At 43.0% G+C, this 142379-nt stretch overlaps 5 protein-coding genes, 2 long non-coding RNA genes and 2 pseudogenes across 36 annotated transcripts; 6 read left to right on the top strand and 3 right to left on the bottom strand.

Annotated features, from left to right (window-relative positions):
- Window positions 1-1102: 1102 nt before the first annotated feature.
- On the bottom strand, window positions 1103-12388 carry Zscan22 (zinc finger and SCAN domain containing 22). 8 transcript variants are annotated; one of them, NM_001290436.1, is made up of 3 exons: window positions 12206-12377; window positions 6101-6585; window positions 1103-3952 (listed from the first exon to the last, which is right to left on the bottom strand). In NM_001290436.1, exons 2-3 carry the CDS (start codon window positions 6501-6503, stop codon window positions 2865-2867), a joined length of 1491 nt encoding a protein of 496 aa, NP_001277365.1. In that variant the 5' UTR covers window positions 6504-6585; window positions 12206-12377; the 3' UTR covers window positions 1103-2864. The 8 variants fall into 8 exon arrangements, with proteins under 8 accessions (NP_001277365.1, NP_001001447.1, NP_001277367.1 ...); NM_001001447.3 differs by having other exon boundaries at window positions 12243-12377; NM_001290438.1 differs by having other exon boundaries at window positions 12309-12377.
- Window positions 12389-16763: 4375 nt separating this feature from the next.
- On the bottom strand, window positions 16764-29008 carry Zfp128 (zinc finger protein 128). The gene is made up of 4 exons (NM_153802.4): window positions 28826-29008; window positions 25417-25543; window positions 25068-25163; window positions 16764-20190 (listed from the first exon to the last, which is right to left on the bottom strand). Exons 1-4 carry the CDS (start codon window positions 28889-28891, stop codon window positions 18761-18763), a joined length of 1719 nt encoding a protein of 572 aa, NP_722497.1. The 5' UTR covers window positions 28892-29008; the 3' UTR covers window positions 16764-18760.
- Window positions 29009-36705: 7697 nt separating this feature from the next.
- On the top strand, window positions 36706-39317 carry Gm45971. The gene is made up of 3 exons (XR_001778045.1): window positions 36706-36807; window positions 37696-37752; window positions 38588-39317. It is a non-coding gene; the product is annotated as a predicted gene, 45971 (long non-coding RNA).
- A 42-nt stretch (window positions 39318-39359) lies between these two features.
- Gm31152 lies at window positions 39360-45902 on the top strand. Of its 5 annotated transcripts, none has more exons than XR_001778043.2 (3): window positions 39360-41924; window positions 43478-43541; window positions 43619-45902. It is a non-coding gene; the product is annotated as a predicted gene, 31152 (long non-coding RNA). The 5 variants fall into 5 exon arrangements; XR_001778044.2 differs by lacking the exon at window positions 39360-41924 and adding an exon at window positions 42260-42301; XR_001778042.2 differs by having other exon boundaries at window positions 43478-45902.
- Window positions 45903-59599: 13697 nt separating this feature from the next.
- On the bottom strand, window positions 59600-75425 carry Zfp110 (zinc finger protein 110). 2 transcript variants are annotated; one of them, NM_001360576.1, is made up of 8 exons: window positions 74906-75425; window positions 74659-74739; window positions 73767-73893; window positions 73002-73097; window positions 65281-65754; window positions 63290-63390; window positions 62088-62214; window positions 59600-61789 (listed from the first exon to the last, which is right to left on the bottom strand). In NM_001360576.1, exons 2-8 carry the CDS (start codon window positions 74701-74703, stop codon window positions 60261-60263), a joined length of 2499 nt encoding a protein of 832 aa, NP_001347505.1. In that variant the 5' UTR covers window positions 74704-74739; window positions 74906-75425; the 3' UTR covers window positions 59600-60260. The 2 variants fall into 2 exon arrangements, with proteins under 2 accessions (NP_001347505.1, NP_075357.4); NM_022981.5 differs by having other exon boundaries at window positions 75022-75425.
- A 15865-nt stretch (window positions 75426-91290) lies between these two features.
- Window positions 91291-106408, top strand: Zfp329 (zinc finger protein 329). Of its 6 annotated transcripts, XR_003946543.1 has the most exons (4): window positions 91291-91369; window positions 98520-100493; window positions 102213-102274; window positions 103594-104968. XR_003946543.1 is itself a non-coding variant. In XM_030242923.1 (2 exons), the coding sequence occupies exon 2, from the start codon at window positions 98591-98593 to the stop codon at window positions 100157-100159; it is 1569 nt and encodes a 522-aa protein (XP_030098783.1). In that variant the 5' UTR covers window positions 91324-91389; window positions 98520-98590; the 3' UTR covers window positions 100160-104968. The 6 variants fall into 6 exon arrangements, 4 of the variants coding, with proteins under 4 accessions (XP_030098783.1, NP_080322.2, XP_006540378.1 ...); XR_003946544.1 differs by lacking the exon at window positions 102213-102274; XM_030242923.1 differs by having other exon boundaries at window positions 91324-91389; window positions 98520-104968.
- On the top strand, window positions 98520-142096 carry Zscan18 (zinc finger and SCAN domain containing 18). 13 transcript variants are annotated; one of them, XR_003946440.1, is made up of 7 exons: window positions 98520-99380; window positions 134528-136236; window positions 136596-136745; window positions 138071-138177; window positions 138444-138522; window positions 139293-139382; window positions 140441-142096. XR_003946440.1 is itself a non-coding variant. In NM_001382523.1 (7 exons), the coding sequence occupies exons 2-7, from the start codon at window positions 134615-134617 to the stop codon at window positions 140983-140985; spliced, it is 2430 nt and encodes an 809-aa protein (NP_001369452.1). In that variant the 5' UTR covers window positions 106548-106592; window positions 134528-134614; the 3' UTR covers window positions 140986-142094. The 13 variants fall into 13 exon arrangements, 9 of the variants coding, with proteins under 9 accessions (NP_001369452.1, NP_001017955.2, NP_001369453.1 ...); NM_001382523.1 differs by lacking the exon at window positions 98520-99380 and adding an exon at window positions 106548-106592 and having other exon boundaries at window positions 134528-136073; window positions 140441-142094; XR_003946439.1 differs by lacking the exon at window positions 98520-99380 and adding an exon at window positions 129368-129614.
- On the top strand, window positions 112695-113331 carry Gm18194 (predicted gene, 18194; annotated as a pseudogene).
- Gm4247 (predicted gene 4247) lies at window positions 115199-117588 on the top strand (annotated as a pseudogene).
- Window positions 142097-142379: the final 283 nt, after the last annotated feature.

Below are 142379 nucleotides of genomic sequence, written 5' to 3'. Positions count from 1 at the left end.
CCGAGCACACTTCTTGGCGTACGCCGGGACATTACCCACTTTCCAGGCCTTTGTAACTTGCTGTTTCCCTTTCCAGTCGGCTTAAGGCATTTTCTGTCTGCTTCAATGTCCTCACCTCAAAGAGGCTGGAGGAACCTATTGCCTCCCTCCCTGAAAGTTCTAGAGCTAGTCTCAGGAACATGTCCTTCAGGTCATTTCTTTCTTAAATGTTTCTTGGCTGCTTTTCCCATAAGGGTAGCGTCTGACACTGTAGCTCCAAGTGTCCATTGAGAGACAATGAAGACACACACACATGTGCAGAAGGGACTCGCGCCTGCACAAAAAGGACAGCCGTATCCTGTCCTACATAGCCCCCATAGCCAGCCTAGGCTGAAGCTTGGGAACAGTCAGTAGGGGTGAAGATGGCCCGTGACCAGACAGGTGGGGTAGCCTTGGACTAGGCAATTTTGTGTAAACCACCAACCTATTGTGGTGCTTCTGCTCTACAGATAGACTCAAGGGCTTGATAGCAGGTTTCCTTCCGTGCTTGCCTGCAGCTAATTTTCAAGCCCTGTGTAAAAACAGCTACAGACCAGCGCCCCCTAGTGTTATCACCCTTTGTGAAAAGTTGGGTCTTCACCTTACTGCTAGAGCTCCTGTAGGTCTAAATGTATGGATTCCTCAGCCCACAGGGGCAGGTGGCATTGTATGGAACAGGCAATCTTAGGTATTGAGATTTCTCAGTCCTCCAATGTAGCCTGTGTTACAGCTCTTGGTGCTGGGTCTGACAGCCTTGGAACTAAAGGCTTCATAGCTGTTATAGAGATCAGAGCCCAGTAGGTGCCAGTGAGTCTGGCTTGACCTTCTGTGAAAAGGAGATCCGTGAGTCTGAACTTTGTGTTTACACATTGTTTCCAAACTGCCTCATGGCACAGCTGCACCACAGATACAGGAATCTGCAGCCCTACAAACTGGGGAAGGTTCTTAGTCCTATCTAAATACTCTTCATCTGGCACCTCTGGAACAGCCCTATGTTTGGCCTGCCTGCAATGTGAACCTTTGCTTGGAGGACTCCCTCCACTGGCAACACAGAAGGAAATGCAGATGTTGGAGAAGCCCAATTGGTATGCAGTCCCTGCCCATGTGGTAGGATTTTATTACTTTTTATTGAAATATTCCAATCTGCAGTTATCCTGGGGGTGGGAGTGGGGTCTGTTTGTGTAGTCAATGAGGTGAAGCCACAAGAGGAGACATGGAAGGCTCAGGAAAACAAAATGTATTAAGCTAATGGATGTAAATATAGTAGCTCACGTATATTCATGACTGAAAAGAAAACCTTGTGAAGTCAGGAGGCCCAGGAGCCAGGGGATTGTCTTTCTGAGGGAAAGGAAAGCAAAGTTAACAGGTTGAGTTTAGGACTGGCAGAGTGCTGGCATCCTCTAAATCCGTGGTACCCAGGGCTACAGGCCCTGAGGCAAGGAAGGCTCAGTATAGCAATGTTTTGTTTTGACCACTGAAGCTGGACTTACATGGGCACAGGGGCTCTTCCATAAATGTCTCTATGAAGGAAACGTGGGGTGGAGGACAGTGACTACCTAAGGGAGGTATTGGTCACACTCACCCTAGAGATATTGGGAAGGGTTAGCTGTGCACTGTGTCCACAGCATAAGATACTTTGGGAGCATTGGCCTATGCATTGTTTAAGAAGTGTAAGCACAATGACATGGTAAAGAGGTTTAAGATAGTTAATAATGGGGTACCCCAGAAGCAAGAGTGTGTCAGGCAAAATAAGGCCAGGTCAAAGTGTTTAGGGAAGCTTTTCAAGGACATCTGAGACATCATAGAGGAAAGAAGGCACACAGGTGGGGGATGTATGGCTGACATGTGGAAGGTGAAGGCTACAAGGAGTGGAAGAGGCAAGAGGAAGCCAGGTCTGGAGCAAACATAAGACAACAGACAAGGAGTGTAGTTTGCCCAACAGGCAGACCAGTACTTTGAAATCACTTTCACACACTGTGCTCAAAGACAGATGACAACATTCCTTTGACAACATTTCAGGATACCTAGAGTAATTGCTTGGACCAAAATGACATATATCCTGACATGCTTGTTTGTTGAAGAGGTGACTCACTGACAACATATTGTGTCATGGAATGATTCACTGTGATCTGGGTAGCAGAAAGAGATGCGCCAGGAAGAAAGTGGGTGGGGATGGAATGAAGGCAGGAAGAGGTGAGAAAGGAGAGCCCTGATAAAAATCCAGTGGGAGGCCCAAGGTGAGCTCACAGGAGGTGATACTGCAGGAGGGGCTAGATTAGAGATGAGCCTGCGGTGAATCCACAGGGCTGGAGCCTGAGATGTGGAAGGAAGACGTGGGAGGAGAAGACAGACACTGTGGATTAAAGCAGGGAGAACATGAGAGGGATAGCATGGAGAGGCAGCCTCCCAAGTCTGTCTTGGAGTTAGGCATAAAGTAATATTGTGGGGAAGCAGGTACGAAGGCACAGAGTGGGCCATTCTAGGCTGACCAGCAAGGAACCGGCAAGAACAGTAACTATGTGAGAACCTGAAGCTTGGGGTCTTCCTGCCTCGAGGATCTTGGGGCATCTGAGCCTGGAAAGACACCTGGCTTTACTTGCTCTGGTTCCAAGAAATAATGCAGATCATCAGTTTAGTATCTTCTCTCTGGGACCAGCCTGAGTGGGATACAGAGGGCAGTAGGAAGCTTCTAGAAGCTTCACCAATTGGTCTGAATCCGTGTTCATTAGGGGATTTCCTCTGGGACCTCAAATGTAGAGGTGTTCCCAGATAACCCCTTAGACACTGGGTAGCACAATTATCAGATTTCTTAGATGTCAATCCTCTCAGGGAGGCTGTGCTGTACTCTAAGGGGTGCTTCGAGTCACGGTGATATGGATCTTTAGGTGCACCATGAGAGCTGAGCTGCGGCTAAAAGCTTTCCCACAGTCACTGCATTTATAAGGCTTTTCACCTGTGTGAGTGCGCTGGTGCTCAATGAGGGAGGAGCTTTGTGCGAAGGCCTTCGGGCAGTCCTTACATTGATAAGGCTTCTCTCCAGAGTGGACTCTCAGGTGCCGGACCAGAGCTGAACAGTCACTGAAGGCTTTCCCACACACATCACACCTGTAGGGCTTCTCCCCGGTGTGGATGCGCTGGTGCTGTGTCAGGTGGGTGCTCTGGCTGAAGGCTTTGCCGCAAGTATCACACTCGTAGGGCCGCTCGCCTGTGTGTACTCGCTGGTGCTGCGTGAGGTGGGTGCTGCGGCTGAAGGTTTTACCACATTCCTCACATTTATAAGGCTTCTCCCCAGTATGAATCCTCAGGTGCTGTGTCAGGTGGGCAACGCGACTGAAGGCTTTACCACACTCTTTACACGCATGGGGCTTTGCTCCTGTGTGAACAACCTGGTGTTGGACAAGGTGGGTGCTCCGACTGAATACCTTCCCACACTCAGTACAGGCATAGGGCGTCTTCTGAGAGTGGCTCTTCTGGTGGGCCTCCAGAGCTGAAGTGTTCTGGAATGTTTTCAAACATTCACTATCCTTGGAGGATTTCTTCTCTGAGCAAGTATCTGGAGGCACTGTCTCATTATCAAGTAATGGGCCAAATTTCTCCTCTGAAGAAGCCTTGTCTTGGGAAGGGAAGTTGGGCCACATGTTGGAACCGTTTCCTGAGGTGTTAGACTCATGGCCAGGCTGGTCTTTGGGGGCATCCATGTGAGGCCCCAGAGCTTTTCTGAAATCCATCTCTTGGGCAGTAGACTTCATCCAGAGTGCTCCTAGGAATTCTGGCTGGCTCTCTGAGTGGCTCTCAGGTTTACAAGTGTGGGCAAGGGTAGATTTTGGCAAAACGCTTCCCATGACAGTTTCAGTCGCCATTTTTGGTGGCTCCAATTCATCTGTATTGCTCTGTTTGCAACTTGCCTCTTCACGTTCCACTCCTGGCTCCCATCCTGGAATTAAATCAAAAAGCACTCTGTTATTTTTTTCACCATGGATCACCACATAAGCCTCTTCATCTGCTTCAGGCCCAGCTCATTTACTCTGAAAGGGAAGATGTGGATCACTCTTCTCTCATGGCCTCATTTCCAAAAGGAAGTTTCCCCTTTGGGGTCTTGGGTAAGAAAAAGAATTCAGGCTTGTCCTCTTATATGACCTTAAACTGCCTCGTGATTCTGATTTTTTCCACCCTCAACCAAACCATCCATTTTGCCAAGGCTCCTGATCTGGCTAAAACGCCAAAAGGAAAAGCTTTCATGTGGACAAGATCAGAATGAAACAAGAGTGAAGGGAGCCGGTCCTTGTCAGGCACCTGTGCATCTCCTCCCTGCAGTCGCGGGTAGACCACTGGGAGTCTAGGCTCTGTCCCTTAAACGCTGCAGCTGTCTTTGGGAATAGTGGCCAAATGAGATCAGTCGAGATGCTTGTGACTGTCATTTCTCACAGCAGAATTTAGACATTGTGGAGAGTGGGTGATCTGCTTCTGAAGCTCCAAGTCACAGGAGGGAGAGGCACACCTGCACTGACCAGTTCTTCATAGGTACAAAGGGTATCTGACCATACTACATCTGGCAACATTTACAGATGAATCCTAGGGATGAGTCAGAGAAGGATGCAATAGTTATTGTTCTAGTGTACAGTTGGGCTGAGTGGACTCACAGTGCTCTAACCCCATACTTTGAGCTGCCAAGTGGTCAATCCTTAAACAACACTGCCATCATATGGACCTCAGTTTGTGCTAGTACTTGCCTGCCAGGGTTGCTGGTTTATATCAGGGTTTTGTTATGTGCTACATTCCAAGTGCAGTGTGTAACTTCCACTGACTCATTTCCATTCCAGGAGATACTCAGTGGCTCCACTGTAGATGAGAGACTGAGGTGCTGAGTCCCTGGTATAAGATCACATGATTGGCTTGGCACTGTCATGCATGCCTTTTGTCGCAGCACTTGGGAGATGGGGCCAAGAGAATCTGAGTTCAAGGCTAGCCTAGTCTACATAGCTTGTTCCAAGCCATAGTACTACACAGTAGTTCCAATCCAAGAGCTACATAGTAAGACCCCTCCTCAATAAACAAACAAACAAATCACAGGATTAGTAGATGTGCTGAGGCATTTGTTCTTATTAGTTAGCTTGCAGCCAGATTGGGACTTGCTCTGGAAGCTTCTGGTCTAGACTGTACAGTGCTTGGGTTCTTGCATCCTACCAATCTTCTCCGGGCTGGGACATAGGTGTGGGTTTCCTTGAATGACAAGTGACCATTCCAGCTCAGGGCATCTAACCCCTCCTGACCCCCAGATCCTATAGGCTAGCATAGGAAAGGCTACAAGAGTACACACACGGGGATACTTATTTCTTTCCCCACCCTCTCAAGGGATCCAGTCCTTTCTTCTGGGTCAGTATCGTACACTTCCTTGGGGGAAGTGCCCCAGGCTTACTATCAGTTCCTGGGACTTGCTGGCCAAAGGCAAACAGAAGATATGACTGGCAGTGAGGCTCACGATAGACACTGCCTGCTGTTTCCCCTTGTCAGCTCAGGTAAGAAACAAGTCAGGGACTGATGGTTTGTCTTTGCTCACCTTAGGGGGATGATCATAAGCCAGGGATGTAACTCAGCAGGCAGAGTGCTTACTTACATGCATGCATGAAAGCCCTGGGTTTGACTCCCATACCACTTAAAGCTGGGTGTAGTGGTACATCCCTGTAACCCCAGCATTTGGGAGGTGGAGGCAGAAGGATCAGGAGTTCAAGGTCATTTCAGCTATGGAGCAAATCTGAGGTAAGCCTGGGTACACAAAAGACCTTGTTTTTTAAAAAACAAATAAAACTAACGCAGAAAAATCCAAATCTAATGGAAATACAAAATGTAAGGGGGTAAGAACAAGCCAGCTCAGTGTCAAGCGCTCATTCCTTCAGTGTTGTGATGTATCTTCTGGATACTGCTATATCTAAGCCCCTTAACCTTAATCGCTTGGGATTTGGTCACTTGTAACCATGGCTAAGGTACAAACGTGATAATGAGTACCGGAGCAATCCTGAACTAGAGCTTGCCATTGTAGCCAGAGCTATCTATCAGTGACCACCTGCCTGCTGCTCCTTCTTACCTCTCCTGTCCAGCAGTTGAGTCATATCCTCCACCAGAACGGCAGCCTCCTTTCCACTCTTTGGGCACTGAGCACCCACCCAGGCCTGGATCTCAGGGGGCAGCGCACCCAGGAACTGCTCCAGCACCAGCAACTCCAGCATCTGTTCTTTGGAGGACGACTCTGGCCTCAGCCACTGGCAACATAGCTCTCGCAGTTGGGCTAGCGCCTGATGAGGGCTGGATGCCTCCTCATAGCGGAAGTGCCTGAAGCGCAATCGTGCAGCCTCAGGGTGGGCAGTAAAGCTAGGGCTGGATTCCTGGCTCGGGGAGTCGCTAGCTTCTTCCTCCTCTTTCACCTTCACCTGAAGGAAGCTATCCTGTTCCCAGAGTACTGGGCTCAGAGGGCTCTTGGGGATGGCCATTGGGCAGAAGAATTCAGTGAGTCACAGGGACGACTCAAGCCTCAGAATTGGGGCTGAAGAAACGTTAGAGCTTCATCACCATCTGAAAGAAGGGAGGGGAGGTGCGGGCTTGAGACAGCCAGGCTGGCTTCCAGTTCACTATCGTCCTGCCTCATCCCGTGCATGTACTACCATGCCTGCTTTTTTAAACGTATGTATTTGGGCCAGCGAGATGGATTACCTGGTAAAGGTGCTTGCCACCAATACACTCATTGTCACATTAGAAAAAGATGAGTATAATGACCATGTCAGCGCCCACTCAGAACAAATGAGGACACTCAGTGGTCCCATGCATTCATAATATACAACAGAGGGGAACCCACTAAGCTCCAGCAGAAAGTTTCAGATCCACGGTTACAGATGATCCTGATTAAATTTTAAAAAACGAAACAGTCATGAGCGTAGGAAGATTTGCAAGGAGGATGGGGGGCGGGGATAACTGAGGTGGGAGGAAGACTGGGTGTGTGTGTGTTACAGTAATCAGAATGCAGGGTATACATGGATGGAGTTATCAAAGAACAAGTTCAATGAAGTTAGAAGGGGAGGGGGCAATGAGATGGCTCCACAGGTAAAGGTGCAGGAACCACTTTGGTGGAAGGAAGAGAACTGACTCCGGCTTGAGTACCATATATAAAAATAAAAGTATCATCTTAGGGGCTGAGATTAAGAGATCCTGACCAAAAATAAAATAAAATAAAATAAAAATGTAAAGAAGATTGGATTATCTTACAGAGGACTCGGGTTTCATTCCCAGCACGCACATAGGGGCCCACAAGTGTCTGTAATTCCAATGTCAGGTCACCCTTTTCTGGTTTCCACAAGCACCGGGCATACGTGTGGTACACAGACACACATGTAGGCAAAACAATCGTACATATACAAACAGTATTGTAGCAGAATTTTAGCAGGACTGTTGTGTTGTATCTGGCATGAATATGGAGTGCGTGCGGCACCTAAGTTTTGAAGCAGCCTTTTGTCAGTGATTGCTATCTGAGATTTATGGAGCGAGTCTTTTAAAGGATCCTCAGAGCCTTTGCATAATTAGTCTTGAGACATGCCTGGCAAATCAGGAAGTCTAATATGGCTGTAAATTGCTTAAGGTGATGGTTCTTTCAGGATAAGCTCCAGGCTGGAGAGATGGCTCAGAGGTTAAGAGCACTGACTGCTCTTCCGAAGGTCCTGAGTTCAAATCCCGGCAACCACATGGTGGCTCACAACCATCCGTAATGAGATCTGATGCCCTCTTCTGGAGTGTCTGAAGACAGCTATAGTGTACTTAGATATAATAATAAATAAATCTTAAAAAAAGAAAAAGAAATTACTCAAGACAAGCCCTAGATCAAGTAAGTTTTGGTATGCAGAACTGATAACAGTGCCATTTAGAAACAATAAAAAGAGCTTCTAGGAGCTGCTAGCATTCAGCCCTCGAGAGGCTGGTCAATGCTGAGAAGCCTAAAATTCATCCTGCAAGGTCTTTCTTGTGAGTACACACACACACACACACACACACACACACACACACGTATATATATATATATATTCATAATCTCCCCCCCTCCCCCCGACAGCAGGGCGGAGCTGGCCAATACCTTTAATCTCAGCATGGGAGGCAGAGGCAGGTGTATCTTTGAATCCAATTCCAGTATGGTTTACAGAGTGAGTTTCAGGACAGCTAGGGTTATATACAGATACCCTGTCTCAAAAACCAAAACCTAAACCAAAGCAAACCAAAACGCAAAGAAACAAACTCAAGGGACAAGTTGTATTCCTATTTTAGGTGAAGGCAGACAGAATGAAAGGATCCTCTCCAAGTCTCCCAGCTAGGGAAGGATCAGCAGGCGAGTGAGCTGCAAACGCAAGCCAGCCCACAGCTAGCCACAAAGCCACAAAGCCATGTCTCCTGTCACTTATACAGTTCCTATTTTCTTATCTTTCGACCTGGTAATCCCACGGTGATTTATTCTGTTAGGTGTGTGTAGGTGTGTGTATATGTGTGTCTGTGTGTGTTGCTATGTAGCTAGCATGGCTTCCAGTTCACTGTCCTTCCCCTTCATCCCCAGTGCATGCCCCACCATGCCTGACTACCTTGCTTCTTTACAAATGTATGTATTTGGGCCAGCAAGATGGTTTATCATGTAAGGCACTTGCCACCAAGTCTTATGACAAACGTTTCATACCTAGGACCCGCAGAGTGGAAGGAGAAGATTGACTCTTTAAGATGTTATGCTGTGGTGTGTGTGTGTATGTGTGTGTATACATAATAAATATAAAAGTCTAAAATAAAGTGCATGTGTTTAAAGCTATACATTTTATTCCAAAAGCTCTAGTTGTATGTCATAATTTTGATAAGTTCTATCTACATTTTTATATTAGTTTTTTGAGTCAGGACCTTTTATATAGACCATGATGGCCTTATGGAAATTCTGCTACAGCCTCCTGGGTACTGGGATTATAAGCATGTACTATTATATATACCCAACTTCATTTTCATTTAGTTTAAAATATTTTCTAATTTCTGTTGTGGTTCTTTCTAATAGGGACACATAGCTATAATCTCACAACTCAGCAGGCTAAGTCAGGAAGACTGAAAGTTCAAGGCCATCCTGGGCTACAGAGCAAGACTTTTCTTTCTCAACAATACATAAATAGGCCTCTATACAAAAAGATAACTCTGCAGAGATTCTGCCCTCTACTCTGCTTTATTTCTTATTGCTCTTTACCACCTGACATATGGCACAATTATATGATTGCTTGTTTATTATCCATCTGCCCTCACTGCAGGGGCTCTTTTTTTTTTTTATAGAATAGAGTTTATTTATGGCATGGGGAGGGGAGTTAAGAAGAAAGCAGAGGGGGGGAGAGGGAGGGAGGGAGGGAGAGAGGCCGGTCATGTGCACGTGGAGAAGGGGGAGGTGAATGTGGAGAGGGGGAAGAGGATAAGGGACCAAGGGCAAGATAATCACACATGGGAGGATGAAGCAGGAGGATTTGAAGACTGTGAGCTACCTAGCAAGCCACTGCTTGTCCCACAAAAAGGAGGGGGCAGAGAGATGTACTAAGCAGGTAAAGGGGCTTCAGTTACCTTATTGTCTACACATATGTAAACGCAAGTTTTGCTTAATGAATCTTCATTGAGTATCTTCTTGGTACCCAGCTCTGCTAAGGATGCCAAGATGAGGAAGACATGGGACCCGTGTTCAATGCCTTTACTAGACTGATATGGACAGGCTGATAAAAGAACAAGTACGTTACAACGTGGGACAGGAATAGGAGAAAATAAGGACAGGCCCTGGGAACTAACTATATGCTAGGTGACCCTAGCCTCTTGTGTCTGTTAACACATGATCCTCTATGAGACAGTATTACTGTTTCCATATTAAAAGCTGGGGAGGGGGCTGGCGAGATGGCTCAGTGGTTAAGAGCGCCAACTGTTCTTCCAAAGGTCCCAAGTTCAAATCCCAGCAACCACATGGTGGCTCACAACTATCCGTAATGAAATCTGATGCCCTCTTCTGGAGTATCTGAGGACAGCTACAGTGTACTTACATACAATAAATAAATAAATCTAAGAAAAAAAAAAAGCTGGGGAACTGCATTAACCTCTAGGGTTATTTTCTGTCAGCAGGTGGAGAGCTGGTCTTGGACCTCACAAATGATGCCCTCCAGTCTTTCTTTATGGGGGATGACGTTCAGCCTTTCCAAACCGCAGAAGAACAGTAAACAACGAGTGCTGCTTGGGGCTGGTAAGAACCCACTTCACACATTCCTAGTAGGTGACAGTCAGCTAAAATGCCCTTTACAAAAAACACAGTATGGGTTGGGGAGATGGCTTGGCAAGTAAAGGTGCTTGCCGCCAAGCCTGACAACCTATCTCCAACCCCTAAGACCCGTATGGTAAAAGGACAGAACCAACTGCTTTAACTTGTCTCCTGATCTTTGTTACACATGGGCCATGGCTTCTCTGTGTGTGCACACATGTACACACATATATAATATAGGAAGAGCTTTAAAATGGTCATGTGTTTTGGCTCAATATTACACTTCATTTTAAGACTAGCTCTCCTTACATAATAGAACTTACATTCCTCTTGCCTGCTGACTTCAATTTTAGTTTGCTTCGGAATCAATCCCCATTTCTAGATAGGGAAGCTACTAACATCTGGAAAGGGACAGCACTTCCTTCAGAGACTTGGTACTTACAGTGCAGGACTTCATCACTCTGTTCCTATTATATAGCATAGCAGCAGGACCTCCCTTAGTCACCAGAACACTTAAGTATACCCCAGAAATGCCATATTGTATCTGATATTGTAGTAAATCCCAAGTACAAACTAATAGTCCAGAAAAAATTTTTAAAAAATTAGTCAAGCTAAAACCAGCAAATAAATATATATATTAATATAAATTACTACATAGTAAACACACATCTATTATATATGCATGTGTGATGTGTGTGTGTGTGTATATTTTGAGACAGGGTTGTCTTAGTTTGCACCTTCTCTTGCAGTGATAAAACATTGGTCAAAAGCAAGTTGGGGAGGAAAGGGCTTATTTTCCTCACAAATTACCAGTTTTGAAGGAAGTCAGGTTAAACTCAAGGTAGGAACCTGGTTGCAAAAACTGAAGCAGAGGTTGTGGTGGAATGCTTGCTTCCCAAGGCTTGCTCAGTCTGTTTTCTTATATAACCCAGGATCACCTACTCAGGGGTGGCACCTGGACTGGGTCCTCCCACGTCAATAATTAATCAAGAAAATGCCCCTATAGACTTGCCTACAAGTCATCTCTTGGAGGCCTTTTCTCAATGGAGGTTCCTCTTCTCAGATAACGCTAGCTTTCATCAAGTTGTATACAACCAACCCAACCAACCCAACCCAACCCAACCAGGATACAGGGGTTTACTATAAAGTCCTGGATGGCCTGGAACTTGATACATAGATGAGGCTGGCTTCGAAAAGAACATGTGCCACCATGGCTGGCTCAATTAATATACATTTTATGGTGGAATTAAAGCAGCTCAAGGGGCTGAAGAGGTGGCTCAGTGGGTGGTTAAGAGCATTCATTGGCTGCTCTTCCACAGGACCCAGGTTCAATTCCCAGCACCCACATTGCAGCTCACAACTGTTTGTAATTCCAAGATCTGGCACCCTCACACACATACTTGCAGGCAAAATTCCAATGCATATAAAATAAAAATAAGTAAATAAAGCAGCTGAAATGTTTGGCGTGGTGGCTTGGGAGGCAGAGGCAGGAAGACCATGTTAGTCAGCATCTCAACCAGACACAGAGGATTTCACTCATGGCTGAACTCGTTACAAACTCATCTTTTTTAAATTTATTTTTTATTTTATTTTATTTTTATTTTTTGGTTTTTCGAGACAGGGTTTCTCTGTGTAGCCCTAGCTGTCCTGGAACTCACTTTGTAGACCAGGCTGGCCTCGAACTCAGAAATCCGCCTGCCTCTGCCTCCGAGTGCTGGGATTAAAGGCTTGCGCTACCACGCCTGGCTACAAACCCATCTTAAAGTCCATCGAAAAGCTATTTCTGTCGGTGGCTTCATCAGTCACTCGACGAGATATCCAAGGCCACGACGCATCAGACGTAGCACAACCTGTCGGACACATACAACCGGTCGGCCAGTCCCGCTTTTGGTTTGTCAGACTTACACTCCATCAGCCGTGACACACTCTGTCCTGTACTCACAGGCCGTTAGGTTTGCCGTGGGCGTTCGCAGCCCTCACCCCTCCATGCCAGGGTTCCCGCGCTCACCGGGTCTCCAGAACTCCCAGCGGACACTTCCAAAGGCGTCCTGGTGACGCACACACATGCGCCTTCGTGCCCAGGGACCACAAGTCCCAAAGTGCCTAGTACAGGCGAATGGCCACACAGCACGTCACCTGGACTACAAGTTCCAGAAAGCACAGCGCTAATTCTTTCGGCCCTGTGGGAGTTGTAGTTCTGAATGCCTGCCGGGGGTTGGGTTGGGAAGGATGGTGACTCTAGGCTGGTGTTTCTGAGTAGAAGTTGTGGGATGTGTGGGAAGTTGGAGCATGCACGGTGCAAGTGAGTGAGGTCCATCCTCTGATGGCTCACAACCGTCTAACTCCAGTCCCAGGAGTTTTGGTACCCTCTTTTGGCCTTCATAGGCACCAGGCACACAAATGCTACACAGATATACAAGCAGGCAAAATACCCACATAGGTTATATGTATATGTATATGTATATGTATATGTATATGTATATGTATATGTATATGTATATGTATATGTATATGTATATGTATATGTATATGTATATGTATATGTATATATGTATACACACACACACATATATATATATTAAAATCACATTTATTTGGTGTGTGTGTTTGTTCATGTGTGTTTATGTGTGTTGTGGGGTACGTACCACAATGCACGTGAAGAGGTTAGGAGACAACTTTTGGAACCCTGTTCTTTCCTTTTACCAAGTGAGTTCTGCAGGTCAAACTCAGTTTTGGCAGCAAGTACTTTTACCCACTTTTCTTTCTTGCCAGCCATATTTTGCTTAATTTTTTTGGTTCTGGGGAACCTGGACCTTTACTCACATTAAGTGCAACCTCAAGCCCTAAACTACAATCCTTCCACAATCCTTCCGAAACCTTTGTCATTTTATTTGAATGTAGCCAGTCTTAGCTAACTAACACTAACTACACGAGACAGCTGGGGGTGGAGTGTGTATGTGTGTGTCTGCAGGCCATTTAAACATCACAGACAGCTTCCAGACTTTTAGACAAGGTGCCTGACTAGGAGGCCTTTACTGTTGGGATTTGCTAAATTGTCTACAAGTTTGTCTGTCTTTGAGCTCCATACAAAGTGAATGGTGCACGAGTAACAGTCTTTTTAACAGCCATACTAGCAAACTTCATAGAGAGCAGCCACAGGATGCGTGTATTGAGGGAACTGTGCAACAGAAAGATGTAAGGTGATCAGTGCTTTGAGGAGAAAATTGGCAGTACAGCAATCTCGGCCAAATTCAGTTCCTCACAGAGACTCTCAGGTGAGAAAACAATGTTTCGCTACTTCCAACGGAGGCAAGGGTATTGAGCAGGCTCCTAGTACATGAATTTGCTCTGTACTCATCCCTCCTTCCCCACCTTGTTTGCAAGCTGGGGGAAGGCAGAAGGGTCGTTGAGGAATGGCAGCACCCAGTTGTGGACACAACTGATTCTGTGAAGCAGCAGGGGAGAGGCCTGAGGTGAACGTTGGCACTGTGGAAATGTGGAATACAGGTGACTCCAGAGACTGGAAGAGAAAAGGGACAGAGCCCTTTTCAACCTTCCCTGCAGCCACCAGAGGTTAGGAATGCTGAACACTACCACTCCAAACCTCTTATGACAGATGGCCCTGTGACTCATTTTTGGCCAACAAATTATGTGGGTATATGACAGAGGTTTCTGGGAAGGCCCTTCTTTGACATATGAGAAAGGTGAATATTGGCTTGCCTACTTTCCTGTTTCTCCCAGTATTGATTACAGGCACAATGACTGAGGCTTTAGCAGTTTGCTCAGGACCATGAGAAAAAGGCAAAACCCCACAGCAGCACCTCCAACATAAGTGAGTCACTGAATATATATTTTTTAGATTTATTTATTTGTTATATGTAAGTACACTGTAGATGTCTTTAGACACACCAGAAGAGGGCATCAGATCTCATTAAGGATGGTTGTGAGCCACCATGTGGTTGCTGGGTTTTAAACTCAGGTCCTTAGGAAGAGTAGTCAGTGCTCTTAACTGCTGAGCCATCTTTCCAGCCCAGAGTCACTGAAATCTTAGCTACTGTAAACTGGGTGCTCATATGAAAGTCTGACTTTATATTACTTTTGAATATAACATACATAATTACCTTTATGCTGGTAATTAGTAATATTTGCTCTGGGCCTACTTTTTTTTCATTTAGAATATGGTTGCACATGCTATCTATCTATCTATCTATCTATCTATCTATCTATCTATCTATCTATCTATCTATCTATCTATCTGTCTATGTGACTTTGACACAGGGTTTCTCTGTGTAATCCTGGATATCTTGGAACAGGCTGGCCTCATACTTAAGAGATTTGCTGCCCCTGCCCCTGTCCCTGCTTCCTGAGTGCTGGGATTAAAGGCCTGTGTCACACTTCCTGGCTCATCTAGAAATGCTACTACTTCATAGAACTACCACAAAGTCAGCCAGCTGATGCACCTTTTCTTAGCTTTGTGAATGAAAAGCTCCCAGAGAAGATATAACAGCTGAGTTATTATGAAAAGTCAGGCTTGGCAAAGGAAATGAAAGGCCGACCTCAGAGGGAAATGTGAGTGCAGAGAAGCAAATTCTGGACACCAACAGTGTCTTGTGAGCACCCTGGAGATCAAAAAAGAAAAACAAAAATGCTGATCCAAAGTATCCTGGGAGCCAGGTGTACTCCAAAGGAGACCCCATCAGATTTCAGGTTCTTAGAAGAGAGCAAAGGTAAGGAGCTGTGATGGCAGCAGTCCTGATGCTGGACTGTTCCCTCAAAGTGGCAAGAACTGCTGTTGTTAGGATGACTGTTCAAGGTAGGCACCTGACAGGCAACTGTTCTGTACAACTAAATCAGTTGATTCCATGCTCCTGGGGCACAAGCATGTGACTACAGCTGAGCTGTGCATATTTCATAGTTAGTTTCTTTTTAGGTTAAGTTGGTTTCCTGGCTCTATGAGAAACCAGAGATAACAATAAATGTTCTTTTTGTCAGGAACTGCATGGACACAGGTTGGGAACCTCCTTCCCCCTACCTGCCTTCTTTTTTCTTAAGAGAACATGTGGAGGAAAACAATTAGATAAGGGTGAAGTTCCCTGTAAATATGAGAATGGTCGTTAGGATATCTTGCTGGGGGGGGGGGGGGTTGGTGAGTGGAGAGATGGCTCAGTGGTTAAGAGTACTGTCTGTTTCTCCAGAGGTCCTGAGTTTGATTCCCGGCAACCAAATGGTGGCTCACAACCATCTATAATGGGATCAGATGCCCTCTTCTGGTATGCTGCTCTATATGCAGAAATAACACTCATAAACATAAAGTAAATGAACCTTAAAAAAAGAGTATCTTGGGCTGGAGAGATGGCTCAGTGGTTAAGAGCACTGACTGTTCTTCTGAAGGTCCTGGGTTCAAATCGCAGCAACCACATGGTGGCTCATAACCATCTGTAATGACATCTGATGCCCTCTACTGGTGTGTCTGAAGATAGCTTCAGTGTACTTACATATAAATAATAAATATTTCAACTAACTAACTAACTAACTAACTAACTAACTAAATGTTAAAAAAAGAAAGATACCATAGTGTAAATTAAAAAAAAGTATCTTGTTTTGTATAAAGCTTTTAAAATTTATTTATTTATTTGCATTAAGAGCTGACAGGAGAGCTGGGCAGTGGTGGCACACGCCTTTAATCTCAGCACTTGGGAGGCAGAGGCAGGTGGATTTCTGAGTTTGAGACCAGCCTGGTCTACAGAGTGAGTTCCAGGACAGCCAGAGCTACACAGAGAAACCCTGTCTCGAACAAAACAAAACAAAACAAAACATCAACAACAACAAAAGGGCTGACAGGAAGGCTTTCCAATAGTCTTCCTGCAGCAACCTCATAGAACATGGAGCATGGGGGAGGAGCTTTGAGAACAATGGGAGTCATGTGATCTTCTAAATGACTTTTTGTTTCTTTTTAAATTAGGTTTTTAATATATTGCAAGCACCTTTCTTTCTTTCTTTCCTTCTTTCTTCTTTCTTTTTTTTTAAAAGATGTATTATTATACATAAGTACACTGTAGCTGTCTTCAGATGCACCAGAAGAGGGCATATCTCATTACAGATGGTTGTGAGCCACCATGTGGTTGCTGGGATTTGAACTCAGGACATTTGGAAGAACAGTCAGTGCTCTTAACCACTGAGCCATCTCGCCAGCCCCCCACTTTTTTTTTCTAAATGACTTTTTTTTTCTTTTTAAATTAGGTTTTAGTATATTGCAAGCACTTTTTTTTCTAAATGACTTTCTTTTCCTTTTTAAATTGGTTGAGTCATGTGATCTTAAGGGGCACCCCCTTAGCACAGTTCAGTGACTTGATACCAAACCGGAAATCAGTTCACCATATCAAAGTTATTTAAGTAACAAACAATAGATGAAGAAACAGCAGAACTAAAAGATTTAAGAAAGAAACCAAACACACCGTGTAGATCTTGTATAAGTTACGGAAAGATTAAAACAAATATGAAGTTTTATGAAGCAACCAGGAACATGTGGATGCTGGATATTTGATGGTGTCCGTTAGATATTAGTAATCTTTTCCCTGGAGATGTAAAAGAGTAACTTCTCCCTAAAGATCTTCTGCTCTGGTTGAGAGGAGTACAATCAATAACCCCAGTCACTGCTTTCATTCAAATTCTGGCCCAGAAGCACTGCTCAAAAACCCATGTGACAAAACCCCAAAATGATGGACTTAGTGTGATTATGCAAAAGGCTTTGTCCCCGTGGGTCAGTGTGGTTGCAGCTATATATCCTTAAAGTCTTAGCCTTTTACAAATATATTCAGAGAGATGAACAAGATGGTTTTCTGGGGTGGATGTGAAAACAATACTGGTAGGAGACCCAGTGAAAATATATCATTTGTCTTTTAGAATGTTCATTGTTAAGTGATAAAAGATTTACAGAAAGATAAAGGAATTATTCACCCTGAATATAAATATTGCAAATCAGTAATTTACTTAACACTAATATATATATATATATATATATATATATATATATATATATATGACTCTATTTGTTAAGAACAACTCAAATACAGCATTGTTTAATCAATTTACAGTTTAGAAAAGGTGAGTTATTGTATCTTTTGTACTGGGGACTGAATTTAGGGCCTTTTACATGCCAGCCTAGTGTTTTATTACTCAACCTTCTGGGTTGAGTTTGTATCAGGGCTTCTCCATGTTAATACTATTGATATTTGGGGCTAGAAAATTCTTGGAAGAGCTGCTCTGGACACTTAAGTATGTTGAGCAGTATCCAGGGCCTCCACCCAGATAGCAGTAACATCTTTTAAGTTGCAGGGACAAAAATGACTCCACATATTACCAAATGTCCTCTGAGGTCAAATTACCTCTAACAACCTTGGATATTTCAAGATAGTGGTTTTCATAGGCGCTGTGACTCCTTTAGAGGATGTTGTAGAATTCTGTGGGTCCTTCTCTGTCAGATGATGTACTGAAATGAGGACAGGAGATAAGCATGCTGCAATGACTGTCAAGTGCAGAACTGAGCTACATGTGACTTAACCTGTGTGATACATAAACTGGGTTTCTGACTTGAATTCACATAGAAACACATAGTACTTTGTGGACATTAGGAATTTAGACAGTTTCCACAATACAATAGCATTTTGATTTGTTCAAACTTTCATAAGAATTCATCACTATTCTGCAAAATCAATTTGGCATGATAAAGTCCCTTATGGTGTTTTTTTAGACAGCAGTATCCTTGAACCAGTCTTAAAGTTTCAGACCATGATCTCCTGGTAAAAATAGGTCCACATGGACATGGTAAGATAGCACATTGACATAATACACCATAAATTAACTATCCTTTACAAAGAACTCGGGGAAGGCAATAGCTGGCTGTTGGCTCAGTTAAGCCAGGAGGAACAGACAACTTGGGAGTGGGACTGGTGGCAGCCGATCTTGGAGCTAAACCAGGATTGAGCGCCACAGTTCTGGGCAAAGGTGGAAGCTTGTTTTTTTTTAAATTACACACAACAAGGGTCATATGTTATTTCCACACTATGCCAGTGCAGAGACTTTATTCCTGGTAAACTCACTGTGGGATAATGGAGAAGATATCTCAAGGTGTCTGCTGTTGCTGGGTCTAGTGGCACACAGCTATGATCCCAGACTTAGGGAGGCAAATGAAAACAGAAAAATCAGAAAATTCAAGGTCATCCTTGGATATATAGTGAGTTTGAGGCCAGCTTGGGCCACATGACACCTTGTCTCAGAAAACAAAAACAGGAGCTGAGTTTGATACGTTTGAGAACCACCAACCTCAACTGTGTGGGAGGCACCACTTCCTTAGGAAGTCAGAGGTCAATACTGATATTGTGCCATCTCTTGCCACCCATACACTGTGTGGGCATAATGTTTGTGCCTGGTAACTCAAAAGATATCTAAAGAATTATCTTCCTATCTAGATTCTCTGGTGTCAAACAGCATGGAGTTGCCCACTGAAGGTTCTTCTACCCCAATAACATGCACAGGGTTTTGCTCCTGCATAATTTCACGAAGGTCAAACAGGGCCAGGGTTCTGCTGGCTTGTCCTGCCTTTGGCTGGGCAACAGGAAGCTCCCTTGAATTTGAGTTTGTATTCTGAATGAGTCTTGAGCCCCGTCTACACGGCTGTTCTTGCCTTCTGCTACGTCCACGTAGTGGTTCTTCCTCTCTGCTGTGGGTGAGCTGATGTCGGATGAGGTGAGAACTCTGAGTGAAACACTTTCCACACTGATTACACTTAAAGGGCCTATCACTCCGTTGAGTCCTTTCACCTTGACTCAACGGTGAGTCACAGCCGAGGGGTTCTGTCCATTCGTACTTTATTAAAGCCGGCGCCTGCTCAAAGATCAGCCTCTGTCGGCACTCATAGGGTTTCTCACCAGCGTGCTTCCGCTGATGCTGGGCCAGGGAGGAACTGTGCCTGAAGCCCTTTCCACAGTGATTACACTCGTATGGCCTTTCCTCAGTGTGAGTCCGCAGGTGCAGGAAGAGGCAAGTGGTCCGGGAGAAAGATTTCCCACAAACACTGCAGGTATAAGGCTTCTCCCCAGTGTGTGTCCTCTTGTGTCGACCTAGGGATGAATTCTGATTGAAGGCCCTCCCACAGTCCTGACACTCATAGGGTTTCTCTCCAGTGTGAATTCTCCTATGGACTGTAAGGTGTGTACTGTGGCAAAAAGATTTCCCACATTCATCACACTTATAAGGCTTGTCTCCAGTGTGGATTCGCTCATGTTGAACAAGGGAGGAGTTCTGGCTGAAGGCTTTCCCACACTCTTTGCACATGTAAGGTCTTTCTCCCGTATGAATTCTCTTGTGCACTGTGAGATGTGCGTTATGGTTAAATGACTTCCCACAATCAGTACACTTATAGGGTTTATCTTGCACCTGACTTTTTGTGAGTTCTGTAATGGGCATAATTTGATCAAAGGCTTTTTGACTGCCATTGTCATCAAAGGACTGTGTTGCAGGGGAGTCTGTCCGTTGTCTAACTAAGCTTGGATTATGTTCTGAATTTTTAACTTGTGAGTCATAAGTACAGCCATACTCTCTTCCAGAAATATCTGGTAATAGATAAGTGTTTAAGCCAAGAACACAGGCTTCCACAAGTCCAAGACTTTTGTGGCTTTGACTTTGAAGTGGTATCTCTTTGGGGTCATTCAAGTTACTCTGGTCCTTCTTGAGTGCCTGCCTCTGGCCATCACTTTCCTGATCTATCCCTATCATAGAACGACAAGGAACAGCCTTTGCAAACCCATCCTTTTCTGTAATAGGGGATGGTTCCATTTTTGGGAGGCCCTGGTCCTTGAGCAATGTGTGGTCTTCAGGTTCAAGAATCCAGCCTAAAAGAAAAACAAAGAGCTCTGAGTAGTTAATGGAAAACAAGGAGAGAAGTAGGTTCCAATACCCTGGACCTTGACAACCTGCTTTGGTAACACCTGATTCTCCCCTTGACACCAACTATCCCTGCCCTCAACCACAGCTTTACAACTAGACCAAGCACTGGAAACAAAATAAAAATGTACTATTTTCTTGCAAGGACACTGTTACACTCTACCATAAACCTCGTGCCCCAAAGTAGCTGTGTTTTGTATTTTACAATATGAAGTCCTAAAGTCCAGATGTCAGCAGGGCTGGTTGTTCTTGGGAGCTCCACAGAAGAACCTATGGAAGTCAGTAGAGCAGCATCTTCAGACCTCTCTCAATAGTCTCTGCTTCTGTTGTCACATATCATTTTCTTACTGTGACCCTTTTGCTTCCTATAATTACTCTTATGATTATACAGGCCCCATCTTATAGACAGCTGGTTTTAGGGATTAGGAATTACACTTTATTGAGGACTTTATGCTTCTCTTCATTGCCCACCCTCAACATTCATGCAGGAGTCCACTGAGGGCAGAGAGTACTTGTGAGCCAACTTGTGGGTTTTGGGAACAGAACCCACGTCCTTTGCAAGAGCAGTAGGTGCTCTCATCCGCTGAGCCATCTTTTCAGCCCCACCCTGCCTAAGACTCACCCATGACACTAGCGTCCAATCAGTGCCTGGAACTGACAGGTGCTAAATATTCAAACACATCTGTCTCAGTGAATGCTGGAGGGATTCAAGGGAAAACCAAGAGCCTGGCCACAGGAGAACAGCTGAAGAAGCTGAGACTGGCTGGGCATTACACCCTTTGCTGCCTCTGAACAGCACACAGAGGGGCTTAATAAAAATGTGTCATTCCACACAAAAATGTTTTTTGAGTTTCTGCTTTTTTTTCTTCTTTTATTAGATATTTTCTTCATTTACATTTCAAATGCTAGCCCCAAAGTCCCCTATACCCTCCCCCTGCCCTGCTCCCCAACCCATTCACTCCTGCTTCCTGGCCCTGGCATTCCCCTGTACTGGGGCATATGATCTTCACAAGACCAAGGGCCTCTCCTCCCATTGATGGCCAACTATGCCATCCTCTGCAATATATGCAGCTAGAGACACAGCTGGGTGTGTGTGTGCGGGTACTGGTTAGTTCATATCGTTGATCCTCCTATAGGGTTGCAGACCCCTTTAGCTCCTTGGGTACTTTCTCTAGCTCCTTCATTAGGGGCCCTGTGTTCCATCCAATAGCTGACTGTGAGCATCCACTTCTGTATTTGCCAGGCACTGGCATAGCCTCACAAGAGACAGCTATATCAGGGTCCTGTCAGCAAAATCTGGCTGGCATATGCAATAGTGTCTGGGTTTTGTGGTTGTATATGGGATGGATCCCCAGGTGGGGCAGTCTCTGGATGGTGCTTCCTTTTGTCTCAGCTCCGAACTTTGTCTCTGTAACTCCTTCCATGGGTATTTTGTTCCCCATTCTAAGAAGGAGCGAAGTATCCACACTTTGGTCTTCGTTCTTCTTTCCATCCTGCTTACCCCTCTGCTCACCATGCAGATCACCTCTGAAGCCTGTGCTCTCCTGCTCTGCTTCCCATTCTTCCCTGCTGTCTTCCTTACTGTCCCTCCTGCCACACCCCATGCGGCTTTCTCTGGCTGGAGCGTGCATCCCCAGACATCTGCCTGCTTCAGTGTTACCTCAGAAAAGAGGCACTTCTGTGTGTCCTGGGAGCATCATCTACCCTGTTTCTCAGGCTTTTTGTTGTTGTTGTAGTTTGTTTCAACCATCACCTCCTGATAATTTCACTTCAGACACCTGACTGAAGGCTCATCTCAGTCTGTCAATCTTATTTTCTGCTACACTCCTAGCATCAAAAGCATTATTAAATGGGTGAGTCCTCAGGAATGCTTGCTGAATGGACTTCTGAGCTGATGCTATTAAAATACAGTCTCAGGGCAACCCTGGTCCAGACCAATGTTGCCAAAGGGAAGGGGCGGAGGAATGAAGAGGACCCAGAGAGGGAGATTTCAGGCCAGTACTGAGGGCTGAGCTGGTGTAACTGGGCCAGGCCAGGGGCTCTCGCCGCTCCAGTTGACCCCCTACCAGACTACTGAGCCATAGTGTTTAGAAAGTCATAGTTTCTCCAGAGTGAAACTGTGGTAAGAGGAAGCAACGGTAGGGTTGAGACTACAGTACACCAGGGAAGGTCAAGTAACTATAAGAGGGAACTGGTGAGAAACAAAGCAAGATGCAACAGGCCCACTAAACCACATGGCTGTACTGGGAGGGGGTTCGGCCTAGATAAGCACTCTTTTCCTTTAAAACAAAAGAATTACTCTCATTGAATAAAGAGCGGGCTAAACTGAATGATAGCCTCTCAAGGATAACCACATCCCAGTCATTGGACACTGTTACATGGCAAAGAGGATACTGTAAATTTAATTTAAAACATTTTTAATGGAAATTTATTTTAATTTTAATTTTTATTTATGCGTATGTATGTGAATGCACAGCATATGTGTGCAGGGGCCTGAGGTCAGAAGAGGGCATCAGATCTCCTGGAGCTACAGTTAGAGATAGCTGGAACCAAGTTCAGGTTTTTTACAAGAAGAGAAAGCACTCTTAACTGGTGAGCTACTTCGCCAGGCCCAAATTAAGACTATTAAAAGTGTGCAGTTCTCTAGGGATTCTAAACATCACCAAGAGGTTCCATGGAGGAAAGGCTGGCGAGCCAGAGTCTACGAGGAATGTGAGGCAGTGGATACAGAGCTGAGTGATGTGCTGTGCAGAAGGCCGCCCCATGAGCCATGGTACACGGCAGCCTCTCTCTGCACACCAGCAGAGACAAGGCAGTGGGGCCTCTACTGGAACTGCCAGAGCAGTCGCTTCTGAGGAACTAGTAACTCCTCTCCACTCCAACCAACTTTCACAAATGTGAGGAAACACATTGGCCAGGGTTTTGCAGGGGCTTTCCTGCACAGTGCTTGGACTTACAGGAGTTTATTACGACAACCAGTCAAATCTGTACGTTTCCCAACCACTTTGTCAGAGTAATTTGCTATGGTAGCAGTAGGGCATCTACACAAGTATTAATGCAAAGCATGTTTCCATTCTAACAGGACTCTCTGGAGGCCTTTGCTTCTAGGACATGTATGACTAACAGTCTCTGCTATAATTCTGATGCCACACCTGCTGCGCTAGCCAGTCAAGGCTCCGTTATTTTAGAACCTAGATTCAGTCATAGCATATGCTGTCAGTGAGAAGCACTCCTCCAGATGAGTCGGATTTGCTCCTGACAACAAAGCGGTTGGAAGCAGCATTGGCAACAAGCAATAAAGGAGGGAGAAATGGATCTGCTGCAGACTCACGAACCTGACAGTGAGGGTCACACCTCTTCATAGAGGTCAGTTTGTCTCTCTGCACCCCTTGAAGCATTTGGGAGGGTTGACTCCAGGCTGCTGGCTATATGTCACCAGAGCCATACCATATTCATTCCAGCTGTCAGAGTCCCAGTGTACCAGCCCATTTATTATGTATTAGACCTCTCCTTTCCACCTTCTCTAGGAAACAGTGTCAGGATAAGAGCAAGGAATCCAAGCCTGACCAAAGAGTACTGGGACCAGGGGACAGATGTGTGGCCCTGTTCCTACCTCCTCCCTTACTTCTCACCGGAACATGGAAGGGATGGCTAGAGCTATTGTAGTCAAACTGTAACCCTGAGCAGCTTAGAACCATTATCCCTAGCACATTTCTAAAATGCCAAGCTAGCACCAGTGCCAGCTAAGTCAGGGGTCCTGGGTGGGTGCTGGGAATTGAACCCTGGTCCTTGGCAAGAAAAACAAGAGCTCTTAACAATGAGCCAACCCTTCAGTCCTAGGACAAGTGTTTAATATCTAACTAGAGTCTGTTCTAGTTAGATATTAGACGAATAGAAGGGTATGAGGAACAGGTTTACAGAATCCAGCGTGCAAGAACTGAATGGAAGGCCAGGAAGAGGATGCTGGGAATGCTAATGAGAAAGGGTGTGGCCTAGAAAGTAAGATGCTGCAGAAACACAATCAAGGCAGGACTCTCACTGCTGGAGAGGAAGTGGATGGCTTTTGTGAGCAGAGGGGGGTGAGGCCCCAGTGGACCCTCCAGAAATACAAGACATCTGGCTAACCTGGCAGTCTACGAGAAGTTTGCTCACAGTTTGCTGGCCTTTGGGAGTGTTAGGGGACTTGGATTTGGGGTGGGTTCCCACCATCCTAATTGGTAAGAAAAGTTCACCTGTCTACTTTTATTTCAAGCACCAGAATCATGGTATGCGCTAGACACAGTGTCCCTAGGACAGACTCTCATCCTCCCTGGAGATCATGGTCCCTCATGTACTATCACAGCTCACTGCTGGAGGAACCGAGCACATTCTTGTCTGACTCTAGAGTCTGAAGATCTAGAAACTCATATCTGCTGCCTCTAGACCAGTGGTTCTCAACCTGGGGGTTACATATCAGATGTCCTGCATATCAGATATTTACACTACAAATCATCACAGTAGCAGAATCACAGTTATGGAGCAGCAACGGAAATAATGTTACGGTTGGGGGTCACCACAACATGAGGAACTGTATTAAAGAGTCACGGTGTTAGGAAGGCCGAGAATCACTGCTCTAGACTTTGCCTCCTAAAGCCTTTTTCCTTCACAGATTTTTCTTTGCATCTTTGGCTATAACCAAAGCTTTTAGTCTGATGCTAAGTCCCGTGAAGCTCCTAAAAGAGGAATAGGTTTGAGGGCCATGAAACCATATTCTTCCTAAGTACATCTCTAGTGGCCTCCTGGAATCACCCCCCACTAGGGGGCACCCATTTGGTGGGGTTCTTACCTGGATGGCAGGCCCCGGTGCCTCCTCTGTCTGCCACCCACAGCTCAGCACCTTGTTCCAGCTGGGAGATAACTGCAGGTTTGGGAAGATCAGGACCTGGAAATAGGAAGAGACACAGGAAGTCGGAAGCTGCTCTGGGAAAAACAAGCCCAGGCTGCAGCTCAGGCTCTTGACCATCAGGACATGTGGGTATCTCACAGTCACATGAGGGTTTTGGTCTGTGACAGAAAGGACACAAGAGTGTCCTACAGGGAATGAGGACTCAAGGTTAAGTTAGAGCTCCATGTTAGAGGCCCACCATCATGACTCAGGAAGATTCCACCACTATAGCTAGGGAAGCAGAACTTACCCACAGAGAGAAGGTGCCCAAAGGTCTCCAGCATCACATCACGATACAGAGTCCTCTGGGTAGGGTCCAGCTGCCCCCACTCCTCTTGGGTAAAGTCCACAGCCACATCTCGGAAAGTCACTGGCTCCTGAAACATTTCCAGGCAACCTCGATTAGTTGGACCATCTAACTCTGTGGTAGAGGAAACAGGCAGGCAGGGGTCTTGACAAACTGTACACTCTGACTGATGTGCCTCAGCCCTCACTGGGAGCCTACTGGAGCACTATGGGGTAGGCATGGGCTACCATGACAACATATGAGAGCACTTGGCAGGATCAACAAAGCCAGACACAGCTGACCTATGACTGATCAGACAGACTAGACATGCAGGTTTATGACATATAGAAATGGCTAGAAGGGCTGGCGAGATGGCTCAGCGGTCAGGAGCACCGACTACTCTTCCAAAGGTCCTGAGTTCAAATCCCAGCAACCACATGGTGGCTCACAACCACCTGTAAAGAGATCTGACTCCCTCTTCTGGTGTGTCTGAAGTCAGCTACAGTGTACTTATGTATAATAAAAAATAAATCTTAAAAGAAAAAGATATGACTACTAGGTTTTTTGTTTTTGAGTATGTTTATGAGTGTTTGTGTGTATGCATGTCTGTATAGAGGCCAGAAGGCAACCTCAGGTGATCAGATCTTTGTCTTCTACACATTCTTCTATTGATGACCAGGCCACATCAGCATTATTTGTTATTTGATCACCAGGTCCCATCTCTGCCCCCTCCCTCTTTTTAACCTACTATCTTCGCTCAGCTTTCAGTATCTTACCCAATGTTCAAGAGGTTCTTTCCAACCCTATACCAGTCCTTCTCAACACCTTTCCCCGATTTTCCATTTTGTGTGTGGTGCTAGGACGTCCCACATGCTAGGCAAGCACTCTTCACACTGAGCTACACCACCAGTCCCTAAAACAGTGCTTCTTAAGATGTGGGTTGCAGCCGGGCAGTGGTGGCGCATATCTTTAATCCCAGCACTTGGGAGGCAGAGGCAGGCAGATTTCTGAGTTTGAGGCCAGCCTGGTCTACAAAGTGAGTTCCAGGACAGCCAGAGCTATACAGAGAAATCATGTCTCGAAACCCCCCCCCAAAAAAAAGATGTGGGTTGCAACTCCTTTGGGGGTTGCATATCAGATATCCTGCATATCAGATATTTACATTACGATTCACAACAGTAGCAAAATTATAGTCATGAAGTAGCAACAAAATAATTTTGTGGTTGGGGGTCCCCACAGTATGACGAACTGTATTAAAGGGTCACAGCATTGAGAACCACTGCTCTGGACACTTGAATGGCTTCTTGTCACTTTTCAATAAAGGCTGATCACTCTCCCAAAGATATCCAGGTACCTGCTCCTGAAACTTATGAATATTACAATAGTAACATAGACTTTGCCGATATGATAAAGACGACAAAACAGGCACATGTCCTGAGTTATCTGGGTGGCCTCTAAATGCAACCACACATTTAGGAGATAGGCGTGAGACTTGAGAAGTTGGAAAGTAATGTGATCACCTAAGCGAGATGCTACATTGCTGCTCTAAGGCTAGATAAAAGGCCACAAGGCAAGGAGTGCCGGGGCTACAGCTCTTATAGTTGGAAAAGCAGAGAACATCCCCTAGAACTTGGTGGAAGTATGGCTCTGCTTAGTTTAGTGGTGCTCATTTCTGACTTCTCATCTCTAGACTGTGTCCCCCCCACCCTCCCCGCACCTTTTTTTTTTTTTTTAATTCTGAGAGAGGGTCCAGCCTGGCTTTGAATTTATCATCTTCCTGCCTCAGTCACTCATGTTGCTGGATTATATGCATGCGTCACCACTCTTGGCTTACAATGTACATTGTCTTTTGCCACACATTTTGTAAATACTTGCTACAGCAACCACAAGAAACTAATGTACTAGACCTCTAGGGTCTCCTTATTTGGTCCTTGCTCCTGTGGAGGCTAGTCTCCAAAATGGCCCCTTAGTAACCCCCCCTCCCCTCCCCACCCCCGATCTGCATGCAACCATGCTGACTTCTATAACTGATAGGATACTGTGGAAATGACAGCATAAAGTCTGAGCTGAGGTCACAGGTGACAACACAGCTTCTACCTTGCCATCTTCTGGATCACACCACTCTATAGGAAACTTCACTTTACACAGTGAGACCTAAGTGCTTCATAGCAAGGCCTACAAGGAGAAACACTGAGTTCTCCTGCCAACAGCATGTGAATGAACTATCTTGACAGTGGGTCTTCTAGGCTCTGATAAGTCTCAAGTAATAACTGTTGGACTGTCATTTTGAATATAACTTTAAGAGCCTAGGGTAGATCCATAAACTAAGTCACTCTTGATTTCCTACCCCATCAGAAACCATGAAGTAGTGTTTATTTCAGGTCTCACTACGTTTTGTGTGTACTACCTGAAACACGACAACAGATTGATTAAACACACCTCTTTTCCCGCCCGTCTCATCGCTTACTCCTTGACAAACTGTCAGCCTCATGACGGTTACCTGAGACTTGACTGGGGCTGGCGAATCCACCTTCACTATGGCTCATTCATATAGCTGTTGATAGGCCTCAGTTCTCAGTTCTACACTCTGGTCACATTTCATGAAAAACTGAGATGACATGAATCTGATCATTTGCAATCTAAGACTATCATAAGCTTACTTTTCACACCAAATGTAATTAACGCAAATTTCCCCCAAGCAAACCAAATACCCACCTCCTGACCTCCAGAGCATAATTTCAAAGTTGCAGAACTTATGTATGAAATGGTCTTGGCTTCTGCTAGGTGAACTACGGTGAACAGAATAAGCAATTTGTCTACAAGTGCAGACTTTGATGATCAGGAGCTAGACAAACACTGATAGCCACACCTACCAGTTTTCCCAAGGCCCAGAAGGGCGTGACCCTTACTAGTTACTTCTGTTTTCCTAACTTGGTACCTCTGCCCCGTGAAGTTATGCCTTACTTGCAAAATAGGGGTCATGGTGCGGAGGTTCCCTTAAAAGTCGGTTGATTCTGCGCCTTAGGACATGTTTTGAGGACCGTACCCGCAATGTGGTTGCTCTGTAATGCTAGCCAGTCACCTGTCATCTCCGAGAACCGTCTTTCGGGATAAATGGGAGGGCGTTGGCCAGAGTGGGATCGAACCCCTGAGCAGAGCCTGTCAGTCCTCAGGGAAATGACCACCCTCCTCCCCTCCACCCCATGGCACGCAGACAGGAGGCTGAAGCATGCACACAGAGGGAACTAGATTTGGACCCAGGCTCGGAGGCTGAGCCACAGCGCTTGTTTCTCTTGTGGAAAAAGCGCCGCGGGTTACAGGTCACTCTGTCGGGGACAGCAGGACTCGGAGTCCAATCTGTCCTTTTTGTTACCTGAAGTTGTGTTGCTTGCGGCCGCGAGGCCATTGCCACTGTTGCTGCTTTGTCCTGGTGGTCCATTCCAGGCCAACAGGTTAGCCACAGACGTCCAAGGACACCCTAATTTTAAACTCAGCCCCGTCCTGGGGACCACCCGACTGGCCTCCCGCTGGACAATGGCGGCAGCGCCAGGGACACTGAGACTACAATTCCCAGAAGGCCACGCGCCGAGACGCAGCACTTAACCAATGGAAGCTAGCGCCAGCCCAACGTTGACCAATCGGGGAAGGCCTGGCCTCTGGTCTAAGGGAGTGCAACCACTCACAGGTCTTGTTTAAGGATCAGGTCTGGGTACCAGCAGAGGTCAGCTTACATTCCGTTACCTGCGGGTGCGGGCATCACTTGGGCTTCGAGTTGCCTGGAAAATAATCCTCCCGCCCTGACGGCTGAGTTCAGGGCATATATGCATCTGCACCGTGAGTTGGGCGCGCAGCGGCAAGGTCTTGGTGTTAGAATTGGTCAATCTGACCTGCTGCTGGAATTTTTTGTTTTGTTGGTTTTTTTGTTTTGTTTTGTTTTTTGGTTTTTTGGTTTTTCGAGACAGGGTTTCTTCTCTGTATAGCCCTGGCTGTCCTGGAACTCACTTTGTAGACCAGACTGGCCTCGAACTCAGAAATCTGCCTGCCTCTGCCTCCTGAGTGCTGGGATTAAAGGCGTGCACCACCACACCCGGCTGCCCGGCAGGCAGATTTCTGATTCCTGCCCAGTCTGGTGTACAGAGTGAGTTCCAGGACAGCCAGGGCTACAAAACCCTGCCTTGAAAAGGGAAAGAAAGAAGGAAAGAGAGAAAGAGGAAAAGAGAGAAAGGAAGGAAAGAAGGAAGGAAAGAAGGAAGGAAACAATGGGCTTTTGCTAGTTTTCACTAGGTTGATGATGTAATAGAAAAAGACCAAAAATACACTATACCCTTAAAGAGACAGAGACTATCAGGTGTAGAACAGCAGGCTCTGCCCTTCCTCCACTATCCCCACTCCCCAGTACTGGATATTGAACCTAGGTCTTTATGCAAGAGTGGTAAGTGCTCTAATACAGAGCTGCAGTCCAGCAAACAGCAGGTCCTTTTATTCTCATCCTCCCTTCTCTGTCTCTCCCTCCTTTCAGCCTAGTAGTTTCCTTTGTTCTCTCCTGGCATCTTCCTCACCAGTCTGACAATGACAGTAGTGTCATAACTGGTGCTCTGGGTCTGGGCTGGGCATTTCTAGGTTCTTGGCCTCTTTTCCAAAGAATTGAATTTAAGAGCTTACAGAAAAAAAGTAAGATAATGTTATTTGAGTAAAAGTGAAATTACATATTATGTAGGTATGCTATTAAAGATTGACAATGAGTTATGGGAGTGAAGATTCTCAGTGTCCAGATTATTGCTCAGGGCTTCCTTTTATAGGGTTCAGGAGAAGGGGGTGCTGATTACTAGATATGTAGTTTGGGTGGTTCTCTACTCTGATTGATAGAGTAAGTCATATATTCGTTTTCTCTACTGTGCATGTCCTTTTTATAATGCATCTGATTTTAAACATAAGTGTGCCCTTATGTATCAGCATAAGGTAAATAGGAGGGTCTCCCTAAAAGTAACAGAGGGCACAGTTTTCCTTTCTTGTGTATGCATCTGAAACTAGGTCAGGCCAGATCAGCTTTTCCATTCTTCATACACAGACAATGCTGAGAATATACTTGAATGGAAACTGTCTAATTTGAACATTGCCAAGGACGGGAAAACTTATACTACTGTTCAGAGATGGAAGTATGGGTAGCCTGATATAGCTAGAAGTTCTGAGGTTACTAGAGGCATTGTTTGGAGAGGTGTGTGTGTGTGTGTATAGTATGTGACACTGAAGGCTCCCAAGTGTGTTACTGCAAGAGGACTGTGTCTTCATAATCTCAAATCAAATAGGGGATGGGGGTCTTAGTGTACTAAACTATCTCCTATGCTCACCTGCCTCAGTTTCAAGCAGTGCAGTGGGTTTGAATGAGATATTTCCCTGTAGTCTCAGGCATTAGAACAGTTGGGGATGATGCTCTTTGGGGTGCAACCATGCTGGAGGAAGTATGACACTGGGACCTGCCGGAATCCTTGCAGTCACCAGAGCCAGCAAAGTAATGATCCACAGGAGGCTAAAGGGTAGCTCAGGCACAACAGGACTAAGTAGTTAGTGTTGGTTCAAACTTTGGAAGTCTGACCCCAAATAGTTTATTTTAGGCATATTTAAGCACAGCACAATTTGGTGAAAACTTTGATGGTGATAAACCTGATCAGGCAGGTTGGGTTTGATGGAGCCACCAGTGTAGAGTTGCTACAGCACCAGTAAAACATGGTGATTGTTAGAAATTGGCTAACAGCCACTCAAGCTATTGGCAGCTTCTCTCAAGTTGTAGCAGCCACTGTAGAAGCTATTCAAAAACCTTTTCAAAAAGGGTCTTATTTTGAATTGGGAAATAAAAGACATTTGAAAAATGAATGCAAAAGTATTCTAGTAATCCTGCCTCTTACCTTTGTCTATGATGTTAAAAAAAAAAAAAAGGAAAACATTAGGCTAAGGAAAGTTGATCCAAATTTGGCAAGTCTTGCGTGCACCTGACTGGCCAGGAAGAACGATGCTGCAACAGGATCCTTCCACACACGTTTATTGGGAGAGCTTGATTGCAGAGTCGAAGTGACCCCAAGCCCAGAACTGGCGCTGCTTATATAGGCCTAGGAGAGGCGTTCTCTCTCACCTGATTGGTTAACTTGTCTCTCATCTGATAGGTTAACTTGTCTCTCATCTGATTGGTTAACTTGTCTCTCATCTGATTGGTTAACTTGTCTCTCATCTGATTGGTTAACTTTGGTTAATTCTCAAAACCTCATCTTGGCAAAAGAACCTTTACTGCCTATGTATGTGTGGTGGCCAGCAGTAGCCAACTGCCACTCTGCAACTGCCACTCTGCAACTGCCACTCTGTAACTGCCACTCTGCAATGGCTTCCCACAGACAAGGATAGTAAATCTTAAAGCTCTCAAGGGAGCAACACTCAACCCTAGGAATGAGGGAGAAATTGACCCAGATAACCAGGCTCAAAACTCAATATCTAGTCATTCAGGAGGATCAGCAGGATCTAATGCAGTAGGGATAAATTCCTTAGTTTTATAGATAAGATTGTTATCAGAAGATGGACATTCTATGTTGAGCTGAAAACTGTTTCTTTAGAACAGTGGTTCTCAACCCATGGGTCACAACTCCTTTGGGGTCAGATAGCCTGAACATATCACACACACACACGCACGCACACGCACACACACACATTATAATTCACAGCAGTAGAAAAATTACAGTTATGATCATTGGGAGTCAACCACAACATGAGGAACTGTATTAAAGGGCTGCAACATTAGGAAGGTTGAGAATCACAGCTTTACAGTCATTCTAGATACTAAGGCAGATCATTCAGTTATTACCATTGTCCTAGTTTGGTTTGCATTGCTGTGAAGAGACACCCAACCAAGGTAACTCTTATAAAGGACAACATTTAATTGGAGCTGGCTTACAGGTTGAGAGGTTTAGTCCATTATCATCATGGCAGGAAGTATGACAGCTTCTACGTAGACAGGAGCTGAGAGTTCTACATTTTGATCCTACTGCAACCAGGAGATACTGTCTCTTTTGCACTGGGAGGAACTTGAGCACTAAGAGTCCTCAAAGCCCACCTACACAGTGACACACTTCCTCCAACAAGGCCACCTCCTAATAATGCCACTTCCCATGGACTAAGCATATTCAAATCACCACAGTCATCAAGTGAAAAGGTCCCCACACTGGCCAATGTGTAGTGGCCCACCACTACAAGATGTTGGAGCCTTAAAGATTCTTCTTGAACTGCAGTATTTTTTCAGGACTTTTATGTAACTTGTGGTAAAGAGATATATTATTACAACAAATGCAAGCAGTACTAACTACTAACTTACTAACTTACTGCTATTATAATGTAAGAAAATATAACCCCCCTAACTGGGGTCATTGATCAAGGGCCATCCAAACAGCCTTTATAACTACAGTGGATCTCTGATGACCTACTATGAATTGATCAATGGCTCCTTCATGACGACAAATTAAAACAGACCAAACCTCTAGTACAGGAACAATTGTAACTAGGACATATAGAACCTTTCGCTAGTTTCCTTGGAGCTCCACTATTTTTGTAATTCATAAAAGGACAAAGAATAAAATTTAGCTGTCAAATGATCTGAGGTCATAAATGCTACTATGAAAGCAATGGTGGCCCTATGATTCCTCAAGGACATTGTTATACTTGACTTAAAAGACTTTTTCATTATTTTTTTTACATCCTGAGGATAAGGAACATTTTGCATTCTTTGTTCCTACTTTAAACAGTCAGCAGCCATTAACACAATATCAATGGAAAGTTTTACTACAAAGGATGAAAAATAGCCCCACTATATGTCAATATTATGTACACAAAGCATTTAAGCTGGTGCTAATTTAATTTCCAAAAGTATTGGTCATTATGTGGATGATATTCTCCCCTTTCACGTATCTAGTGAATACTTAAATCAGTGCCTAGCTTTCATGGTAAGCAAACTAAAAGAGCAAAATTTAAACACAACTTCAGGTAAAATACAAAACAATCACCTTGTTGGGCCATGGTGGCACAACTTTGATCCCAACACTTGAGACTCAGAGGTAGGCAGATCTCTGTGAGTTCAAGGCCAGTCTAGTGTACACAGTGAGTTCCATGACAGAAATCCTGCCTTGAAAAACAAAACAAAACAAAAGAAGCAACAAAAATTACCTAATGATTATTTAGGATATATTAAAAAAAAACTTAACAACAAATTTGCTATCACCTTAAACTTTCACAAACAATGTACCCCCAGTTACTTAGAAAAAAGAGCTTTGGGCTATATTAAATTAGATACATTCTTTTTTTAAAGATTTATTTATTATTACATCTAAGTACTGTATAGCTGTCTTCAGACACACCAGAAGAGGGTGTCAGACCTTATTACGGATGGTTGTGAGCCACCATGTGGTTTCTGGGATTTGAACTCAGGACCTTTGAAAGAGCAGCCAGTGCTCTTACCCGCTGAGCCATCTCTCTAGCCCCTTTGGAGACTCTTGATGTGGTGATTTGAATATGCTTGGCTCCGGGAGTGGCACTATTAAGAAGTCTAGTCTTGTTGGAGTAGGTGCGTCACTGTGGGCATGGGCTTTAAGACCCTCATCCTAGCTGCCTGGAAGCCAGTCTTCTCCTGTTTACCTTCAGAACAAGATGCTGAACTCTCAGTTCCTCCTGCACCATGTCTGTGTGGGTACTATCATGCTTCCTGCCTTGATGATAATGGACTGAACCTCTGAACCTGTAATCCATTAAATGTTGTTCTTATAAGAGTTGCCTTGGCCCTGGTGTCTATTCACAGCAGTAAAACCCTAACTAAGATACTTGGTTAAACTCCATTAAAAAACTTGAAACAGAGAAAGTTATTGGTATATTAAATAATTCTTCTGCTAAAGTGGTAGCTCATAGAATTAACTCCCTACTTCTTCATCAGCTGTGTATCTTTCCTCCTCATCACTTACAGGGATTATATATCAACAGGGTAATGGTGTTACAGAAATTTATAATGTCATAACTCGCTACACTGATCTATAACTCCTTATTTATAAGAAATCATAGATTTGATAATGATGGGCAGGGCACATCTTAAACCACTTACTGGTAAAGAGACTACAGAAATGGTTGTGCCATTAAATAAAATGCAGGTTGGTTATTTGTTCCATGATGATAATAATTGGCAGGTAGCATTAGCATGTTACTTGGGATCAATAGATAACCATTATTCTAAAAATCTCCTTTTAAGGTATTTTGAAGATACTTTAAAATACCCCATGGGTATTACCTAACATTATATCTAAAAATAGATATAATTCTGGTATTGCCTAACATTATATCTAAAAATAGATATAATTGTATTTATAGAGACTGCTTTCTATGCTTTTACAGATGTCTCTTCAAAAAAGGACAAGAAGCTTATGTTTTATATATAAATTTAATATCCTCCACCAAAAAGATTGTACTCCCTCCTGGTTGTATAGCTCAACAATCTCAACTCACTGTAGTCAGCCAGATTTTTTTTCTTTAATTTTTTCGGCACTGCTCGCTCCAGCCGTAATTATTTCATATATGTGGATACACTGTCACTGTCTTCAGACACAGCAGAAGACAGCAGCAGATGTCCATTACAGATGGTTGTGAGCTACCATGTGGCTGTTGGGAATTGAACTCAGGACCTCTGGGAGAGCAGTCGGGGCTCTTAACCGTTGAACCATCTCTCTAGCACATTCAGCCAGATTTTTTTTTTTGAGACAGGTTTCTCTGTGTAGCCCTGGCTGTCCTGGGTCTCACTCTGTAGACTAAGCTGGCCTGGAACTCAGAGATCCGCCTGCCTCTGCCTCCTGAGCGCTAGGATTATGGGCATGCACTACCACTGCCCAGCTAACCGATCAGGTTTTATTAGCTGTTTTTCAGCCACGGAATGTTTTAACTGTTTCTGCATATTGTACTCACTCAAGCTGTTCTTGTTTTAGAAACTGCAAGACTTAAACCCAACCCCACTGCTAATGCTATTTCATAATGACTTCTCTTGCTTAAGGTGTCTGTAAGACAATGACCTCAAGTTTTCATAGCTAAGTATGTTCATTCTTACTTGGCAGGTTCCTTAACATCCACCAATGCTCTAGTTATGCACTTGCCTTAAGACCTTCTTTCCAGGCCGCTCAAAAATCTCATAAACTTCACCTCTTGTTCTTTCACACCACTGCCCTCTACAGGTGGAATTAATTCTCGAGTGTTAAAATCTAACAGTCAGAATTTGGACATTTCAAATATGTTCATGTTAATACTTTTTCTAATATGATTGTTGCTTCTGCTAACAGCACTAAAACCATCTTGGGTGCCATTAGTCATTTATTATGCTCTGTTTTCTTTCTAGAGCTCATCTCACCACGGAAAACTGATAGTGGTCCTGCTTATACTAGCAAATGTTTGAAGGAATTTTCCAAATTATGGAATAGTGATCATATACAATCCACAGGGTAGAGTTATTTCATACCGACACCATCAAATACTTAAATCACAAAATTTAAAAGTAAAAATGGGGGTATAAGCAGGCACCTAAATCTTCACATACCATGCTACATTTAACTATGCTAACTTAAAATTTTTCACTTTAATTAATTAACTAGTTAATTAATTTTCATTTTATATGCATTGGTGTTTGCCTGCATGCATGTTTGTGTGAGGATGTAAGATCTTGGAGTTACAGACTTGTGAGTTGCCCTGTGGGTGCTGGGATTTGAGCCTGGCTCCTCTGGAAGAGCAGCCAGTGTCCTTAACTGCTGAGCCATCTTTCCAGCCCTGGTTTTCTTTACTTTATAAGGATAATGCTGCTTCTATCGTTCAAAAGCATTTTCCCTAAAGGAGACATAGCCTAAAGGATGTTACATTCTAAACTCATTCATGAAAAGAACCAGATGCTCTTTTAATATGAGGCTGAAGTTATGCATCTCTTTGGAGATATACAGTATGACTGAGCTCCCAGCTGGCATCAATTGCCAGTCTTGGAGTATGTCATTTTGGACACAGAATCCTCACAGGAGTCCACTTTTCTTTTATTGCTTCTAACCAAAATGTCCCGAGATACTCTCAATAAGAAACAGCCAGTAAAAAAGGAGAGGAAAGAACCATTTAGTAGCTGGGTGGTGGCGGCGCCTGCCTTTAATCCCAGTACTTGAGGCAGAGGTAGGTGGGATCTCTGAATTTGAAGCCAGCATGGACTACAGAGTGAGTTCCAGGACAGCCAGAGCTACACAGAGAAACCCTGTATTGTAAAACAACAGATCAATCAAACAAACAAACATCCAGTTGATTCTCCCGACTCCACCAAGGGTAAGAAATTATAGATGCCATAAAATACTTCTTTAAGTTTTTTAGATTTATTGTCTGTATGTTTTGCCTGCATATATATGTAATATGTGCATATATTATATGTACTAGGTGCCTGCAGAGGTCAAAAGAAGATGCCAGATCTCTTAAACTGGAGTTATGGATGGTTGTGAGCCACTACATGGGTCCTAGGAACTGAATCTAGTCTTCTACAGTAGTAACAAGTGTTGTTATTGGCTAAGCATTCTCTTCAGCCCTCATAAATTTCTGATGTTTTGAAGCATCAGAATGACCAGACAACAGATTGCCTGCCCCCAAGTCGGGGTTTCGGAGAACAGCCCCTCACTGGCTTTTGAGGTCCCCTTTATGGGGATGGGTTAGGGTTGGTAGAAAACAGCTGTTGAGATAATTGGCTGTCAGCACCTGGGCAGGAGAGTGGGGGACTCAAGCCTCAAGGCTGCCTGTGCCATAGATAAGTGCAGGAATATGTCACATGGAAGGGGACTCACCACAGGTGGTCAGGAGTTTATAGTAAGGGTGGGTACACATCATGGGGTGACAAATTCAGCATAGGTTGAAAACTATGGCTTGCAGGATACAGGAGGTTTAGGAAATTCTCCTAAGGTATGGAGACTTAATATCAATGTATGACAATGTGGTTTCCCTTTTGGTTTCTCAGTATCTGCCACCAATCCTGATGACCTGAGTGTAATCCCAGACAGAGAAGGCTGGTTATCTCATGGATTCTCTCTGTGTCTGTCTGTCTCTCTCTCTCACACACACAGAGACATATACACACATATGAATAAGTGTGATTAGTTAGCCTAAATCAGTCAGTCCTTCTCTCCCTCCCCACTTTTCCCCCTCCCTTTTTTCTTTCTTGTTTGGCAGGGTAGAGTCATCTTGCTCAGTCCCTCTGCCTGTGATTAGCATTCTTCTGTGTGACAGGTAAGAGTAGCCTCCCCGTTCTCCTATCCTATGTCAGTGGTGAGATGGTTTTAGATCCCCTCTGCCCAGGGATCTCAGCATGGGTGGGAGCTCAAAGAAGCTCCCACTGACAAGACAAGCTTGAGCAGGGCGACAGGAGAAAAGCACAGAACTGTCAGGGACAGAATCCTTGAGTTCAGATTGACAGACAGACAGTTTTTCACCTGAGATGATGGGATGTATGGCCTTGGTATGTGATAGGCGAAGTGACTATAGCTCTGGGCTCATTGATTGGGACAAGCTTCTTATGTATGCAGTGGACACGAACAGCACTCTCAAGCTCTCTAGAACATCTCAAACATATACTCGTTTCTCACATTTCTAGGTATTTGTTAGCATCATACCAAATGTCTCTCAAAGGCCATTTGCAAAATGCTTGGTTGCCAGACAGTGGTGCTATTGGGTGGTGGTGGAATCTTTAGGATATAGAAAGAGAAAGAGTCACTGGAGACATTCTCTCAGAGTGGATATTGGGACCCTGATCACTTCTCTCTCTGATAATCATGAGGTGAGCTGTTTTGCATCACCCATGTGATCCTGCAAGGCTATTCTGCCTCACGACCAATGAAGACAACCAGCCACAGACGAAAGCTTCTGAGACCAATGCTTGCTTCCTTTATTTTCTTGTGTATTTGATCACAGTAATGAACTAACCAGATAATATCATTTGAAATAATTTGTTAGCATCAGCTAAATATTGAGTGTATCATCATCATCAGTGAACAAAATGCCTTATTATCATACGAAAAGCAGTCCTTTCTTCCACACTCTGTCCAACGGTTGCTTATTTCCTCAGGAATGTTAACTATTTGTATCCCGACTGAGGTTATGTACGTGTGGAGGCCAGAGTATAACCTCAGGTGTCATTTATAAGGTACTGTGGAGCTTTTTCCTGTGTGTGAGTATGTGTGTGTGTGTGTGTGTGTGTGTGTGTGTGTGTGTGTGATGTGTGCATGGGTGTGCATGTTTGCATAGATATGGGTATGTGGGGGGGGGCACACTTGGGTATGGATTCATGTGCATGTGGAGGCCCAAGGCTGATGTCAAGAATTATCCTTGCTCTCATTTGTACTTTATTCACTGAGGCAGGGTCTCTCAGTCAAAGCCAAAACTGGCCAGAATAGCTAGTTTTATTGATTAACTTCCTTTGGGAATTATCTGTCTTTACTTCCCTAGGCTGGAATTACAGAAAGACCACCATGGCCACCAGATACTTACATGAGTTCTGGGTACCTAAAGTCTGGTCCTTACACTAGTACAACAAGTGTCACTCACTCCACTGAGTCACCTCCCCAGTCCCTTTCATGCCCCACCCCTTCCCCACTTCTTTTCTGTGACAGAATCTGTCATTGGCCTGAAACTTACTAAATAGCCAGGCTGGTTGGACAGTAATCTTCGAGAACCTGTCTCTTTCTGCCTCTCCAGCACTTATGTTACCAGCATACACCACCCCATCTAGCAGTTTTGTTGTTTTTGCTTTTTTAAAAAAGATTATTAATTTATCTTACTTCCATGAGTATACTGTAGCTATCTTCAGACACACTGGAAGAGGGCATCAGATCTTGATTACAGATGGTTATGAGCCACCATGTGGTTGCTGGGAATTGAACTGTTGTTTTTGTTTTGTTTTGTTTAAAGCACCAGTTCTGAGGACAAAAACCAGGCAAGTACTTTGGGAGGAAGAGGCAAGCATATCTGTGAATCAGAAGCCAGCCTGGTCTGGAAAGTGAGTTCCAGGACAGCTGGGGCTGTTACACAGATAAACCTGGACTTGACAAAAAAAAAATCATTCCATAATAAATATTCTCTGATTGTGAGTTCTTAGTGAATGCTTTTCATAGTTATCCTATTCACAGCTTCTCAAAACACTTTTTCCCCCCCTGTTTTTGTTTTTCTAGACGGGATTTCTTTGTGTAACCCTGGCTGTTCTGGACTCATTTTGTACACTAGGCAGGACTGGAACTCACAGAGATCCTCTTGCCTCTACCTCCCCAGGAATTAAAGGCATGTGCATGACACCTGGCTTCAAATCACTTTTCCTGCTTGTAAAAGGGAAGGTTCTGAGTTTTCTAAGAGGGATCCCTATGAATTGGCATAGGATGAGCTCAGTAATAATGTGGATTCAACATACATTCCAGGCATTTCAGATGCATGGGATCATTGTATCCTACTCTGAAAGCTACACCCTAACTATCCCATTTTTAGCAGAGGGTGTGGCAATGGAGTCCTCTATCTTTTTTTTTTTTTTTTTTTCTTCGAGACAGGGTTTCTCTGTGTAACCCTGGCTGTCCTGGAACTCACTTTGTAGACCAGGCTGGCCTCAAACTCAGAAATCCACCTGCCTCTGCCTCCCAAGTTCTGGGATTAAAGGCGTGCGCCACCACTGCCTGGCTTGGAGTCTTCTATCTTGATTAATCATAGTTTCTTGTTCATTAATTTTCTCATGTTGAACAAGGGATGTATTACAATTGAAGGTCTCCCCTAATTGTTATTTTTTTCATTCAGAAGACTTTTTTGTTGTTGTTCATTTGTTATTCAAGACAGGGTTTCTCTGTGTAGCCCTGGATGTCCTGGTGCAACTCACTCTGTAGACCAGGTTGACCTTGAACTCAGAGATCCAAATGTCTTTACCTTCTGAGTGCTGGGATTAAAGCCAGTGCACCCGCCAAGTCTTTTCTTTAGCATGAATTCTCTTATGCCTTGTCAGTTGATACTTTTAATAAAGGCCTTTTCCCAATGGTTACAGTCATAGTGTTTCTCGGCAGAGTGCATTCTTATGTGTTTATAAAAGATGACCATTTGAGATGGAAATTTCTGGTGGTGTCATGTGATGTAACGTTTTGCTGAAACAGACTCATGTGATGTTTTGCTGAAGTAAGACTGGTGAGAGGACAGGTGATGTTGGGAGAGTGTATAAATAGGACTGAGAAGACAGCGGTGGTATGCTTGCATAGCTAGCTGTGTAGTGCTTCAGTGACTGCTCATCTTCGCTGATCTTCACTTTGTTGAGAGAGGGATGGCAGAGAACTTCTCAAAGTATTCTGGCTGGTCTTGGTCTCTCCTGCTGACAACTGCTGATTTGGCAGAGGCCTGGCTGTTTCTGCTGGATCGTGTCACCACTGCTGATTGGTGTTTACTATCCTGATACTACTGAACTGACAAATGGAGATAGGAATCACCCCCAAAGAGCTAATTCTAAACAGGTCCACATCCCCTTGCCCTCTTTACTTATTTACCATCTTTTTTTTCCTACCTTTGGACAGTGGGGTGGAAGGGGGCTCAAAGCATTTGAGAACCCTTATTAAAGTAGGTTTTGAAAAGTCTAAGTGTACAACCATTACTGAAGGCTTTTCTACAGTCATAAATTAATAGTTTTTTTTTCTTCTCTAGTATGTGTTCTCTGGTGATCAATGTGGTATGACTAATGACTGAAGGCTTTAACATACACGTTATACTAATAAGGCTTATTTCCCACGTATGGCCTCTGGTGAACAATGAGATGAAACTCTGATGTACATTGAAAGTCTTCCTGCAGCTGGGCAGTGGTGGCACATACCTGTAATTCCAATACTTGGGAGGAAGAGGCAGGGGAATATATGACTTAGAGGCCTACAGTAAGAGTTCTAGAACATTCAGGGTTACACAAAGAAACTCTGTCTGGAAAAAAACAAAATAAAAAAGTCTTCCCACAACACTATACTATTGACTATACTCATAATGCTTCACTCCAGTATGTGTCTGATGATGTTCAACAAGCTGAAGTTGAAGCGGAATTTCCCACAGTTATAACATTTATATGGTTTCCCTCCAAAGTGGCTTCTTTAGTAGGAAAGAAGGTGAAAACACTTAACATAGCTTTCCCCCCACACTGAACACATGCCAATAGTTTCTCTGCAGTATGAGTTCTCTCAAGTTCAATAAGCTGAGAGGTCTCCATGAAGGCTTTACTACAGTGAGTGGTTTTATTTCATTTGTTTGTTTGTTTTTGTTTTTTGAGACGCAGTTTCTTTGTGTATCCCTGGCTGTCCTGGAACTCACTCTGTAGACCAGGCTGGCCTTGATATTACAGATATCCAACTGCTCCTGCCTCTCCAGTGCTGGGATTAAAGACATGCACCACCACGGCCTAGCCAGTGAGTATATTGTTATGACTGACTTCTTCCTTGCATGCTTTCACAAATGTCTACAGAGTTGAATGCTTCACATGAAGGACTTTCTATAATGGTTATTCCCACGTTGCTTCTATTTGTGTGTCATTTTATATGCTGCGAAGTCAGAACTTTGGCTGACTTTTTTCTTAACTTTTACTTTTTATGAGTATGGTTGTTTTGCTTGCATGTATACCTAGTGCGCTCAGAAGCCAGATGAAGACGTGTGATCTCCAGGGTCGGGAGATCTTACGGTTGTCAGCTGCCATGTGGATGCTGGGCTTTGAACCCAGGTCTTCTGTAAAAGCAGACAGTGTTCTTAATCACTGAGCCATCTCTCCAGCCCCAAAGGACTTTCTACAGTGAGCATACTTATAAGGTTTCTTTGAAGTATGAACTCTCTGACATACAATAAGGATGGAGTTCCATTGACGTGTTATTCAGAGCCATAACAATTATCCTGTTTTTCTCCTATGTGAGTAGGCCAATGCCTAGTGAGTTTAGAGATATGAGTAAAGGATTTCCCACATTGATTACATCACTAGAGCATCTCTTCAGTATGACTCCTCTGATGTGCATACAATAAGACCATAGCTCTGGCCAAAAGATTTCCAGCACCAAAGAATGCTCACAGGGCTCCTCCTACCTGTTGCTTGTTCTTTAGTGTACAACAAACTTAGAATGATGGCTGAATAATTTTCCACATTGATTACATCACTGTGGTTTCTTTTCCGTCTGAATAGCCATGGGAAAGACAGCAAGGCTCTTGCTCACACCTAGATAAAACCACCCCAGGGTCACTTCCTTCCTTATGTATAAGGTATGAGCTCTCAGAATGGGCTTCTCCACATCTTCCACACTCTCCACACATTCTCTCAAAGGTCTCATTTTATATTCTTGTAAGACCGTCCTATGATTAATGAGGTTTCCATATTCCTCATAGTCATTACTAATTTCCATTGGAAAAGTTCTGCCATGAAAAGGAAAGGAAGCTTAAGAGTCACTACTGGGGGTGGAGAGGGCATGGCTCAATGGTTAAGAGCCAGGCCTCTCTGTTCCACAGGACCTGGGTTCAATTCCCAGAACCCATATAATGGCTCACAACAATCCTAAAATTTTCTTTTGATTCACAATTGTTTTAATATCAGTCCCTGGGGATCCAAAACTCTCTCTCTGACCTCCATGGGCACTGCACACATGTGGTGCACAGACATAAATACAGGTAAAATACCCATACACATAACAAAATAATTTTTTAAAAAGTCAGTACTGGGCAGGGCATTGGTGGTGCATGCCTCTAATCCCAGCACTTTGGAGGCAGACGTAGGTGGATCTCTGTGGGTTCAAGGCCAACTTGATCTACAGAGTTAAGTTTCAGAACAGCCAGTGCTACACAGAGAAACCCTGCCTTGAAAAACAAAACAAAAAATCACTATTGATATATTTAGTACATTTAGAAAAATTAAAAATTCTCAGCCTTTGAAAGTTTATTCAAATGTGAAGGCACTTGGTTCTCACATACTGGTACTTTTTCACAGGGCTTCAGACCTGTCCAGACTTTGTGATGGTCACTGAAAACCAAAATCTGGAGTTTTTAAACTTGTGAGTTGAGCTTATGATAATGTGTTCGTCAGGATAGAGACATGGCTCAGTGTTTAAGAGCACTTGCTTTTTCATAGGACCCAGGTTCAATCCCCAGCACCCACAAGGCAGCTCACAGAGCAAGTACAGAGCCTGATGGAATGGCAAAGGAAGTACCAGGTAGGCTCCTTGAATCAGACAGCATTTGCCTCAGAGCCTTTTCCCTTAGGTGTCACTAACAGGAACACATTCTTTTCTTGCTTTTAAATTTTATTTTATGCATACATCTGTTTTGTCTGCATGTGTGTCTGTGCACAAAATGGGTGTATGGTGCCCTTGCATGTACTGGGAGTTGAGTTACAGTTGTGAGGTAACATGTGTGGGTGTGGTGAATCACACTTCTGTACTTGGGAAGAACAGGCAGTGCTCTGTGTTTATTACCTAGATCGCATGTACTACAGGCTCTCTCTGTTTTTCACTATGCTGTCTAGACTCATGGCTGTACTTAGTTTCACTTTGTCAGTCATGCGCAAGGCAGGAGTCACCTAGGCTGAAAGCCCTGTGGTTAATTCTGTGTTTTTCTCAATAGTCTTTTGAGGGGTAAGACCCTCTTCTCTTCTTTCTGACTCCATCGCCACTCAAGATGTGACCATTAATCCTGGATATTTTGGGGCATGTAATCGTTTCCCTGGAGAAACAGCTACAGTCACACAGTAAGCAGTTGTGGAGAGTGGTAGGTCCTGTTTGCAAGCTATATCTGATCAACAGAGTCTTAAAATGGGGATGCTATGTCTGGTCAACAGACTTAAAATAGGAAAATCATATCTGATCAACAGAGACGTAGAAATATCGAAGCTATGTCTGATAAGTAGAGACTTAAAAATGGTCCTTGGAAAGGTGGTATCAGGAATTGATAGGTGTATATCCAGAAAGGTTGCTTGGTATAATGAACATGTCTCTGCAATTAAAAAAGTATTGTGACAGAAAGGTGTTATTTGATGGCTGGACTTATACCCACAAATGTTTTATCTGTCTCTGCCCTTACATAACTGTGCTTGCAAACTGCATTGGCTACCAGTTGGGTATATGTGCTCATGTCTACAGGACATGCCTGGCTAGACATTTATTTTTAGCTTGTTGAATTTGTGCTTTGTAGTGCAAAATAAGATTAGGGGTTAACTGACCCAGTGGGAGTGGGGAAGGAGGAAGGAAAACTATTGGGGGATTTTTGTAATGGTGAAACTTTTATAATGCAGATGCTATGATTTAATAAAATAATCAATGATGTCAATGGGCAGGTGAGCAGGCTTGTGATTGTATAAAGCCATCTTGAGCTATTCGGGGCCACTTGCTTGAAAGTCAACTGGTGGTCACTGCCTTCACTTTGCACCATCTTCCTTGCACTTCCCTGTCTCAGGACCTGAACCTTGCAGCTGGAGCTGGTCTTCTGCCTTGTTGAGGTAGGTGTGGCCTTGTTGGAGGAGGTTTGTCAATGGGGGCAGGGGCAGGCTTTGAGGTTTCGGCCCAGTGTCTCACTCTGTACCTGCTGCCTTTAGATCAGAATATAAAGCTCTAAGCTACTGCTCCAGCAGCATGCCTGTGTGCTTCCAGATATGACGATCATGGACTAACTAATACTGTAATATAAGCAAGACCTCAATTAAATTAATTCTTTAATAAGAGTTTCCTTGGTCATGGTGTCTCTTAATAGCAATAGAACAACAACTACAACACTCTCCCAGACACTTTTAAATTTTACCTCAGCATTACAATACTAACTTTAACTCACCCTGTCCACTACACTTATTCTGGTGTTTTAGGTAAAGGAAAGCTGAAAAAGTTATGTGAGGTTAGTATAATAAACTGCTATGTGGGCTGGAGAGATGGCTCAGTGGTTAAGAGCACTGACTGCTCTTCCAGAAGTCCTGAGTTCAATTCCCAGCAACCACATGGTGGCTCACAGTCATCTATAATGGGATCTGATGCCCTCTGCAGATAGCTACAGTGTACTCACATAAATAAAATAAATCTTAAAAAAAAAAAAAAGAAACTGCTATGTAAGAAACTATCTCCTTGCTACAAGTATTTCATGGGATCCAATTCTATCCTTGCTTTGAGCTTAATTGTTCTTGTTTGACCTAATGTCAAACTCATCGGAAGGATTCTACTCTACTTCTCTTTAGAGGATCCCACAGAGGTGACTTCAAAGGAGTGTAAGTAGCCTCCTTGGTTAAGGGAAACTGTAGCTTGGAGATGAAAATGCAGAGAAAGGGAGTTAGGTGTCAGGAGCTTTGCACCAGATATTGAGCACCTAAAACAGTGTTTCTTCTATCTTTCTTGATGTCATATTATGATTAAGCTTTGAATAATCTTCCTAGAAAACATAGCACGATATGGAAAAAAAGGGGTCACCTCAAGGCATCAAAGAGGGACATCTGGCCAGTATGGAGAAAATAGGGTCATTTGTTTTTGATAAAAAATGTGGATCTGTATAGCTCAAAAATTGAGTCAGCATCTTGCTCACACTCAGCCTTACTAAAGAATTCATATATGCAAATATTGTGATTTATCAAACCAGGGGCTGCAGACATAGGTCAGTGGTTATACCTTGTTGCTCTTGCAGAGGTCTTGGATCCAGCTCCCAGTACCCATGTGGCTCACAACTGTCTGTAACTACAGTTCTAAAGGACCCCTTTGGCACAGGGCATGCATGTGGTGCAAAGATGTATATGTAGGCAAAATATACACATAAAATCATATTTTAAAAATAAAACCAAAGGTTATTTTTCTTTCATTTAAAAATTTATTTTATATTTTGTGTGTGTGTGTGTGTGTGGCTATGTGCACATGAGTGCAGGTAACAGCAGAGGTCAGAGGTGTAGGATTTCTCTTGGAACTTGAGTTATAGGTGGTTATGAGCTACCTGCTGCAGATTCTGGGAATTGAACTCAGGTCCTCTAGAAGAACCATTCCTTTGCTTTTGTTTTTTTTGTTTTGTGAGACAGTCTCAGTGTGTATCCCTGGCAGACCTTGAATTCAGAGATCTACCTGCCTCTTCCTCCCAAAGTGCTTGGACTAATGGCATGAACCTCTGAAGATCTCTTTAAGAGTTAATCTTGACACTCTCATGGATCCTAGAAATTCTAGAGAAAAATGTCATATCAACCATATACCAACCCCAAGAGGAGACACTGATACAAAATGAAGCGTTTTCAGAGGACTGTCAAAAATTTTGTTGTTTGTTTGTTTAAAAATTTGTTATTTACAATACAGGGTTTCCCTGTGTACACAGAACACCCTCTGTTGACTAGGCTGGATTCACCTACCTCTGCCTCCTGAGTGCTGGAATTAAAGGTACGTATCACCATACCCAGTTTGGAAAACTTCTATTCAACTTCTTGGGACACATAAAACCCAATTTTTTTCCTGGCCTGTGATCTAGGAGGCCAGGAAAATAACCTACCTCTAACTTTAAGGAAGTGTCATAGGAAAAGATCTTGCTTTGATTTCCTGCTAGGTACTCATGTTAGATGAGGCATGACTAAAGCTTCTATTTGAGGTTTTCTTTCTGTATTTGTAGTCACTTCATCCATATGAAATGATGATCATGTAAAACGTTCTGGATAAATAGCACTCCTGTGTATACAGTACACATACACTTTGTACCACTCTGACATTTTTCCAGTGGTTTTTCCAAGTCCTGCAGCCCCATAATTAATGGGTCCTCACTGGTAAAGTCTCTAGAGAAGCTATAAGTAACAGAATCTACTGTCATCCGCTGGCTGCTCACGGGGAGAAGTGGAGCCAGTACGAATAGGTTCTGCAGGGCTCTGGTCTGGCCAGAAATGCCAAGAGAAGTGAGGAGGTTTGAGTGGCCTGCAAGGGGCAGGTAGCTGAGGTACAGCAGTAGCAACAGCAAAAGCGGCTGAGGCAGGATCAGAGGCTTGAGGCTGGCCAACCAAGCAGGTCCAAAGTCAAGCAATGAATGCTTCAGGAAAGAGAACTCTTCCTCACGCATTGCAACTCAGTAAAGACAGCACTCTCGGATGATCCTCAATGAAATAACTTGTGCACTTTATTTCCTGGGGACAGAGACTATAAACAAAACATTTAGGAGTTGGGTGGGATTTAGGGGTAGGCATTTCTTATTGGCTCAGTTTGAGATATTAGGGATGCTCTATTTGCATGAGGAAGGACTCCAGGTGTTGCATTAAGTGACTGATTGCGGAAGGTCCTCTCAGTAGAGTGTCTTGGTTAGTGTTCCAAAGCAGGTACAGAACTAGGCAGGGAGTGGCTCCATTCCTGTCAATCTCAAACTCCTAGCTCAACCTTACCAGTTCTTCTGACTGGTGGCATGGCCCACTTGCCCTACAATCTACTAGTACTTCTAGAAGCTTAGCAGTGTTCAGTTTTAGTTCTCCGTCCTTCATTGTAAGACCATTGGCAAACAAGATATCGTAAAATTTCTGTTTCTTTTATTTTTTGAGATTGTGTGGAATGAGCTCAGAACTATTCATGATATAGGCAAGTGCTCTAAAATTAAGCTACACTCTAATTATTTTCTACATTTTATTTCTAATTTTTTAAATTATTATTTTATGTGTACAGATGTTTTTCCTGCACATGTGTCTGTGTACCATCTGTTTTCAGTACCCAGGTACAGAACTGGGTATGGAGTGGCTTGATTCCTGGTGATCTCAAACTCCGAGATCATTCAGAAGAGGGCATTGGGTCCCTTGGAGCTGGCGATACATATGGTTGTGAGCTGCCATGTCAGTGCTGGGAGCTGAACCTAGGTCATCTGCAAAAGCAGTCAGGGATTTTTAAGCATTGAGGCACCTCTCCAGCCTCTTCTTTTATTTATTTTCTAAAAAAAAGAGTACAAACTCAGTCCTCTATTACCACAAATTATGCAACTGAGTTTCCTGCATCTGGAGAAATTGCAGGGATTAGCATATCCTGAATATAATGAATGAGCTCCATCCTGGGAAAACTACATTTCTGATCACTGTATCAAGCTCTTGGTGCCCAGAGCTAACCCTATGCCACAGTGCTCCATACCCAAATACTGCGGGGAGAGAGCTGGTCTTCCAGGAGTGCTGATGTGCCTGTGAGCACAGGTAAGAGCACCTCGTCAGCTTAGAGGAACCCGCCCAGAACCTTCAGGACACAGGAACCAAGGAACAGCAGGGGACAGGATCCTTCCAGATACTGTCTGTACGCTGGAGCTGACCCTGTGCCACAGCTCTCCACATCCAAATTCCTCCCAGAGAGAACTGGTCTCCCAGGAGTACTGACACAAATGCTTGCAGGAGGGAAACTCCAGTCAGAGACAGCAAGACCAGCTAACACTGGATTTAACCAGATGGTGAGAACATAAGCAATAGAAACCAAGGCTACTTGGCATCATCAGAACTCAGCTCTCCCACCACAGCAAGCCCTGAATACCCCAACACACCAGAAAAGCAAGAATCTGATTTAAAACCATATCTCATGATGATGATAGAGGACTTTAAGAAGGACATAAATAATTCACTTAAAGACATACAGGACAACACAGGTAAACAGCTAAAAGCTCTTAAAGAGGAAACACAAAAATCCCTTAAAGAATTACAGGAAAATACAACAAAACAGGTGAAGGAAATGAACAAAACCATCCAGGATATAAAAATGGAAATAGAAACTATAAAGAAATCACAATGGGAGACAACCCTGGAGATAGAAAACTTAAAAAGAGATCAAGAGTCATAGATGCAAGCATCACCAACAGAATACAAGAAATAGAAGAAAGAATCTCAGATACAGCAGATACCATAGAAAACATTGACACAACAGTCAAAGAAAATGCAAAATGCAAAAAATTTCTGACCCAAAACACCCAGGAAATCAAGGACATAATGAGAAGACCAAACCTAAGGATAATAGGTATAGAAGAGAGTGAAAATTCCCAACTTAAAGGGCCAGTAAATATCTTCAAAACATTATAGAAGACGAGTTCCTGCTTCGACAAGACTCCTGACTCGCTATGTCTCTTTTGGGCCATCAACACTCGCCATCCTGCTCAGCCCTGGAGAGACCCCATGGTACCAGGATCTTTCTTCTCTCACCTGGACCTGCGGGCCAGAAGCTGGCAAAACACCATGATCAAAAGCAAGTTGTGGAAGAGAGGGTTTACTGGCTTTTTTCCATATCACTGTTCATCACCAGAGGACTTCATGACAGGAGCTCAAACAGGGTAGAAACTTGGACACAGGACCTGATGCAGAGGTCATGGAGGTGTGCTACTTATTAGCTTTGTTAGCATGGTTTGCTCAGCCTGCTTTCATAAAGAACTTAGGGCCACTAGTCCAGGGATGCACCACCCACAATGGGCTGGGAACTTCCCCATCAATTACTGATTAAGAAAATACTCTACACGATTGCCTACAGCCCAGTCTTATAAAGGCATTTTCTCAGTTGAGGTTCTCGAATCTCTCAAATGACTCTAGATTGTGTCCAGCTGACATAAAATTAGCCAGCCAACACACCAAACACAAAATGGACTTCATGATTTTTTTGCTTTTTTGAGTTTGTGTGTGTGTGTTTGTCTGTACGTGCATGCATAGATGATTTTTGTTTTTGTATTTTTGTTTTGTTTTTAAAATTTGTTCATTTTTAATTTTTGTTTTTGTTGTTTATTGTCTTATAGTTTTTGAGAGAGAGAGGGAAGCAGGGGGTTGGGTGGATGGAGAGGTAGGAAGAATCTGGTAGGTGTCTGGATGAGGGGGAAGACTATAAAAATATATTGTATGAAAAATGTTAAATAAAAAGTATGCTAATTCCAAAAAAAATTATGGAAGAAACTTCCCTAACCTAAAGAAAGAGATGCCCATTAACATACAAGAAGCCTACAGAACTCCAAATAGATTGGACCAGTAAAGAAATTCCTCCCATCACACAGTAGTCAAAACATCAAAAGCACAAAACAAAGAAAGAGTTTTAAAAGCAGTAAGGGAAAAAGATCAAGTAACATATAAAGGCAGACTTATCAGAATTACACCAGACTTCTTACCAGAGACTATGAAAGCCAGAAGATCCTGGGCAGATGTCATACAGACCCTAAGAGAACAAAATGCCAGCCCAGGCTACTTACTATACCCAGCAAAACTCTCAATTACCATAGATGGAGAAACCAAGATATTCCATGACAAAACCAAATTTACACAACATTTTCCCATAAATCCAGCCTTACAAAGGATAATAGATGGAAAACTCCAACACAAGGAAGGAAACTACACCCTAGAAAAAGCAAGAAAGTAATCTCCTTTCAGCAAACCCAAAAGAAGACAGCTATACAAACATAAAAATAACAGGAAGGAAAAATATCTTTACTTTAATATCTCTTAACATCAATGGATTCAATTACCCAATAAAAAGACATAAACTAACAGACTGTGTCAGAGACCATCTCGTGAGAAAGTGAGCCCTTCACAATCTCCCTAACAGGCCAAATGGCCTTGTACTGAGAGCTGGTTATCACCCCCCTTCCTCCCTATTCCTTTCTTGGCACCTGAGGCTGTAAAAGCTGAATTATAGACCCCTCTTCCCTATCTCTTCCTGAGTTCCCATGCCATCCAAGGACATGAGTTACACCTGAGCCCAGCCTGACACCCAAGGCTGTCAAGGAGGATCCATGTTCCAGAGATAAGATCCAGAGTGCCCGCTGCCTGGCGCCTGACTTCGGCCCCCATGTCAGCAGATGCCCACTTTGTTCTTTGTATAATTCTCCCTCGACCCCTCCCATATTCCCCGAGATGTATGCTTTAAAAAGAAGGCACCTCAGCATAATAAACGAGACCTCGATAGGTATCCTTCCTGGTCTCCTGCTCTTCTTTTTCTTCCTCCCATTTCCTTCCAGGTTTGCAGTCTCCCTGGCACCCACGAATAACTGAATCCTGCGGGACTGGATAAGACTGGATATGTAAACAGGACCCATCATTTTGCTGCATACAGGAAATGCACCTCAGTGTCAAAGACAGACACTACCTCAGATTAAATGGCTGGATAACAATTTTCCAAGCAAATGGTCTGGAACAAGCTGGAGTAGCCATTCTAATATTGAATAAAATCAACTTTTAACCAAAAGTTATCAAAAAGGATAAGAAAGGACAGTTCATACTAATCAAAGGAAAAATCCACCAAGAACCCTTAATTCTGAATATCTACACTCCAAATGCAAGAGCACCCACATTCATAAAAGAAACTTTACTAAAGCTCAAAGCACTCATTATACCTCACACAGTAATATTAGGAGACTTCAACACCCCACTCTCATCAATGGACAGATCCTGGAAACAGAAACTAAACAGAGACACAGTGAAACTAACAGAAGTTATGGACCAAATGGATTTAACAGATTATCTATAGAACATTTTATCCTAAAACAAAAGAATATACATTCTTCTCAGCACCTCATGGTACCGTCCCCAAAACTGACCATATATTTGGTCACAAAACAGGCCTCAACAGATACAAGAAGATCGAAATAATCCCATGCATCCTATCCGATCACGACAGACTAAGACCGGTCTTTAATAGCAACAAAAAGGATAAAAAGTCCACATACACATCGAGGCTGAACAATGCCCTACTCAATGATAACTTGGTCAAGGAAGAAGTAAAGAAAAATTAAAGACTTTTTAGAATTTAATGAAAATAAAGGCACAACATATCCAAACTTAATGCGACAAAATGAAAGCAGTGCTAAGAGGAAAAATCATTGCTCTGAGTGCCTCCAAAAAGAAACTGGAGAGCAGCCTGACAGCACACCTGAAAGATCTAGAGCAAAAAGAAGCAAATGCACCCAAGAGAAGTAGACAGCAGTCTACTTAATCAAACTCAGGGCTGAAATCAACCAAGTAGAAAGAAAAAGAACTATACAAAGAACCAACCAAACCAAGAGCTGGCTCTTTGAGAAAATCAACAAAATAGATAAACCCTTAGCCAGTCTAACCAGAGGGCACAGAGATAGTATCCAAACTAACAAAATCACAAATGATATAACAACAGAAACCGAGGAAATTCAAAAAAATTATCAGATCCTACGACAAAAGCCTATATTCAACAAAGCTGGAAAATCTGGATGAAATGGACAATTTTCTAGAAAGATACCAAATACCAAAGTTAAGTCAGGATCAGATTTAACCATCTAAACATTCCCATAACCCCTAAAGAAATAGAAGCAGTTATTAAAAGTCTCCCAACCAAAAAAAAAAAAAAAAAAAAAAAAAAAAGAGCCCTGGACCAGATGGGTTTAGTGCAGAATTCTATGAGACCTTCAAAGAAGACATAATATCAATACTCTTCAAACTATTCAACAAAATAGAAACAGAAGGAACACTACCCAATTCATTCTATGAAGTCACAGTTACATTGATAACAAAACCACACAAAGACCCAAAAATGAAAGAGAACCTCAGACCAATTTTCTTTATGAATATCAACACAAAAATATTCAATAAAATTCTTGAAAACCAAATCCAAGAATACTTCCAAAACGATCGTTCTCCATGATCAAGTTTGCTTCGTACCATGGATGCAGGGATGGGTCAGTATACAGAAATCCATCAATGTAATCCATTACATAAACAAACTCAAAACAAATCAAAACAAACCCACATGATCTCATTAGATGCTGAAAAAGCATTTGACAAAATTCAACATCCCTTCATGTTAAAAGTCTTGGAAAGATTAGGAATTCAAGGCCCACACACAAACATAGTAAAAGCAATATATAGCAAACCAGTAGTGCACATCAACTAAATGGAGAGAAACTTGAAGCAATCCCCCTAAAATCAGGGACTAGATAAGGCTGCCCACTCTCTCCCTACCTATTCAATATAGTGCTTGAAGTCCTAGCCAGAGCAATTAGATAGCAAAAGGAGATCAAAGGCATACAAATTGGAAAAGAAGAAGTCAAAATATCACTGTTTGCAGATGATATGATAGTATACTTAAATGGCTCCAAAAATTCCACCAGAGAACTCCTACAGCTGATAAACAACTTCAGCAAGGTGGCTGGATATAAAATTAACTCAAACAAATCAGTTGCCTTCCTATACTCAAAGAATAAATGTGCTGAGAAAGAAATTAGGGAAACAACATCCTTCACAATAGTCACAAACAATATAAAATATCTTGGTGTGACTCTCACCAAACAAGTGAAAGATCTGTACGACAACAACTTCAAGTCTCTGAAGAAAGAAACTGAAGATCTCAGAAGATGGAAAGATCTTCCATGCTCATGGATTGGCAGGATTAATATAGTAAAGATAGCCATCTTGCTGAAAGCAATCTAAAGATTCAATGCAATCTCCATCTATATTCCAAATCAATTCTTTATAGAGTTAGAAAGAGCAATTCTTAAATTCATTTGAAATAACAAAAAGCCCAGAAGAGTGAAAACTATTCTCAACAATAAAAGTACTTCTGGGGGAATCAGCATCCCTGACCCCAAGCAATAGTGATTAAAAACTGCATGGTGTTAGTACAGTGACAGGCAGGTAGATCAATTGAATTGAAGACCCAGAAATGAACCCATATACCCATGTTCACATGGTCTTTGACAAAGGAGCTAAAACCATCCAGTGGAAAGAAGACAGCATTTTCAACAAATGGTGCTGGTTCAATTGGCAATCAACATGTAGAAGAATGCAACTTGATCTATTCTTATATCCCTGTACAAAGCTCAAGTCCAAGTGGATCAAGGACCTTCGCATAAAACCAGATACAAGGAATCTAATAGAAGAGAAAGTGGGGAAGAGCCTCAAAGACACCAGCACAGAAGAAAATTTCCTGAACAGAACACCAATGGCTTATGCTCTAAGATCTAGAATTGACAAATGGGACCTCATAAAATTGCAAAGCTTCTGCAAGGAAAAGGACACTGTCAATAGGACAAAACAACAATCAACAGATTGGGAAGAGATCTTTACCAGTCTCACATCTGATAGTGGGCTAATAGCCAATATATACAAAGAACTTAAGAACTTAGACTCCAGAGAATAAAATAACTATATTAAAAATGGGAAACAGAGCTAAATAGAGAATTCTCATCTGAGGAAACTCAAATGGCCAAGAAGCACCTAAAGAAATGTTCAACATCCTTAATCATCAGGGAAATGCAAATCAAAGCAACCCTGAGACTCTACCTCACACCAGTCAGAATGGCTAAGATCAAAAACTTAGGTGACAGCAGATGCTGGTGAGGATGTGGAGAAAGAGGAACACTCCTCCATTACTGGTACAACCATTCTGGAAATCAGTTTGGTGGTTCCTCAGAAAATGGGACATAGTACTACTGGAGGACCCAGCTATACCACTCCTGGGAATATACCCAGAAGATGCTCCAACATCTTAATAAGGACACATGCTCCACTATGTTCATAGCAGCCATATGTATAAATAGCCAGAAGCTGGAAAGAACCCAGATGTCCCTCAACAGGGGAATGGATACGGAAAATGTGGTACATTTGCACAATGGAGTACCACTCAAAAGACTTCTCAAAATACTATTTTCTTTTCTCCCCTATTTTTGAAAATAGATTATTTTCTCACATAATATATCTGCACTAATGTTTCCCTTTCTTGACTTCTCTCAGCTAAGCCCACCGCCTGTCCTGTCCTGTTCTCTGCATTCTGTCTCTCATTAGAAAAGAACAGGTTTCTAAGAGTTAATAATAATGATCTCATCTTTAGCTCTGCAGCAGAATAACTGTAGCAGGTGAAACAATTCGTTGTTTCTTTGATAAAATCAACAAGATAAGACAAACCTTTATCCAAACTAAGTAAAAGGTGAATAGACACTATCCAAATTAACAAACTCAGAAACAAAAGGAGGCTTATAACAACAGACATGGAGGAAATTCAGAGGAATCCAAAGGTGTACTTTAAAAACCTGTTCTCTGCCAAGTTGGAAAATCTAAAATAAATGGTTAATTTTCTTGGTGCATGCCACTTACCAAAGTTAAATCAAGGTAAGATAAGAAATTCATATAGACTGTCATTCTTCCATTTGTGGCTGTCTCTCATTATTACCTAGCTGCATACTCAAATTTAATATTAAAAATTGCATAGCTGGCTGTGGTAGTGCATGCTTTCAATCTAAGCACTTGGGAGATATAGGCAGGTTGAACTGTGAGTATAAGGCTAGCCTGGTATGTACAGTGAGTTCCAGGACAGGTAGAGCTACATAGTGAGATTCTATCTCAAACAAGACTCACCCAAGACCCCTCCCCCCAAAATGGCTGGACCTGGTGGCTCATACCTTTAATCCAGAACTTGGGAAGCAGAGGCAGGTGGATATTCAAGAACTCAAAGCCAGCCTTGTCAATATAGCTAGTTTGAGGACAGCCAGGGATACATAAGAGTGACCATGTCTCAGTTTTCCCAAATATAAATTTTACATTCATATTTCTCATCAGCTATTTTTGGTAGTTTTTCAGTTTTCTCTGACCAACCTCTTCCATTTCTTGTAATGTAAAAGCCCAAGATTTATATTCTACTCTTCCATCTCTAAATATGACAAACAATTATGAGTAAATCTCATACATCCATAAAAAGTGCCTTCATTTTTATTGTCAGAGTTCCAGATGTGGGATTCTACATGTAAGTAAGAATATGTGGAGCATAATTTTTATTGGTTCTTGCTAAATTACCCTTCCAAATGGTTCTTAATGGGTTTGAGGTTGTAGACAGCATAATCACAACTGTTAATAAAAGAACACATTTAATTGGGAATGACTTACAGTTTCAGAGGATTAGTTCATTATCATCATGGCTGAAAGCATGGCAGTGTGCAGGTAGACATGATACTGGAGGAGCTGAGAGTGCTACATCTTGATCTGAAGGCAGTAGGAGACTGTGTATAGCTTGGACATATATAAGGACTTGAGCATAGCTTGAGCATATATAAGACCTCAAAGCATGTCCCCGTAGTGACATGCTTCCTCTAACAAGGCCACATCTACTCTACTAAGGACACACCTCCTAATTGTGCCACTCCCTAATGACCAAATATTCAAACACATGAGTCTATGGGGGCCACACCTATTCAGAACACCACAGTCTTCATCTGTGTACTAGCTGGGATTTTTTGTTAATTTGATACAAGTTAGCGTCATTTTGAAAGAGGGATTCTCACTTGAGAAAATGCCTTCATCAGATTAGATTAAAGGTAAGCCTGTTGGAGACACGTTTATCGTTAACGGTTGATGTGGGGGAGCCCAGTCCAATGTGGACAGTTGCACCCTTAAGCAAGTGGTCCTGAGTTCTATAAGAAAGGAGCTGAGCAAATCACGAGGAGCAAGCTGGTAAGCAGCACTCTTCTATCTCCTATTTCAGTTCTTGTTCCTGTTTGATTTTCAGCCTTGGCTTTCCCTCAATGAGGGACAGTGCTCAAGATGGATGTGTAAGATGAAACAAACCTTTTCCTCCCCAATTTGCTTTTGGTATTGTTTTATCACAGTAATAGGAAACAAACTAAGGTCCTTATAGAACTTCCAACTCTGCCTCAGAACTCTCTTCCCTGCCAGCTGGACCTAATGATTGAGAAGGTGGGCCCTAATGATTGAGAAGGTGGGCCCAACTGGACTCACCCTTTCCTCCCACTGGAAGCCCTTAGATCCTCTTTAAAACCCTAGATATGTTATCTCACCTCTCCAAGTTGGGAAAACGCCAGGTCAATTGGACCCCACCTGCTTATGACCAGCACAGGGTCTTTGTTGAAGACACTGATTGGCCATTGGTAACCCATGCTGCTCCCCACCCCCCCCCCCCCAGTGGCTAACTGGCCTATAGTGGTTCCAAGAGTGAATTCCAGAGTGACCATCTAGAGACCCAGAGTTCCAAAAGAACTTGAAGAAGCACCAGCTTAGCAATAGTGAGTTCTATCTTGGCAAGGATAGAAACTACCATCTGTCATTTTCTAAGCATCACTCACAGACTTAGTGAGAGGGGAAGCAGACTCACTCCAGCTTTTGAAGGGAGACCAGCCAGGTCATGGAAGGCTTTCTCTGGGTAGGAAGGTTCACAGTTTTGTTAGTCTTTACCTCCAAAACTTGAAAGTGAAGGCAGGAAGAGGAAGGCAAGGAGAGGCTGTATGTGTGGGGCAGGGTCAATGAGAGATTTCTACTTGACTACTTACCATCTGAGAGCTTGAAAGGCAATCAACACACACAAAGTCAAGAGTCCATATACATCCAACCTATATTCAAATGGCCCCAGGTGTTCCACGTACAACTCTGTCTTCCTTGTTGATCCCAGAAACAATGGTCAGGAATCATCTTTATGGTCTCCAAATTTACCCACAGACCACCAAATAACAAAATGGCTATTTTCTGCCAGTAATTTGGAATTGATCATTATATAGAATATATAGGCAAAACATATTTCTGAAGCTGCAGGTTCAGAAACCTTCTGGCCCAAGGTTGTCCTATAGTCCTACATTTTTCGACTGCTCTTAGCTCATCTTACTGTTAGGGATCCAGAAAAATAGGATTCCTGGGTTTTGATTTCTAGTCCAAACACTTGTTTCATATACAATAGACAATAATGTGGAGTAATTTACCAGCTAACACACCTTTGGGTAAACTTAAGCCCCATTTCAAAAATATTAACAAACTTTATAATCAGGCTGTTGAAACAATTAAAATGATATATGCCTCCTAGTGACCCTTTTTCTACACACTTGATCTTACAACACACAATGTACTCTCTGGTCCTGTCTTCAGGTCCTATTTGTTTCAGAGAAAGGTGAGGCATTCACCCAAGAGGGCATAATTATACCTACAATATAGGATTAACCCCAATGAATCTGGTGTGTATGTTGGAGTTGAACCCAGGGTTTCATATAGGCAAAGCACATGCTCACCCACTGGGCCACACGCCCAGCTCTAGAATATGTTTTCAAATGTAATAAAGAACATAGAAGAACAACTTGGAACTCTGGAGAAAGGGATGACACGGGATGTATATGACCTGGAGATGAAAAAAATTATGTGTTCTTGTGAGTATGTATGAGTGCAGGTTCCAAGAGTCCAGAAGAAGGTTCTAGATCCCTTGGAGCTGGAGTTACAAGTGGTTTTTGAGCCTTTAAATGTGGCTACCAAACTGGGTTCTTTGCTAAAGCAGCAAGAATTCTTAACCATGGAGCCATCTCTTCAACCCTGAAGAATTCTATAGTTTTGTGTGACTGAACACCATGGTAAACATGTGGATGTTAGTGGACGACTTGCCAAGACTCAGTTCTCTTACCACTGTTTGTCCTAGGGATTAAAATCAGGTCATTAAGTTTGGTGGCAGATCTCTTTTACCAGCTGAGCCATATTGCTAGTCCTTTTCTCTTCTTTTTTCTTTTTTTGGTTTTTCGAGACAGGGTTCCTCTGTGTAGCCCCGGCTGTCCTGGAACTCACTCTGTAGACCAGGCTGGCCTTGAACACAGAAATCTACCTGGTTCTTTGATTTTTTTTCTTGACCTGGATATCTATCTATCTATCTATCTATCTATCTATCTATCTATCTACCTAATGGAATTTGAAAGTGAGCATCAAACACATGCCCTGGTATTGCCAGTGTTTTGTTGCTTAACAGTAATGAACTTCTCCCATAACTGGTCTTTTAGGAAAAATGGTAATGTAAGGCCAGAGGATATTCTCATGTGTTCCTGGATTCACTACAGACTTCTGGACCTCTGAGCCTCCCATGATTCATGAAGATTTCCTCCTACCTGTACACTAATCTGCTAGAACTGTTTGAGATCACCAACATAAAAGGTTGTTAATGGCCAGGTGGCTCACATCTTTAATCCCAGCACTTAGGAGGCAGATTTGTGAGTTTGAGGCCAGCCTGGTTTACAAAGTGAGTTGTAGGACAGCCACTCCTATCCAGAAAAACCCTGTCTCAAAAATCAAAAACAAACAAACAAGATTATTAAGCAGATATTATTCAAGGTACCCTAGTGTAGTGTGTCTGGTAGAATTAATCTCTCTTCTCATATGTATATACATGCACATATATTAACAAGAATGACTTACACGCTATAGTCCAGCTAGTACGACAATGGCTGTTTATTAGTGGAAGGTCTAAGAATCCCCAAAAATCCAGTAGTTGTTCAGTTCACGAGGCAGGATGTCTCAGGTGATAGATGCCAGAACCCGTATGTAAGCTCTAATGCAAGTGAAAGAATAGACTAGCTAGTGAGAGCAAACAGGCAAAGAGGGCAAGCTTCTTTCTTCCATGTCCTTTATATAGGTTGCCAGTAGAAGGTGCAATCCAGATTAAGAAAAAAATTCCTCAAAGGTATATTCAGCTTAAATCAGTTTAATTCCAGTTGTAGTCAAACTGATAACAAAAAATAGCTATCACAGCAGAAAAAAAAGTTCCACACAAATATAATAGCTTATTTAGCTATATACTTTTAGTTTTTTTTCACTTACACATTTTATCCTGTATAGAAATATCAGTGCAATTTTTGGTACTTGACTTCTTAAACTTAGATGCATTTTCAGATATTTTATTTCCTTTTGAGGATAAATGAAGCAATTAAGAACTCCCTGATGGTTTCACTCACTGCCTGCTAGGTGGTGTCCTGAGCTGTCCTTAAGGTGTGGGGCTCTCCTTAGTCAAAGCCTATCTGTCATACTGAGTGTCTGCATAGTACATCTCAAGGCTGAAAAAAAAATAGTGCTTTGAAAGGCACAAAGGCTACAATTTGGGCTGCTTCTTGAATTTTATCCCATGTGTTTTCTGATGCCCAATAAGGTGTGAGCTCTGTGTGAATGCCTTCCCACACTTGATGCACACATATGGTCTCTCACCAGTATGAGTTCTCTCATGCCTGGTAAGGTGGGAACTCTGACGGAAAGCTTTCCCACAGCGCTCACAGTGGTAGGGCTTAGCTCCAGTATGAGTTCTCAGGTGCTGAGAGATGGCTGAGCGGTCGTTGAAGGTCCTCCCACACTCTGAACACTCAAATGGTCTCTCTCCACTATGAATTCTAAGATGCTGTGTGAGGGAGGAGCTCTGAACAAATGCTTTCCCACAGGCCATACACATATATGGCCGCTCTCCTGTGTGGATCTTCTTATGGACAGAGAAATACCTAGCATTCCGGAACAGTTTACCACATTCACTACATCGGCAAACTTGGCTCCCCTTGTGAATTTTTATAAAGGATATCTGCTGAGCATGCAGGCTGAAGGCTTTCCTACAATTGTTGGCTCTCCTGAGCCTTCCCACATCAGAACCTCTATAGTAAGTTTTTATATAGGGATCACATTTTATGGAAGCATTGATTTCCCTGTCTTTTCCTCTTTCCGAGGTCTTTAGGTGATTTTTTACATAGGGGACATGTTTTTCAGAAGTGCTAAGTTCCTCGACTCTTTCCCCTTTAGAACCCTTCTGGTGAGGTTTTATATGTTTCCAGGAATTCCTGTTCCCTTGGACGTTTCCTTCTTTATAGCCTTTCTGATGACTTTTTACAGGTAAGGCATGTGTCAAGAGACTGTTGTCACTGGCTCTCCCTGCCCCAGACTCCATCTGGTGATTTTGTACAGATGAACCTTGTAACATGGAATTGTTACTTTCCCCAACTTTATGCCATTCAGGGCCTTTCTGGTGAATCTTTGGAGGTACATCAGACACCATGGCATCGCTACTGTCCATAAGTATACTCTCTTTAGAGCCAGTGGCTTTCTGGTAAACTTTTGCAGGCACAGTAAGTGTAATGGGATCTCTACTGGTCCCAGGTTTTCCCTGCTCAGAACCCTGTTGCTGGTTTTTTATGGAGGAGCCATGTGTCACAGGAGTGCTGCCACTCCTGCCTTGCCACTCCACAGAGTCCTTCTGCTGTTTTCTTATGCGTAAACCTCGTGTCATGGAAATGGTGTTTGTCCTGCCTTTCCTCTTTCCAGTGCCCTTCTGCTTAACTTTTACATACTTTCTAGGAAGAACTTCATTGAGTGAGCCCTGGCTTTTGTGACGACTAGTTTGGTCTTGAGACTTGGAGCTTTCAGAGAACTTCTTCTGAGGATGGCCTTTTTCCTGTAGATTCCCCACTTGATTTGATTCTATGGTGTGCATTTCTTTGACCCCATCTTCTAAGATACTTTCAAAGACAGTAGACTGGGTACCATTCCTTGAGAGATCTTTTGTGTTTGGGTCATGAATTGGTTTTACCACAGGAATGGGAGAGTCTGGAGTTAACTCTCTGTTTCCCAATGTAGGCTCCCACCCTGAAAGAAACCAAAAGATATACATATTGCAGTTATAAGTACCAGAATGACAGTATTAAAAAATAAGGTTACATCTTCTCAAACAGTCCTTCCGTCTAGGGAGTGACAAGCCGTGAAGCAGCAAAACCAGGAGCTTTCTCATTCCCCCAGATAAACTAGACCCGAGGCTGCCTACCAATGCAGGGTTACAGTGTCAGATAAAGATCCTGGACAGAGACTCCTCAGAGCACAGCTGGGTAGAGAAAAACTGAGAGATCTGGGGGACCCCATGGCTTTCTAAATGTAGGAATGGCCTTACCCACAGAGACCAAGTTGCCCAAGGTCTCTAGCATCACATCATGATACTCAGTCTTCTGCGTTGGACCTAGTAGCCGCCACTCCTCCTCATTGAAGTCTACAGCCACATCCTGGAAAGTCACCGGCTCCTGTAATGTTATAAAAGTTTGATGTTTGCCAGTGTGGGTAGAAGGCCGGCCACTGGGACATTCTACCACACATAGGGACTTCTCTGCTTTGGTGGTTTACTCAGAGACAATGACCTTTTTTGACCCCAAAAGAGATCCACAGGGTATTTCTCCAAACTAAAGTCTGGGTCCCAAGCTGGTAGGCAGAGTTACTGATTGACAAAGAGCTACAAGTGCAATAAGCATGCTACACTGATCATACTAGCATCTGTATTAAGCTTGCATTGTAATGACAACATTCCTCCAAAGGACCTTCTCCCTCTGGAAACAAACAGCCTTGTCCTGTAGTGTAAAACCTATAATGTTAATGGATAGGTCTGACCTATGTGTAATATTCACCTATGCCATGTCAGTTTCTTATGAGCGGCTAAGGATTCTGAAAGGAAGACTCTCCCATCTCACCAACTTGCCTGGATCTGGGAGGTATTTTGCCCAGATGCAGCAGAGCCTACTTTAGAAGGAACAGAATAGAGAGCAATGAGTCTGGGATCAGTTTCTTCCTATTCCCAGGTAGCAGCCCTGCTTGAAGCCTAGCCCACATAGCCCATTACATGAGAGCCAACAATTCCAATCACATACCTGAGCCAATATAAACCATTTGTAAGGAAAAGAGCCATATACACACCATTATCCTGGCTGACAGGGCTAATCCTATTGCATGGCCATCACTTAGTTCTGAGACTGATCTGAGCCTACGCTGTTTCCCTAATTAAGTGTCTCCAGAGGACAAGGGCTCACTCATTCTAACTAGGGTACAATGTCGTCCTTACAAACTGCCTGTGATTCTTCTGGTTCTTATGTCCCTCAGTCTTGATTCTTGGACTCCTACTGTTTGCTTTCTCCATGCCCATCACAATGTCAGGAGGGTTACCCTTCACACTTGGGTTTTCCAGAATTCCACATAGGCCCAGGAACTCAGAAAGTTAAAGTGGCCTATCTTCTGTGAAGCCTTGGCAAGGCTCAGTGTAGAAAGGACATCTTAGGGGTGGTCCCTTAAAGGAAGCTGTGACCAATGGAACAAAAGGCTCTTACTTACCTCAGCTGGAACCTCAGCTGCAAAAGTAACTGGTAAGGTGGCCACACCCTTCCTTTTCTCCTTTAGTTGATCAGTGGCCTCACTGGAGCAGGCAAGCGAAGCTGGAGAAGATGCCACATAGAGTTAATGAGGTGGTAGCCCTCAGGCAGACCGAACTCCCAGACTTACAACCCATGACCTATGCATACCCGTGCCTCTTGATGGTCTATGTTGACCTCTTCACAACATAACTGGATGGGCCCAGTGTGTTACTCTGCCTGGACCACTTGGAGACTGGTGTCTCTACTATACAAACCTTTTGCTGTCTCCCCATTGCAGTATCTGTCTTAGGCTCTGGCTTCTGAAGCAATGGCCTTTTCCGTAGTGGTAAAGTCTGTTTCTAGTCTCCAAGGCCTTATCATGCTGCCTTGGAGAAGAGAAGGATCTCCCCTTGGTCACAGAATGTGTACTCATTTGTGCTTCTCGTCATATTAAACATCCCTGGCCGGTACTAACAGCCCTTCCAAGGATTCTTTCAGGTCTAGCCTTCCTCATGTGTCTCCACTCTATGGGCTTTTACCATGCTGATTCTACTCCAGCTAGGACGGGGACAAATGACATCACCCAGCCTGCTCCACCATGCTATCCCTTCACCTTCATGGACTCTGGTAGACATGGGAGACCATACACTTTTAGAGCAAATGAAGCTTTTTGTGTTTGGAAGCCTTAATGGCAATGAAGTCAGCTGAAGGCAGCCAAATGAGATGGATGAGGGGATGGGTTGAGGCTCTTATTGAATCTCTAGGTAGAAGTGTACCTAGAGTTAGAGCATCCTGGAACTCCTCCAGTAAGGGTTCCTTCCTGGAGCCACTTTACAGCTTTTTGGTGTTTGTAAGTACAGTGTATGTGCATGTGTGTTTGGGTGCATGCAGAGGGTAGATGAGGATGTCTGGTGTTCTAATCCATCATTCTTTACTATCCCCATTTGAGACAGTGTCTCTCACTGAACTTGTAGCCAGGTTGGAGGCCAGGAAACCTGAGTGACTTTCCTGTTTCTACTCACTATAATAGTGTGGTTAGGCATGTATGACCATGCCCCATTTTTTTTTAAATGTAGCTTTTGGGGGGAGTTGAACTCCAATTAACTGTCATAAACTGCCTCACTCCCCAAATCCTGGGTATTAAAGCCAGAATGCTGTGCCACTCCTGGGTGAAAGCCCCAGTCCATTTCTATTTTGAGACAGGGGTCATGATAAATTGTTCACACTGACCTTGAACTCATTTGTAGCTCAGACAGGCCTTGACTTGGCCTCTTGAGTATCTTAGATTATAAGCCTCCATCATCAGATCTAGTAAAATATATTAAGGTTTCAGAGACCAGAGCTCTGGCATCAGCCTCACTGGCTTAAAATCAAGATGTTAACAGGACTATGTTCTTTTTGGATATGAGGAAGAACTCACTCTTTGCCTTTCCAACTTCTACAGGCTACACAAGATTCTTGGTCACTGTTTCACTGGGACATCCATCCTGCCTCTTTTCTACACTGCTCTCATCACAGCAGGTTTCAGTGACAGAAGCAGCCTCCATAAACTCCACCTGAATCCTGACCTTCTCACCACCTTAGTATCATATGTGTATTTACTTGTCACATCCCACCCTTTCTGTAGGCCCACAGGCTCAGTCAACTCTTGAGTCCTCCCTCAGTTAGGACTTCATTCATAGCCCCTTCAAAGAACTGGAAGGCTGGCTATGTGTCAGGGATCCCAACAGGACAAAGGGGGAAAAGCACTGTATCTGAAAGCTTCCACTGAAGCGCATAGGAGGTTTTTGTTTGGGTGAACAGGGCTGGATACCAAATACTTGAGGTTTCCATTCATTCTAATCTGGTAACATGCAAGTCATGGATGCTTGTGGTCTGGAATGGGAACATCCTCAGGTACCCCAGCACTCCCCATTCCCTCACAAAGGCTTCCCAGAGATGTTTGTCACCTCACCCTTCCATGACACTCACCATCGTCCTTAGACACCGAGGTCATATTCTCCAACAAAGCCACCACTGCTTTGCAATCTTCTGGGTGCTGCGACTCTACCCATACCCGAAACTTCTCAGGCAGTGCATTCAGGAACTGCTCGAGCACCAGCAACTCTAGGATCTGCTTCTTTGAACGTGTATTGGGCTGCAGCCACTGGTGACACAGCTTACGAAGCTGGGACATAGCCTTCTGGGGACCAGCTGACTCTTCATACTGGAAATGTCGGAACTTCTGGCGAGAAGCTTCAGTGTCAGTCAAACGCTTGCTTGGCTGTTGAGCTGGCTTGAGGTTACCTGGGTTCAAGTCTTCTGGATAGAGGGATTGAATCAGGGCATTCCGAGGACCAGCCACATCCTTGTTCAATGTAAGGACCTCAACAACCTCGATCTTCATCAGGGGACTCTTAGAAGGAAAGGAATTCATTCCAGGGTCTGGAGAAGGCCAAGAACATTCTAAAACAAAAGCAGAGCAAAAGCTAGGCAATGTGGCACATTCTTATAATCACTGTTCTTGGGAGGCAGAGGCAAGAGGGGGATGACTCTTAAGGGTCTAGCCAGAGCTACATATTGACTTATAGGCCAACTAGAGTCACAAAGACAGACTCATCTAAAAAACATACACAAAACCAGGCTGCGCATGTAGCTTAGTTGCTAAGAATAATGTAGCATATCCCCAGAAATGTATTAAAACCAGTCACGGTGATGCATGCCTGTAACCCTAGCACATAGGGGATAGAGGCAAGAGGATCAGATGTTTAAGGTCAAGCCTGGCTACACAGTAAGGTTAAGGCCAGCCTAAGATATGTGAGCGACAGTTCCACTCCTATGTTTTAAGAAATACAAATACTGTTTTATTAAGTATGTAAGGAACGGGCTCATTCTTATATTAAAAAGTACTATCATCAAGTTACATGCATTGCAGAGTATCTGTATGGATTTCCTTCCTTTCCATTCTTCTTTTATATAGATTTTTTAAACTTGTCTTTTATTTTACACATCACTGGTTGGTTGTACTTTGTCTAAAAAAATTCATGCAGAATTTGTTTTTTCCTTTTCTTTTCAATTTTTCTCTCTTGGCCAAGGTCCTAGCCCTAAAGGACTGCTTAATCACTGAGGTGTATCAACTAGGACCCACACTCTTTTGAGATAGGGCAGCCAACCCAGGGTGGCCTTGAGCTCTATGTAGCAGAGGAGGACTTTAAACTTCTGATGTTCTTCTTAGCTCCTGAGCACAGGAACCCATGACCACACCTGGTTTATGTGATGCTGGGCATTCAATTCAAGACGTTGTGCGTGATGGGCAAACACTTTGCCAACTAAGGCACATCTGCAGTCCCTCTTTTTGCTTTTTATTTGAGGACAAGTAATTACCCAGACTGGCCTTGACCCTGCCTTAGCTTTCCAAGTAGCTGGGATTATTGGCCTATTTGTTTCTTGCTTAAAAAAAAAATTTTTTTTAAAAACTTCTTCAAATGGATGTCTTCCCTTCATCACCCACAATGTTTGCTTCAAAGCTCTGTTCATTGGTTTTTAGCAATGTATTGCAGGCTGTCCAGTGACCCTAGATTTTAAGTGTGGATGCTAGAGAATGATATCTATTTAAGAGAATCATGATATACATATTTGAGACAGACAGATAGATGTTATACAAAGGTCCCAGAGAACAAACGCATGAAAGAGAACATGTATTCTTGAACAAAAATAAACACACCATGAAAATACTCTACTGGACTGGACTCTAGCACAGCAGTTCTCAACCTGTGAGTCGTGACTTTCCAGAGGTTCATAATCATAACAAAATTACAATTATGAGGTAGTAACAAAAAATAATTTTTTGGTTGAGGGTCACCATAAAACGAGGAACTGTATCAAAGGGTCACAGCATTAGGAAGGTTGAGAACCACTGGTCTAGCCAAGATAAATACTCTATAGATTCTGGACTCTCAAACAAATCTAGAAATCTGAGCACTATGTCTCTGTAACACTATCTGCCTCAAGATTTCCCTTATTCTCTCAAAGTCTGGGCTCACACTGAAATTATCTTTGAAGATATACTCTTGTTTCTTGCGGTTTCTTCAGTTATTCATTCACTCTGTGGTACCTTCTTACTAAAGGCCAAGTAATTCAATCATATTGCTAGTTGGAATTTATAGAATGAGTTTTGTTCTTTTTTTTTTTAAGGCCCCTGACATTTCACTTTTTAAATTCACTGTAATCCTTTCTAATTGTGTATTTTCTCATTCTCAGATAATGTAGGAGTTAAAGCTGATGATTTCCTCAGAGATTACATCCAAAGGGTCTTTGCCCATATGAGTCCTCTGTTACAGAATCCAATGAGGACTCCTACTGAAGTCTTCCACATTGTCATATTTACAGGGATCCCTGCCAGAGGTTTCAATGCTCAGTGGCTTCCTAATATCAATTACATTCTTAAGACTCTCCCTAGTACAACTGTGATACCAAATAAGAGAACTACATATGAAAGTGCTTCTATATCATACACATTCTCATGGCTTTAGAGTTCTCAGATGCTATTATTTAGTGTAAGAAAATTGTATTTTTGTGGGGTGAGGGTGGGGCTCTAGTGCAAGTTCTCTCAAGGTAAAACTAACTTAGGTCAGAGGTTGTTCCTGCTCCAATCATACTTTTGAGATTTCGTCCCTTAGAGGAGTTCTCAGATATTGAAAATTTCACAAAAGAGTCCCATTCATGTCTTTACAGATTAATATCCTGTTTTAGCCATCTAACAGTTAAGGTGGCCCAAGATGAAACTGGGCTTTCTCACACTAAACATATTTACTGCACACTTTTTTTATATCACCCTCCCCACACACACCCTAAGGATCTCAGAGAGAATATTCATAAAAGATAAGAGAAAATGTGTTCTTGAACAAAAATCAATAGTATTGGACTAGGCTCTATCCAACATACATGCTCACTCTAGATTCTAGACACTCAACAAATTGATAAGGCCCTCAGAGGTCTGTAGTGAAATTCCTTGATTTTCTACATATATGTATTCTAATACATAATACTTTTGTATGAATATTTCTTTCATTCTCTACATGTTTGCTCGAGCATGTGGCCATTCTCAGGGTATACAAAGAGTCTCTGCCCCTCTTCTTCAAATAAAGGAGAAATTACTCTTATAAGGTTCATTTCCTGTTTCATTATTTTAAGTTGACAATATTCAAGTTTGGGGCTGGAGAGATGACTCAGCAGTGAATAGTACTATCTATTTTTTCCAGAGGACCTGAGTTTCATTCCCACTACACGTATGATGATTCAAAACCATGTGTAATTCTAGTCCCAGGGAATTAGATGTCCTCCTTTGGCCTCTGTGGGAACTTCATGCACATAGTATATAGAAGAACACACAGGCAAAACTACACATATGCAAAGGAAAAAAATAAGCATTTCTGCAGGTTCTCCTGTGATTATGACTTATTCATCTACTAGTTAATCTCTTTCTCCTTTATTTCTTGATAGGGTCTCACTATGGTACCTTGGTATTCTCGAATTCCTAAGAGATCAGCCCTCCTTTGTCTCTTAAGTGCTTTGATTTAAGGTATGTGCCACCATGCCTGGCCAATAGTGTCTTTTATGCATTGCTTCTAATGATTAAGTTTAGTTAACTTTAAAGTGCCCCACCTTAGGGACATACATGTGGATGTGATTCTTGGAATGGCCACAGAATAACAACTGAACATATGAACACAACCTAATTTATTTTCCCATATTGCCTTCACAGGATCTTATTCAACTCAAAGCTCTCTTGAGGATAAATGACATTTGTCTTAGAATTTAACCATTTTCTCATAGTACCTCACCAACCACATTCCCTGCTGTCATTCTAGCTGGAGAAGCTTGTAAGCTTAGTTATGAAAAAGAAGTTGAACTTTGGATTCAATCTCACTTTTGTGCATTCTGCACACTACTGTTGGGATACTAGTGAAGATGTGTTTTTTTTCATTTAATAGTAATATATGACATTCTAAAATCTCATATTTTTATTTGCTACCTGGACCTCTTGAAGTTCAAACAAGCAATTGGCTCCTCCTTGGATATGTCTTTGGTCCCTTTTCATCTATGATCTATTGACAAGATAAGTAGAGACTTGGCACAGTTTAAATCCAGCTTTCAAGGTAAACACTATTAGGTAGTTCTTCACATGATTAGTGTAAAGTCTTACCTAACATTATGTCATTATGGAGAGAAAAAGGAAACCACAGTTCCACTCCTTAAAATACTTTATGCCTTTAACACCTTTAAAATAAGTTATTTTCAAAACTACAGCCCGAGTTTCCCTTGCAATACATGGCTGGGGATGTATGTAGCCCAGTGGCAGAGTGCTTGCACAGCACATACAAGGCTCTGGGGTCAGTCTGCAGCACCACAAAGAATGCTTGTAGTAAGCATACAGACTATGAACCACAGCCACAGGAAATCCCTTCAAGACTTCCTTCACCCATAGGCAGTCTCAGCAGCTTTTTGGTCCAGTTTAGCGAATTACTTATTTAGATCCACTGAGTCTACCTTTGAGTCAAACATACTCTTTAATTCTCCCCAAACCAGCTACTACTCTCTCACGGCAGGCATCATCATTTCAATCCTGGAGACTACTGGTGCCCGCTTCCTTTCTCCATCTCTGTCCTGACACAACTCTTTCTTTACAAAGCAACCAGCGTGAGCTGTGAAAAGCCATGTCACACCATTCCTCCACAATCAAACTTCCCTACAGCTGAGGTGGCCAGGGGCCTTCTGCTAACTTAACCTGCATGTTCTTGTATTTTGGTTTCCTAGTCCTAGCCTCAAAATTTTCCTATTTCCATCATATAGGAATGATTTTTCATTCATTAGTAAGTACTAGATGACTATTTACTCATTCAGATGAACGTTGATGTGAAACTAAACATCATAACTGAAGATGGCAGCAGGTGGAGATGTGAGAGGTGAACAGGGTCAGAGAGTGACCTGATGCTACTTCACCAGACCATGAAAACACAAAGAGAAGCACAGTGGCACATGGTGTGCTTAGGAGCCAAAATATAAATTAAAAAAAAAATTTAAGATTGCAAAAAGTGAAAACTATGTCTTTTATTAATATTAACACAAAAATACAACCTTATAGCAAGGCATTTCTTATATCTACTATGCTACCACTTTAACATAGTGATTTAAAGGGGAAAAATTATAATGATTCTTCCAATCACCTTGGAAGATTCTGCAATGGAAATAGGTATTTCCCTATTTAACATATAGCAATGATTTTTTCATTCATTAGAAAGCACTAGATGAATTTTTATTCATTCATAAGAGTGTTGATGTGAAACAAAGCATAATCTAGCATCATGCTCATCAAAACCTACACATTTTCCTATATGCCACTCTTTATTTTCAGAATCATGTTTTGGATATGATGATGGAACTATGTAATTGTCCAAAGCAAAGAAAAAATTAACAACACCCATAGACTCATATGTTTGAATACTTGGCCCCAGTTGACTGAACTGTTTGGTAGGATTAGAAGTTGTGGCCTTGCTGGATGAGGTGTGTCCCCTGGGGGTATTTCCAAAGCTCATGCCAGCCCCAGTTAGCTCTCTCACTGCCTTCTGCTTGTGAATCAGATGTAAACTCTCAGTTACTGCTGCAGTGCCATGGTACCCAACTATGATGGTCATGGACTAATAATAACCCTTTGAAACTGTAAGTAAGCCCCCAATTACATGGATCTACAGATTTGGAGTTTACCTTGCTTAGTTTTGATTAGGCCCAGTATTTCCTCACTTTCCCTCTTCTGTAATGGAAATATATTCTGTGCCATTGTATGTTAGAAGAACGTAACTTGCTTTTTGAATTTTAACAGGGTTACAATTAAAGAGATTGCTTTGAGTCTCAGAGAAGACATTGAACTTGTATGAGAGCAGTGCCCTCAGAAGACAGAACAGGGCATCATGTAACTCCTTAGACTGGAGTTGCAGATGGTTCTGAGTTGCCATGTGATTGATAGGGCTCTGCAAACATAACCAATGCTCTAACCACTGAGCAATCTCTCCAACCTCAAGGCTATGACCTTTTAAAATACTGAGACTATGAAAGGCTATGAGGACTTTTGAAGTTGGACTGAATACATACTACACCATGGGCTTATGAGGCCAGCAAACGGATTGTGGTGATTTGAATGAGAATGGCCCTCCAGGCTAATATATTTGAATGTTTGGTTCCAGGTTGGTGGAACTATTTAGAAGGATTAGGTGTTGCCCTGTTGGAGGAGCTATGTCACTGGGGTTGAGTTTTGAGGTTTCAAAAGTCCATGCCATTCCCAGTTACCTTGAGCTCTCTCTAGCTGCTTCTGGCTTGGGAATTAAGAAGTAGGCTCTTAGCCTGTTGCTGTGCTCATCACCATGAAGGTTATGGACTTACCCACTGAACTACACGAAAACCCTCAATTAAATGCTTTTTCTTGTATCCTGGTCATGGTATATCTTCACAGCAACAGAAAAGTAATTAAAACCTCAATGTTAAGAGGATTTGGCAGCATGTAGGCTCATATGAACAACCATGCAAGGATTAATCAGAACAGGTAATAGCAACGATTAAGTCCAATCAAATTTAATATACATTCTAACATCTTTTTTCGACTAATCTAGACAAACAGGTCTTTATCTGGAGGATTAAAAGACATCTAAGATTTCTTTGTTTTTTTTTTTTTTTGTTTTTGTTTTTTTAAAGACGGTTTCTCTGCATACTCCTGGCTATCCTGAAACTTGCTCTGTACACCAGGTGGGCTTAAATTTACAGAGATCCAACTGCCTCTGTTTCCCAAGTGCTGGGATTAAAGGTGTGAGCTACCACTACCTGGCCAAGATTACTTTTTTAAACTACAAGGGGTATAGAAATTTATTAAAGTTCATTAATATACAATAAAATGTGTCACATTATGGCATGCACCCAGAAAGGGGGAAAAAAATCAAAACCCAAAGCACAAGAACACAGAAGAGGCTTCTGTGCTGTGGCAATAGTAATTTAGTCTACAGAAAGATGCTGTTTTCAACAACAGGAGATCATCTGAATTTTTGGGGGGGCTCAAGGATTTTATGCCTACTATATATAAACTGAAACCAGATAAATAGAACAACAAAAAAGGTAAAAATGTTCAAGTTTACAAAAGTATTCAGACAATATGCCTATGTGCTTAAAAACAACAACAACAACAACAACAACAACAAACTTAGAAGAGAAATAAAAACAGGAACCAGTGGGGTAACACACATTTGTAATTCCAGAACTTCCAAGAGCGAGGGATGATCAGAAATTCATATCCTTAGTTAATTAATAGGTTGGAGGCCAGCCTGAACTACCTAAGACCTTATCTCAAAACAAAACAAAAATCCAAAACAACAAAACCCCCAACACAAACCCTACCACCACTACACACTAAGGCCAAATATCACAACATCCACCCCTAAATAAAGACTGGAGCCGAGTATGTTAGTTCAAGTGGTAGCATGTCTGCTCTGCTCATCATGTGAAAGGCCCTGGGCTTAAACACTAGCATCATGAAAAAAATGACTGCAGACTGGAAACTATCCTATTTATTATGACATGATACCTGGATTCTCATTCTGCTTAGAAGACATTAGTCTTGGAATAACCAGAAGATTCACCCCTTTGGACACTCCCATATGCCTGGCTCTTACCTGGAAGAGTATCTTGAGGAATTTCTCTCTGCATTGGCCAGCAGTCTTCGGCTTTTTCTAGCTGAGATATCACATTTGGCTTTGAAAAGTGATGCTCTGCTCAATGGAAAGGAGACAGGGCTTGGAGGTCTGCTTAGAGAAAATGCTGTCCTGCTGCAACATTCTCGCCCCTCCTTCCCCCATGCTGGGACATGAAAGCTTTTGCTTCCCTGCTAAATTTGACAGTTGAAAAAGAACTGGTCAGGACTATCAACTTTTGTTTCTGCTTAAACAGAGACACAAAGCTTAGAGACACAGCTATGATGAAATAACCAGAGAGGACAGAAGACCTCCTAAGAATCATAAAGAAGTCACAATTTTGATGATAACCCCGAGCTGCTGGACAATGATATATTTTTTTATGTTTGACATGCCATAAAAATTATAGCCAACTCTCACTACAGCTACAAACATCTCTTAAAAGCTCTGCCCAGTATTCAGGGACTCTGAAGTATTGCTTGGATGAAACTTCTGAAGTCATACTGAAAAGCTGCCTTTTTCCTCTCTACCAAGCTCTACACTCCCTTAACACTTCTCCTCTGGTCCCTTTAGCCTGAGCCCAAGCACTTACAGTTCAGGGGTACCGCACATCCAGAATTGGGGTGGGGGCAGGTAGAGTCAAGCCTGGCACTGAACTTCCAATCCTCCTCCACCTCTGAGGTGCTGGAATTAAAAGCATGCTCCACCCACCCAAACAGCTCTTTATTAAAGTGGAGGCTGCCTTACCCACTGAAATCATGTTGCTGTAGTTCTCCATCATGATCTCCCTGTACAGGCACTTCTGTTGGAAGTCCAGCTGTGCCCACTCTTCCTCGGTAAACGTCAGAGATACATCTTCAAACTTCACAGACTCCTGAAAGGCACAAGATGCAGTTCAGTCCAGGGTTTTCCTCTTCTACAGTGACAGAAAAATAGGAAGGCTGAGCAAGATGACCCAGCTACATTTTACTTATCTCATGTTCCTTTGTCTGAATCCTTGAGCAAATCGGTCTGACACTAATCAGGGGACACGTGAGACTGTGGTCTATGAAAACCTGTTCATTTCTCACTAATCAGGGGATAGGACTGTTGGTTCCCATCTATACCTCTTTTCTTGTTTTTGAATTGTCACTTCCTTAAAGTAGTTGCTGAAAACTAAACATGAGCTTCTTATCTTCTTACACTTGTCAGTTTCTTTCACCAGACCCTCAGCTTAAAAAAAAAAAAAAAAAAAAAAAAAAAAAAAAGAAAAAATAAAGGTTGAAAAGGATTGGTGAGATGGCTCAGTGGGTAAAGGTGCCTGCTACCAAGCCTGAGTTTGATTGATCTTCAGGATTCATATGTTGGAAGAAGGGTAGCGATCCGGAAAGGTACTCTCTGTCCTCTACAAGCAGGCAGTGGCACACACGTGCATGCCCCCCCCCCCCCAAATGTAATAGTATTGTTTTTTAATTAAAAAGCCTCAATCTGGCTTGCCAGTTCCTGGTTCAGAAATCGGTTTGTTTGTTTCTTCTATTGTAACCACCCTCTTGGGCAGTCCTCCAACTCCTCCCGAAACTCAATGATATTTGAGAACAAACGTCTCACCACTAGCCGACCCCTGAGCCGACTCAAAAGTTGAAAAGAAGCCTTTACTCACATGGGGCCAGGTTGTTGGAAGCGTGGAAGCCATACTGTCCTCCATGTTCTCTCCCAGGAGTAGGCAGAATGCTGACGAAACCTAAAGTGGAAGAGGGGGGCACTAAGGAATGTGCCCAGCGGCTCCCCCACCTCTGCCCATATCCCACCCCTCAGCAGGACATGACCAGTCCACCCCAAAATTGCAAAGTGCCCAGTGAATCCTCTTCCCGACTCCCATAAGCCTACAAGACAGGTTCCCCTCTAACCGAGAGGGGACAGCTGATGTCATCTAATCCAAAAGGCGGTTGGTTTTCTTAAACTGTGGTCCTTATTTAGAACGCGATGTCTTCCTTAGGATTTGTTCGGACCCACGACTACACACCTTCTCCCGGGTCCGTAGAAGTGGCGCCACAAACGAAGCCGACACTGGGTTCCAGAGGTTGCAAATAAAACAGAAGATGGGTGCTGCCCCCGACGGGCTTTCACGCAGCGCTACGATTGCGGAAAGACACAATGGCGCTCGCCCGTCGGTCTTGTCCCGAACTGCGCCAGCTCACGAGTCCGGACTACAACTCCCAGACGCCCCCGCGGACGTCGAGCGGCAGCAGTTAGGCGGCGTTTGTCCTGTTGGCGGGCGAAGCCGAAGTCCGAAAAGTGTGTTATTGACTGCTAAAGAACTAGGATGCAGCTTTTGAAGAAGGATACTAAGACGCTGAGCACCAGTACCTCTGTGGACAGAGACCGAGGCTAGGAGAGAATCGAACCCACTAACAGGAGCAAAAGAACTTGGACAAAACGGAAGCTAGGCATGGGCAAGGGGGTGGGCCGGAAGTGCTGGTGTTAGGTCGGCTGAGCGAGGCACGCCGCGTAGCAGAGCAAGGAAGGCGGGACGAGGGGACAGATGGAACCTACGGCTCTACTAGTGTAGAGGGGGAGGGAATCCGGATTGGGGCTGTCTGTGGGTCGGAGGCAAGAGAAGACAAAGTCATTTAACGGAGTTTACTGTGGGGAAGGAGAAAAGGATGCAATCTTACTGAAGTTTCACCGGTACCCTTAAAGGGAGAGGAAGAAAGGAGTAACTGTAGAAACAGAAAGCCATTAGGCATCGGAATTAAAAGTACTCAAATTTCCATGAGAGGACAGGCGTTTGCGTCCAGATTAGTAGAGTGGGCAGGGTTGTGTGGTCTGGGCAGGGTGGTGTGGGCTTATAACGTTTAGGTGGGAAGTATGGAGACCTGGTGGACTTAAAATATGGTAGGCTACACTAAATGTCCTCTCTAGTTTTCCCCAGCAGAGGAAGGGATGTAGTGAGAATCCTGGAATTTTGGTTTCTTGGAAGAACAAACAAATATTATAAAATAATATTTTGTTTGATTCCAGGTATAGGGATGTGGGGCTGCTTCAGACTGCCTGTAGCAGCTGACCGTGATTTGTTTTGTGCTCTAGCAGAATCGTGGTTCTGTCTGTAGCAGATAGTTTTTTGTGATTGTGTTATATTTGGAATTCTGAGAACTTTTCAGAGAGTATATTAATGTTAGGGCCCGATAGGCTAGGGGCTGGGCTGGACCAGTTGGTTGTATAGGGAGGAGGTTGGTTGTGGTTTCGTAGTAGCTGAGGTCAAAGGAGAAGCAAAAGAAAAGAAATCAGATTCAGGGATTTCCTAATTCCTCTCTCCCCTCTATTCCTGTTTCTTTCCAGTCTAGTGTTAAGGGGTAAAAAGGGGGCATGGATAAAGATGGGAGGAAGAGGAGAACCCACAAAGTTGCAAAGACCAGCTACAAAGGGACATGGAGGATCAGAGATGTATGAGGAAAACTAAAATTACACTCAGTCCCAGGGATGCTAACTGTAAATATCCATACATGTGGAGAGCTCTTGGGACTGCTTCTAGGAATTGGGCAGGAATTTGACATTAGGCTAGGACACGGAAGTAGGCTCAGGCAAGAATTTGACTTGGGGCTAAGATCAAGATCTTGATCGTTTTGTAAGTCCCTGAATACCACAGGACTTTGTTTATTGCCTTGTTTGTACCTTGACTTAGAACTGACCTTATTCTTTGCATGTACTTAGAATAGACTAGAAAAAACAGACTAGAGAAAAATAAACCCACTTCAGGCTCAGCAGGGGCTTGAGTCCTGTTATAATGTTGTCTAATTGTCTTTTTCTTTTCAATCTTCACTCCCTCCCTTGAGACCCTGCTGACTGACTGAGCTTGTTGGTTACACACAGGGGCTGATTTGTATGGTACACATTGAGAGGCTGTGGGTTCTGGTAATGCCAGTTATTAGCTAACCTGTGACTAGGTTTGTTCCTAATGGCAGATTAGATCAGGGGGAACTTGAAGTCTGCCTCTGACCATAATTGGGTATGTTTGTAACTCTCTAGACAGCTCAGAACAACAAAGAATTCTGCTGTGTTCCTTATACTGTTTAGTATCCTATTCCTAAGGTCTCTTTATATCCTGTTCTGATTGATGTAGTCTTTGTATTACTTGGGGTCCAGACATTCTGATGTTCTCATAATGCCTAGAGCCTATTGACCTATCCTTCTCAACCCAAGGTTTGTGTATTCCTTTACGCTTTCTAAGTAGGGTCTTGGCAACACTGTGTCTAACTGTGGTCATGCTTCTTATTCTTATGGTTAAAATAGACTACATATTCTTAATTTTTAAACATTTTTATTTATTTTATGTATGTGAGTACACTCTGTAGCTGTCTTCAGACACACCAGAAGAGGGCATTGGATCTCATTACAGGTGGTTGTGAGCTACCATGTGGTTGCTGGGAACTGAACTCAGGACTTCAGGAAGAAGAGTCAGTGCTCTTAACTGCTGAGTCATCTCTCTAGCCCTGTTCTTAATTTTTACTGCAATTAATGTTTATATTTAGTATTTGCTCAGATTATTATCCTATTTTTAGTTTGACAGTATTTCCTTGGATTTTTTTTCATTCATTCATTCATTCCATTTCATCCTGGTTCACATATATCCCAAACTGTTTTTGAATTTTGTAGCTGAGGTTAACCTTGAATTTCTAATCCTCTTGCTTCCACCTTCCTAGTGCAAGGAATACAGATGTGGGCCACACTGCTCATCTTTCTGTGGTGTGGGTGTTAGAACTCAGAGCTTTGTGGCAAACACTGATGACTGAGTTAACTCTTTAGTCCTCAGAATCTCTTAACTTTCAAAAGGACCATATTGATTGAATAAGTAATTGGTCCCTTTTTTAATATTTCACATTAAATAATCCTGGCTGTTTGGCAGATTATTATTGTGTGACAGAATTGTGGAAAATAGCCATTGACTGACAGTTTTATTTTAGATGTCAGTGTGTGTTTGTTTAAGTGGCTTATCCAATTGTTCAATAGAGAGCTTTATTATTTTAAGGAGGCAAGTTCTCTTTTCAGTTTTAAGTTCATTCTTATTTTTAAAAGTTAAGGTTCGTTGATGGTGGTGCACACCTTGAGTCCCAGCACTTTGGGAGGCAAAGGCAGGTGGATCTCTGTAAGTTCAAGGCTAGCCTAGTCTACAGGGTGAGTTCCGGGACATCCAGGGCTGCACAGAGAAACCATGTCTTGCAAAACAAGCAAACCAAAAAAGTTAATTAAATGCTTTTTATTTGATTTAGTGTGAGTGCATGTGCGCGTGCGTCTGCGTGCACACACAGACTTTCATAGCACAGTGTACGTACGTGTGAAGTCAGAGGAAAGCTTTCAGGAATTGGTTCTGTCCTTCCATTATGTGGGTTGCAGGAATAGAACCTAGGAGGTCAGATTTAGTAGGAAGTGGTTTTACTCGAAGAGTTATCTCAGTGGCCCGAAAATTGATTTTTAAAAAGCTTACATTTATTTATTGTGCATGCTTGTATTTCTGCACTGCAGCATATGTATGGAGGTCAGGAAGTAACTTGAGGAGTTTGGTTCTGTCCTCTCAGCTGCAGGCTCTGGAGGTTGTGTCCACATTTCTAGGGTGGGCAGGGTTACTGTCTCTCAAGGTTAAGGTGTTCTCCTCGTAGTGGTGGTGGACTGGATTGTATCCAGTGGGGCGAACCCAACGTCTGCCTTTTGTGGATCAAACTTTGCTTTTACTTACATATTGTACACCTGTGAATGGTTATACACATCCAAAACAAAAGGAAACATAGCAATTTTGATTTAAAAATTAGATGTGCTTGTTTTATAAATAGATGAAGTAGACATATGTGCTAAAACTATGGGGAAAAGGTAAAAGAAATAAATAACATACTTAAAAATCCAATATGATTTCCTTTTTTTTCCCTTTGTCTTTTTGTCTCAGTATGTAGGCCTGGCTGGCCTGGAACTTATTATGTTTATCAGGCTGGCTTCCACCTCACAGTGATCTGCTTGCCTCTGCCTCTGAGTGCAGCAATAAAAGTTTTGTGCCACCATGTCCAGCTCAGTGGGTAACTTTTCAAAATCAGTGAAATCAAAGTAAACCAGGCATAATAAGAATATAAGATTCATAAATTAATTTTCACATATGTATGCACAAAACTGCAATAACTTAAACAATATTGGGGAAAAGGTCCTTTAATAGTAGAATCATAAAAATAAAATGTTAATTTGTCGGGACATGCAGAGAACCTCTTGAGAATAACTTTTGAGATTCATGAGTAAACTTATGTAGTTGAAAATGCCTGTGTTCCAGAATTAGAAGCCAGTGTGTATCATTTATTCCCTTCCTTATTAGGTTCAATAAAATTTCAAATATTAATACAATGAGCTTTGGGGCAGCTTGGCATCTTGAGCTTTGTTTTGTACATTCCTCTAAAAATGTGAAGGAAAGAATCTACTCTTCTAAACAAGATGATTTAGATTGGATTCAAATTTAAGGAGAAATGTCCACAGAAATTACTTGTTCACAAATGTTCTTTTGTGGATGTGATGAACTATCTTGACAGCCCCAGCAAGGACTCTTTTGATGACTCTATTAGGGTTCTCTAGAGAAACAACTGAATGGACAAGTGAATGAATGGATCTATCTATCATCTATATCTATCTATCTATCTATCTATCTATCTATCTATCCTATCATCTATAATCCATCCACCCATGGATAGAGGGGATTTATTAAAGTGACTTACAGGCTGTGGTTCAACTGGGCTAACAGTGGCTATATACCAATAGAAGGTCCAAAAATTCAGTACTTGTTCAGTCTAGAAGGCTGGATGTCTCAGCTGTAAACATTAGAATCTCAAACAGGTAGGATCTAATGCCATTGAAGTAGCGGATTTACCAGAGAGAGCAACAACAAACTGAGTGAGAATTTCTTTCTTCCATGTCCATTATATAGCCTGGGCCACAGCAGGCTTTTGACCGATTAAAAGTGGGTCTTCTTACTTGACTGTGGTGGCTCGTGTCTTTAATTCCAGCACTTGGGAGGCAGAAGCAAGTTGATCTTTATGAGTTCAAGGTTAGCCTGGTCTATAGATCAAGTTCTAGGACAGCCAAGGCCGTTCCACAAAGAAAGTCTGTCTCTTTTTTAATTAATTAATTAATGAATTCACGTTACATCCCAATATCAGCCCCCTCTCCTCCCAGTGTCCCTCTTTCAGTTCCTTTTCCATTCCCTCTTTACCTTCTCCTCTAAAGAGAACCCCTCTCCATATCTACACCCCACCCCACCCCTCTTCATCAATTACTGCAAGACTAGGCTCATCCTCTCTCACTGAGGCTAGAAAAGGTGGCCCAGTTAGGAGAATGGGATCCACAGGTAGACAACAAATTCAGGAACAGTTCTTGCTTCAGTTGTTGGAAGACCTGCATGAAGACCAAGCTGCACATGTGCTACATATGTGCAAGGAGCCTAGGTTCAGTCCATGTTTGGTTAGTAGTTCAGTCTCTGGGAGCCCCCAAGGTTGGTCTTCTTGTGGAGTCCCTATCCTCTTCAAGTCCCTTACTCCTCCTTCTATAAGACTCCTCAAGCTCCATCTAATGATTGGCTATGGGTCTCTGTATCAGTTCTCATCAGCTGTTGGGTGGACCGTCTCAGAGGACACTTATGCTAGGACCCTATCGGCAAGCATAACAGAATATCATCAATAATGTCAAGGATTGGTTCTTGTCCATGGAATGGGTCTCAATTTGGGCCAGTCATTGGTTGGCCATTTCTTCTGTCTTTGCTGCATCTTTGTCCCTGCACATCTTGTAGGCAGGACACATTTTAGGTCAAAGGTTTTGTGTATGAGTTGCTGTCCTTATCCCTCCACTGGAAGTTCTGCCTGGCTACAGGAAGTGGCTACTTCAGGATCCATATCCCCCACTACTAGGAGTTTCAGCTAGAGTTACCCTCATAGCCACCCTAAGGCCTCCTCCATCCTGTTCTAAGTCTCTAGCATATCCTAGAGATGCAACCCCCAGCCTATTTCCATTCTCCACTGCTCTCCCTACACCAGATCCTCCCTTCCCCACTCTCCTCCCCATCCCTTTTCTCACCCAGTTCCCTCCATCCATCCACCTCTGATATCTATTTTATTTCCCCCTTCTGAGAAAGACTTAATCAGCTTCTTTTTGGGTCCTTCTTGCTATTTGGCTTCTTTGGGTCTGTGGATTGTAGAGTGGTTATCTTGTACTTTATGGCTAATACCCACTTATAAGTGAGTACACACCATGCATGTCCTTTTGGGTCTGGGTTACATTACTCAAGATGATTCCAGTTTCATCCATTGCCTGCAGAATTCATGATGTCCTTTTTAATGGCTGAGTAGTATCCCATTTGAGTAAATGAACCACATGTTCTTTATCCATTCTTCAGTTGAGGGACAGCTAGGTTGATTCCAGTTTCTGGCTATTACAAATAAAGCTGCTATGAACATAGTTGAGCAAGTGTCTTTGTGGGGTGGTGGAGCATCTTTTGGGTACATACCCAGTAATGGTTCGTAAAACTGGGTCTTGAGGTAGAATTATCCCCAAATTTCTGAGAAACTGCCAAATTGATTTCCAGAATGGTTGTACAAGTTTGCACTCTCTTTCCCTTGCTCCACATACTTGCCAGCAGGGGATATCACTTGATTTTTTGATCTTAGTCATTCTGATGGGTGTGAAGTCACATCTCAGAGTTATTTTGACTTGTATTTCCCTGATCTAAGGATGTTGAACATTTTTTTAAGTGCTTCTCTGCCATTAAGATCCCCCTGTTGAGAATTCTGTTTAGCTCTGTACCGCACTTTAAAAATTGGGTTATTTGTTTTGTTGTTGTCTAACATCTTGAGATCTTTATATATTTCGGATATTAGCTCTGTCAGATGTCAGATCTCTATGAGTTCTAGACTATCCTGATGTATAGGCTGAGTGTATGGTGTATAGATTGAGTTCTGGGACAGCCAGACTGTTCCACAAACAAACAAACAAACAAACAAACAAATCCACAATGTATCTTTAAAAAACAAAACAATATAACAACAAAATGGGTCTTCCTACTTCAAATGATTTAATTAAGAAGAAAAATCTCTCACAGGTGTACTTGGATTTTAGTTAATTCCAGATTTAGACAAGTTGACAACCAAGAATAGTTGTTATAATGACATTAGACTTCCACAAGTAATTCAAGATAGTCTCTCTCGGTCACAGGATACTTAACACAGTTCCATCTGTAAATTTCCTTTTGCTATGTGAGGTGGTGTTCATACTTGCTTATCTGTGGGTTACAATGCTCTTCAGTAGGAAAAAAGGGGCATCATTACAGCTACCATAGGAAAGGTGTCCTCAGATCCTCCTGGCCACAGATGACACATCTACTTCTTAGTTGTGAGCAGTTAGGAAAGAGAATAGCCAACACTTTGACATCTAATGAGGGTACCAGGTTCGGTTGCACCAAACAAGGATGAAGACAGTCACTGTTAATATAGAGGTCAGCTTGAGTGAAACTCATCTCTTCCAGGGGAATACTGTCAAGTTGAGTTTTTGGATTTGAGGGCACTTCATGGTGTAAGTTTCTGGAATTACTGATAGCAGAGATCTTGAGTTGAGTGAAGTCTCAGAGTCCATGGAGTCAGGAGATGGAGACCTTGGCAGAAAGCTTAATTTGGCAGTGTTTGAAAGATGGCTTTCCATGGTAGGTAAGGGGAAAGAAAGGGTGAGTATCTCCTCCAATTAGGGAGGAAGCCACATTTCAAAGGATTCTTAGTGAGCGAGAGCAACATCTTTAGGGTTCGTGTTTGAGGCTACCTCACTCATCACTTGTCTAGATGTTCTGTTAGGAAGCCATGATGAGGATGCCTGGCAGTCCAGCAACAGGGGTTAGTCCTCAGTGTAGCCATATGAATTTATTCTGTTTCCTCTGTCTCTGTGATTAATCCACAGACCTATATGTTACTCTAATCTGAACCACTCACTGAAAGGTATCTTGATGGCAATTGGGTTAAATGAATGAGCATGAACTGGGAAGCCTACAGTTTCGATTAAAGATTTGGAAAATATACTAGGTTAGAAAATGGCCTCTAAAATTGTCAGGCCCTGATCTCTGGAACCTGTGACTATTATTCTCCTAAAGGACCAGAGACGTTGCATATGTATTAGATGTGTTTGTATTAGGAAGATTATCCTGGATTACCCATGCAGCCATGTACCCTTATAAGAGGCAAGCAGAGAGATTTGAATAGACATATATGTACATAAAAGAAGGTATTGACACCACAGAGGCAAAGGTTGTAGTTATGTATCCATAAACCAAGAAACGACCAGGAGCTGGTAGAGGCATGGAATTAATTCTCTCCTGAAGCCTCTATGTGGAGCTTAATCCTGCCAACTCCTTAATTTCAGACAGTGATACTCATTTTATACTTACGGCTTCCAGAGTAGAAGAAAAAAAATCTTTATTAAAGCTCATCTCTTGTTTTAAGAGACTAAGTAATGGAGTTAAAGTAGCTATAGGAATGCAAAACAAGTATGTTCTGCCCATGCTGGCAGCTGTCATGTAATTGGGAGCTAATACAAGAGCAAGTCATATATGGGGTGAGAGAGATGTGTTGGAGGCTAAGAACACTTGCTGCTCTTCCACTGGACCCGGTTTCAGTTCCCAGCACCTACTTTGTGGCTCCCACTTGTTTGTAACTCTAGTTCCAGGGTGATCTGACAACCTCTTTTTTGGTCTTCTTGGGGAGTCAGGTGTGAAAGTTGGCAAAGCACCGTACACATTAACAAAAAAAGATAACGAATATGAAGACAGCCCAGGGGAAAGATGGAAATTAGTGTTTGGAGTGATTGCTGAACTGCTAGATCATACTGATACTGATGTTATATCTGAATTTTTTTTACCTAACTTTCCAAGCATATGAATGACAAATTCTCTGATGGTCTTAGTCCCAGGTGGGCTAACTATTAATAGCTACAGAATCTCACTTATAAAACAAGATCCAGTTTTCTGTTTGCTTTTTGTTTGGGTGTGTTTAAAATTGAAGCATGAATCTCTGTGTCTCATTGTATTAGTCAGGGTTCTCTAGAGTCACAGAACTTATGGATAGTCTCTAGATAGTAAAGGAATTTATTGATGACTTACAGTCGGCAGCCCAATTCCCAACAATTGTTCAGTCGCAGCTGTGAATGGAAGTCCAAGGATCTAGCAATTACTCAGTCTCACACGGCAAGCAGGCGAAGGAGCAAGAGCAAGAGCTAGACTCCCTTCTTCCAATGTCCTTATATTGTCTCCAGCAGAAGGTGTAGCCCAGATTAAAGGTGTGTTCCACCACACCTTTAATCCCAGATGAAAGGTGTAGCCCAGATTAAAGGTGTGTTCCTTAAACTCCGAGATTCAATCTTCTGGAATCCATAGCCACTATGGCTCAAGATCTCCAAACCAAGATCCAGATAAGGATCTCCAAGCCTCCAGATAAGGGTCACTGGTGAGCCTTCCAATTCTGGATTGTAGTTCATTCCAAATATTGTCAAGTTGACAACCAGGAATAGCCACTACACTCATCAATTGGCATTTAGTTTTAAATATTTTACTATTTTAAAAATCATGTGTATGTGTGAATGTGAATGTGCATATCAGTGCAGGTACCTGCAGAGTCCAAAGACAGCATATCCTCTGGAACTGGAGACTGGTTCACAGGCAATTGTAACGTTTCCTGATGTGGGTGCTGGGAAGTGTACTTGAGTTCTTTGAAAAAACAGTATGCCACTGAGCCATCTCTTCAGCTCCTAAAGATTAATTTTTATGTCAATTTGTTTGTGTGTATATGTGCACATGTGTGTGCAGGTGCCCTTTGAGGCCAGATCCCCTGGGACAGGAATTTGTGAACAGCCCAAAGTGGGTGGTGGGATCTGTACTCCAGCCCTCTGATAGAGCAGTAAATGCTCTCAATTGTTCAGCCAACTCTTCAGCCCTGATGTCTAGTTTTAAAATGGCTTGGCACGGCAGTCCATTTTTGTGATGCCAGCATGTGGATCCTGAGATAGAACAGTGACAAATTCAACATCAGCCTGAGCTTCATATGGTGTTTTGGGCTAGCCTGTGATGCATAGTAAACCCTGATCTCAAAAAAGCAAACCAAATCAAAACAAAACTGCAGACTGTTTACTCTCATGTATGAATGCTATCTGTGAAGAGGAAAATATTCTAAAACTGCTGTCTTTTTGTTACTGGAAGGAATCTTTTCTTGTCCTCAAGTACTTAGGGTTTTTGAACAGGAACCAGTGCTACATTTACTCTCCCCTTTTCTGTGAGGGCTTTTGTTTGAACTTATCATTATTCTTGGCATCTGAATGCTATAAGATAATGGGATGTCTTTAATTCTGCCTAGATGTTGCACCCCTAAGTAAATAGTGTAATGCTACTGACAGCAAACACATTGATAACTTATTATACTCTGTCTGATTTGTTTGCAATGAAAACATAGAATGTGCAGCAGAAATTGATGATATAACCTTCATCCTTCTTTGAATATTTTAAAATCTTATATACATTGCTCTGAAAGAGTATGCTAAGGGATGTATGATCTCTCTGAATCTTCAAGGCTGATGGTCTTTTGGTTATCTATGATAAAGAAAGATATGTTGTTGTGGATAGCATTTGCATGCAAATTGACTATCCATTGTAATAATTTTTATCAGACATTGATCATCAGATCCCGAGTCCCATTAGTTGGTGTTTTTTGAGGCAAAACAAAGGGACTTGTAGTAAAGAACTGCTTGTCTGTGACTGAAGGAAGCTGTTGCGGCCGCCAGCAGCTCGCAACATGAACGGTTCGACTGAGAAGGCCACTCGAGCTGTAAGAGAGGAATCTAGACGGGGCGAAAGAAGAAACGGAGCTAAGACAAATTCATTCTGATCAAAGCTCAAATTTTATTGTTGCGACACTAGTTATAAAGGAAGGGGGAGGGGACCCGACTCCCGCCGAATAATCTCTGGTCCAGTAGAAAGGTGCACGTGTGTGGCTCCGCAGGTTCCAGCAGTGGGCATGGCAGAACGAATGAGCAGGAAGCTCCACCCCTGAGCAAGCAGGTTTCAGGCTGGGGGAGGGGAGACTACAGGAAGCCATGACAGTCCTCATGTATTTAGGTAATTTATTTGTTTATGGCCCCCAGATCACTTTCCCCATTTTATAGTTTATCTCTAATGGCAAATAAAATTGAATTTCAGCTCTACTTCCATATTTATTATGTGTGATGATATTTCTCTAACATATTTGAATTTCCTGATTTAAAATAAAAAGCCGTGTCTTTAAAGTTATTATCTTCAATCCCAGTACTCAGGAGGCAGAGGCAGAGGTAGGAAGGCGAGCAGTTCAGCGTTATCCCCTGCTACATAGTGAGCTTGAAGCCAGCTTGGGATACATGAGATCTTGTCTTAAAAAAAAAAAAAGGCAAAGCTGTTGGTGAAAGATTACAAATCACAGAGTGTTCTCCAGTATGAATCCTCTCACACGGAATACCCAGAGTGTGAAGCAAATATACCCAGAGGTTTTTGTACACTGGGTACACAGTACAGTTCTCTCAGTATGAGTTCTCTGATGTTGTCTCCTGAAGGCTGAGTGTGGTAGAAAGCCTTTTCCCTCACTACCCCCCCCCCAGCGTCTATTTTATGATGTGAAGAGAAGGACAACTTATCAAAGATCCCACTTTTGTCATTTTTCTGGTATATGTCTTTTGAAATGTACTGAGATGAATCTTTCCTGGGAAAGACTCTTACATGCTTAGCACACTTAGAAAGTATCTATTGAGAGTCGTGAGTTCCAGAGGGATGTGCCGTGTGTAAAGACCATTTTACATTTTATGAACTCCATCCAGTGTAGTATGACTTCTCTGCTGCCCCAAACCCTGGATTTTCTCATTAGGAGAATGGCAGGAGTTTAGCTCTTTCCTGCCCCCTGCCTCCTCCCTCTGGCTCCAACAGACACCAGAAACCTGGCTTCCTAAGCACAGATTGTCCTGGTGTTTATAGCAATTGATAAGCTCATGTGTCTCCATGTGTAACAAGGGCTGGTTGCCATTTTATCTGAGTGCTGGACCTGAAACATTCAGGCTTTGACTTCCTTTGTATATGACCTTATAAGATTCTTTCCCCTGGCCCCTACTGTACTAGAGCATGCAAATGAAGCACCCTCAATGTTCTTGCCCCAGCCAATGCCCATCTGGCCATTCTCCTTAGGGTATAAATATCCCCTGCCCCCTCCAAACAAATGAGCTATACTCTAACACAGTCTCCAGGATATTCTTTCCTGTTGTATGCAGTGCTGCTCAGGATCCTTTGTCTGTACCCGGCTCCCCCGCCATTGGGCTAGTGCAATAGTCCAATGATTGTCATCCTGGAACAAAGCAGGACTTTTATACTTGGGATGTCTATATTGTCTGCCACTGGCCCATTCTGTTGAGTCAAATATAGTAAGGAGATCTGCATAGCTATTATTCATATTATAGCTATAGTTCTTATATTTAAAGGTGAGGGGCCACCAGATGATTCAGCAGTGCTTTTCTAGGAGAACCAACTTATAGGGTCATTATATTATCATATTTTATTTTCTACATTTAAGTGGGTTCCTCCTCCAGGAATTACATGTAATGAGGATTGTGTTACATCAATAAAATTTTTGGTGCATAGATGTAATATACATGATTTTAAGAAGAAAAAAAAAGACAGCTGAGATGGAGCATAGCAGCACTCAGGAGGGAGAGGCAGGGAGATCAGAAGTTTAAAGTAATCCTCTATAACCCATTTTTAAAAATTCAATATATTAGTCAATAGTATTCCTGTACTCCCTACTCCCTTGCAGTTTATGCAATACACAATTATTCCATATAAAATAAAATTCAGTGTATCACATTTTTTCCCATTGTAACATTCTGAAAGTTGGATAGTATATGGCCTCTAGGTTGTTTCCTCCCCACTCCTCATCACAGATAGTGTTCTAATAGAATCTTGAATGTTTATACTTCCAGTGGATTAGCTTTTACCACTGGAGGGCCTGGGAGAAGTAAGTGTATGTGTAATTAACTTTTTTGCTGTTGAAGATTTATTTTTAGTAATGTATTTGTATCTGTGAATAGCTATTGCGTGTGAGTCCAGGTGCCAGAAGAGCCCAGAGAGAATATCAGATACTCTGGAGCTGGAGCAGCAGGCAGTTGTGAGCTGTGAGCTGTGGAAGCTGGAAATGTCAGTTGGGTCTTCTAATAAAGCAGGAAGTGCTCTTGCCTGCTAAACCATCCAGTGGCCCTTAACTTTTAAAGATATTGCCAGTACCAACTTACTTTCTCATTAGTAGCCATGGAAGATTATGTTAGCTCTCCTTTTAATTTTGCTAGTCTGATGACTCAGAAAGTATTTAGTTTTGATTAGGTTTTTATTGATTAATGGTGTGTATGTGTGTGTATATGTAAGTCAGTACAATTTTATCTATCTATCTATCTATCTATCTATCTATCTATCTATCTATCTATTTTTATTTTTATTTTTACTTATTTACTTTACATCTCACTCAGTGGCCCCCTTCCGGTCACCTCCTTCTACAATCCTTCCCCCTTCCCCTTCTCCTTTGAGTAAGTGAGGGCCCCCATGGGTAGCCCCCCTCCTTGTACATCAAGTCTCTGTGAGGCTGGGCACTACCTCTACCACTGAGGCCAGACAAGGCAGTCCAGCTAGATGAACATATTCCATGTACAGGCAACACCTTTTGGGATAACCCCTGCTCCAGTTGTTTGAGACCCATATGAAGGTCAATCTGCACCTCTGCTACCAATGAGTGGGAAGGCCTAGGCCCAGCCTTGTTATGTTCTTTGGTTGGTGGTTCAGTCTCTAAGAGCCCCGAGGGTCCAGGTTAGTTGACTCTATTGGTCTTCCTGTGGAGTTCCTATCTCCTTAGAGGCCATAATCCTTTCTCCTATACTTCCATAAGAGTCCCTAAGCTTCATCCACTGGTGGGCTGTGGGTGTCTGTATCTGAGTCAGCTCCTGGGTGGAGCCTCTGAGAGGACAGCCATGCCAGACTCCTGTTTGTAAGCATAACAGTATTATTAATAGTGACAGGGACTGGTGCTTGCCCATAAGATGGGTCTCAAGTTGGACTGGTTATTGGTTGGCTGTTCCCTTAGTCTTGCCCTCCACCCCTGGGTCTCTGCATTTCTTGTAGACACTATAAATTTTTGGTTGAAAGTTTTGTGGGTGGGTTGATGTCCCTGTTGCTCCATTGGGGTTACTGCTTGGCTATAGGAGGTGGCCTCTTCTGGTTCCATATCCTTCACATTGTGAGTCATAGCTAAGGTCACCCTCATTGATTTTCGGGTACCTTCCTTATCTCTTCTTGGAGATGCTTCCTACCTCCCCACCACTGTCAGTTGCAGATTTCCATTCATTCTCATAGACAGATGTTCATTGCACCTGTTCCTCCCTACACCTGATTCTGAACCCCCTTCCCCTCCCTTCCCCTTCTCTTCTCCCTCCCCCTCCCTCCCTACATCTGCTTCTTATGACTATTTTATCCCCCCTTCTAAGTGAGATTCAAGCACCCTCACTTGTGCCTTCCTTCTTGTATAGGGAAGTCAGTACAATTTTAGAGAGAGGTATATGCCTCATCTGTATATGGATAGAAGACCGAGTCATGGGCTGTTGCATCTTTCTCATTTAAGAAGCTGTCTTCTCAGAAAACGCAGGCTATCTGACCTGTGAACTTCTGGTGCTTCTGTCCTCTTTCCCATCTAACTGTGGGTGTACTGAAGTCATACAAAGATGTGTGACACTGTCCTGGGCTCCCCACCCCCTTTTTAAAATATGGTTCTGGGAATGGAACTCCTTGTCAGGTTTGCATAAAGCACTTTTACCCGAGGAACCATCATGTGTCCCGATCAAGTTTTGTTTTTGAACACTGTTTCACTTTGGAGCTTTGGCTCATCTGAACCTCACTATGTTGACCAGACTGGCCTCCAACTCAGAGGTCCACCTGCCTCTGCCTCCTAAGTGTTGGGATTAAAGGGATGTGCCACCATGCCCAACAGTTCACTGTGTTTCAAACACAGCTTTATAACCACCAGCACAACCAATGAAGAAATCTTTTATCACCCTAAACAGTCCCTTTTAGCAGATTCTGTTTTCCCATTTACAACTCTAATCTGCTTTTGTTGGTATTATTGTTTTTTAAAGAGACTTATTTATTTCTATTTTATGTGTATGGATGCTTTTTTTCCTGTATGTTTGTCTGTAACCCACTTATGGGCAGTGTCTGCAGACTTAAGAAGAGGACAACAGATCCCCTGGAACTGGAGTTACAGACTTTTGTGAGCTGTCATGTGGATGCTAGTAATCAAACCTTGCTCCTCTGGAAGTGCAGCCAGTGCTCTTAACTGCTGAGCCATCTCTTCAGTACTGTTTTCTTAAAAACAAAAGTTCGAGGCCAGCTTGGTCTACAGAGTGAGTTCCAGGACAGCCAGGGTTACATAGAGAAACCCTGTCTCAAAAAACCAACAAAACACAAAACACAAAACAAAACAAAACAACAAAACAAAACACAAAACATTTTATTTTTTTGTGTTCAAAATGGAGAAATTTAGTTGTAACTTTTTTGTTGGTTAATCTTCATTGTCAAATTGTCTGGGTTCAGAAACATCTAGGATATTGGTGAAATACACCTTTGACACGGGCTTGGAGCACTTATTGTTCTTCCAGAAGATTGGAGATTAATTCACAGCAACTAAGAGACAGCTTACAACTGTCTGTTATTCCAGCCCTCGAGAATCTGACACCTTTTTCTGGTCTTGAGGGCACTGCAGCATGTGATGCAGACATACATGCAGGCAAAACACTCATAAGGGGAAAAAAAAAAAAACATAGCTTACTTCCACTAATGATTGTCAAGAAAAGAGGTGTATTTGGCTGAATTTTAGTATTTTTCACCTATAATCGTGTTTTTGTTAAATTATGCAGTAAATAAAAAATAAGGCTCTAGAACAAAATTATAACATCAGGAGAGTCCTGGAGATGCTGAGGTAGGGGACTCTCATACTCTGAGCCAACCCTCTCAAAAGACAGAATCGTGGTAGAAAATGAATATCCATGAGTCATCAGTAACTTAGTTATAATTCTATAAATAAAGGTGAGGAGACGTTTCTTCCTGATCGCAATGCCTTGCTCCTGCCTCTCCGCAGCTGCAGGTACTGGTGCAAGACTCTCAGATCAGAGTGCACAGCAGTCAGAAGCAACTGAACCTCTAGGACGCGTGCGCGTCGCAGGACCAGGATCTGCGCATGCGCAGTTGTTGCGACCATGGCCGCCGCCGGCATCCTGTAGTGAGTCCTTCCGCGCCTCGGTGCCTTTCTGTTCCTTAGCTTCCCCTCTGAGTGTCTTGCGGGAGGGAGTCGAGGGGTGCTGGAGGGGTGGCGTGCAGAGCGTTTGGGTTTCACGCGGGCCGTGGGAGTTTCGGGCTCACCCGGAGGGTGTGAGCGGGGACATCGCTGTCCCCGCGGGTGTGTACACCCCCGGGTCGGAGGGGTCCCTGACTGGCTGGTGTAGATGCTCTCCGCGCTGCTGTCGGGTGAGGCTGTCCCTCTTTCCTGCTCGTTACTTAGGGCGTCCTTGTCTCGAGCCCCGCTGTTCTCGGAGGTTTTGCCGAGATCCTTTGGGCACCCGGCCCTTCTTATTTGCCGGTTTCAGGCTGAGTTGGCTGCCAGACTCCAATGAGCGACGGGGCTGTTTTCCATGGAATCTTCTAGGTGGCTTTCCCTTAACTCTGTTGATACTTGCAAAATCAGTCAATCAATCAATCAATCAATCAGCCTATCCGTCCATCCATCATCTATTTAACTATCCCTCCTCCCCTCCCCAGGGAGGTTCATGTATCATCCCTCCTTTGCTTTGTTCCTTCTCTAGTTTGCTGTTTCTTCCTTGGTTTTCAATGGTTTTATTTCCCTGGAAAAACACACTTTTGTTCATCCTCCTCCAACAACTTTTCCTCCATTCTCCCCCTGCCTTCTCCTAGTCTTCTAATTTGAAAGATTTCACACCCACAGCTAAATTGCAGGCATAATTTAATAGATAATGACGAAACCATCCGGGTTATCACGTATTAACATTTTGCTACATTGGCTTTTCCTTTCTTTTAAACACATGCCCACTATAGTTTACACACATAATGAATGTAGCACAGGCAGGCATGATAGTGTGTGTGTGGGCTGGGTTACTAGAAGTAATACTTTGAATATTCTGACACTACACATTGAAATTCTTTAGTGATGATTCTCTTTAAAATGTGAACCTTGCTTTTTTTTTTTTTCCTTTTCCATGAGCAAAGGAGAATGGGTATCCTACCATCCTCCCAGTGGCCACATGAATGAAATTAATGTTAATCTTGTGAGGTTGGAGAGACTCGGTGGTTAAGAGCACTTGCTGCTCTTCAGAGGACTTGAGTTTGGTTTCCAGCACCCAAGCTTTGGGACTTATAGCACCTGTAGGTCCAGCTCCAAAGGATTTACCCAGGTATCCAACGCACTGTTCTGGCTTTAGAGAGTGTCAACACATAGGTGACATTCACTCATATGGACACACATATACCAATATGTAAAAAGAAATGTTTCAGAACAAAAGTCTCTGCCAACAACCTTAACTGCCTGTTTAATCCTCAAGAGGACATGGAATTCCATGCCCCCACCCTGATCTATGATAGAATGTTATTGGGACCAATCATTGTATAACTTATATATATATAAGTTTAAAAATTTTTTTTAAAACTGCATTGTGCCAAGGTTCATTCCAGGATCATGTGTGGCATTAAGTTTGTCTTTTCAATCACCTTCAACTATTAATGCTATTTCTCTTTGATAATTTTGTAATTTTAAAAAAAGATTTATTTATTTTATGTATGTGAGTACACTGTAGCTGTACAGATGGTTGTGAGCCTTCATGTGGTTGTTGGGAATTGAATTTTTAAGACCTTTGTCCTGCTCACTCTGGTCAACTCTGCTCGCTCCGGCCCAAAGATTTATTTATTATTATATGTAAGTACACTGTAGCTGGCTTCAGACACAGCAGAAGAGGGCGTCAGATCTCATTACGGGTGGTTGTGAGCCACCATGTGATTGCTGGGATTTGAACTCAGGACCTTTGGAAGAGCAGTCAGTGCTCTTACCCGCTGAGCCATCTCACCAGACCAATTTTGTAATGTTTTGATGGATGTTTCTTACAAGACATAGGGTGTTATCTTGTGGGGTGTGCCTTTGTTTAGTTCACTGACAATCCTTTTCTTGCCTTGCAGATAATCACATAAGTAAAACACGTAAAGTTGGTAGTGGTCAATTTTTGGTCATGTGGTTAAAGTGCTTGCTGTTATTAGTAAATCATTCTTGGGGTTGCTACTTTAAATTCTTTGTTACTGTTTTGATTTTTAAATGCCCAATATTCCTGGTTTTTCCTCGTTTTCAAATTGTTAGATGTTTCTTTTTCTTTTTTTCTTTTGGTATGTTTTATACTTACAGTCTTTTAGAGAAGTTCTTTACCCTGGTAACTTGGATAACTCCTTAGTTCTGTATTTTGCTTTATATCTTTTCTTAGCTCAGTATTTTACCTTAAGACCTCTCTCTCCGTCTCCCCTGTGCCCCCCGCCCCCTGGCACCCTGTGTGTGTGGGGGGTTGGTTTTGAACTAACACCTTGTGTATGCTGGGCAGTCATTGTCCTTGAGCTACATGATTTTAGCCATTCTAAGGTTTATGGAGACCCCTGCCCCATAAGTCTTTTCTGCATCCTCTTATAAATGTGAATGTGAGAATGTGTGTGAATTAGGAATTAGAATATTTTTCTCATCTGAAAAAGCAGTAAAAGAACTATGCATGTCTCTTGTTAGACATGGCGATGGTGCCTGCCATCCCAGCACTTGAGAGATGAGCAGTTTCTACACAAGCTCGGCACAGCCTGGCAACTGTTAATTTTTCTTCTGAACTCTTAATGAATATACCATCAGCTGGTGAGTAGGCAAATAGGTCTGACCCTGGTCAGCACACTTAAATCAACAATAACAAAAACCTGGCTATGTGGGTGTACCATGTAGTTTATCCTCTGAAGGGATATAGTTAAGTTTTTTTTTTTTTTTTTCTTTTTCTTTTTCTTTTTCTTTTCTTGAGACAGGGTCTCACCGTTTAACCTTGGCTTGACAGGAACTTGCAGTGTGGACCAGGCTGGCTTGAACTCAGAGATCCACCCATCTCTGCCTCCTGGGTGCTGGGATTTAAGGTCAGTGCCACCATGCCTGTCAAGTTTAGAATTTTTTTTTTTAAAGATTTATTTATTTATTTATTTATTATATGCAAGTACACTGTAGCTGTCCCCAGACGCACCAGAAGAGGGCATCAGATCTCATCATGGGTGGCTGTGAGCCACCATGTGGTCGCCAGGACCCGAACCTCGGACCTTCGGAAGAGCAGTCGGGCGCTCCCACCCACTGAGCCATCTCACCAGCCCGAGTTTAGAATTTTTTTCATCAATGCCCCCCAGAAGAAAACTCATTAACTATCACTTTTATCTTCTCCATTTCTCTTTGATATAGCCTTTTTTTTTTTTCCCCCGAGACAGGGTTTCTCTGTGTAGCCCTGGCTGTTCTGGAACTCACTTAGTAGACCAGGCTAACCTCAGACTCAGAAATCAGCCTTGCCTCTGCCTCCCAAGCGCTGGGATTAAAGGCATGTGCTACCGTGCTGGGCTTTTTTGTTGTTGTTGTCTGTTTTGGACATTTCATATACCTAGTTATAGAATCTGTAGTCCTTTGTGTCTGGTTTCTTTGACTTAGAAAACATCTTCAAGACTTATCCATGTTGTAGGATGTATATGTATTTTATAGCTTTGTAATACTCTATTTCTTTTTATACTTTGTAATACTTTATTTCTTCAATGTATTTTCTCGTCTTAGATGTCACAAACAATTTTTCTGTCTTGTAGAATAGCTACATGGATGTGGAAGTGATTATTGCCTCTTAGTGGATGTGGCTTTAATTTGTATTTTTCTCATGGCTAGTGATATTGAGCTTTTTTTTTGGTAACCTAGCAAGTGAGCCTTTACCAAACCTGTCCATCTTTTTGGACTTCTCAGACTCCAGGACTGTGAGGTATAAATTTTTTTAATTGAGATCATGAGACTATTATTTATTTGAATTTCGAAAGCATTCTAAAGTAAGACAAGATCTTTGCTTTGTTCGTTAAAAGAAATGGGTTGTTGTCATACTTTGTCTGCCTGTCTGTCTATCTATCTTTCTATCTGCCTGTCTGTCTATCAAGCTGGGTAGGTATCAAGTTTGTTTTCCATACTGCTTTTGTTTTCATTTTTATTTGCTTTGTGTTTGCTATTCTCCTGTTGATTGGTTGTTAGCTTGACTGCATTGTATCCAGTAGACTGGTCTCTTGTGCTGTTGTCTGGCCTTTGTTCAGTATGTTCTTTGGTTAAAGGAATGTTTCACATGTGCTTAGAAAACATTTGGCTTTCATTGTACATTGCTTTTCATCTGGCTTACAAGGCTGGCTACTGAACATTTTTGCTGTTTGTCCCTGTCCAGCAGTTTTTCTGAATGTCCATTTCTGAAAGGAACTAAGCCCTTTGTTTTATTTGTATATATTGATTTCTTCTTCCGATTGTAGATGCCTTTCCTCTGTTTTGACGTTCATTACTACTGTTGTATCGAACTGTGACCTTATCTGGTCAGCACTGCTTTTCTTTTCAGCACTGGATTGGATGTATCCATTTATCATTTCTTTTTCTTCCTGTTCCCTCCTTCCTTCAGTCCCTCCTCCTTTGAAGAATTGCTTTTGCTTTTTCTGAATTTGTTATTTTTGTAATTTGTTATTTTTTACTCTCATTTCCATATCTTGGTTAACATAGTAGGTTTTCTCTTCAGTACTTCAAAAGAAACTTTCCATAATTCTTGGTTTTCTACTTTGATACTTTGATATTGAGTAATCATGACCAGTCATGTTAAACTCCATCTTCACTATTATTGGTCTGTTCTTTTCCTTCCTTTTTCTTTTTTTAAAATTTCATTTTAAGATCATTCAGTAAGGGGTTACAGAGATGGCTCAGTGGTTGAGAGCACTGGCTTCTTTGCAAGAGGACCTGGGTTCAATTCCCAGTCCTTACATAGTGGCTCACAATCATTTGTAACTCTAGCTCCAGGGATCCCACATGTTCTTCTGGTCTCTGCATGTATGGCCTTTTACAGATATGCATGCAGTTCCCAGACATACATGCAGAAAAAGCACCTATACACATAAAATAAATTAGAAAACAGGTCATTTCGTAGGTATTGATTATTCACTTGTCCTCATTAAGACTTATGTTTCTGAGGTAACCATGATTATATGTTCATACTGGAAGGGAAAGTAAGCAGTTTTATGTTTTATGTTTTAACAGCTGGTACCAAGTTATCCAGCCATGCGGACTGAATAAACACAGGCTTTAACTATCATACTGTGTGCCAGCTGAGCTTTAAGTACGTTATCAAACTTGCATTTATTCATTTAATTATTTATAGACAAGGGCTTTACTCTAACCTTGGCTGATCCAGGACTTGCTATATAGAGTAGACTAGCCTCATAATTGTGGCGATCCTCCTGCCACTGCCTCTCAAGTGCTATATATACAGCACTGGTTTGCAATTCTGGATTTCCTTTTTTATTTTACTCATATCACACATCTGGTGTTGAGTTTTTTGTTTGTTTGCCTGCATATTTGGTGGTTTGTGACAGGGTCATGTAGCCTAGGTTGCCTCAAGCTTACTGTGTGGCACAGGGTGGCTCCTTATTTCCCAGTCGTCAGATTCAGCTTTCCAAGTGCTGGGAGCATAAGCAGGGCCACTCCACCCATTTTGTTTTTAGAGTTAGAGTTTATGAGTCATGTGATGACGAAGATGGAGCAGAAAGATCACTTGAGCTCAGGAAGTTTGAGATAAATTTGGGCAACATAGTGAGCTCCTGTCTCAAAAACTAAAACAGAACAACCCCCAAACTAAGCCAAAGGAAAACAAAACACAAAACAACCAGAAGACGTAATTGAATAACTGACAGTATGGGAAGATGGTTGTTTTCAGGATTTCTATTTTTGCATTAGGATAAAATTCATTTTTTTTTTTTTTTTACATTTCTGTATGAGTTCTTGTTGATATTGGGTGATAATCTTTATCAGGATTTGTCTCTACCTTCCACTTGTATATATTTTTTTATTGTATTTTGTTTCATTGAAAATTTTAGTGTTGATGTTGAATTTGTTAGTCTGTCTATATGGCTTTTGCTTCTTAAGTTCTGTTGCTCAAGGTCTGTCCTATCTATGAAAGCATCTTTTGTACTTTAATCTTTGGTTTTATGTGAAAGACTTTATCATCTTAAAATATATGTTCTCAGTGAAGTGGCTGTTTTTACTTTAAAGAGAGCCAGTTTCCTTTTACTTTTTTCTCACAATGATTGACTGGTTGATTGAGGGCCTGGGCATGTGTGAAGGTCATGGCACATGTGAAGGTCAGAGAACAACTTTGCAGGTTCTTTCTTTCAATGTGTGTGACCTGGGATTGAACTCAGGTTGTCAGGTTGGCCAGTGCCTTTACCCACTGAGCCATCTCAATGGACCCCAGTTGTCTTAATATTATAAAGTATAAAGAGTAGGAAAGGTCGTAAGAAAGAGATTAACAATGGCGAAGAGTTCTGGAGCCACTTTCCAAATACTTTTCCTTCTGTATTCTTGGACCTTGCCTTAGACATGATGGAATTCTCACAACAACTGTGCAGGATAGTCTCTAAGGAATTTAGAGCACACACCCAGATCTTCCAGGTTCGATAGCCTATGCTGTCTTCTCATCCATGAAAGCAGAACTCTGATCATAGATTTGGGGCAAGAACTCCTTATTCTATGTTTTTGTAGATAATTCTGTGAAGTTGGGGTTGGGAGAATGTGTGTTGACTTCTGATGAGGGGCATTGGTGATGGGGATAAGAAGGCAGTGGCTAGCCGGGCAGTGGTGGCGCATACCTTTAATCCCAGCACTTGGGAGGCAGAGGCAGGCGGATTTCTGAGTTCGAGGCCACTGTGGTCTACAGAGTGAGTTCCAGGACAGCCAGGGCTACATAGAGAAACCCTGTCTCGAAAAACCAAAACCAAAACCAAAACCAAAAAAAAAAAAAAAAGGCTGGTCACAAGATGGTAGTTCAGAGTGAGCAGAGGTGTCTGACTCCTTGTCTCCCATGTGCCTTACACAGTATTCCTTTGACCTGTTTTCTGAGAGTATTACACTGTAATGTCACTTCTTTTGAATCTGTTCTTGGCTTTAGCCCTTGACCCTCATTTGAACTCTCTATTTTACAGATATCAGTTTGAAAAAGAAAACGAGTGAAATATATTCACCCCATTATCAGTTTTCATTTTCTTCCAGATATATCTATGTTTACTTAATGTCTTTTTTGTTTTTTCCTTTTCAGTATGGAACACGAGACTGAAAATAAAAGCTCAGAATGTTCCTGAAGAAGAAAGTATTTCCTTTGAGGTAGAAATGGAGGGATTTACAAGAGAGGCTCCCTGCTTCCCCATTTTAGGTGATAATTGGGACTGTGAGAACCAGGAAAGAAATTTGAGGCAATCTCCTTTAATTGATGAGAAAACAGAGGCACAGGAAGCAAATTGTGGCCATGTTAATTTGGGGGAGCATTTGAGTACAAATCCAGCCCTTCTACCCTCTCAGAGAGTTCCTGGGACAAACGGCTTCCATGTTTTTAACTCAGATATTAAAACTTTTGATTGTGACCAAACCTTACATAGTTGCCCTCCAAGTTATGCAGTTAAGGGAACTGCTGACGGCGATGCTTGTGAGAAAGCCACCCAACCTTCCATGGAAGCCACTCAACTTGTAAGAAACCAAATGAGAGAGAAATCCTATAAATACACAGAAAGTGTTAAATCCTTAAACCACTTTACCACTGCCCTTTGTGATAAAAAAATTAAGAAAAGAAGCAAGAGATTTTATAAAGGTAAGGACTTTGGGGACATCTTAGCCCTGAGCTCATCTCTTAATGAAAAAAGAAGTCATTCTGCTGAGAAACCGTATAAATGTGCCGAATGTGGCAAGTGCTTCAAACGGAACTCCTCTCTGGTTTTACACCATCGGACTCACACTGGAGAGAAACCGTATACCTGTAATGATTGCGGAAAATCATTCTCCAAGAACTACAACTTGATTGTACATCGAAGGATTCATACAGGAGAGAAACCCTATAAATGCAGTAAGTGTGGGAAAGCTTTCAGTGATGGGTCAGCACTGACACAACACCAGAGGATTCACACAGGTGAGAAGCCTTATGCATGTCTAGATTGCGGAAAAACGTTCAACAGAAATTCATCCCTGATTTTGCATCAAAGAACTCATACAGGGGAAAAACCATATAGATGTAATGAATGTGGGAAGCCCTTCACTGACATTTCTCACCTTACTGTGCATCTCAGAATCCACACTGGAGAGAAGCCCTATGAGTGTAGCAGATGTGGAAAGGCTTTCCGAGATGGCTCATACCTCACTCAGCATGAGAGGACACACACTGGAGAGAAGCCTTTTGAATGTGTAGAGTGTGGGAAATCCTTCAGTCGCAACTCTCACCTCATTGTGCATCAGAAAATTCATTCTGGGGAGAAGCCCTATGAATGTAAAGAGTGTGGGAAAACTTTCATTGAGAGTGCATATCTCATCAGGCATCAGAGGGTCCACACTGGTGAGAAGCCGTACGGTTGTAACCAGTGTCGTAAACTCTTCAGGAACATTGCTGGACTTATCCGGCACCAGAGAATTCATACTGGTGAAAGGCCTTATGAGTGCAATCAGTGTGGTAAAGCTTTTAGGGATAGCTCCTGTCTGACCAAGCATCAGAGAATTCACACTAAGGAGACTCCATACCAGTGTCTGAAGTGTGGAAAGTCCTTCAGACAGAACACTCACCTGGTAGTACATCAGAGACTTCATAACAGAGAGGGTCCCAGCCAGTGTCCTCACTGTGGGAAAATATTTAGAAGGAGCTGGTGTCTTGCCCGACATCAGAGAACACACCTTGAAGAGCAGCCCACGGAAACATAATGGACATGGGCCATGCTGTCCTTGAGTGAACAAAGGATTTGTTTTCAGATGTGACTTCCCTTGCTCGCAGAAAAGAATTCTTTATATATATAAAAAAATTAAGTACGAGATATTCTATAATTGCATTAACACTGTTATTAGGGAACTCCTGAAGAGAGGACTGAAAGGTAGTCAATGTAGGAAAGGCTTCAGGGATGATTCAGCCTATACCAAACACGTAGCGCATACACTGAAATAAAGCACCGTCAGCGAGGAAGGCATTTTCCTAGAGACACTCATTTACCTTTACATCAGGATACTGAAACTGGAAAGAACCTGTGAAGTCATTCAGTAGGTAACCAGACATCTTGAACAGTATCACCTTATTGTATGCAAGCAAATGTTTATTATAGAGTCAAAGCTTGGAAGTGTTATTTGGGAGTGACACTTTTGTCAGTTTGTACTTTCCTGTTTCCATAAAGGCGTAGTGGTGGGACGTCTTACACAGTGCTCTACAAACTACCACAGGCTGTAGCTAGGGTTTTCTGTTTGAATGCACTTCTGTTTTATGGTCCCGCCAGAACACAGATGACGCATTTAGTGAGGTGAAACTGGATATAGGACTTGCTTGTGATTGAAATGAAGTTGACCCTCTTAAGACTAAAATACTCTCCGTGGTGGAAAGGGCTGCTTCTAAGAAATAGGATCCATTGCTTTAGGCGTTGAACAAGAAAATATTGAATTGTATTTCAGTTATCACCTGCCTTCACTGTTGTTAATTATTTCAGATACTAGTTTGTGTAGAGTTCAGGTCCTTTGAAGCAAAATCCAAAGGTTTCATTGCCATCCTAAAAATACTCAGATCATTGTAAAAGAAGGCGTAAAAGTAGATTTATTGTTACTATAATTATGGTCGTATTTGGTTGTAGGTTAGCAGTGGAAGATAGAATTAAGTGGCTTCTTAGGAGACTACAATTGTGTTCTTTTTCCTTTTTATTTATACAGTTTTATATAATAATTTGGTAACGTATATAAAAGTGAAGCTAAAAGGAAACAAATTTGGAGTCTCTTAGATCTTTGCCAGTGGATAGAGGCCAAAGATACTGTCAGACAACCTACAAAGGCTAGATCATGGCTACAGGAAGCCATAAGCAACTCCAGGTGTATACTGACAGATGCTTCTCTGGAATCAGAGCGTCCCGAAGCCTAGAATCATTTCTTTTGGAATTTTGGATATAAAGATTATGGCATTGTGGAGGGAGAGGCGTAGGAGTCTAAGGATAGGGAAGAGAAAGTTAAAGAAAAATCTGGAATAATCTTACCATGTCCTTTCCCAGTGCAGTGTTAGCTGACTGAAAGCTCGACAGTTTGGTTGAGAGCTTGAAAGGCCTCTGATTCCTCCTGGAAATTTTGACTTGATCCTGTCTTCTACCTTTTGGTTCCTGTGAAGAGAGAATCATAAGCCTGTTTTGAGATGATTAAGACTGTTGAGTAGATTCATAAGGAAGTTAGACATCTCAGTCTTCTGTATGCATGCCCTTGACAGCAAGATGGTTATCATATGATGGGGATAGAGAGAGAGTGGTAGACAGCACTTGTTATTCTTCCAGAGGACCTGGGTTTGGTTCCTAGCACCCGTATGATGGGAAGGGACTGGTGCCTAGTGAGTAGAGGCCAAAGATATTGTCAGATATCCTACAAAAATAGTCCTTGGAACAGTTATTATCTCAGAATATTATTGAGTACTGTGATTGGTATACACACACACACACACACACACACACACACACACACACCACACAATCATTTGTAGCTTACAGATTGTCTCTATAATGAACAATATTGAACTGTATTTCAGTTGTCACCTGCCTTCACTGTTGTTGATTATTTCGGATACTAATTTGTGTAGAGTTCAGGTCCTCATGTTATGTGTATGAATAAGGCATTAGCAAATACCTAGTGGACTGTCTATATCACTCAAGGGTGCAGCACTTTGGTGTCTGTTATTCTCAAGTAAAACATGCATGTACCATTAGTGTTAGTAGTGTCCCTGCTTCTTGATACTGCATTTCAGATTCTGGAACAAGAAACCTGAGGGAAGCACCGCAAGGAAGAGGTGTCAACTCTGAAATTGTAGTAAGTTCACATGGGATTTGTGTGAGGGTGAACTGTTTCCCCTTGCTCTTTTCTAAACCTAGTTTTCTCAGATGAGCAGGGAAAACTGGTGTAGCGAAAATGACGGCTGTATAGAAGGTGGACACTTTTGACTAAAGGGGGAAAGGTGAGATTTGAGTTGGGAGAGTTCCAGATGACTTCCAGTGCAACCTGGGCAATTTTCAGTCGTAGGCCTGACTGGGGAACAGACAGAAGAGTATAATGGAATATCAGGACAAGTATCCTGTAATCACACAGCCCTTAAATAGGTAGAGAAAACTTGGGCTGGAATCAGATGGAGAAAGTGAATATAGAGTATTTCAAAGACTGAACATTATTTTACTTTTCCTGACTTTGAACAGTGCTTAACTTACTGTTCCTGGCTTTAAGGCTGGAGAATCCACATATGAGTGGCTTCTGAAAGCCAGAGAGGCAAGAAAGTGCATCCTTCCCCCCGAGTCTCCCCAGAAGGAACTATTCCTGTCCTTACAGTCTGTTGAATACCTGATGTGCGGTTTTAAGCCACGTTTTTTTTGTTTGTTTGTTTGTTTTTGTTTTTGGGTTTTTTTTTTTTTTTTTTGTGGTAATTTGTTATATTATCTGTAGGTGATAAACTTCACTTGATAGTTCTTTTTAGACTCCTGACAGAAGTGTGTTCTTTTACCAAGCAAGTTAAGTAAACCAACCCTTTCCACTCCATAGCAACAATTTTTTTTTAAAGGAAAAGAAGACTTATTTTGCCTCTGTTGGCCTCTGTGAGTTCACCACTTTAACAGCCTTGAATTTTATTACTCGTTTAGAGATTTAAATACTATGAATGTTCATGGGCATGGTGGCATACACCTTTAATGCCAGAACTCAGGAGGCAGAAGCAGGTGGATCTCTGAGTTTGAGGCCAGCCTGGTTTACAAAGTGAATTCCAGGACCGCTAGGGGCTACATAGTGAGACCCTGACCCAAACAATAAGAAATAATAATAAAATAAGTTCTGTAAGTAGCCATTTGTGGAAAGAAATCTCAGAAAAGATAGAGTAACTTTCTTGTAACTTTAATCCCATCCCCGTCTGCTTGGTTGGCCAAGAAGGAGGCATATTTCAGCCTCATCAAGCATGTCTGGAGCCCAAGAATGTGTCAGTGCCAGAGCAGATTTTACCTCCAACATGGAGATGGGGAACATTTAAAATTATGCTCAGTGTCTTAACTAGTTAACATTAACCTATATCCTTTTGATTTTCAAGTTATCAGTGCTCAAGTATGCCTGCCTGCAGACTGCTCATCAACTTCATGTCTTTCTTATTTCAGCAACTGTATGGAGTACGTGCAGTAAGAGTTGGTACTGTAGCAGAAGGCAGAACAAGGTGTTTGCAGTTCAGCAGGGGAGAAGAATAATTGCACAGCATGTATCAGATGGTGGTTGATGCCTGAGAGAAAAGTAAAGCTGAGAAAGGGGATGGGGTGTCTATGTTGGATAAATATGATTACAGTTTTAAAAAGCTTGATCATTCATTTCCTTTCCCAATGAAAGGCAATTACATGTGTGATATGTAAGGGGTATGATGTCATGCAACAAGAGGTTAGGATTTAGGGATGAGAAACCTTCCACCATGTGAGTTACAGGGAGGAACAAGTCAGAGATGGAACGTCTTCATGAGTCACACACAGTTAAAGAAATGGCTTCATTGCAGAGACAGGTATGGAGAACAAAGCTTTGTGCAAGGGTAAACCCATTTACAGGAAAACATCTAATCTATGATTCTGAAGATAATGGTTTCAGAATATGAACAATGAAGTCCTAGCCAAAAAAAAAAAAAAAAAAAAAAAAAAAAACCAAGTAAATAAGTTTATACTTGTATCTATGCTTTAATAACCATAGGTATTCAGCATTAATGGTCATTTCTGATAAAATAGACTAGTGTTCAAGTTTTTAAAATTAAAGGGACTATTCAGTGGTTCATGATATTCTCACAAGTTGAGTCACTTCCATTCTGTAATTTCAGGACATCTTTCTTTCTCTCTCTTTCTTTCTTTCTTTCTTTCTTTCTTTCTTTCTTTCTTTCTTTCTTCCTTCCTTTCTTTCTTTCTTTCTTTTAGATTTATTTATTATTAAACACAAGTACACTGTAGCTATCTTCAGACACACCAGAAGAGGGCATCAGATTTCATTATGGGTGGTTGTGAGGAAATTTTTCATTATCCATAGAAAAGCCCTTTGTACATATTAGCATCCTCCCATTCCTCTGACTCTGTCAATCACCAGTCTCTTTTCACTGTGCATTTGCCAATTCTTTACATTGCAGATCAATGGAAAAATAAGACATGTGGCCCTTTGTAACTTCATTTCATTTAGCATAATGTTCTAAAGGTTCATGTTGTATGTTCAAGGTCCTTTTTGTGGCTGAAAAATATTTTGCCATATGATTAAAACCTTATCTTGCTTATTGGTTGATGGACATTTCAGCTTCCTTTTTTTTGGCTACTAAGAATAGTGCTGTCCTAAAAACATACAAACTCATGTGCCAATAAATTTTCAGTACTCTTGGGTAGATGCTTAGGAGTGGAATTGCTGGATCTTTGTTTGCTTTTTTGAGGAAATGATGTTCACTTTACGTTTGACTGATGTATGACTACTTTGACTTCTTCATGTCCTTACCAATATTAATTTATTTTTTTTGCCCTAGTGGTGTGAAGTGTTTTCTTGTGGTTTGGGGAAAATAATTTATATAGTTAAAATCTATACCTTATCCCACAGATCAGCATTTTTTTTTTCTGCAAGGGAAAAGTTGTATTTTAAACTGTGTTCAATATCATTTCCGCTGCAACTACTCAGCCACCGATGACTGTAATGTGGAAGGAGCTATAGATGATTTGTAGGCAAATGTGTGTGGATGTGTCCAATAAAGTTTTACATATGGACTCTGATTTTTTAAAAATTGTATTTCACAGTGAAAATTACAGAAGATTCAGTTTCATTTTTTAAAGTAAGCCAGACTGGTGGTGCTTACTTGTAAATCTCAGCGCTTAGAGGCAGTAACAGGATGATTGCCACAAGTTCCAATCAGCATGGACTACATAAACTCAGTTGCAAAAACCACAAAAACAAAAAACAAAACAAAACAAAACAAAAAAACCCCAAACAACCAAAAGACAAAACTATAATAAAATACTCTTTGTCCAAAACCACAAGATTCGGAGTAGCATTTATCCAGGGGCTATAGTTTGATAGACAAACTATTTAAATGGAAAGGCGGCTTGAAGCTTCTAGTTGAGAATATCAAACTTTTTTTTTTTTTGTCATCTTGGATAGGCAAACATTTTAAAGTGAAATGGGTATCAGAGAAAGGTTATAGTAAATTTAAGAATTCATATGCATCAGAAAGTCCATATAAGTGAAATGACAATAAAAAAAAGAGACCATTGTAGCTCATAGTTAAATATGTTAAGGATCCAGCATCTCAAAGATTAAAAAAATAAAAAAAACCTCATTGAAAATGTGCGAAAACGCTTTGGTTCTGTGCCGTTTTGAAAGAGGAAATTCAAATAGCCAATAAATTCATGGCAGTGTCCAAATTCATTACATGTTATAGAAATCCCAGGATACTGTAGCTGGATGAATAGTACAGGTGTTGACAGGTAACTAGTTGATAAGCAACTGCATTTTGTAGTCACCTGTCCTGTCTTCAAACCGAACTCTCCAAACTTAAGAGTCAAAAGATGAAAAAACTGTCTCGGAGAGGAAGCTGGGTTGCTTTACAGAGCGTCTTTTCTGTGTTCTTCCTTACCCCCTAGTAAAATCTCTTCTGAATGGGCTGATTTCTGTCTGCTCCTGCGTGCTACGTTTCAGTTTCCTTGCTGCTGTCACCTTAGAGATTTTTCCTGCTTTTAAATTCTTTAATTGCTGAGGAAAGGCAATCCCTAGGGATTACCTAGGGATAACAAATGGAAGGGCGCTGGACTCGCTGGGCGCCCTGGGTCACATCCCGCATAAGGAGGGTGGGGAGACAGGGGTAGGTAGGTACTATTGCAAAAGGATGACCTCTCGTAGGAGGTTCGCGCAGTCTGGGACAGGTGGCTCGAGGTTTTCCTTTCATTAAGCCTCAGCAGTTTGCCGGGACTAAAAGCTGCAGAGCTCGAGACAGCAACGGAAAAGGAAGCGTCCGCTCTTGCGGCCTTGGATCTGGTTATCCGGGATAGCCTCACTCAGCTTTTAGTGACGTCAGGCAGCTCAGGAACACCTCATCCGGGAGCCTGGGGCGAGCACGCGCAGACCTCTAGCGTCCCACGTGGGAGTTGAGCCCAAGGAGGTGAGTGGGCGACTCCCTGGTTCTTAGGTGGTGTCTTCGTCCTTTGTTGTCCGCCCCCCTCCCCCTTCCGCAGAGGCGAAGCAGAGCCCTAGACCTGCGTGTCTGGGCATCTTGGGATCTAGCGCTGAGCGTGGGCTGGCGGCCTTTTGTTGTGCGTAATGTCACGTGCGTCCTCGGCCCGCAGGACGCGGAGAATGGTTCCTTCTTACTCTGGGTCAGACTCCCTGAGGTTCGCACTCCTCCGCCTGTGTGCATCTTGCTGCTTTCCCTCCAAGTGCACTCGCAGACGCAGCTCCTCCCCCTCCCTTCCTCCTCTGGGTCTCAGGATTAGGGACTGGAATCCCTACTGTGTTCTGTGTCCACTCCCAAGCTTTCTTCTCTGTGCCTTTCTGCCCACCAGACCTTTTTCTGCTTTCCCTCCATCCCTTTCCTCATATAGACAGCGTTCCCTCCCAGCACCTGTGTGTGTTTTGTTTCTCTTCCTAGAGGTCTTCCTTCTCTCCCTGCTGAGTGTTGCCTTTCCCTACCTGCCAATACAGGCATGGACTGGGTTGTCTTTACCCACAGGCCCCTGATATCCACTCCTTTCCGAGGTCAGACATCCCTGACTTAAGTGAGTTCTTAGTTCAGCATCTAGTGTATTCTCTGTAACTGACTTCTTTCTCTCAATTCCTCAGCATTCACCTCGATGTTTTGTTTTGCTTTTTCTTTTTCTATTAGTCACACACTTTCCCCATTGTGTTTTCAAAATACTTTCCTTTACCTCTAAGAAATTCCCAGAATCCAACCACCTCCTCGCTTGTGTTCTCACAAGACAGCAGGGGAACTTGTCAAAATCATGACCAATTTAAACCACGATAACTTCAGCTCCGCAATCGCTAGAGTCCTCACAAGCTTGGGTATGGGCCCAGGAACCTACATCAAAGCAGAAGTCAGAGCACAAGTCTGCCACCCTGGGCAGTGCGTTCTTTGAGTTTTGCTTGGCTTTATAAGTAGCGGCAAGAGAATGGAACAGGTATCTCTAACCCAGAAAACAAATACAGATCTGACCCTAAGTTTGTAGATCGAGTATTTGATGGTAAGAGTGGTATGTTTTGTTCTTCGACTTCTCTTCCATTACAGTGCAAAATCAGGTCCCATGCTTAAACATCGTTGCCTAGAAGAGAGCCAGGCACACAGTTAAGAGTTCAGTAAACTTTTGCTGAGTGAATGACAAAAGGCTGTCTCTGTGACTGCAAGATCACAGAGTGGGTGTGCAGTGCATCCAGCATTTTGTCCCAGCGTCTCCAGGCCACTGTAGAGCTTTCTCTTTTAGAATACATGTTGCCTCAAGCAGTGTGGTGTGTGAATATGTGGAGTTGATATGCTTGCTGTAGTTTGAACTTTGCCGCTTGATTTTCTCACCAATTGACTCCGGTTTTCAGCACTGTTTTTCCTGAGGAGAGGAGTCACTGTTAAGTTATCTCTTTGCCCCAGGTGAAATGAGCCAATTCAAGCCATATTATATTATATTATATTATATTAAAGATAGGTTTATTATGAGGCTGCTCTTGGGCAAGTTCACTGGCCCCAAGGATTGAAGCCAGAAGAGTCGCCATGGGGACTGGGGGTCGGGGAGGAGAATGAGAGAAAGGGCAAGCACAGAGAGATAAGGGAAGGAAGAGAAGAGGAGGAGAGGAAAAGGAGGAGGAGGAGGAGGAGGAGGAGAAGAAGAGGAGGGCAAAATGAAAAAATGTCTGGATTATATAGGGAGGAGCCTCTAGTGGAAGGGCAGCCCAACCCCTGGGCTATAAAGCTCAACGTTGGTGGCAGGGTCTACCAGGTAGAGACTAAGGGATGCTGGGAGAACTTGGAGGCCAGGTTTGCTTTGATATGTAAAATATGCATTTTAGACCCTTGTCCAGGGTCTGAAACCAGTCACCTTATAGAGATGTTGAGTTAAATTGTTTGTATTCCTTACCCTGTTGTGAACATACAAGTTTTCAGGTTTTGTTTTGCTCTGAAATGGGCTTGTGTAGCACAGGTTAGCCTACAACTTTCTGTGTAGCTTAGGCTGGCCTTGAGCTCATAGTCCTCCTGCCTCAGCGTTCTGAGTACCAGGACTATAATTTGTACCATCACGACACACAGACTTTTTAGTGGTTTTTTTTTTTTTTTCCCTTGTTTGTAGCAGTACGATAGGAGACACTTGACCATTGTCCTTATGAAACACATTTTTATTGCCTGATGATTTTTCAACTTGTTTGATCCCTTGTCCATCATCTAAATTTACTACTCGTAATATGTAATAGTTATGCATTATGGTGTTATGTGTATGCTTAAGTCTGTATTTGTGTGTACGACATATTTTATTTGTGGGTTTATATGGAATTTTGTGTGTACATGTGTGTATCACATACATCTGTATGTTCATATGTGTATGTATGTATATATGAGTGTGAAATCTTTATGCATCTGTATATCATGTTATATATATTTATGTATTTGAAGCAAACACAGTTACATAGTGAACTGTTTAGATGCATAATTAGAGTTAATGTGTGATGAAATTGTATTTACTAGAGATGAGCTCCTTTGATGGTTCTTTCAAATTTCATTTTGTGTCACAGTAAAATAAAGGCTGTTGTTAACCCAGCACATAACCTTTCACTTAATTTTTTAAAAATTTCATCATAATACCTTGGAATCATTTGAATCAATTTCTAAAGAGAATTCACAGTTTTTTTATGCTAAGCAAAATATGTTAATGATGTAGGAACTACTTATACTATAATGTTAAGCATGGTAGACATCCAAGTTGAATAAGCAGTTTGACTCCAAACTATGTTAAATGACCCTCTAGGTAGGCTAGGATCAGAATTTCATGTACTTGTGACTTGTTACTGACATTATGGATGATTTTTGTGCTTTTTAACACTTTGTATATTTTTTCAGATTTCCTGCAATGAGTACATATTACATTATTTTATAGTGAGGTGGTGTATTTATTTATATTTATTTATTTGCAGTATTGGGGATTGAACACTGGGCCTCACATTTGTTAAGCAAGTGCTTTTACCATTAATATACCATGAGATCCAAACAGGAGCAATATACCTGGCAAATTAATGGGACCCCAAAAAGGGATGATATACCTTGCAGGCTAAGAGCTCAGAACTAATAACAATTAACACAGTTAAAAAAAATTTTCTTGCAAGTTAAGATTTCTAATTGTAATTAAGAAGTTTCTGTTGGTCCCGTGTTATGTCCTTGCAAAATAAGGTTTCTATTTATAATTAAGACATTTCTGTAAATCTATGTTAAGTCCTAGTTAAGGGGTAAGTCTCCGTTTGTTCTGTGTTACATCCTTGCTAAATAAGGTTTCTTGTTGTAATTCTGAGTAAGACTCTGTTTCTTAGGTCTGATGTAAATTGCTTGTAACCCCGTTCACTTGATCTGTATCCTTGCCTTTGCCCCTTCCATTTTCCTTGTATCCTTCTAACAATGTGTAACAGCTAACCCTCTCATTGCTTAAAACACCTTATCTCTCCTATAAGAGGGACTTCAAGAGGCCAGCAGGGGCTGCCTCTCTGACCGGTCTGCAGTGCTGTCCAGTCCGGGATTAACAGCTAAATATAGCTTGCTTTAATTGGTGAGCTGTACACTTGATCTTTTCTCCTCAGGAATCTCAATTTTAACAATACCCCTTAAAGCCTGTAATCAGTTTTAATAGTAAAATATTGGGAAAATGCCCTTTTTAAAAATTTACTTGGAACTTTTAGAAGCATATTTGGCACATGTAGTAAAGAGGTCAAATAGCCTTGACCGTGAATCACTTGTCAGCTGCTGGTAGCAGCTGGAAGCCCAACATATTCCATATTTGGCCAGCATAGCCTGTGGTTTGAACACTCTGCTATATCCTAGTCTCACTTCTTAGAGGCTGAAATTCTTGGCTTTCCTGTTCTCTGCTGCTTCAAAACATGTCTGTAAGATTTTTTTAAGTTAGTAGTTTTCTCAGGTTAAGTAAATTGATGGATTTCTTAAGGCTCTAGCTAGTGAACTCATTTGTAACCATCTACTAGACGCCTTCTGGGAAGTATGTTACTAAATTTGTTCTTGCCAAGTCCTTAATGAATGCTGACCATAGTAGAGTACTTCTCCCAGAAGCATTTACATCTTTCCCATCTACTTTGTGTTTAGACACGTTTCTGAAATATTATAATAAGATTGTAAAAGAGTAGTGAAACTCATTGTCCTTTGTGTAAATTTAGCAGTTAATACATGTAACAGTTATATATTATGTGCTGATATTATGCTATGTACATGTTCATATACCTATATTTGTGAGTTTGACATGTATATGTAATGGGTTTATATGTATTTTTATGTGTATTATATACATATTTATAAGATCATATATGTTCACATATTTACATATGAATATGGCTGCATTTATATATATGTTTACTCACATATATATTTAATTTGTCTATACCATTTGGAAATACATTTTTTTTAAATAAAAAAAATTGTATTTACTTAGAAGCATTCAGAATGTCAACAAAACAGCTGCAATTTTTTTTTTGCAATTACAGAGTGGTATTCAGTTAACAGAACAATTATCTTCGTATAAGCTGCATCAGAGACAACTGAAGATGAAAAAAATAAAACCCAAAAAGAAAACCAAAAGAAAAAAAAAAAACCAAAAAACCAAACTACTGTCCTCATATATAACTAATTTGTGCTGTGCACCAACAAGAACCTGCTTTAAATTTCCATGCCAATTTACAACCCCCAGACTGTACCAGGCAAGGTTAGTGGCTATTGAAAATACCACCAGGACAGGGCTATCTAAAGACACATTCGGTAGTGTGTTAACTATACAAAAAAAGACACTGTACAGTTTAAAAACAAATCTTACACAGCCTTACATTTCAATTTTTTGATAATCAGTTGATACAAAATTTGTTGGGGTAGGTTTCTCCAACATCACCACTATCATAGCTGCACCCTAGTTCTACCTGTACTGCAGTGCACTAAAGATCTCCCATGACCAACCACAGCTGCTACAGACTCTCAGGCAAGTACAGAGACTAATAGTTCCTGGAGACCATCTGTTGTCTGCCTCAGTTATCTCCGTTCCAAACATGTAGCACAAGAATATCCTTGACCCCAGACTCTCAAGGTCACCTCCTCTGGGAAGCACATCCCTCCGCACCTGCCCACAAACACATGACATCTTTTTCCATCACACCTATGTCTCCTGACCTTGGAGTCAAACTCATTTTGACTTTGCACTTGTTACTGAAGCATCTATTGTCCCCTGAGATCAAGGGTGCCCAAATAATATGTTCGGACTATGCAGCTCTTGAGGTCTAAAAGTTTCCACTGTCACCAGTTGATTCTTGTGTTGAAGGTTTGCTCCCCAGCTGGTGGCGCTAGCTAGCTTGAGTTGGTAGAAAGTTTGGGAGCTGGGATGGGAGGGTTGGTTGGGAATGGACCACTGAGATGTGCTTTTGAAGGCTGCCTTGTCCTGAGCCATTTTATCTCTATTCCTCCCTCCTTCTCCTTCTCCTCTTCTTCATCCCCTCTTTCTCTCTCTCCATTTCCCTCTTCCCCCTCTCTCTTCTTGGATGCCAAAAGATGAATACTTACAACATGATGTTCTTTTTTTCTTTAAAAGGAGTGAGTTGTGTACAGGGGGGTTAAATGCTTTATAGACAAGAAAAAAAAACTGCGCTAGAACCAACTTATTCATCATCATCTTCTTCATCTTCATCTTCCTCGTCTTCCTCCTCTTCCTCATCCTCTTCATCCTCCTCCTCATCTTCCTCTTCCTTCTTTTTCTTGCTCTTTTCAGCCTTGACCACCCCCTTTTTCGCTGCATCAGGTTTTCCTTTAGCTCTGTAGGCAGCAATATCCTTCTCATACTTCTCCTTCAGCTTGGCAGCTTTCTTCTCATAGGGCTGCTTGTCATCTGCTGCAGTGTTGTTCCACATCTCTCCTAGTTTCTTTGCAACATCACCAATGGATAAGCCAGGATGCTCGCCTTTGATTTTGGGGCGGTACTCAGAACAGAACAAGAAGTCTTGTCTCAGTCTCAGTCGAAAGAGGCCTATTACTGGAGAATTCTTCTTCAACAATTATAACCTGACTGTGCGTCAAAGAATTCCTGTGGGAGACGAGTCCTTCAAGTCGTGGTAAATGTGGGAAAGCCTTCAGAGTTCATTAAGTACAGGGATCCTTCAGTGTTCTCTGTGCTTTCATGAAGCATGAAAGGACCCATATGGGGGATGCTGACTGTGATGTGTCCATTCTGGGAAGTCCACCAGCCTCCGTTCTTTCTTTGTTTTTCACCATAGGACTCATACTGGAGAAGAGCTGTGCAGATGTAATGTGTATGAAAAGCATTCCCCTGGAGTCTCCTGCCTTATTATGCATCTGAGAATTCACATAGGACAAAATGTGTGGAGTGTGGAATGGCTTTCATTGGTGGCTCATACCTTATTAAGTATAGAATTCACATTGGAGAGAGACTGGGAAGTGGGTAGAGTTGGAAAAATCCTTCAATGGCAGTGGTCACCTCATTGCATGTTAAGGAAAACAAACAAACAAAAAAACCAAAAGCAACCAAAATCCTTAACAGAAAGAAGTCCCTCATGTACAAAGAGTGCCTCTGCCAGGCATCAGAGGATTCATACTGCCTCTGCTGGAAGCCTGGTGGAGTTTTAACTACTGTGGCAAAGCCTTCAGGAAGAGCCCCTCCCTGACCAAGCAGCAGGAGTCACTATGCATGAGGTCTTTTGCTAGGTGTTCCAACAGGAGAAATTTTCAGTGCACCATTTTCCCAGGTTAAATACAGAGACGTCACACTGTAGCAATTTCTGGGAGACTCAGTGAACAGGAGTGGCAGTGACTATCAGCATCTCTTTAGTTACTGTTAAAATTTATACTCAAGTGTAGTTTGAAAACATAGCAACTCACCATCTAGTCCATGGAATATAACCCATGAGACATTATATCTCTAATAAACTGGAATTATTTTGCTCCTGTACAACAGACTGAAAATGAACCTTAGAAACATAATGAATTAAAACCATCTGAGTTTACTCTTCACTAAATCTAAGACCAGGAAAAATTTGAATGCTGGTGACAGGATCGAGAGAAGAGGAAGCCTTTATTCTTACTACGTTTCTTTCTTATATCCAGATGTTTTAAGGATGTGCTTGTAGTTCAGTGGCAAGGAGGGCTTTCCTAGCACTTGTGAAGCCCTCACTTCAACCCTAAGCACCACTGAATAAAAACATAGGAGACCATTTGAATTGGAGCCCTGGCTTTGTTTCCCCATCAGTGGACTCAGTTAACACAATCAATGGAAGGGTTAGAAATATCTGCTGGGATGCTTCTGTTTGAAGGATGCACTTGGAACTAACCTATACTACAATAATGTGGAGAACCCTGTTAAGATGCTTTTCTTGTGTTTTAAGAAAACTCAGTGGGTCTGGAGCGATGACTCAGTGGTTAAGAGTGCTTGCTGCTCTTCCAGAGGACCTGAGTTTGGTTCCCACCACCCACATTCACAATCACTTTTGACTCCCTTTCCAGGGTATCCAACTCTCTTTCAACATCTGTCAACACTCAGGTATACACATGCACCCTCCCAACACACACATGCATGCACACACACCGTCACACACATACTGTGCACACATGCATTTGAAGTAAGTAAAAATCAATTTTATAAACTCTCACACTAGAAACAGAAGACATTCTATACTGTGTGGAAAGCTTTCAGAGAGCTGATCTTTCATAGTTGCTTTATTTGATGGAAATAAAGCATTAACCACACATGAAACTTGAAGTTCTCTAATATTTACATGAGAGAAAGAAAGAAAGGAAAGAAGAAAGAAGGAGATGGAGGGCAATGATTTGGCTCAGCAGGTAAAGTGCCTGCCCCTAGGCCTGATGACCTGAGTTTGATTCCTGAGACCCAAAAGGTGGGAAGAGAGGATCAAGACTGGGAAGTTGGTACCCACGTGGATAGCATAGTGCCCATATACACACATGCGCTAAATAAGAAACAAATGAAATTATCAGTAACATTTTATTTTACCTTTGTGCTCCTTAAGCAGTAGTATTTACACTGGGGTATTTGCTGTATTTCAGATTCTGTGTTATTACACCGAAGTGGCTACTACATTAAGCATCACAACTGTAGAACATTAGGGAATGCATTGTACAGAGCTCGTTTCTATTACATTTGCCCAGTACAAGTTAACATTCAGGTTTTTAGTAGATTTCTGTTTTTAAAAAGTGAGTAGTCCCTAGTTGACTGTGGTTTGAAATACAATGCTTTAGTTGTACTATGGTGTGAAAGCATTTCAGACAGTCTGTGTTTTACATATTTACATGTATAACAGTAAGTGGTTGAACACTTACTATTGCCAGGTTTACGTTTGATAATTTGCCCATCTGGAGGCTAAAACATAAATGTTCTGGGCATGTGTCGGAGAGGCTGGGCTAAGCTGTGGTGATTTTAGCATGTGTTTTAACTGCGTTGTTTGTGTAGGTACTTTGGGATGCTCTGCTCTTACTGCACACCCTAACCCCTTAAGTGCATTACTTAGGCCGCCGCCGCCACGGCCACCAGCGCAGCTGTGCCACAGCCGCGAGGAGACCGGCCGCCTGACTTCCCTCCTCGCTGGCCGCCGTGTCCTCGGATTTATTCCAACAGTCAGTTAAAACATGGTGGATTACTATGAAGTGCTGGGCGTGCAGAGACATGCCTCACCTGAGGACATTAAAAAGGCGTATCGAAAACAGGCACTTAAATGGCTCCCGGACAAAAATCCTGAAAATAAAGAAGCAGCAGAGCGGAACTTCAAACAAGTAGCTGAGGCATATGAAGTGTTAGTGGATGCTAAAAAGCTACGACAAATATGGCAAAGAAGGATTAAATGGTGGTGGAGCAGGAGGTGGAAGTCATTTTGACAGTCCATTTGAGTTTGGCTTCACATTCCGGAACCCAGACGATGTCTTCTGGGAATTTTTTTGGTGGAAGCGACCCATTTGATGACTTCTTTGGAAACCGAAGGGGTCCCCGAGGAAGTAGAAGCCGAGGTGCCGGCTCATTTTTCTCTGTCTTCAGTGGATTTCCTTCTTTTGGAAGTGGATTTCCTGCTTTTGATACAGGCTTTACTCCACTCGGGTCACTAGGTCATGGGGGGGTCTCACTTCATTTTCTTCAACGTCATTTGACGGCAGTGGAATGGGCAACTTCAAATCAATATCAACTTCAACTAAGATAGTTAATGGCAAAAAAATCACTACAAAGAGAATTGTGGAGAACGGTCAAGAAAGAGTAGAAGTTGAAGAAGATGGGCAGTTAAAGTCCTTGACAATAAATGGTGTGGCCGACGAGAACGCCCTTGCAGAAGAATGCCAGCGGAGAGGCCAACACACACCAGCTCTGGCCCCTGGCCAGGCCCCAGCATCCCCTCCCAGGCCCGGCCCCCGGCCCCAACTCCAGCCCCAACTCCAGCCCCAGCTCCAGCCCAGACTCCGCCCCTTCTGTCAGCACTCGCCCACAGAAGCCACCCAGGCCTGCCCCAACGGCCAAACTTGGGTCTAAAAGCAACTGGGAAGATGAGGAGCAGGACAGGCAGCGGGTTCCTGGCAACTGGGATGCCCCTATGACCTCAGCAGGGCTCAAAGAAGGTGGCAAGAGGTAGAAGCAGAAGCAGAAAGAGGACTTGAAGAAGAAGATGTCGACCAAAGGGAACCACTAGGCTGGACTTGGCGGCAGCCACTCTGTGTGTGTGTGTGTGTGTGTGTGTGTGTGTGTGTGTGTGTGTGTGTGTGTGTGATCCTTTAAATGTCGCCCAGGGTCACTTCGCTTAGTAGGATTATGGTCGTGTAGGATCCAAGGGTGTTGGAGACAGAGGCAACAATCCCGGGTAGCTTGTATAAGTTTGTGACACAGCCTGAGCCTTGTAACTCTGCTTTTCCCCAGCACTAAATCCATAGCTTTTTCCTCGAGTTGTAAGGGTCTGCCTCATTCTTTTCAGCAGCCCAAGCCCTGCTTTGAGCTCTGAGGTATATGTAGTTGTAGGAGTCCATAGGGTCCAGTAGGGAGCTAGGTATGTGTTCATGATAGACTACCTCCTGGCGGTGGTACAGTGTGCAGTTTTAAGTACAGCGGAACTTAGAGGTAAAGTAAGCTGTGCCTTGAGCCATGGGTGTCAGGATGCTTTTGATTCAGGGTACTCTGGCAACACTTAAGGCTATCAGGAGTCACTTCAGATAGAGTCTTTCCTTATTTATTGTTCAACTTTTAATCTTCTCCAGGTAGTCAAAAATTGACACCAAATATAGTTTAGTTTTTGGGAAATCTCATCTTTTCTTCTTGGAGAAATATTTGTCCTTTTTCAGTCAAAAGGTTTTGCTTAGCAGTACCATTTCTAGTAATGATAGCTCAGTGCTACTGGCTATTAACACAAACACACAGCACCCAGAGGCGTGTGCAAAATAATCAGCTGGGAAGCAAGAAGCAAATAAGGGCCCCTTCACAAGCTTCGACCTCATTATCCATGCCGCGCTGTCACCTAACCTGTGGTTTGCATCGAGCACCAGGGAGTTCTGATGCCATCTCACTTCTGGGCTGCACGTGTCTCTTGGCAGCGTCACTTCCTTTTGGCCATGAGGATCTATTGTTCGAACTTTGTCCCCTCGGCAATGAGCACATGATGAACAGTGTTGGTGAGCTTGAGATGGGTCCGCGGTGTGGAAAGGGGAAGCTCTGTGAGTTCTGGGCACTGCCATAGCTAGGAGCCGGGACAGGACCCACCCGGGTTTTGAGGAAGTGACCACAAGGTGTTTGCTGAGTTTGCTTGGTTTTGGTGGGAGGTGGTGTGGGCACTTATGGAGTATGGATTGGTGTTAATGTGTGTTGTGGAAATGTGACCCTCAAGGAGGAATGTATTTTAGTGCTACTGACATAAATAAAATGTAAACGTCAAAAAAAAAAAAGTGCATTCCTTAGTAACCTGCTTTACTCGTTTTCTTGTTACATTTATTTGGTTTGTGTGTGCAGAAGCTGTTGTGCCCGTCAGGATGTCAGATGACAGCTTGTGAGAATTGGTTCTTTCCTTCTACCATGTGGGTTCTGGTTGTCTGTCTTGGCAGCAGGTTCCTTTACCTATGCTGAGCTAGCTCATCAGCCTTTTCTTGGATTTATTGAAACAGAATTGTTGTCTTAGCTAATCTGCAACTCAGTATGAAACCCTGCTGGCCTTAAATTCACAGTAGTCGTCTTTCTCAGATTGTCTCCAGTGCAGAACTGTTTTTAAAAAAGGATTTATTTATTTATTTTATGTATGTGAGTGCACTGTAGCTGCCTTCAGACACACAAGAAGAGGGCATTGGATCCCCACTATGGATGGTTGTGAGCTACCATGTGGTTGCTGGGATTTGAACTCAGGACCTCTGGAAGAGCAGTCAGTGCTCTTAACCACTGAGTCCAGTGCTGAGATTTTAAGAATGAACCACCAATCCCACCTTAAATGTAGTTTTTATTTATACTTTCAACTGGAGCATTAGGTCTCTTGGGGCACAATGCCATTATAAGTTATGGGGCACCTGTATCTGAAAGTAAGTTCTCTGAGGACTGAACTACATTTCAGTCCCGCCTTAACAGAACCATGGTGAAGTCTGTGTTGTTCCAGGGGCATGCAGTGCCCAGCCTGAATTTACTGTTCTCACATGCCTTGTACTGCTACTCCTGAGCTTACGGTTACTAATGGTGATATCTTTAGTATTGATGGTGATGGTTTTTATTAGGGATGCTATTGGAGCTCCTCTCCTGTGACTGAAAGCAGAGGGAAGCAGGCGGCTCTCCCATTTACCTGCTAATTCTGAGACTTATTACTGGTAGTTCACAGAAAGCTTTGCTTCCTACAGTCTGATGTACATGATCAGGATTGGGAGAAGGCTGGTGCTCAGAGGCTGAAGGTTTCCTAGGTGGGCAGAGTTGTACGATTAGAGGGGAAAAGAATTACAAACTCCAGCTGGTTCATCAGCAGATGGATGATGATAACTGGGATTTGTGTGGTTGAACAAAGCAAGTGGTCAATTGGCCATTGGGTGTATACCCTTCAGGGCGATATTGCAGGTTGGGATCACAAGGAGCAGGATGTCCAGTTCTTATTCATCATGGTGTATATGGTATCCACAGCAGTCAAAGCCTGGGATTGTGCAGGCTCTCAGTACTAAAATTACCAGCAAAGACGTCTACCCTATTCCATAGTTCCCCACTCTCTTAGTGTTAGCATTCTGTCTAAGCTCCACCCCACAGCAACAGCCAGGTAGGCCTGGCAACAGCCAGGTAGGCCTGACCCACTATAAAAGGGGCTGCTTGCCCCCTTTTCGCTCTCTTGTTTCTCTCTTGCTCCCTTGCTTTTTCCTTATCCCCTCTCTCCCCCCATGCTCATGGCTGTCTTCTACTTGCACACCACCCCCTGTCTTTCTGTCTTTCTCTGCCTCTACCACACTCTTAACTCCCCTCCCCATGCCCTGAATAAACTCTATGTTATACTATACGATCGTGTGGCTGGTCCCTCAGGGGGAAGGGGTGCCTTGGCATGGGCACCCCCTTCCTCCATACCTCACCACACCTCCATAGAACATATCCCCTCCTCTCTTTATCTCTTTATAAACACAGGATGCCTTGAAGGCCCTTAGTTTCTGAGGGGAGTTTATCTCTTGTCTTAATTCCTTCTTCCAGAGAGGAATCCCTGATGGAAACAGTTAATCTACTTTCTGCTGCCTGTGGACAACAGAAAAGGGTAGAGGTTGGGAAGGTGGATGTAGAGGCCCTTGATAGAAACTAGGAGCTGTTTTCATTCATTTTCTATTTGTAAAGCCATCAGGTGATGTGTTTATAAAAAGATAAATAAGTATTAAGATATGTTCTATGGGGTGTGGTGAGGTATGGGGGAAGGGATTGCCTCCGTGGGTCCATGCCAAGGCATCCCTTCTCCCCCCCCCTCCCAGGGGCCAGCCACACAACAGTATAGTATAGAATAGAATTTATTCAGGGCATGGGGAGGGGAGGTAGTAGGGCCAGAGAAAGGCAGAGAGAGGGAGAGTAGAGAAGTAGATGCAGGCCATGACCACGTGGAGAGAGAGGGAAGAGAATGGGGAGACAGGGGGAGCAAGGGGGCAAGAGGCAAGAATAAGAGAGTAAGTGAGTAAGAGATGGAGGAGGGGGCAAGCAGCCCCTTTTATAGTAGGTCAGAACTACCTGGCTGTTGCCAGGTAACTGTGGAGTGGAGTTTAGACAGAATGCTAACATCGGGTTTAGTTTTTCCAAATCCAGAAGAGAGAAAGTGGCTGTTAGCTTGATAGTGTGGTGGGCAGTGGAATGATGACCTAACAGCAGGCCTCGGGAAGGGAGGAGCCCACTGAGCTGAGGAGCCAGTAGAGATGTCGAGCCAGAGGCCTTTAATCTTCTTAATTTTACACCTGTTGCTGCAATGTGAGAAAAGTTAACTAGGAAGCTGTTATCCCACTTTCTATAGATTATGAAATGAGGTAGACATCCATTGTGAGAAGGCTCCAGGAGGTCATATCAGATAGTGTGTGGCTTAGAACATCCACAGGTTAATTCAACCACAGTCAAAATCCCCAGGTAGTACCTTTTCTGTTCCTTAGACTCAGATACCAATGCTTATTCTTTCTTGAGGTAAGTATTGATGCAGAGGTTGTATGGGGCCTATGGTGAAGCCTGTTAGCCAGTGTCTATGGGTCCAGGAACCTGTTTGACTCAGTATCATGTTCTCCAGGGTGAAGCAAGTCATGACCACGCCCTCTGAGATATCTTTTAGGAAGTGGGCTAGTGAGAAGTGACATGTTTTGTCACTAGCAGAGATGATGGAGGTCGCCCAACATGCTGAGTGTGGCACTTAATGACTGAGACATTTGAGGTCCTCTGGGTGACAGTCTCTTCAGATGCAGAGTTGTTATCAACGTTTAAGCTTCAGGAGAGTGCAGATAATGGGGTGAACTCATGAAGTCGGATTCTGACCACTATGTATGCATTCTCCGCTCACAAGGAAAAGCCTCTGCTCACCCTGTATGAGTCTCTGATTCCTCTGGAGGCCAAATAGCTCCATCCTGCACCCTTGTGGTCATGTCCCGGGTGAGACCTCCAAATGATGTGAATCCTTGGAGAGGGACAGAATCTTTCTTGGCTCTTGTGAGTTTAGGGAAGCCAGCATGATGGATGATCCAATGGTCACTAAAGTCACTTCGAGTCAGTGGCTTTCGAGACAGTTGCATCATGTCCAAGTAGAATAGGAAACCTGGACAAGAAGTGATAAGAGCCAACTTAGATTTATTAAGGATGTGTGAGAAAGGCAAGTTTTGATACTTGGTTGTGAGTCCTTCCAGAGACATTTATTGGAGAGCACTTCTGGTTTTGGGCTCATAACATTCTGTATTTTGTACTGGCAGGCTCTCTGCCCCTTTTATCTAATTCATTTTAATGGTTTCATAGTAATTCTTTTACATGGGCTTCTGAGGAGGAATATAGGGTGATATTACGTATGGTAATATTATTTAGTCCTGTAAGTGCTGCAGTGTACCGGCATTTTATACACATGCAGGTGTACCTGAATATATACTTGGATGCCACAACTTTCCATTGCTCCTACGAAATTCATGAGAGAATCAACTGAAATCAGAAAAGTTTACATTGCCTGTCAGTTGTACAGGTTTCAGCCTAAGATCTGCTGGCTCCATTTCCTAAGGTGAAGTGGAATATCACAGCTTGGGAACTTGTAGCAGAGGAGGATCCTCACTTCATGACCAGGAGGCAGAGAGGTTACAGTCAGGGTACATAAAGACACTCCCTTCCATTCCCCCAGTGACCCACTAATTCATACTAGACTCTACTTCCAACTTCTAATAACCCAGGGAGTTAGTTACCCATTGGTGATGTCCATACTCTTAATCCAGCCTCCTCTCGGACTGTCTGGGGGCTGGACCTTCAACACATGAGCTTTGTCAACATTTTATATCCAAACTATAGTGATGAACACACTTGGAATAATTTGTGTGAATGAAATTTCTGAATCAGTGGGAGGCTGTGGAGAAAGGATGGCCAAAAAGGAGAATTAGAGGCACCAAGTCTTCAAATTGAAATCCAAAACCCTTCTTAGTGAGACGGCTGACTGGGGGGGGGGGGTAGGTGGGGGGGGACGACACTGACTGAGGGAGTTTTCGTATTGGAGACAGAGGCTGACTCTTACCAGAATGGAGGAAGAAAGAATGCACTAGGATGGAGGGTGACAGAGTGTGCCAGCGCTGCAGTGCAGCAGAGAGAAGGGCTGTACCAGAGGGAAAGCTGGGACAGCTGGACAGCAGAGTTGCTATAGAAACAGGTGCAGAGCGGCTGCAGGGGGCAGGGGGGATGGCTGAGAGAGCACTGGCTCAAGAGCTCACAACTGTATCTAATGCCAACACACAACACCTTCACACAGACAAAATACATAATACAGGCAATGCACACAAAATGAAAATAAACAAGTTCTCTAAAATAGCAGAAAACAAACAAACAGGCCCAGAGCACAAAGGATGAACTTGATTGATTTGATCTGAGAGCTGCACGGTGGCTCAGTGTTTTGAGTTATGTGTTTAATACCTTAACTGTGAATTCTGGGACAGGCAGTTATCTTCATAAGGTAATACCTGAGCTGGCTGCTTTGAGAAATATTTAAGACAAGAAATGAACAAAAAATAAAACAAACCCAAAACCAAAAACAAATAAAAAACCCAAACCAACCAATGAAACAAACCAAAAACCAAAAACCAAAACCAAACCCAAACCCAAACAAAGCAAAACAAAGAAGCAGGGAGTACCTTTTCTCTCCCTTAGACTCACAGAAAATACTGCCAACTTGGCCCAACCAGAATTGCACTGTAGGACAGTGCCACACCCATTGAATGGCACTAGAGCAAGACTGCTGAAAATACACACAGTGAGTCAGGGCCAAGCCATCCACGACACTGGCACTTGCTTTCCCTTTGGGGTTGCAGCTTGGCTTAGCCACCTAGTCAGCAGCCCACGAGGACCCGTGGATATTGGGAAAGCACAGTTGTGGGTGGCAGAAACAGCGGAACCTTCTGTACCTCTTGCACCCAATACAGCTTGTTAGCTGGCTTTCCTTGTGGGTTTCCCTGGGGCTCCGGTGGCCCTGTGCCAGCCTTACCGTGGAAATACTTGAGTAAACTCCAGTCAAGGAACATTGTTTATGCTACCTTGTACCAAGGAGCTGAGAAACAAAGCTCTTCAAACCAGATTTGGTCTCAAACCACGGGCACGAAACAACTGGTGAGCAGCTGTGCATGTGTATATACAAACACATAAAGAAGAAAACCTGTGCATTGAAAGCAAGATTATTTTGTCCAGTTCTTAAGTAGGTGAACAGGTAGGTACATGTCTTAAGCAGCCTCCTCTCGATGGCACCACTGTCTAGGGACTGAACCTTCAACTTGTGCATTGTGAATACTAATAAAGTCTCTCAATCTGTCATATGGAATGTGGTGTTTTGCCTTATTGCTGCCTCGTCTACTATGAAAGAATTTATTTTTTGCATGGATTTGTATTATTTTGGTCTATCTTTATTTTTGTCTCTACTAAGAAAATTAGTTTTTAAAATTCAGATGGATTTTATTTTAAGGCAAAGCCTTGTGGTGTTGAGAGAATGGAGTCAACCTTGGGATCCTTCTTCCTGCCTGTTTCATAAGTGCTAGAATACACATACCCAGCATTCTGCCAAAAGCAAACATTTGCTTCTAATGTATCCATTGACTAATTTTTCATTTTGATTTTAGTTTTTTGAATATTTTTTATTTGGGTCTGTAAAGAGGAAAGACACCATCTAAGCAGGGCTGACACAGTGCTCTGGACAGGTTCTGCCAACATGGAAAAGAAGATCCATGTCCCTACTCTGGAGCCTGGAGCCTGGAGCCTGGAGCCTCTCCTTTCTTTTCCTCTCTGACTTTGTTCACAGAACACAAAGTGAGAGCCCTAGACCAGATTCTTGGTGATCTTAGCTCAGTTAACTCTTAAGTATCTTTTCTCAAAAGGATCCCTTAAAAATGACATTTGCCAGTGTTTGGATTATGATATCTCTCAAATGAACACTAAGCAAAGCCCATACCAAGATTTAAAATTTCTCTTTTCTCTAAGTTTTATTTTATACATTCAAATCTTAGACCATTCCGGAGTTTTAATATTTTAATATTTGTCTTGAGATCCTGATTTTCTTCCTCTTTTTTCCCTTGCATGCTCCCCTCCTCCCCCCAAAAAACCCCCAGTTAATTGAATAATTATTTTCTCCAGGACTGTAATTCTGTGTTTATTCTAAACTACATTCTGATGTATATTTTTTTTCCTAGACTCTATTACATTGTCCTGTCTCACTGTTAGATATACTATAGTTCTAACAAATTTCATTATTTACAAGTCTTTGCCATAACACATCAAACAGATTTTATTGTTTCTAACTATACAAAAATCTATAGAGAAAACTCTCTTCTGTTATTTTGATGCCTTTACTAAAGCAAAAATATTCCTAAGGACTTCCCATAATTTCTTTTTTATAGTTACATACTTCATAAGGATGCTGTGAGAATTAAATGATATATGTGGAATAACCCTACAGTAATGCCTGACCCTGCTATATAAATGCTAATATAAATATTATAGAATTGCTGCTATCATTACTTTTTTACAAATGCATACATGCATACATACATAAAGGATTAGGAAGTTTGCATTAATTTTCAAATAATATAGTTTTTGCATTCTAACTTGTAATTTTATGTTTTTTTTTTTTTTTTTTTTTGAGACAGGGTTTCTCTGTGTAGTCCTGGCTGTCCTGGAACTCACTTTGCAGACCAGGTTGGCCTCGAACTCAGAAATCCGCCTGTCTCTGCCTCCCGAGTGCTGGGATTAAAGGTGTGTGTCACTACCACCTGGCTAATTTTATGTTCTTAATTGTTGTCAGTATGTAACTGAAATATAATAAAATTGATGATCTTATAATGGGACCAAAATACAAATTACCAGCATCAGGAATGAAAGCGGTACCAGTAGAGATCAAGCAGACATTGAGCATAAGGTCTAGTCTTAATCTGCAGGCTGCTTTAATAAAACGGCTGTAATCTGAGTAATTTATAAACAATATAAGTTACAATTCTGGAGGCTTGGAAGTCCAAGAAGAAGGCATCGGTAGGTTCAGCCATAATACTTTGACAGCCTGTTCCTTAAAATCAATGCCTTCTTGCTGTGTCCTCATACCAGTGTGGAAGGAGCCAGTAAGCTCCCTCAATCTGTTTTTATAAAGGTATTAACCCCACCCATAGAGTAAACCCCTCTCAATGCACTGTGAAGCCACAACTACCTGGGCACTAATACAAAGTTAGTACAAGAGAACTGCAAACTAATATGCCTTATGATTATACACACATCAAGCACTCTCTCTCTCTCTCTCCCTCTCCCTCTCCCTCTCCCTCTCCCTCTCTCTCTCTCTCTCTCTCTCTCTCTCTCTCTCTGAAGTTAGACAAACTTATTCTAAAGCTTGTGTGGTAAAGAATAAGCACAATGGAACAGAATGGAGGCAGGAATAGACCCACAAAGTTACTTCTGACCTTCTTAAAAATATCACTAAATAGAAGCTTGCAGCAGATGAGAACAATGTAGACTACAGAGGAGTTCATCCTAACAGTGCAAGACTGGCTCAGGATTAAAAAGCTATCACAATCCATCCATTCACAGATTTTATTGTTTCACACAGAAAGCATTTAACAAAGCTCTCTATGAAATCAGGAGTAAAGGGGAACTCTCTTTACTTAGAAAGGACATATATAGTTAGCACAATTGATGTTGAAGATTTGTTTCTGTCTACTGTCTGACAGTGCAAGGATGTCTCCTGTTCCCTCCATTACTGAGTGTCACACTAGAAACTCCAAATCACCTAACTAGGCAGAAATTATAGTGCAGCTCTCTTTAAATGTTCAGAAAGGTGGTTTGGTTTTGTTGTTTGCTTGGCTGGTTGGTGTGAGGGTGTCTGGAGCAGTTTCAATTTGTGACCCTTGCTCGCTCTGAACTCAAAATGCAGCTCCAGTTCCCAAGTCCTGGGGTAATAGGCATGTGTTATGTCTGGTCCCATCAACTTTTTTTTTTTTCTTTTCTCTTGTGCATGTAGACAAATTTATTCTAAAGCTTTTGTGATAAAGCATAAGGTTTCACTAAAACTGTTGTGTTTTATAAAAATAGAGAAGGAATATGTTTGGTGGAGGTGCAGTAAGGTGTGGGTGAAAGGGGTGTCTCTGTGAGCGTCTCTTCCCCCTGAGGGTATAGTATAGAATAGAATTTATTCAGGGCATGGGGAGGGGAGTTGAGAGAGGCAGGGAGGGGGAAGGAGTGCGGGGAGGGAGGGGAGGGAAGGGGAGAAAAGAAGGAGGGAGGGGGAGGGGAAATGAGGACAAAGGGGGAACTGGATAAAGGAGCAAGGGCAGGTGAGCAAGAACAAGAAAGAGAGGGGGGGAGGGGAAGGGAGAAATGGAGGAGGGGGCAAGCAACCCCTTTTATAGTGAGTCAGGCACACCTGGCTGTTGCCAGGTAACTGTGGGGCGGAGCCTATAGTAATTGTCATCAAAAACTATTTTGAAAAAAAAAAAAGTGAGAGAATTAATGCTCCCCAGGGTTCTTATTCTGTAGCTGTAATGATCAGAAAAGTTTGGTAATGGAACAGAACAGAGGCAGGAATAGACCCACAGAGATACTTCCAACAGAGTTTTTCTCTTAAAAATGCAAAAAACCTATTCAATAGAGATAGGTTAACCTTCTCAACAAATGGTGCTAGAGCAGTTTCCATCTGTAGTATAAAACACATTTAGTTTTGTTCCTGGTTGTTGGCACAGCACTAACTCTTGCAGTTTCTTGGTAAGAGTGTCATTTATTCATCAGGAACCCCTTTCAACCACACTTTATATTGACAAATGACTCAGGATTGGGTCCCTAGATTGCATCAGTAAAGGCTTTGTCACCAGAGAATTAACAGATGAAAACTCAAAGCACCTTCAGCTTAAACAAAACAAAACAAAACAAACCCAAAAACCTTGTTGGGTTGGCAAGTGTGTTTGTGCTGATAGAGTGGTCGGTCCCTCATCTTCAATTCTCCTGCTCTTAACCACCATCTTACTTACCTACCCTCCCCCTCAAACCTTACCCACGATACACTTTAATTGGTCTGTTTCTGATTTTTTAAAAATCCTTCATAGTAAACTGGTAAACAGAAGCAAAGTGTGTTCCTATGTTCTGTGAATTGTTCTAGCAAATTGTGTGATGGAAGTGGCGGGCATAATCAGCCTGACACTGTGTGGTTGTCCTGCAGTTGGTGTTTAAAATGAGACCAAGTCCTTGGCCTGTTCAGTGGTACTTCTGAGTCGTGTTAGAACTGGATTGGATTGTGGATACGTAGTTAGCTTTGGAGAATTGTTTGGTGTTGGGAAGGTGAGCTGTCAGAAGAAAAGTTACCCCAAACCTGTGGTTGAGGGATGGGGATGGACTTCAACATAAACTTTCTAATATACAAAATTAACTAAAAAATTTATGATGGGCTTAAATATAACAGGTAAAAACTATAAAACATTCAGAAAAAATATAGGAGAAAACATTCAGGGCTTAGGACTCAGCATGGGTTGTTAAACTTGACAACTAGGCACATGGATATAGCTCATGAATTGCACATCTAATTTAAAATCCTTTGGTTAAAGGTTATGGTAGGGACATATAAAGCAATATACTGGGAGAAAGGATTTGCAGACTCTATCTGGGTAAAAATAAAGATCTTTTGGAACACAATGTTCATTTAAAAACTAGAAAGTAGGCTAGGTGGTAGTGTCACATGCCTTTAATCTCAGCAATTAGAAAGCAGAGTGTACTGGCTAGTTTTGTGTCAACTTGACACAGCTGGAGTTACCACAGAGAAAGGAGCTTCAGTTGAGGAAATGCCTCCATGAGATCCAGCTGTAAGGCATTTTCTCAATTAGTGATCAAGTGGGAAAGGCCCCTTGTGGGTGGGACCATCTCTGGGCTGGTAGTCTTGGTTGGATAAGAGAGCAGGCTGAGCAAGCCAGTAAGTAACATCCCTCCATAGCCTCTGCATCAGCTCCTGCTCCCTGACCTGTTTGAGTTCCAGTCCTGACTTCCTTTGGTGATGAACAGCAGCATGGAAGTGTAAGCCGAATAAACTCTTTCCTCCCCAACTTGCTTCTTGGTCATGCTGTTTGTGCAGGAATAGAAACCCTGACTAAGACACAGAGGTAGGCAGATCTCTGTGAGTCTGAGGCCAGCCTGGTCTACAGAGTGAGTTTCAGGACAGCGAGGGCTACACAGAGAAACCCTGGCTCAAACAAACAAACAAACAAACAAACAACAACAAAAAATTGAAAATGGGTGAAACAAATCAATAGATCCTTAAGAGGATACATAGATGGCAAATAACCATGAAAATACGTTCAACATTATTGGCCATTAGGGAAATGGAACTAAACTACAATATGATAAGTATACTCAGGACAGCCAAAAGACTGATAACCACCCAAACTGGCAAGACTGTGGAAAAATGGACTCATACATACACTGGTGGTTAAGTGTAAAACGGCACAGCTCTAGAAAAGGGCATGGCAGTTTTCCATTGGTTTAGTTTTTCACATTAAGCTCATGCTTACTATATGACATAGCAACTGTGTCGTGAGTAATGTTCACACAAAAACGTGAACATGAATTTTCATAGCATTTATTAAATATCAAAAAATTGGAAGCAAGCCTACAGCCTAACTGGTGAATGTTTAAACTTGTATATTACTAAACTTTAAGCAGTAACAAGGAACAAACTCACACATACTAATGGATTCCAAAGGAATTACATACAGCGAAAGACATCTCAAAAGGCACTGTACTATAAGATTATATTTATATGAAATCCATAGGAACGAATCTGCACTGGGGGCCCACACAACAGAGGTCAGAGGTGGTGGTGATGTGATTGTTAAAAAGGAGTAGTGAAACCATCTTGATCGTGGTATTAGTTAAAATTATCAGAACAGAATAAAGTGTTTTTTGTGTGTGTAAATAAGGAATAAAAACGTTTTCGGTGGTAAGCAGTTCAGCTACACATTTTAAAAACCATGTCAGACGAACAAACTGGCTTTCAGAAGCTCTGCTGTGGAAAGCAGCTTCCTTCCCATCTCTGCAGGAGCAGCCTCCTCTTCTTCCTTTTTGTCTTGTTGCTCAATCAAATCTACCAAAAATCTGGTGAGGTGTTTGAATTCAGTTTACTCTCTGAAACCTTAACTGTTTTCAGCCAGTCTGTTCAGTGCCTTCCTCCCAGTCTCTCCCTCTCTGAAGCCTTGCCTCAGGGTTGTGGGGTTTTTAGCTCTGTCTGCCCACAGTAGGTCTGCGCACTTGTTTCTTGACTGTTCATGGTCTTGAGTCTTCATTTGTGCAGGATCCCCATTTTAAGTCTCCATCTCCTCAGTTTCTCTGTCTCATCTCTGGACTTGTAGACTAGATCTTTACTGTCTTTGGGTCTCAAGGTGCCTGAGAGTTTTTGTTTCTTAAGCCTGTGTATTTCAGTCTTTGTCTCCGCCTCTCAGGTTCTGGTGGTCCTAGGTTCCTTTTTGGGGGTGGGTGGGGGTGGGGGGGGTGGGAATGTACGATTGTTTACTCCGTTGCCATGGCATCGGAAGTGACGCGGGCGCACGTGGAGGCGAAGCGGAGACAGCCTTTTCTGATTGACTGGCGGTGCGGTCACAGCAGCTTCGCCCCGCCCAGGTCTGGCGAACGGCCCCGCGGCACGCTGGGGGTCGCAGTTTACGGCGCTGCAGGCCGCGCACGCGTATTGCAGCGGGCCGCCATCGGCGCTCGGTGTTCGAGACTGCGCAAGTGAGAGGGGCATCGCTGCGCAGCAGGTGGGTCGGGCCGCCTGGCAGCCTTCTACGCGGGGCCGTAGGTGTTTGGCTGGTGTACAGGGTCGGGCGGAGGGATGGACCTGCCTAGTGTGGGTTGAGCCAGGAGCAGAGACCCTGGGGAGGGGGGGTGTCCCACCGTGGCAGTGTCGCCGCAGGTGCTATGCCGCGGAGGGGAGCTAAAAGCTCTTGCGTGGGGATGTGGCCTTGGGATGTGGCCTTGGCTGCGTTTGAATTTGAGGCTGAGAGAGCAGGACTGAGCAGGCTTTTGGGTGGGGGTGTGGCCCAAGAGCGCTGTAGGCGACTGTAGCAATGCCAGCGTGTAGAGCGGGCACCGTGTGAGTGAGGCGTGGGATGAGGCAGGATTGGGGGTGTGGCTCTAACGTGTGGAGTGGGAAGTACCACGTGTTCCCGGGATTGTGGCTCGGTAACGCAGTACGTTAGTATTGTGTCGGAAAGAGGTATCTGGAGGACAGGTGGGATGTGCGAGGGTCTTGGGTTGTGGTTTCCAGGTGTGCAACGGACAGGGGGCGAGGTTAAGAGATCCTGACTGGGTGAAGGCCCAGTGCTACTGCTTCTTAGATGCAGTTTGGGGTAGAGTCCACCGGACCCTTCAGGGTGGGAGAATGCTGCTGAGGAAGAGAGGAGGGCATTAGGTGAAGGTGGGTGCAGGGTTTGGTAGGGATGGGAAGTCCACAGAGGGGAAAGATGAGCGTATAAAGGCCAAGGAGGGTTTGGGGACCCCTGTCTTTGTGTCCTGGAGAGGCAGGGTTGAGGGTATCCGTAGATCCATGGGGGTGGGAGAGTAGGAAAGTGGGGGAGGTTTCTAGGAGAGATTCCACTGGACTGAGGGGTAACACGGGGCTTTAGAATGCAGGGGTCCATTCTGTTATGGGGGTAGAGAACACTTTTGGGCTTCTGTGTAGGGACCCCTTTCACGGAAGAGGCGTGAAAATGGTGTTTTAGGTGCTGTCCTGACCGAGAGGGCTTGGAGAGGAGCAAAGGACATTAGTTTTCCCAGTACTACTCTATGAGGGGCAGGTAAGAGGTGTTGTGGACCACTGCGGGCTGGCTTTCCAAGGTCGTAGAAGTCCTTCCTACTGTTTGTGCAGAGTTGGTTAGTGTTGTCCCATTTCCTTGCCTTTTCTTTTTTCCTCCTCCACTGCTTCCATGCTCAGCCCTCCCCTCCCTTATGTTGCTTTGTATCTCAGCCAGCCTCTCAGAGTCCACAGTGAATGTTACAAGATCTTCCTTCCACATTCTGGCAGTATCCTGTGGAGGTTTTCTCTCCTGCTCTGGAGCCAGAATAAGGCCCAATATCGAAGTGAGCCTTTGTTTATCTTGATGTTTGGGTCTGTGAATTTGAGTTTGTCTGTTTGTTTGTTTGTTTTTGGCAACCCTGGTCAGTTTGTTTAGGACATCTGTTCGACTTCGACTCTGTGTCGCGTCATATGAGAATATAGGGCATATTCTTGGCAGAGATTACAGAAAGCAACTCTTTTAATAATGATCCATTGTGTGTGCTTTTGCATTCTTTTAAAGGTCATTTGTATTTTTTTGTAATTTATGTTAATATCTGTGAGTACAGGGGAGACTGAGTGATTAATTTCTGACGTCCCAGTGAGATTAGTGTTCATCATCATCAGATCCTAGTGGTTAGAAAAGGTTTACAGGGCCTGAGAAGGTGGACTTGTTTTCTGCTAAGGCAAGAGCTGCAATGAGGATTTTTTTTTGGATTCTCCTAGCTCAGCTGTCCACCCATCCACTTCTCTCAGTTTCAGTATTCAGGCCTAGAATGTAGCCCTTAATACTTGCTTGACCCATACTTCTTTGTCTCCTGAAATCTGCAGGCTGGAGTCCAGGAAAACCCATCCAAGGGAAGTTTTGGGCAGCCATGAAATGGTGGGGTCATTCTGCATCGTGGTGTGCCACAATCTCTGTCTTATTTGTACTGGGAGTGTGACTTCATTCAGGCTATTTGGTCTCCCTAGGTCTTCTTTCTGCCTAGTAAGTCCCTGTAGCAGTGTAACCAGGTCTAGGGCCAGGTAGAACAAGTAAAGCATGCTTAGGAGTAGAGCTCATTTGAGATTCTCAAGGTGGTCTTATTCCCCTGGTCCTGACACCCAGAGGTTTATTTTGAAGGGGGGGGGGTCTGGCTGTTCAGGTTGCCTCCTCTTGCCATAGGAGTTTTCTTTTTAGGTAAAGGAAATGGGGGCACATGGTTCTTTCCTATTCCTAGGGGCTGACAGGGTCCTCCACTGATTAGGCTATTGGCTTATGTGTGCTTCTACTTAGTCCTTGGGCCCCATACCTCTTCTGTGTTCAGAGCAGAGCAGGGCAGGTAGAGGAGGAGATGGATCCCAAACAGTTGACTGAGGGCTGCTGTGCCACCTGAAAAGAAGCAGAGGTGATGGTGATGTGATGACCCCAGTGGTGAAGTGGATGTGGGGAGGAGCAGTTAGGGACTCTAGGCAGGGAGAACTTCATGAGGAATTTGGAGCAAGAAGGATGGAGCAGCTATGTCAGTTTGTAGGTAGAACCTGAGCCCAGCACGCACTGTGAATGTTCTCCCGACCTACACCTTGGGTTTATTCTTTGTACATGTAGAGGCTTGTGAGACTGCGAAGATGACATGAGCCCCCAAGAAGGCCTGGTTTGATAAACCTGTGTGTGTGGACATCTTAGCAAGTTTACAGTTAACTTTGTGCCCACATAACTATTCATTTGTTACATAGAGTTCTGTATCCAGAGTTCTGGTGGCTGTGTTGTCTCACTGAGGGTGACATTACACTGCATATCAAAAGATGCTCCAGGAGAATCAGAGGTAGAATGTGGGTAAAGAAAAGAGCCTAGAGTGGAGGCTGGCGGAAAGGCAGTAGCATAGAAACATGTTAGGACTCTGGCTGCCTTGCTATAGGACAAAGGTGAGTAGTCTCCATCAAGACAACCTCAAGGGCTTAAAATGTTATCTGAGGCTTTATATTGCCTTTGTTCTAGGAGCATGAATGAGGGAATGCATTTTTAAACTTGAGGTAGTGAAGGAAACCCAAAGTAAGACAGATCTTGGAAACTGGAAATTTGTTTTTAAAAAGAAGAATCAAGAGAACATGAAGTGGTTGAAACACAGGTTTAAAACAATAATGTTAGGAAGTTGAAGATAGGGACAGAGGATGACACGATGGAGCCAGGTAGAGCTCTTACCTGACAGCTATAAGGAAAGCAGGCAGTTTACCTACCCTCAGAGATAAAGAGATCATAAGAAAATGCTAAGTGCTAGTGGGTGGTCTAAGGATCCTCAGTGCAGATGCTGGGGCAAAAAGGAATGAATACTGCCATTGTAGGTGGTAGGGGTGAGGCTGTCCCTGTAGCTAGGTTATTCTATTCTTTCATTTATTCTTCACATAGGTCCTAAATGACCCCAGATAGATGGGTATGAGATTCCATATTGGCCATTAGACATACATAGGATGCCCTTTAATAAAGACATACATTTCATAAAAGGCATAGTGAACAAATACTGAAGCCAGAGCTGCTGGGCCTATAGTGACCTGTCTATAAATAACCCTGCTCTCTTAGGGATAAGGTTTCAATGTGGGAGACAAGCAGTATGCAGATATAAAGTAGTATGAAAGAAGTGTGAGGACATGTCGGGACTATGGACCTTGAGGGACCACTTCAGAGTTCAGCCCTGTAAAAAATGAGAAAGGTGCCTGTAGGGTAAGCTGGGGTTAGGTAGGGAGACAGCTGTCGTCATGGACAGATTTTATTTTGAATTCCTTGATTATTTTTAGAAGGAAAAGCCCCAAGCCGTTCCTTTGAATGGTCCTGCAGAGGACAATGGTATATACTGGATTTGGGTGGGTTTTGGAGTTTATTTTATGTGTGGTAGTGTTTTGCCTTCATGTATGTGCTACGTGCATGCCTGATGCCCTCAGAGGTCAAAGGAATCATCAGATGCCCTGGACCCATAGTTATAGAGGTGAGCCACCATGTAGGTGCAGGAAATTGAATCTGGGTACTCTTGCCAGAGCAACAAGTGTCCTTAACTACTGAGCCATCTCTCCAGCTCTGAGATCTAGTAGGTTTTTGTTTTTATATTTAATTTTTTTATTAGGTATTCTTTTCATTTACATTTCAAATGCTATCCCCTTTCCTAGTTTCTTCTCTGAAAGTCCCCCCACCCTGCTCCCCAACCCACCCACTCCTGCTTCCTGGCCCTGGCATTCCCCTCTACTGGGGCATATAATCTTTGCAAGACACGAGCTCTAGGGGGTACTGGTTAGTTCATATTGTTGTTCTTCCTATAGGGTTGCAGAGCCCTTTAGCTCCTTGGGTATTTTCTCTAGCTCCTTCATTGGGGGCCCCGTGTTCCATACAATAGATGACTGTGAGTATTTACCAGGCAGAGAGAGCCTCACAGGAGACAGCTATATCAGGGTCCTGTCAGTACAATTTTGTTGGCATCTGCAATAGTGTCTGGGTTTGGTGGTGGTTTATGAGATCTAGCTGTCTTCAGATGCACCAGAAGAGGGCATCAGATCTCATTACAGATGGTTGTAAGCCACCATGTGGTTGCTGGGATTTGAACTCAGGACCTTTGGAAGAGCAGTCAGTGATCTTAACCTCTGAGCCATCTCTCCAGCCCGAGATCTAGTAGTTTTAATGAGAAGAACAATACTGCACTGAGATCCTTCTTGTTTTGGGGAACTAAAGTCCCAATAATAAAGACTTAGATGTTATAGTGATATGGTATTTTGGGGATAAATCTGATTTGGTGTGATACGACCTATATCATATATATAATATACATAGTAAAAATGAATTTACTGATATTGTATGGTACATTCATCTAGGTGTATAGCTGGGGTCTCACTCTGTGGGCATCTGTTTTGTTGATGTCCTTTGCTTTTCCTCAGGTACTGCTGACCTTTCCTGGTTACCCTGTTATCTTTGCTGTCTTTGCTGAGTTCTTGGCAGTTATATTTCTGTGGCAGCCTGTGAAGATGCTGCCTTTGGAGAGGGTGTTAGCCTCTCCTAGAAGCTCTCCACCCCAACCAGAACCATCTACTCTGCGGTCAAAAGATACAGTACAGCAGGAAGAACCTGGCCAGCAGGAGGAACCCATCCAGCAGGAAGGACTCATTAAGCAACAAGAACCTAGCCAGCAGGAGGAATGCAGGAGGCAGGATGAACTCATCCGGAAAGAAGAACCCATCCAGCTGCTGGAAACTAGTCAGAGGGAAGAACTCAGTGAGCAGCAAGAACCTAGTCAACAGGATGAGCCCAGTCAAGAGGAAGAGTCTGTCCAACTGCAAGAACCCAGCCAGTGGGGAGAACCTGGCCAAAAGGATGTACCCATGCAGCAGGAAGAACCTATGCAGCAGGATGAGCCCAGCCAGTGGGAAGAACCCATGCAGCAAGATGAACCCATGCAGCAGGAAGAACTCATGCAGCAGACAGAGCCCATTGAACAGGATAAGCCCATCCAACAGGAAGAACTCACCCAGCAGGAGGAGCCCATTCAGCAGGATGCTTCCATCCAACGTGAACTCATTCATCAGGTGAGGCCCATCCAGAAGGAATTGATTCTGCGGGAGGAGTTCATTCAGCAGGATAAGTGCACCCAAAAAGAAGAATTTATTCAGCAAGAGAAGCCAATTCAGCAGGTAAGGTTCAGTGAACAGGAGGAACCCAGCCAGCAGGAGGAATCCAGCCAGCAGGAGGAATCCAGCCAGCAGGAGGAGCTCAGTCAACAGAAGGAGTCTAGCCAGAAGGCTCAACCATACCAACAGGAGGAACCCAGCCAACAGCAAGAGCCTAGCCAGAAGGATCAACCCAGCCAGCAGGAGGAACCCAGCCAACAGCAAGAGCCTAGTCAGAAAGATCAACCCAGCCAGCAGGAGGAGCTCAGCCAACAGGAAGAGCCTAGCCAGAAGGATCAATGCAACCAACAGGAGGAACCCAGCCAACAACAAGAGCCTAGCCAGAAGGATCAACCCAACCAACAGGCAGAACTCAGCCAACAGGAAGAGCCTAGCCAGAAGGATCAATGCAACCAACAGGAAGAGCCTAGCCAGAAGGATCAATGCAAACAACAGGAAGAGCCTAGCCAGAAGGATCAACCCAACCAACAGGAAGAGCCTAGCCAGCTGAAGGAAACAGAAACCATCACTGAGAGATCTGCTGCTGACCTCGAGTTTTCCCGCCTCCGCTTCCGGGAGTTTGTCTACCAGGAGGCAGCTGGGCCTCACCAGACTTTGGCCAGGCTTCATGAGCTATGCCGCCAGTGGCTGAGGCCCGAGGCCTGCTCCAAAGAGCAGATCCTGGAGCTGCTCGTTCTGGAGCAGTTCCTGGGCATCTTGCCAGACAGGGTCCGTCCCTGGGTGGTAGCCCAGTATCCCGAGAATTGCAAGAAAGCTGCCTCCCTGGTGGAGGGTATCTCTGACATCCTGGAGGAGCCAGGTGAGGCTGCCACCCCAGAAGAAAGCATGCCTTAGAGGAGACGGGCAGGAGGTCCTGGAAGGATTGGAATCTGCAACATAGAGTTCAGACCCCAGCCGTGGCTTTCCTGAGAGTGTAGTCACCCCATGTGTTAAGGGGCACAGAGACAACCATCCCTGAGCTGGTAAGGGAGCCCCTCAGTCACCAGGGACCCAAGCCCCCTCCTCCGTGCCCAGTGGCATTTCTATCAGGCTTGCCTCATGGACTAGGGCACTCACTGCCTTGGGTTCCTGCCCTCACATTTGCTTTCCAGATGTTTGGAGGGCAATCAAAGGCAGGTACCAGGCTCTTAAAAACTAGGTAAATATTCTGGATGGATTGGTAGCTGGAGGTTTTCTCTGTATCTAAGGGTGGGGCCTGAGAGATGGGTGGTGATGGTCTCTAGCCTAGAGGCTCAGGCCATACTTTGGGTCCATATCTGGCCCTTTGTGGATTTGCTGTGTCTCAACCTATTGGAATTACTATTGCCTTGATTGTACACAGGAATGATGTTGTGTTCCCCGGGTGGGTCATCATCGTCATTCAGCGAGGGAGACTATGAGAGGTGTCCTGAGCCCCTGCTGCTACCATGTGGGTTGCTAAGTCCTAACAGAAACTTAAGACCTAGGGACATCCTGGTACGCCGTGATACTTGTAAGTAGCAGCGATCATCTTGCCGTGGCTGACCTTCACTGAGGAGGTACATGGGGTGTGCAGTTGGGAAAGGGAGGATGTGCTTGGTGGAGGCAGCATGAAAGCCAGCGGGAAGTCAAGTAGCAAGGCATGGATGTCTGAATCATAGTTGGGACTTATTTCTGTAGATTCTTGTATATATTAGATATGCATTTTTTTTCTCAATTTGCTTTACAAAATTTGTCAGCCGTACATGGGTATCAACCAAGAAATAATGTCATTGTGGATATAATTCAATGCCAGCGTACGATGCTTGCCATTAGCAGCATGAGGCTAGAAGTCAAACCCTCACCCTCTACTGCCAAAAATTATTTTTCTCCTTACCCTATGGTAGAGTGTCTTAGGGTTTTACTGCTGTGAACAGACAGATACCATGACCAAGGCAATATTGTCTTATAAGGACAATATTTAGTTGAGGCTGGGTTACAGGTTCAGAAGTTCAGTCCACTATTGTCAAGGCAGGAGCATGAGAGTGTCCAGGTAGGCATGGTGTAGGAGGAGCTGAGAGTTCTACATCTTCCATTTGAAGGCTGCTAGGAGAAGACTGGCTTCTAGGAAGCTGGGATGAAGGTCTTAAAGCCCATAACCACAATGGCAAACTTCCTCCAACAAGGCCACACCTCCTAATAGTACCACTCACTGAGCCAAGCACATTCAAACCTTTATATAGAGCATGTCCTTTCGTGTCTTTCTGTACATCATATATGTGTACAGAAGGTCTGTGGGACCATGGTGTACTTGTGCCCTCTCATTTGTTATTCAAATAGGGCAGCTGTGGTCAAAGTTTTGGTTCCTCAGCTGCTCAGCATTCTGTATACTCAGTCTTTCTGTTTTGCTTTTTAAAATAGGCTACAGTATCCTGGCCTTACTGTTGCACTCTAGCGTGTGTGACATGGTTTCCTAACAACCACTGGCCAGAGGGCACATACACTTTAACATTCCTGTGATTATTTAAAACCTTTGTGATACACTGCAAACCAGCATAGAATGGTGCCCACTGTTTGTTATTTAACATTTCTACCAATCTAGTTGGCACAAAAAATAAGTCCTTGCTTCGTGATCTGAGTTGGCCTTTCTGGGTCACTGATAAGCTTGAATGTCTTTATGGTTTTTTACTTTTGTGTGCACCCTGGTTTGTCAATTGCAGACAAATAGAGTGTTCATTGCGCTTTGGAACCTGTGTGTGCGGGACGAGTTTTTCTACATTTGTCCTGGGGCCTCTCTGGGAGGGTGTGGGATATACTTATTTTTGGAGTTACATAGCCACTGAGAACTTGTTTCCTCAGCTCCCCTTCTACCAGCTTGGCCTACTCTGGAATCTGTGCATTTGGATCAAGAGCGTACAGAGGGAGAAAAGAGTAAAGAGGCCAACGCTGCCACAGCTGAGCTGAAGGTGGGTGAAGGGGCTCCTCTTGGCCCTGGGAGGCTGATCTTGCCTAGCAGCTCACATGGCCTTTCCCTTTTGACTGTTGACTTTATTCCTTCTCTCAATAGTAACACTCTGGCACAGCAAAGGATTATGGGCTCAATATCTATAGTGCTGTGGCTGAGAAAGCTGCCCTTGAGAAAACTCAAGGGTAACCCGAGGAAGGTTATTGCCTTAGTGCAGTTTAGGGTGGGCCAGAGCTGTTGTTCTAGAATTCATTATCATTTCCACAGGGGCCTCTACAGTCGGAATGGGACCACCTGGATCCCACAGAGGATAACCTGACGAGTTACAGCAAGCTGCTCCTGTGGGGTGAGACCCACTTCCCACTGGCTCACGTTCCACCCTGCATCCTCTTCCAGAACTGTTGGCATGGAGGATTCTGACCCTGTCCCAGGAACTGTAGTTGGGACACCAAGGGTGATTTAAGTGTTTGAAGCTGAATATGTTTTAAGTGGCTTTGAATTAGGATTTGTTTGCCAAGGTCTCCACTTCTTCTGGTCAACACTTCCATCTGGGGCTTTCTGTTTGCAGCCCTGGCCTATGAGAACTAAAAGATCTGGATGTGGAAAGATGTCCTGACTTAAAGCCTCTAGCACTCTCACCTTGTTTGTGCAGAGCTGGGCCTTGGGAATGGCCTTTCACTGAAGATCTTACTCTGGAATCTTTATTTGTAGGGTGCTTATATCTAGACTCCTGAGGGTCTTTATTTATTTAGGTTCTAATTTTGGATTTTACTTTTATTTGTACTGGGGATTGCCCTGCTACTGAGCCCATTCGGGGCTCAGTCTTCAACTTTGCTCCACTCTAGACAGTACCCATTTTCTAGCTGTTCCATAGGTAGCCTCCAGCCTCACATAAGATCTTCCTCTTTGCCTCTGCTGCCTTCTTTAGAAACCTCAGCTTTCCAGGGGTTCTGACTAGAGGGCAGCTTTGATGGTGGTAGTCGGGATAGGAATTGCCCTGATGCAGAAAAGAAGGTAGTTGCAGTCTGTGTCCCAGAGATCCAATGAGACATGAAGCCTCTTAGCTTTTTTGTCTGTTTTTCCTTTACTTTTTCTTTTTTTCCCTCTAAACCCCAGGGTGTCAGTTTTCCCAGGCTGGTCCAACTTCCATGCTGGAGACAGAGGAACCTTGTGCGGTGGAAAACCTGCCAGGGGGCAGCCTCCCAGGTAAGGTTGAGTTAGGTGGTGATATGGGCCTGGTGGGTATGCAACACTTTTATTAGCCTCAACAAAGACTCCAGCTTTGACCTTATTCTTTTTCCTGTCCACTGTGTGGGGGAAAAATGCCATTTCCTTACTTCTCGCAGCATAATGAACTCCTATTAAGCATGTCACCCAAAGGACTACACACTTACATGATCTGTCAATTGACTAAGTTCAACTCCGTAGCCCTTCTGCTCCTTTTGGGTGGTTCTGAGGGCCACACACAGTCATATTCGTTCAGAGGCCTATCTAGGGCACAGATATCCCAGTCATCTCTCCACATGCTGCCCAGTGACACTGGCTCTCAGTGGAGCTGAGGTGAGGCTGTGGACCTTAGTTTTTCTGATTGCCTCTCTAAAGGCCTGGGCTTTGGCTTTCTCACAGATGCCTCTCGGTTTCATGGGGAGAATCCTAGAGGGCAAAAGCACATACCACACCTCTGCATGTTTTGTGTGCATGCTACTGTTCCAGGGACAAGCCAGAGACTATAGTGGTTCATTGAGCATCATGGGTAGAACTGGGTAGCTTGCCAAGACTCATTTAGTTCTTACCAGTGACAGACATATCCCCTGAACCATCTCATAGTTCTTTGCATCCTCCATTACTAAGTCACTTTAGTCAAGAAAGATGGCTTCAGATCTTCATCCACAGGAGGCTCCTTCTTAACATTTGAATTTCTGACCAGAATATACATGGTCACCTTTACTTACAAAACACTCTGGCAGTGATTGGTAGCATTGAGCTCAGCAGGCATTCTGAGTGTCAAAGAAAGAAGGGCATATAGATTGGGAGAGGGAAGAGCAGATAATGGGTCTTGTGAGGCTCATGGTACTGCACTGTGTGATGTCTTGAGTTGTAAAGAGGATTAGGCTGTGCATGTCAAGAGTTCTTAGTTGATGCCCCTTCCCCTGTGCTTAGCCCTTTGGGCCTCACAATTTATTATATTTTTCTTGATTTTTGTTCATCAGTTTATGACTCAGAGACTGGGAAATAGGACTGCTCACATTGTGACTTTGTTTCAGACAGCACCAGGCAGCAGGAAAGCAAAGGAAATGTGTGTGAGGAAGTCTCCCTGGGGGAGACACTGATGGAGAGTCTTTCAGGGGATGTTCCTGTTAGTGCTTCAATAGATACTGCCCTGGAGGAGGAACAGCAACCTCAGAAGGCTCTGGATGCCGAGGGTGAAGATTCAAGCCCTGCCAGTCCCCAGAGGCAATCAGTCATCCAGCAGTCAGCCCAGGACAAGGATAGGCCACATCAAGGCACTGGGACAAAGAGGCCCCATCCAGATGACGAGGATGAAATGGCCCCTGAGTGTCTTTCCAGCACCAGCAGCTACCAGCTGCCATTTGATGCAGGGAAAGTGCTTCATGTGGATGGTCATGATTCTGGGCAGGACTCAGGAACTTCTGCTGGGGGATGCTCTTCAGCTGATAAGTCTGATGCATCTCAAGGGAAGCCCTACACATGCAGTGAATGTGGGGAGGCCTTTGCATGGATCTCCAACCTTATGGAGCATCACAAGAGTCATGGCAGTGAGACATGCTATGTGAGCCAGGGCTGCTAGGAACCCTTCCAGTTCTGCTTGCTTGTGGTCAAGCACCACAAGAATCACATACAAAAAACCAAAACAAAGCCACACTCAGAGCCCTTCTCTGCCAGAAGCAAAACTCACTGGTGGGAGAATTGGCAGCTTCTAATGTGTGGGTGGTTTTCTTTATACGACCTGAGGTATAAGGCTAAGTAGCTCTGCTATGACTGTCCCATGACATGACAGTTGTAGCATGAGTGACCCTAAGGCTCATGTGTGGTAGTGGATTCTTGAGGTATTTCTACAGGCATATCTGTGATTATTTTCTGGATGCTAATGTGCTGAAAAGAACTGGAAAGGGGCAGGGCCCTCATCTTAAAAACACACTTTGGTCTGATGTTATATTCTGTAAACCATCAGATGTGAGGGAAGACTCCATTTCTGCAGTATTTTAATACCACTTATACTCTGGTCATTTGACATTGCACAAAGTGTTGAGTTGCCTTAAATGTGATCTATTGGCGCTTTCTTGAGCCCTCCTTGCCTCAGTTGCTTCCCTGTTTGTTCACACATAATTCTTGCCATCTATTCTGGCCTTTTCATAGGTACGTGATAACAGGTTTACTTCAGAATCCTTAAGAGCAAAAGCTGTTTCTTAGTTCAAGTCATGTCTTCATATGTGGAGTGGCTTGCAAAGATCACAGAATATGCCGACTTCAGACTGGGTTTCAGCCCGTTAGTGAGTTGTGAGGTCCAGTCAGTGGATGGCCACTGAGATTACAGAACAGCGAAGTGGAATAAAAGTAGATCAGAATGCATCCTGTAGTAAAGGCAAATACTGTTCTGTGAACCTTCTCAGCGGAGCGTCTGAGAGCTGCTACCACATCAAATGTATTTGTTAAGGGGTACAAACATACAGGTTGAAGAAACGATCCGAGCTGAGAGAACCAAATGTGGCCTACATAGGTGATCTTGTGGTTTTGCTTTGAACTTCAGATTACAACATTGTTTCTATTGCCTGAACACAAATGTAATTGCCCTGCAGATACAAAAAGGATGTCTTTTTCTGTCAGTGTCTGAGTAGGCAGTTTGTGTAACCCCCAAATCAGAGGCTTACCATAATAAAGTATTTATTTCTTCATTCATATTATGCCTCATTGTTTTGTGATTGTGCAGCTGCTTCCTTGAATGTTGGTGATGGGACATTTTCTTCCCTACAGTGAGCGAGTCTGGGAACCAGACACCATCCCGGCTGTAGCTTTCTTTCTATGGGAGTCTTGGAACATGTGGGGAAGCCTATTCTCTTTTACCTGGGAGAAGACACAAATCACTTCCATTCATAAAGCCTCAGAGCAATGGCTCAGCTTGGGGCCACATATCAGACATCCTGCATGTCAGATATCTACATTATGATTCATAACTACCAAATT

This window comes from Mus musculus, chromosome 7 (assembly GCF_000001635.26).
Source record: "Mus musculus strain C57BL/6J chromosome 7, GRCm38.p6 C57BL/6J".
Lineage (NCBI taxonomy): Eukaryota > Metazoa > Chordata > Mammalia > Rodentia > Muridae > Mus > Mus musculus.
This window is presented reverse-complemented; position numbering and strand designations above follow the sequence as displayed.

Excerpts from the sequence above, each read along its gene's own strand:
- Zfp329 (XM_006540315.4), top strand. The coding sequence starts at position 91,593 with ATGCTCTCCGCGCTGCTGTCGG. Across the intron at positions 91,615-98,519 it reads GCTCTCCGCGCTGCTGTCGG|TATGGAACACGAGACTGAAA; the intron begins GTGAGGCTGTCC and ends TTTCCTTTTCAG.
- Zscan22 (NM_001290436.1), bottom strand. The coding sequence starts at position 6,503 with ATGGCCATCCCCAAGAGCCCTCTGAGCCCAGTACTCTGGGAACAGGAT. Across the intron at positions 3,953-6,100 it reads TCAACTGCTGGACAGGAGAG|GATGGGAGCCAGGAGTGGAA; the intron begins GTAAGAAGGAGC and ends ATTTAATTCCAG.
- Zfp110 (NM_001360576.1), bottom strand. The coding sequence starts at position 74,703 with ATGGAGGACAGTATGGCTTCCACGCTTCCAACAACCTGGCCCCAT. Across the intron at positions 63,391-65,280 it reads CTCGGTGTCTAAGGACGATG|CTTCGCTTGCCTGCTCCAGT; the intron begins GTGAGTGTCATG and ends CATCTTCTCCAG. Across the intron at positions 62,215-63,289 it reads CAGCTGAGGTTCCAGCTGAG|GAGCCGGTGACTTTCCAGGA; the intron begins GTAAGTAAGAGC and ends ATAACATTACAG.
- Zfp128 (NM_153802.4), bottom strand. The coding sequence starts at position 28,891 with ATGGACCACCAGGACAAAGCAGCAACAGTGGCAATGGCCTCGCGGCCG. Across the intron at positions 25,544-28,825 it reads CGCAAGCAACACAACTTCAG|GAGCCAGTGACTTTCCGAGA; the intron begins GTAACAAAAAGG and ends GAAATGTTTCAG. Across the intron at positions 25,164-25,416 it reads TGGGCACCTTCTCTCTGTGG|GTCCTGATCTTCCCAAACCT; the intron begins GTAAGTTCTGCT and ends TCCTATTTCCAG.
- Zscan18 (XM_011250507.2), top strand. The coding sequence starts at position 133,513 with ATGTATGTGCTACGTGCATGCCTGATGCCCTCAGAGGTCAAAGGAATC. Across the intron at positions 138,178-138,443 it reads CTGCCACAGCTGAGCTGAAG|GGGCCTCTACAGTCGGAATG; the intron begins GTGGGTGAAGGG and ends TCATTTCCACAG. Across the intron at positions 139,383-140,440 it reads GCCAGGGGGCAGCCTCCCAG|ACAGCACCAGGCAGCAGGAA; the intron begins GTAAGGTTGAGT and ends ACTTTGTTTCAG.